The following is a 144,179-nucleotide window of genomic DNA, read 5'->3' on the forward strand; positions in this document are numbered from 1 at the left end:
ACCAGAGCGTGGTTGGGTTCTGGAATGCACTTCTTGAGAGTGGAGTTGTCATGGTAACCTCAAACCATTAGAAACGACACGGTTGTGCACTTCACATGCTTTAAGATTCACGGCTAAGGTCTTGTGTCGGAAAGTGGGCCGAATGTAGACCGTGCTGTATTTCTGGAAGGACAGAGGCTGTGCTTCTGTGATTGTATGGCTGTGGAAGGTCAATCATTTAGTAGGTTAAGGTAGGAATTGATGGGTGTCTGAAGATTATCTTAACAAAGTTGATAAGAGACAACTTGTAATATTTTCTGGAAATATGTCAATGGAAAAATTAAGAGAAAAAAAGTTGCAGTTTTTTTCAGTCTGATACCAGATAATTGAGGACCGGGAAATAGCAGAACTATGGAGCAAATACTTTAGTTATGCCTTCACAGAAGAAAACAAATAAAAAAAAAACAAACTTCCTAGCAATACTAGGGAACTTTAGTCTTGTGAGAAAAGGGACTGGAATGAAAGTAGCAACTAAACAGTTTAGAGAAAGCATTGGACTGAAATTAATGGGCATAGACAAAGTCAACAGAGATTTATGAAATGGGAATCATATTTGAGAAAGTGGCTTTAAGGAAATTTATGTAGGAGGTATCAATGCCATGCGAGTGGATTATCAGAAAGATTTTTGATAAAGCCCCAAGCCTATTGTGCAAATTCGAATCCTATGGGACTCGGGCTAATATATGGTCATAGATTTACAATGGGAGAGCTGGCAGGAAACAGTGAGTAGGAATAAAACAATGTTTTATTTTTAAATGGAAGGCTTGGAGGATATTGTAAGGATCGTGTCTTGAGCTCCAGCTATTCACAATACACATCATATCTTTGGGTGAGGGGCGCAAATGCAATATTCCCAAGTCTGATGACAGCACTAAACGATGTCAGGTTGTGAATGGATGAGGAGGATGCAAAAAAGTTCCAAGGTGGTTGAGACAAGTGGAGTGACTGGCCAAATACGTGGCAGGTGGAGAGTAATGGGGGAGATGAGATGTTGTGTACTTTGATGGGAACAATGGACTGGCAGCCTCTCATTTGAAAAAGGAGTGGTTGAAACATGTTGCACTATAAATGAACTAAAGCTGCATTTTTGTTTATTTCTGCAGAGCACTCCGAGTCCATGTGTGGCAGTGAGTTCTGAAGCCAGAAGTCAATACTGGGAATGGCATTGGCACGCTGACCATTGTATGTAGGCCCAGCACGTGGGGAACTATAACTTTTAAAGGAATCTGGATCTCCCTGTACACCAATCACTTAAAGCAATATTGCAGGAGCAGAAATCAGGAAGGAAGATAAATGCTGTATTCACCTTCATTTCAGGAGGATTTGAGTACAGGAGTAAATGCCGGCTTCATGGCAAGGGCGTAATTGATATGTGGAGCTTGTTCAAGGAGCAACTATTGAGTGTCCTTGATAAGTATGTACCTGTCAGGCAGGGAGGAAAGGATCGTGTGAGGGAGCCGTGGTTTAATTAGGAATTGGAATCCCTTGTTAAATAGAAGAGGGCGGCCTATGTAAACATGAGGCGTGAAGGTTCAATTGGGGCGATTGAGTGTTATAAGGTACCAGGAATAATCTGAAGAGAGAGCTAAGAGCAGCAAGGAGGGACATGAAAAGTCCTTAGTTGGTAGGATTAAGGAAAATCCAAAGGTTTTCTATAGGTATGTCAGGAATAAAGGAATGACTATGGTAGGAATAGGTCCAATCCGGGCCTGATTGCATTTATCCTAGGATTCTCTGGGAAGCAATGGAGGAGATTGCAGAGCCATTGGCCTTGATTTTTATGTCCTCGTTGTCTACAGGAATAGTGCCAGAAGACTGGAGGATAGCAAATGTGGTTCTCTTGTTCAAAAAGGGGAGTAGGGATAACCCTAGTAACTATAGGCTGGTGAGTCTCACTTCTGTTGTGGGCAAAGTCTTGGAGAGAATTGTAAGGGATAGGATTTATGAACATCTGGATGGGAATATTGTGATCAAGGATAGTCAACATGGTTTTGTGAAGGGCAGGTCGTGCCTCACAAACCTTATTGAATTCTTCGAGAAGGTGACTAAAGGGTAAAGCGGTAGATGTACTGTATATGGATTTTAGTAAGGCATTTGATAAGGTTCCCCATGGTAGGCTATCGCAAAAAATACTGAGGTATGGCATTGAGGGTGAGTTGGAGATTTGGATTAGAAATTGGCTGGCTGGAAGAAGACAGAGGGTAGTAGTTGATGGTAAAGGTTCATCTTGGAGTGCAGTTACTTGCGGTGTTCCGCAAGGATCTGTTTTGGGACCTTTGCTGTTTGTCATTTCTATAAATGACCTGGAGGAGGGGCTAGAAGGTTGGGTAAGCAAGTTTGCAGATGATACACAAGTCGGTGGAGTTGTTGACAGTGAGGAAGGATGTGTCAGGTTATAGCAGGATATAGATAAGCTGCAGAGCTGGGCAGAAAGGTGGCAAATGGAGTTCAATGTAGGTAAGTGTGAGGTGATTCACTTTGGTAAGAGTAACAAAAAGATGGGGTACTGGGCTAATGGTCGGATACTTGGTAGTGTGGATGAGCAGAGAGATCTTGGTGTCCATGTACACAGATCTCTGAAAGTTGCCACCAGGTAAATAGTGTGGTGAAGAAGGCATATGACGTATTGACTTTTATTGGTAGAGGAATTGAGTTCCGGAGTCCTGAGGTCATGTTGCAGTTGTATAAGATTCTGGTGCGGACGCATCTGGAGTATTATGTGCAGTTTTGGTCGCCATACTATCGGAAGGATGTGGAGGCACTGGAACGGGTGCAGAGGAGGTTTACCAGGATGTTGCCTGGTATGGTAGGAAGATCGTATGAGGAAAGGCTGATGCACTTGGGGCTGTTTTCATTGGAGAAAATAAGGTTTAGGGGTGCCTTGATAGAGGTGCACAAGATGATTAGGGGTTTAGAAGGGGTTGACCATGAGAACCTTTTTCCACGTATGGAGTCAGCTATTACGAGGGGGCATAGCTTTAAATTAAGGGGTGGTAGGTATAGGACAGCTGTTAGGGGTAGATTCTTTACTCAGCGAGTCGTGAGTTCATGGAATGCCCTGCCAGTAGCAGTGGTGAACTCTCCCTCTTTATGGGCATTTAAGCGGGTATTGGATAGGCATATGGAGGATAGTGGGCTAGTGAAGGTTAGGTGGGCTTGGATCGGCGCAACATCGAGGGCCAAAGGGCCTGTACTGCGCTCTATTCTTCTATGTTCTATGTTCTATGTTCTATGTATCTTACTGCAGCTGTACAGGTCCTTGGTGAGACCGCATCTCGAACATTGTGCAGTATTGTGTGCAGTTTTGGTCTCTTTTCCTAACAGACGAACAACCTGACATTGAGGGAGAGCAGCAAAGGATGACCAGACTGATCTCTGGGATGACAGACTTGTTGTGGGAGCAGAGTTTGGGGCAACTGGACCTGTATTTAATGGTGTTTACGAAAATGAATGGAAATGTCAGTGAAATATATAACACTCTGACAGGGCGAGACAGATTCGAAGCAGGGATGTTAATTCTCCTGGCTGGGACGTCGAAAACAAGGGGCCACGATATTCGGTACAGATAGGCCACTTTGCATTTAGATGATAATAACTGCCTGCACTCGAAGACTGGCAAACCAGGGGTACTCTCTCCCAGATCAGGCTGTGGAAGTCAAGTGGCTGAATATAAATAAGGATTTCTGGAAACTAAAGGAATAGGGAGAGAGCAGGAATATGGTGTGAAGATAGAAAATCAGCTATCACTCCAGGTTGTTCTCCAATAACGCAATAACTGTGTTCCTGTGCAGCACAGTGTTGTACAAAATCGTGCAATATTAATAATGGGGTCTATGGAAAAAAGAGAGTAAATGGTGAACCCCCAAAAATATCAGTAAAAACCAAAAATTAAATTTGATCTAACAGACAATAGAACAGTCTAAATAAATCTTTAAATTACATGTTGTAATGGAACAGTGCTGTAAATGTAACACTTTTACACTACAGTCACTCACTGGAGCACTGTACCTTTCACCACAATCTTCACCAGAAAGTGCACGGGGGCTAACTGACCATGTGATGCCGATGGAAAATTCCAGTTCTCCCCAAGATTCTCCCCACAGTTTGAAATAAAGTGCTTTCTAAATATAGACTACAATTCCCAGTTTCAGGCTCAGTTTCAAGGCCTGCAGAGCCGATTGCATTCCTGTTTTTGCTGAACACATTGATTGTACCTTTTGTAGACAGAGGGTTTCTGAGGCAGGATTTGCTGTTCAGCTGGTGCCCGACAAGGAATCGCGTCACAGTAAATGCCAGTTCACTTTATAGAAAAAGTTTAATAAATCGCATTGCAGCCAAATTGTATTTAATCAACACGCATTATCAGTGAACTGCCTGTACATAGAATGGAGGCGCAAAACTGATGGGCTGAATGGACTACAGCAGTTCTCATTTTATGTTTCACAATGTTTAAACATATTCAGGGATATGAATATTGTATGGGGAAAACTGCGTTGAGGAGATGTTCGGCCTTTAAGTAGAATGTGGAAAGCTCAATGAGTTGTATGACGTATTCCTTCCCAATGCTTCTGTGCAGTATGTGGGAAAGCTCTGTAAATGTTGTCACAAGCTCTCAGCTGTTAGGAAGGAGGTCTCTGCAGGGTCGACAGGATTGTGTTTCCCATTCCTTTTTCTGATAACGAGGCTGGTGCCGGCCGTTTTCTCCGGGTTTATCCTTTAAGGCCTCGGAGCAGTTTGATACAATTGAGTGTCTTGCTTGGCCGTTTCAGAGACCATTGACGAGTGTATCACATGTCTGTGTGTCTGGAGTCACTTTTAGGCCAGACCAGGAAAGTACAGGGAATTCACTTCCTGAAAGTACACTGGGGAAGGAGATCGACATCTATAATCGACATTGAATACATGATCACTATTACTGACACCAGGTATGAGATCTCGATATTTTATTAATTGTTTTTAATTTGCACCAGTTGCCAGAGAATTAGCCTGGTCTGGATTAGCAATCCAATGACAATTCCACAACAGCACCATCTCCACATGGGGGCCTATCGGAAACCACACTGAACCGATTATTTCTGTGCTGTGTGACAGCTCTGTCAAAAAAACCCAACCAATTTGACTATCGTGATGGGACTGAGGGCGTGGTAATTGATCCGATTGTAATTATTCCCTTCTTAGGGGATGGGGCATAGTTGAGTAATTACCCACATTAGGAGAAAGTGAGGACTGCAGTTGCTAATTACCCACATTGCCGGGGGTTGTCAGAGTTGAAGCTGGAATGAAACAGCTTCCTCAGGTACACGGCTTGTTTTGTAGCAAAAGTCCTCAGTCCGATTGCAGGAATGGTGCCAGGGCCAAATGCCTTTGTCGTATCTACAGTGTCTAGCTGTTGCTTCATGTCATGTACAGTGAATTGAATTCTTTGAAGACGGGCATCAGTGATTCTGAGGGTATAATAGTGAGGGTGGGGTGGGTAATCGACTCAACACTTCTGGCTGATGATGGTGCAAATACTGAATTTTTTACATTGATGCACAGGGCTGTTCCATTATTTAGGATGGGGATATTTGTGGAGTCCTCTCCTCCAGTAAGTTGTTTAATGGTCCATCGACTTTTATGCATGGATTTGACAGGACGAGAGAGCTTAGATCTGATTTGTTAGTCTTGGCATCATTTCTCCCTCTGTATCAGATGTTAGTCCTGCTGTTTGTAGTGTAACCAGTCAAGTGCGGTAGCTTTAATGGGTTGTAATCAGGTTTAAGTGCACGTGATTCCGACCCGACCATGTTCACCCACACTCGTCACTGACCCATGGATCGGCTTGATGGAAATGGTAGATGGATGGACTATCCTGGAGGAGAAGTGACAGATTGTCATTGAAATATACAGTATCAAATGATAACCCAGTTTTAGCTGCAAGATCTACAATTCAATTCTATTGACTGCCAGCCCACCCCCTCACCGCCCCCCCCCCCCTCCCCGCCCAGTTCGCACCGAGACCCATGCACCATCAGCCCTTTACTCAGTGACCTACTCTGGTTTCTGATGCGGACATACTTCCATTTTCATATTCTCATTCTGCTGGAAGTCTTTCCTGGGTGTCACGCCTCCAATTTGTTACATAAACAATATCCATTTAAGGTACTAATCTGAATCTTTTCCTTTCAGTAATGCCATCTTCTGCATTTGAAGTGAATGTGTTTCCTTCTGTTTTTCTCCCTGACCATGATTCAGAGCTCTGCAGTATCAGTGATGCCAGCCTTACGCAGTTTAGGAGTCAAGGAACTTGTCACCATGCGTTACTGTTCAGTTCCCAGTGAACGGCGCTCTATGTTGGACAGGGTGTTTGGGCATCTTTGACAATATGTCGTTGGAAATTGTTCAAAAACAGAAATTGCTGAAGAAATTGCGAAAGATGTTGCAGAATTTTCTGGAGTGAATGCAGAGTTAAACTTTCAGGTCCTGTGATCCTTCTACAAATGTTTTTTTTTATTTTTATTTCCAGTATCCATAATTATTGGTTAATTGAAAAATCGTTCTGTGCCTATTCATTTCTGGAGAAACTCAGCAGGCCTGTCAACATCTGCAGAGAAAGAGAAACAGAGTTAGCGTTTCCAGTCCAGTGTGACAATTCTTCAAAACTGAATACAATTGCAAAATGGTCTTTTAGTCCCTTGCCAGAGGTGGTGGATGGGTGACAGAGAAAAGAGGGTGTGGCAAAAGATAAACGCACTTTTAGCAGTGGTGAAAGAAAAGATTCTGTATCATGGGTCGAATTTGAGGTGTGAATAGGGGAAAGGGGTTCTCTCGATTGAATGCAAGATAAAGAAGACACAACCACACAAAGTCATACGGAGGCCAGGAGGGAGAATGTTGATCATGTGGTATTATATAAATCTGGCCACAGATACGTCTTCACTGTCGTCATCATTACCCCCTTTAGACAAAGGAATTCAGGTGCTTGACTTCTTATTGGCACTAGTAAGCGTTTCATGCTGCCTTAGTATTGTAATATGGAGAAAAACAAATCACAGTATGACATTTGGGCTGAGTGTTGGTTACCTGTCATTTTTAATATTGTTTCAATTTTGCAGTGCTTATCTTTAAACGATTCTTTTTGAAGTTAGCATCAGATTGAGTGTAGGATGTTGAGGAGTGACATTGAAACTTATAAAATCATGAGAGATATGGATAGGGTGAATAGCCAAGGTCTTTTCCACAGAATAGGGGAATCCAAATATAGAGGGAATAGGTTTAAGGTGAAAGAGGGTAGATTTAAAAGGGACTAAAGGGCAGCGTTTTTACACGGAGTGTGGTGGGGGGAATGGAATGAGCTTCCAGAGGAAGAGTGGGAGATGCAAGGACAGCTACAACATTTAAAACTCATTTTGGCAAACATATGGGCATTTAGAAAAGCTTCACGCAGAGACAGTGTGGTTTTGTGAAAGGGAAATGATATTTTGCCCTGTAAAATCATGCAAGGTTTTTCTGGAGATGCCTGTTAATGTAACAAGCGAACTTGATAAAGGGGATCTGGTAGACACCAGGCTTTCCAGAGATTTTCCACAAGGTATTACAAAACAAAAGTTTTACACAAAACAGAAGCTCCAGGACATCGGATACTGTATTAACATGGGATGATGATTGGTTAACACAGAAATCAGAGAGTCAGGATTAATAGATCTTTATGGTAAAGGTGTATCTGCTGGAGTACCACAAATATCAGTCTGCTGGCATCAGTTATTTGCAATCTAAGCTGACAGCCTGAAGGAGGGAGCTGCGTGCAATATACATCTGAGTTTGAGGATAACACTGAGAATCAAAAGGCAGGTTGTTATTTAATGGGGAGGACTTCCAGAAAAGGAACAGTAAAGGCATTGAAGTCTTCCTGTGTATGAAACATAAAATCAGCATGCTGATGCAGCAAGTAACTTGGTTGGTACATTAGGCAGTTTCCTGGGATGAAAGGGTTGAGTTATTTAGAATCTCTAAAACAGTGAGGCGATAACTCATTGGGGTTTAAATGAATGAGGAGTGATCCTGCTGAAACCTGCAAGACACAGAAGGGGTTGGAGAAGGTAGATGTTGAGAAGTGTTTCCATTCTTGAGCAAACTGTCGAACTCGATTATACAGATACCGAATAAGGAACGTCGATTTTAATCTGAGATGGAGAGTCATGGCTTCTCTCCGAAGATAGTGAATGTCTGGAATTCCCTAACCAGAGAGGTATGGAGGGATACAAGGAGTCGGCAAGATAGTGGATTTGAGGCCTGGGGTAGATCAGCCAAGTTCTATCAATTGACAGAGTTAGCTTGAGGGACCGATTGACCTACTCCTGTTCCTATTTATTAATTTCACATGTCATGCTTTTGGACAGTAACGGGTTATTTTGCTGGAAATCGTGTTGTACAATGTTGCATTCAGGGAGAGCAGGGGATTTGTTGTTTTAACCCTGGGTGGGGTACGTGGCTGTATTCCCAGCGTGTCTAGATCTGCAACATGACCTACATCTGGAGCAGACGTTACAGAGAGGAGAAGCCTGGAAACAGAGACTGGGGGTTGGCGTGGTGGTCACTTCCTGATCCAGCCTGGATTTTCCAAGTACATTTCAAAAACTACACCTAACCATCGGAGTGGCCTCGATATGCCCCTGTTCCGCAGGTCCGAGGGCTGAATGGAACATCAGAACATAGGGCTGAGGGACACAAGTGGGGCATTCGGCCCTTTCACACGACTCCACCAGTATGTAAGGTCATGGCTCATCTCATTGTGGTCCCAGCTGTATGTTTGTTTCCATGCACCATTATCCCTGATTCACCTGTCCATGGAAAATCAGACAAAGCCAGCTTCGGTATAATATAAAGATCCAGCCATCCCAAACTTCTGGGAAAAAAAAATCCCACTTGACTGAAATCCCACTTTGTGCAGTTCTCCTAATTCCTGCTCTGACGGAGGTTGGAGGATGTCATTGTTTCCTTTTCTCGTCCCACTCTTCAATTGCTCACACCAAATTTTAAATGTAACCAGGTTGGTGATATGGCCGATGATAAAGGTCTCAGACTGGGTGAGGTTCAGTGACAGGAACAAGTCAGGCAGATTTCTTTAGTCAGCCACAAGTAACTAACAGAACTAATAGATGCGCATGGTGGATCTGTGGTTAGCATTGCTACCTCCCATCACCAAGTAGCTGCGTTCAATTCCAACCTCGGGCAAACCTCTGTGTGGATTTTGAACATTCTTCCCATCTCTGTGTGGGTTTCCTCCCAGTGTTCCAGTTTCCCCCCACAGTCCAAAGATATGCAGCTTAGAGCGGATTGGTCATGGTAAATTGCCCATAGTGCCCAGAGATGTGTAGGTTGGATAGTTTAGCCATGGGAAATGCATGGTTACATGGATAGAGTAGGGGGGCAGGTGCAGGAGGGGATACTGTTCCGAGGGTTAGTGTGGACTTGATGGACGGATGTCCTGCTTCCACACTGTAGAGATTCTATAAAAACAACAAGAAGTTTGGACGATACAAACACCCAGTGGGTATCTATCTGATCCACTCTCCTCCAGGTTTTGTATGTTTCAATAAGATCACCTCTCATTCCAAGAGTAACCTGTTAAAGCCTTCATAATATAAGACCATCATTCCTGGAATACATTAAGTGAAACATCTCCGAACTGCTTCCAATTTAATTATATCCTTTCTCAGGTAAGGAGACAAAAATAATCTCTCGCATAGATGAAGTTATTTTTTGTTTTCTCAGTGGTGAGAGTGTTTGGAATTCTATTCCCCGCAGATTATTGGAGGCAGAGATATTGAATATGTTTGAGGCATGGACAGAAGGTTCATAAATAATAACGGAGTCAAGGATTATTGGGAAATGGCAGGAGTGTGCAGTGTTGGGGAAATGCTGACAGTTGTACAAAATCACACTGCTCCAGAACATCCAGGAATATAGTGCAAAATGAAATGATAATATCGATAAAATGTTAAGGGGAAATCCAAGATGGTGACGATCTGGAAGGCCTGCTTTGTTGGGCTCTGCATCACAGCACGGGCAAAGTGGTTCCCTCACCCACTCCATCCCAGCCAATTCCATAAAATGCTTAGTTTGGTAAATTTTGAGAGTCGGCAGTTGCAGTAGTCTTAGTTTGTGTAGTTTTTAAGATTTATGAGACTTTGTTTATTAATGATCAGTAATTCGAGTACTTCCTCTCTCGAGTTCAAATGTTGCTACAGTGTGATCTGGGTAATGATGTGCTTAAATGGTCTACCTGGAGCATTAAGGGGAGCTATTGGCCAGAAAAGAGGAAAAATGTACTTTCTAGTCGTAAAAAGAGAGGGTGGATGTTGTCCTATTGCAGGAGATGCACCTTTATGACAAGGAACACTTGACATTACAGCAGGGCGGGCTTGATCGGGATTATTTCTCCTCTTTTAATATTACGAGGAAGGGAGAAGCCATAATGGATAAAAAGAATCTTCCATTTAAACAACTAGTTCGTATTTGACTCTCACGGGAGGCTCATGATCCCCAAAGCCTTGAACTATGGTAAATAATACAGTATTTTAAATGTTTATTGACCCCCCCCCCCTCCCCGTCCCACGGCGCACCCTCTTAAAATCCTGGTAGATGCATTTTCCAAACTCAGATATCTTGCATCGTGGCACATAATTGTAGAAGATTTCAACTGTTTTATGGACCCCACCGTGGACAGAATGTCCAAAGGTGCTCCAATACCCTCGTTATAATGTAAGCAATTAGTGGATTTGTGTGCAGAACTCGAGCTGGTGGATGTCTGGAGGCTGATCTACATCACAAGTAGAGATTTTATTTTCTTCTTTAACCCGCAGAAATACCACACGATATATTCCCCATCCCTGCAAAAATCTTAGATTTGGTGGCATCCTATACAATTGGGAATATTACCATTTCTGACTATGCAGCAGTATGCTTATTGATTAAGAGCAATATAGCCGTTTGGATACATTGGCGAATGTACCCCTTTATTGTCAAGACTAGTTAGTTCATTGAGTATTTAGATTAGATTACTTACAGTGTAGAAACATGCCATTTGGCCCAACAAGTCCACACTGACCCGCCGAAGCGCAACCCACCAGACCCATTCCCCGACATTTACCCCTTCACCTAACACTATGGGCAATTTAGCATGGCCAATTCACCTTACCTGCACATTTTTGGACTGTGGGAGGAAACCGGAGCACCCGGAGGAAACCCACGCAGACACGGGGAGAATGTGTAAACTCCACACAGTCAGTCAACTGAGGCGGGAATTGAACCCGGGTTTCTAGCACTATGAAGCAGCAGTGCTAACCATTGTGCCACTGTGCCACCGGGCCGCCCACTGCAATGATTTCAGATCTTTCTCAGCCATTAATTCAGATACAACCAGTAACTCATCCACTCTATGAGAAATTGCTAATGCTTATGCCAAGGCAATGATTATTCCTTAGCGTTTAGCAGAAGGGGGAGCAGGAACGCTGGTTTGAGGCACAGCTGAGGGTAGCCGAGAGTGCATACTGTGATTGACCCCCAGTGGCTAACCTGCAGAAGATCACAACGCTTCGATCTACAGTGAATTCCACGCTCACACAGACAGCCAAGAAGGAACTTTTGCAAAACAAAGGCGGTCTGAACATGGTGATAAGCCAGGCAGGTATTTAGTCTATCTTGCCAGGAAAACGAGCGCCCCTCTCAAGCCATTACCTCAATTAGGGAAGGTACTAGGATCCTTACTTTCAATTCCAAAATATTAATACCTCCGGTCCGAGATTTTTCTCCGAATTGTTTCAGACTGAACATTTTGAGGATAGATGGATTAAGATTGAGTCATTTTTCAAGAACCTGGGTTTTGCAGGAGTAACCCCTGAAGAACTGCTGTGTCTTAATGCACCATTGTCAGCGCAGGAGGGTGTGAAGCAGCTTCAGAATGTAAAGGTGCACGTTCCTGACGGATGTCCTAGTGAAATTTATAAATAATTTATAAACCTATTGTCAGGACTGATGCTTAACATGTTCCGTCATTCTTACAGTCACGAACCCCTCCCTCCATCCTTAAGAGAGGCTCATATCTCTCTGATGCTGAAGAAATGAAGATCCTGGAAGATTGAGCTTCTTACCCTCCAATCTCACTTTTACATGTTGGTTTCAAAATACTATCTGAGACCCGTACCATCAGGCTGGAAACTTTGCTGCCTTCCGTTGCCAAAAAGGACCAAACGGACTTTATAAAGGGCCGCAGATCTTCCTACAATGTTAAGAATTTCCTCAATATGATCCAAGAGTGTCACCAACAATCTGTCCAGGGATTATTGATCCCTTTGGATGAGAGAAGGCATTTGATTGGGTTGAGTGGCCGGATCTCTTCTGTACATTAGAACGGTTTGGTCCACACAAAGTTGTTCTCAAGTGGGTGAGGGTCATTTACCGTGATCCTCTGGCTGCGGTTCTCACTAATGGTGTGGCCACCAGTAATATTAATATTTCTCCAGGCAGCCGACCAGGTTGACACCTTTCACCATTGTTGTTTACGTTGGGGATTGAGCCACTGGCGGAGGCCTACCGTAGGGATGCCAACACATCTGACCCAGAAGTGGGATAGAAGTCACGTAAGATTACATTGTATGCAGATGAGGGTCTTATGTTTTTGTCAAATCCCGCAATTTCGGTAGTTCACGTGAGACAATGCATGAATTCGCTTGTTGCCTTTCCGGGCAATAAGATTAATTTTACAAAGTTGGAGGCCAGGCCTATGGGAGGTCTTAGGGAAATACCTGACACTGAGGCCAAATCCAGGATTCCTTTTAAATGGTCTCGGGGGGTGGTTTCCCTATTTCAGTATATTAATTACATCTGTCTTTGATCATTTATTTAACGTGAACTATGCCCATTTGTTTGACAAAATTAAACAAGACCTTCAAATATGGGAGGCATTTCCAATATCCTGGCTAGGTCGGATAGCTGTTATTAAAATGAATGTCCTTCCTCATTTGCTATACCCTGTATAAATGCTTCCTTTGATGTTTCCCAGACAGATATTTAGGAGACTTTATGGCTGGTTTAGCTCTTTTATTTGGCCCCATAAGCGATTCTATATCAAGCTAACAAAATTGGTACTGCCCCACAGATTGTGGGGGCTCGATCTCCCCGATTAAAAGCAATCAATTAAGCTCTTTTCATCGTACGTGAGTGCCTGGGCGGCTGAGGTCTCAGCATCAATTTGACAAAGTGAACCCTTATTAGTCTGTTGTTCTTAGATAAAATGACAACATTTATGAAGTATTGTCATAAACTAATTATCATCAATACTGTTAAAACTTGAAGGACAATGCGTCAGATCGAGGGCAATACAGCCCTCATGTTTCTTACCCCTATAATTGATATACCGGGCTGTCAGCCGGGGATAATGGATTCCAGGTTTAGTCTATGGGCAGCCAGGGGTGCGCCTTGCTTGAGTGATTTAGAATTAGTAGAATCCCTACAGTATGGATACAAGTCCTTGGGCCCAGCAAGTCCACTTCGACTCTCTGAAGACCCACCCAGGCCCATTCCCCTACCATCCTATATTTACACTGACTAATGCCCAAACCTATACATCCCTGAACACTATGAATGATTTATCAATGGCCAATTTATCTAACCTGAACATCTTTAGACTGGGGGAGGAAGCCCACACAGACACAGTTAAGAATATACTAACTGCACACAGCCAATTACCCAGGGCTGGAACCAAACCCGCCACACTGGTGCAGTGAGTCAGCAGTGCAAACCAATGAGCCACCACGTGTTTCTTGAGGGAGAAACAATGATATCATTTGATCAAATAACTCATAAGTATGTACTACTTAATAGAGACCTCTTCTGTTTTTGTTCCAGATTAGCGATTTGATTAAAAAAACACAATTTTAACAGACACTTATGGATCCGATGCAGAGAAGCTAGTGATCATTGTAAAGAATACCCTCTCTGTCAGTTCCCTGTGACATTTGTTGGGGAGTGTCCCCTCAGACAAGACTGTGCAGCTTCGTGACGTCTGTACGAGGACGTTGGGGGTTTAGATTTTTCGGAGACATGGGAGGATATTTGTGAAAATGCTCAAAGGATTTTGATCTATAATAGGACCCATTCCATGCAGTTGAAAATTCTTCATAGGTTCTATCTTACCTAAGATTTTCTCTCAAAATTCAAAGTGGGATTATCCTACAGCATATCTTAAATGCAGAATGACTACAGGCACTCTTACTCATTGCATGTGGTCCTGCTGCAGGCTTTGTACATATTGGAGCACTGTGTTAGGTGTGATAGAGTGGTCTTGGGGACTGAATTGGAAATCGACCCGGTTTCTCTTTTCCTGGGCTTGCCCAGAGTATCTTACGCAGATACACATGGGAAAAAAAAAATAAGTCCTTACTTGCAGTGCTAGGAAAAAATATTCTGTGGTGTTGAATGTTTGAAAACTCCACGAGCCTGTTGGGTCTTTGTAAGTTCCTCATAGAGAATATCCCTTTGGACTTTATCACCAGCATGGTGCACCAGAAAACAGAGATTAATATAAGTCATAGAGTCATAGAGATGTACAGCATGGAAACAGACCCTTCGGTCCAACCCGTCTATGCCGAACACATATCCCAAACCAATCTAGTACCACCTGCCAGCACCTGGCCCATAACCCTTCAAACCCTTCTTATTCATATACCCATCCAAATGTCTCTTAAATGTTGCACTTGTATCAGCCTCCCCGACATCACCTGGCAGCTCATTCCATACACGTACCACCCTATGTGTGAAATAGTTGCTCCATAGTTCTCTATTGTATCTTTCCCCTCTCACCCTAAACCTATACCCTCTCGTTCTGACTCCCCGACCCCAGGGAAGAGACCTAAACTATTTACCCTATCCATGTCCTTCATCATTTTGTAAATATCTACAATGTCAGCCCTCAGGCTCTGACACTCCAGGGAAAACAGCCCCAGTCTGTTCAGCCGCTCAAACCTCTAACGCTGGCAACATCCTTGAAATATTATCTGAACCCATTCAAGTTTTGCAATATCTTTCCGATAGGAAGGAGACCAGAATTGGACGCAATATTCCAACAGTGGCCTAACCAGTGTCCTGTACAGCCGCAACATGATCTTCCAACTCCTGTACTCAATACTCTGCCCAATAAAGGAAGCCATACAAAAAGCCTTCTTCACTATCCCATCTACCTGCGACATCACTTTCATGGAGCTATGAATCTGCACTCCAAGCTCTCTTTGTTCAGCAACACTCCCTGTGACCTTACCATTAAGTGTATAAGTCCTGCTAACATATTCTTTCCCAAAATGCAGCAACTTGCATTTATCTGAATTAAACTCCATCTGCCACTTCTCAGCCTTTTGGCCATTTAGACAATCTGAGGCGACCATCTTCGCTCTCCGCTACCACTGCAATTTTGGTGTCATCTGCAAACTTACTATCTGTACCTCTTATGCTCGCATCCAAATCATTTATGTCAATGACAAAAAGTAATGAATCCAACACCGATCCTGGTGGTACTGCACTGGTCACAGGCTCCCAGTCTGAAAATAATCCTCCACCATCACCCTCTGTCTTCTACCTTTGAGCCAGTTCTGTATCCAAATGGCTAATTCTCCCTGTACTCCATGAGATCTAACCATGGGAACCTTATCAAAACCCTTGCCGAAGTCCATAAAGATCACATCTACGCCTCTGCCCTCATCAATCCTCTTTGTTGCTTCCTCAAAAAGCTCAATCAAGTTTGTGAGACACGATATCTCATGCACAAATCCATGTTGACTATCCCTAATCAGTCCTTGCCTTTCCAAATATATGAACATGCTGTACCTCAAAATTCCCTCCAACAACTTGCCCACCACCAACGTTAGGCTCACTGGTCTATAATTCCCTGGCTTGTCCTTAACACCCTTCTTAAACATTGGCACAATGTTAGCCAACCTCCAGTCTTCCGGCACCTCACCTCTGACTATCCATATTGCAAATATCTCAAAGAGAGGCCCAGCAATCACTTCTCGAGCTTCCCACAGAGTTCCTGGGTGCACCTGATCAGGTGCTGGGGATTTATCCACCTTTACCCGTTTCAAGACATCCAGCACTTCCTCCTCTGTAATATGGACATTTTGTAAGGTATCACCATCTATTTCCCTACATTTTATATCTTCCATATCCTCTTCTACAGTAAATACTGATGCACAATACTCGTTTAATATCTCCCCCATACTTCCTGTGCGAGGAAGAATGTTCTGTTGTGTTGGATGTCTGAACAACCTACTGGTCTGTTGGGTGGTTGTAAGCTCGTCATGGAGAATATCCCTTTGGAATTTCTCACCAGCATGGTGCACCGAAAATCAGAGATTTATATAAGATATGGCAACCCTTTTTGGATTACTGCGATACAGGCTTATCTGCCACTCTAAAAAGGGCTTTCATATAGCCATGACGATATTGTCTAATGAATCACATATTATGAATTATGAACGTATGAATGTGTATCAGTTAATGCTCTCGAAAAACGAGAGCTATCACTTTGTTATACTGAGCCATATTATTTATTTATTATTTATTGTTTATTTTTATTTTTCTTCTGTCTGTTTAGAGACTTTAACTTATTTTTATGTACATGCACATGGGTGTAATTTTGTTCAGTTATTAGAGTTGTTTTGTTATTGGTTTAATATAATAATAAAAATATATTTTTCAATAAAAAAATGTTAAAAAATTAAAATGCTAACATTGATAGATTAATCAGTTTGTAGTTACCCTGCACAGTTTACCCCGAGCATGGCAGCTAAGGGGAAATTACACCATGGGTTGTCGACAGCAGCATGGAGGTCCTGGTGGATGGACTAGTACAAAAGGGGACCATTCTCTTCCCAGAGGGATCACACTACCAGACCCACCGAGCTTGGTCTGCGCTCGCCACCCACCTCAGTGCAGTATCTGCGGTCTGAAGAAATGTCCAGCAAAACAGGACAAGCATCCATGACCTTCCCCACTCTGTAGGGATAAGGGTCACCATATCTTCTCTGCTCCCTCACACTCACTGTATGTCTGTTATAGCACCGACCCCCGAACTCTCATTAGAGAGACCACTCATGGTGGTTTATGTTGAAGGTCCCCACACGGGTGATGGGGTGAGATTGAGAGAGCATCCCCTTCATGGTAACCTCAGTCAGTGTGGGGAATTGAACCTGTGCTGGTGGCCTCCCTCTACATCATAAACCAACTAAACAGGCAACTGAATGGGAGACTGTGGAACACAGAATCAGTCACAGACAAAGGGCAAGAAAAATTTTCATGACAAGGAAAAAGGTATATTTGAGATAAAAATGTTCTCTGCTAGAAATTGTATTTTTGTAATGAGACAAGTGTTTGGAAGCTGTCTTTGCCTGAATACAATAAGGTGAGACAAGTGAAATAACCAGAATGACGAATTGTGATTGGATATCAATAACTATAACAGCCAGAAACCCTAACCACCTAACCATACATCAAATAAGTTTCAGAAATGACACCCAGAGTACTGAGACCCCTCGGATTCCTAGTAGCACACAAACCCACCAACACTCTCAGACAAAAACTAGCATACTTAAAAGACCCAGTACAACCCATGGACAAAACCAACGTCATCTACAAAATTCCATGCAAAGACTGCCACAAACTCTACGAAGGACAAACAGGAAGAAAGTTAGCCACCAGGATACACGAACACTAGCTAGCCACAAAAAGACACGACCCTCTCTCCCTCGTAGCCCTACACACTGGGACAACACATCTATCCTGGGACAGGCGAAACAAAGACATGCCAGAAAATTCCTAGAGCCCTGGCACTCCGACCACAACGCTATAAACAAGCACTAAGATCTAGATGCCTTCTATCAACCCGTCAGAAAACGAACAGAAATGACATCACCACAAACCCCAGGAACCCCATCCAGGAGAAAGATATAAATAGAAAGCAGGAGACAACAGTTTCGCTTCACTTGAAGGTCGCCACTGATGATGTTACCTAGCCAGGTAATGAAACGTCTGGATGTCAAACCTGCAGCTCAGCGAGCAAACCTTCACCCTAAACCTCAACCTGAGCTACAAACCTTCACAAACCTTTCATAACCATAAAATAAGTGCATGTTTTTGATTGGTCTGTGGCAAGCATGCTGACTGTTGCAAGAAATTATAAATCAGATGAAATATATAGTAAGGAGAGTCCGTCCCCATGGGAAATGCCTTCTGAACACGTGCTAGAAGAAACCCGGAGTAAAAAGTGTCTGAGAACCATCTGCTCAGTAACAGGAACCTGGTGGTTGAATGACTGAAAGTTCCTGGAACATGGAGCTGAGAAAACCATCTGATCACCCCCGAACGCATTGAATATTGGAGCATATTTGAAGTACTGAATCCTAATGATGGATTTTAATTGTGTGTGATTTGAAAAACGTACATCTCTACTCTATCCTCTTACTTGTTAAACACTGCGTCACAGCCGTTATCCTGAATTGGGAATAAGGTGAAACATTATTTGGAACAATCCATAATTGGCATTCTCCAGAATATTCTATAACTATGTGGGGGGGGGGGGGGGAATTAGAAAGGCAAGAGAGGAAGAGAGGGGAGGTGCTGCATGCAATAGTGAGAGTGGTGGAGCATGAGCCTTGTTCGGGGTCGGTGCTACAACAGATATACAGTGAGTGTGAGGGAGCAGAGAAGATATGGTGACCCTTATCCCTACAGAGTGGGGAAGGTCATGGATGCTTGTCCTGTTTTGCTGGACATTTCTTCAGACCGCAGATACTGCACTGAGGTGGGTGGCGAGCGCAGACCAGGCTCGGTGGGTCTGGTAGTGTGATCCCTCTGGGAAGAGAATGGTCCCCATTTGTACTAGTCCATCCACCAGGACCTCCATGCTGCTGTCGACAACCCGTGGTGTAATTTCCCCTTAGCTGCCATGCTCGGGGTAAACTGTGCAGGGCAGCTACAAACTGAGAAAGCTCAACCGTGTGCCCATTGGCCTTTTACGATGGCCCCAGGGTCAGGAATCACGGAATATCCAGGGGCATCCGGGCGATGGTGAGTACTTCCAGTCATGATGGGTGGGAGAATCGGGCTGGCAATGTATGAGAGGGACACTGTGGAGTGGGCTGGGTAGTTAATGAGATGAGTTTGATTAGATAGCACCAGGAAACTAGCTCGGCCACGTGCAGGCAACCCCTCTGTCACACTTTATGAAAATGTCACTGAGACAGATTTTTGTTAGATTCAGCCCAGTGAGGTGAAGACTCTGCTTTCCTCACTCCCAGTTACAAAGCTGCAGAACAAATGCTCATCCAAAACTCTCCATCGCCTGAACTCACAGCAATACTCCTTTCACTAATTCTTCATAATACTGACCCGTGTTGCATGATACTGTCGAAAAGTCTTCATTTCAGCATTCTGAAACCTGTGAACTTCTCCTTCAATGACATTTTTTTCAGTCTCACCCACTCTGCATCCACTCCAAAACACACTCATTTACAGTCATACTGCACGAGACTGCCAGTATGGCTGGCCATTTGGCCCAGCTGGTCCATGCCAACCAAAATGTCCATCCACACTCACCCCATTTCCCTGCCCTTGCTCTGTATCCCTCTAATCCTTACCTATCTGTGTATTTGTCCAAATGCCTTTTCAATGTTGTTATTGTACCCACCTCAATAACTTCCCTTGGCAGCTCAGTCCATATGCGTAACAAGCTCTGTGTAAAAACGTTGCCCTTCGGGTTCCTTTTAACATATTTTGTTTCTTTCCAAACGTTAATGGATGTCCTCTAGTCCTCGATTAGGAAACAAAATTGAAGTATTCACCCCATGCACGCCTCTCATGATTTTATAAGAGTTACACTTCTATAAGAACACCTTCAGTTTCCTACGCTGCAAAGAAATAAGTTCTAACTTGTCCAACCTCTGCCTATAACTCAGAGACTTCAGGCCAGGATACATCTTTGTAAATTTTTTCTACACTCTTTCTAGTTCAATAATATCCTTTCTAGAGCAAGGTGAACAAAACTGAACACAATACTTCAACTGCAGCCTTACCAACATCCTGTACAACTGCAACATAACGTCGCAACGTCTATACTCAATGTGCTGATGAAGGCCAATGTGCCAATAGCCTTCTTCACTGTCCTGTCTATCTGTGACACAAATTTCAGATAACCGTGCACCTGATCTCAAAAGTAGTTTTGTTCCACTGCATGCCTTAAGACCCTTTCATTCATTATGAAACTCCTACCTGGATTGGACTTTTCAAATTGCCAAACATCACACGTATCTATATTAAACTCCATTTGCTATTTCTCAGCCTACTTCCTCAGCTGACCAAGGTACTGCTGCAATTTCTGATAATGTTCCTCATTTAATTGATGCCTCCTAATTTCGTGTCATCTGCAAATCTACTAACCTTGCATTGTGCACTCTGGTCCAAATCATTGATATAGATAACAAACAGCAATGAGCCCAGGCCCGACCACTGAGGAACTCCACTATTGACAGGCCTCCAGTCCGACAAGCATCCTTCCACCACAGCCATTTGCTTCATAACGTCAAGCCAATTGCGTCGACAATTTGCCAATTTACATTGGAGTCCATGCGATCTAACTTTCCAGAGCGGCCTACCATGTGGAACCTTATCAAAGGCCATACTGAAATCCATATAGACTCTGTCCACCACCCTGCCCTTGTCAACCTTCCTGGTCACTTCCTCAAAAACTCTAACAAAATTTGTAAGGCATGATCTGCCACGCACAAAGCTCTGCTGACTGCTCCAAGTCAAACTCTGTTTTTCCAAATGCATGCATATCTTATATCTCCGAACCTTCTCAAGCGGCTTACCGAAACCAGATATGAAGCTTACTGGTCTATCTTTCCCAGGCTTTTCTTTGCAGCCCTTCTTGAATAAGAGCACGTTTGTTATCGCCCAGTCTTCCGGGACGTTGGCCCCTGACCTGTCTTCTCTCGCCTCTTGCAGTGCTCTTGGATATATCTGGTCAGGACCAAGAGATTTATCTGACTTTATGCATTCTAATACGTCCATCAGCACCTCTACTGTGATATTGACTGTACCAGGATATGACAATTAACCTCCCAAAGGTCACAGGTCATCATATCTTTCTTTATGGTAAACACAGAGGGGGAATTGAGGACCTCACACATCTCTTGTGGTTTTACACATGCATGCCCATTTTGGTCTTTAAGGCGTCCTATTCTCTCTCTGCTTATTCGTTTTCTTTACTATACTGAATTTGGATTCACCCGAATCTGCTCAGCCAAGGCTATCTCATAGCCCCTTTTCGCCTTGCTGAGTTCCTTTTTCAGTAAACTCCTGTATCCCCTGTGTACCTCCAGAGATTCCCTTGGTCCCAGCTGCCTGGATACGTGAGCCACGTCTCCTTTTCTTACTGGTCAGAGCCTCAATATCTCTTGTCATCCAGGGTTCTCTCTTCCAGCCTCACTTTCCCTGCATCCTAACAGGAACATATAGACCTTGACCTCGAGCTATCTCACTTTTGATGCACTCCCACCTGCCCGGGATCATGTTACCTCGAAACAAACTACTCCAAACATCCCCTGCAATCCCCTGTCTAATTCCAACAAAATACGCCTTGCCCCAATTTAGAACTTGATTCTGTGGACCAATTTTGTCCCTACCATTACTATTTTAAAACTAATGCAGCTCTAGTCACTATTCCCAAAATGCTCGCCCACTTTACCTCCGACACCTCTCCGACCTTATTTCCCAACAATAGGTCGTGTTTGTCCCTTCCCCAAGAGGAACCTCTCTATATTGCTTGTGGAAGCCTTCCTGAACACACTTAACAAATTATGTTCCATCTAAGTTCTTAACCATCTGGAAGTAGCAGTCTATGTTAGGAAAATTAGAATCGACTATTATGTCAACCCTATTGCTCCTGCAAGTCTCGCCAGTCCCATTAATTATTTGGAGGCTTATAGTGCAACCATTATAACATCACGATCCCTCTCTTACTTCTTTGCACCGTTCACAAAACCTCATTGGATATTATCTCAGTTATTTCAACTTTAAATGTTAGAGTGATATGCGCCTTAATCAGAACTATTAAACTATTTAAACTGTTTCCATTTATGTCTCTTCCTCACATTGATTTTCACATTCGCAGCACCCCTTGTCAAGGTACAGTGCAGATATGGAGCCGTAAATGGATGAGAACTGCACATCCTGTCACTTCCAGCATTGGTTACATTTTTCCCCACACTGGGCAGTGATCTAACAGTCTTACCGCACAATGCAACAGCCTGGGTTTATATATGAATGAACCAGTGCGGAGTGCACAGCTCCCCACGCTGGACATTTAGCCCAGGATTATTGATCAAGCATTGGTGTGGGCTGCACAGAGTTTCACTCTGGACATTGCTGGGTTGCATACAGCTGTACACTAGCCGGATCTACACAGGTCTTCATCCTGAATATGTAATGGATGGGCTTGTTATGCGAGTTGGATTGCGAATGTGAGAGTACAAAACATTTGACCATACCTTTATTTTGTGTTTTCATTCTTGTCATTGGACCCCTCAAATCCTGACTTATCCTGTTAGACCCATCCTTCTGGATGAGTGATGGTGAATGTTGTTGCAGCATCTGAGTCTGCAACATGACCAAGAAACGGAGCAGAGGCTGCAGAGAGGGAAGTCTCCGTAAAATGGAATGGGGGAATCACAATCAGATCAGCCGTGGTCTTAGTGAATGTTGGGGCAGGATTGAATGGGCCACGAATGCAACCTATTCATATATTTCTGTTTGTTCCAAGCAAACTCCCCTTCTTTCCCAGTGTCCCATACTGGAGGGGAGTGAGTCACCTCCTGCTATCCTTGCATAGCAGGATGCTGGGCCTCACTAACCTCCAGATTTCCCTGTGCCCCAGTTTCGAGCTCTGAGTGACTCCCTCCTGTCCCTTGTCACAGTCTCAAGCAGTTGAATGACTGCGTCCTGTTATGTGTCCCAATCTTGAGCAGCTGTGTGACTGCCTTCTGATCCATGGTTTGCGAAAGTAGATGTCCTCCTCCTGCTACTGACTAACAGGCTCCAATAGCTCTGTGCTCACCTTCTGCTCCTGTGGAATGGATTCGAGGGCCTGAATGGCCTCTTCACATTCCTTACAGCTTCTCTAGACTAAAAGCCTTTCTCCCGTTTTTGTAAAACACCATCAAAATCTGAATGATATATTTTTGTATTTTACTTTCAGCAATTGAACAAACAAGTTGCCTGACAGAATTCAGAAGCTGAATAGTCTCCTCCTGTTCCTGTGTTATACACTCAAGAGGTAATAGAGTTTCAGAGATGTACAGCACGGAAAAATACCTTTCGGTCTGATCGCCCATACCGACCAAATATCCTAAATAAATCTCGTTCCCCTTGCCAGCACTTGGCCCATCTCCCTCTAAACACTTCCCATGCATGTATCCATCCAAATGCCTTTTTATATGTTGTTAACTCTACCTGCCTCCACCACCTCTTTTGGCTATTCAATCCATACACACAGCAGTTTCTGTGTGAAAATGTTGTCCCTCATGTTCCTTTTTAAATCTTTCCACTCTCACCTTAAACCGTTGACTTCTAATTTTGGACTCGCCTTTCCTGGGTAAAAGACGTTGACTGTTTACCTTATGTATACCCCTCATAATTTTATAAAACTCTTTAACGTCACCCCTCAGCCTTAACACTTGAAAATAGTTCCAGCCTATTCAAACTCTCCCTGTAACTCTAACCCTCCAACACCTGCAACATTATTTTAAGTCTCTTCTGCACCCTTTCAAGTTTGACAACATCTTTCCGACAGCAGGGAGACCAGAATTAAAGGCAATATTACAAAAGTGGCCAAACCAATGTCCTGTACAGATGCAACACGTCATGGAAATGTTTAGACTCAAAGCACGCACCAATAAAGGGAAGATCACCAAGTGCCTTCTTCACTGCGCTGTGTACCTGTGATGGCACTTTCAAGGAACGGAGAACTTACACCACAAGGTGACACAGTCGCTCAGTGACTCGCATTGCTGCTTCAGAGCGCAGAGATCTGGGTTTAATTCCATCCTTGAATGACTGCCTGGGTGGAGTTTGCATATTCTCCCTGTGTCTGTATGAATTTACCCCGGATGATATGTTTTCCTCCGAGTGTATAAAGATATACAGGTAAGGGTAGATTGGCCATGCTAAATTGCGTAAAGTACCCAAGGATGTGTAGGTGAGGTGGATTAGCCAGGGGAAATGCAGGCTCAGAGTGATAGAGTAGGGGTTTGTCCAATGGGATACTTGTTTGAGTGTCGGTGTGGCCTTCATGGGGAGAATAGGCTGTTTCCTCACTGTAGGGATTCGATAACTTCTATGGAGTTCTCCTTGATTGGAAGCTTTCGACAGGAGCATACCTATACGTCTTGCATTGATTTGTCTTGCCAAAATTCAACACCTCACATTTAACTAAATAAACTCCATCTGCCACTCCTCGGTTCACCTAAGCAAAGTCCCATTATAGTCTGAGAGATAATTCTTCACTGTCGACGACACCACCAAATTTGGTATTATCTACAAACTTACTGACCATACTTCATATACTCAAATGCAAATGATTTGTATAAGTGACAAAATGCAGTGGACCCACTGTTGATCTTTGTGGCACGCCACTGGTCACAGGTCTCCAATTTTAAAGAACAAATGTCCACTGTCACTCCCTGTTTCCAATAGTTAAGAAAATTTTGGATCTAACAGGCGAGCTCTCCCTGGATCCCAGGCAGTCTAACCTTGTTAACCAGTCTATAATGTAGAACATTTTGGTTTTCTTACTGAATTCCATAAAGACAACATCCACTGTCCTGCCGTCATCAATCATCTTCATCACTTCCTCAAAAAGTTCCACCCAGTCAGTGGGATGTGATCTCCAATGGACAAAGCCCTCTTCAGACCTTGTCTTTCCAAATGCATATCGATCTTTTTCCTCGAAATCCCCTCCAACAATTTAGTCACCATTGACGTCAGGCTCACCCGATCTATGGTTACCTGTTTTTTCCTTAATTTCTTAAATAATGACACGAAGTTAGCAGCCCTCCAGTCTTTTGACACCTCACCTGTGGAAATCAATGTTACAAATATATCATCAAAATGCTGAGCAATCTCTTTCTTAGCTTCCCACAAACATCTGGGATACAACTGATCAGGTCCCAGGGATGTGTTCACCTTTATGTGTTTTAAAATGTCCAACATCTCCTTGTAATATAGACACTTTCAAGGTATCACTATATATTTCTTCATTCTCTCGCTCTTGTAAACTCCTCCACATTTACAACTGAGAAGAAATACTTGTTTTGTATCTCTCCAATCTCCTGTGGTTCCATACATAGGTTGCCTTACTGATCTTTAAGGGGCCCTATTCTCTCCCTAGTTAATCATTTGACATTAAAGCATTTGTATAATTTCTTCCACGCCTCGTTAACCGTAGTCTAAAGCCATCTCTTGTCCATATTTTTCTGGCCCGGTTTCCCCATTGACTGTACACTTGCTGTCATGACACACCTCTCGGGAGTCACTTGATTCTCAACTCTGTTTGTCTGACATATGCCTCCTTCCTTACCTTGACCAGAGCATCAATATATCTAGCCTTCCAGCACTCCCTGCACCCACCAGCGTTGCCCCTCTCACTAATGGGAACACGTTGGCTTTGGACTCTCTGAAACCAAGTTTTGATGGCCTTGCGTTTTCCAACCATCCCTTTGCCTGTGAATAGGGTATCCCAATGTGCCTTTCACAGGGCTCGCCTAACCCTTTCAAAGTTGGCCTTATTCAAAGTTAGAACCTTAATGTTTACATCAGGTCTTTCCTATTCCAAAACTAATTTAAAACTAATATTTATACTTAACAGAATTGAAAGTTACATAAACACTTCCTGCCCCTCCGTAACAGGCTCGAGATGAATGGGTTCCTCGTGGCCCTCTGTAATAGATCGGAAAGGCTGAATGGCCTCTTCCTGTCCCTGTGTAACAGGGACATTAAATAACTCAGCCACCCGTGGATTACGAGGAGCCATTAAACTGTATCTGATGTCGGTCTAACCCTTCTCAGTTCCAGAAGCACAACCAACACAATATACATACTCCAGGTGCCCTCTCAGTAGCACTTCATACAGCTGCAGCGACATATCTCTTCGTTTTGAATGATTCTGTTGGCAAAATGTGCAAATACTTTAGATTTCCACCTTTTCAAGTAGCAACAGGCTAATATGGGCTGAATGGTCTTCTCTTATCCCTTTGCAAGAGGGCCATAGGGACAGAATTGCTTCGGCATGTTGCTGAGCGTCTATCTCAATGCTCTGTCTCAAGGTTATGAAAGGATTTGATAACAGGGCACTTAAAACCAGGAGTAGCCTCACCCTCGTCAATAAGTATTATACTTTGGGGTAAGGTATCTAGAAACTTGCCCACCCGACTTTTTTATGCAACCGATCTGTTATTTTATAACTGCCTCCATTCATAAACAGAGTGGAACATATATCGACCACTGCAGTGCCTTTTAATACTCTCATATACAAGTTTAAAAAAAAGATTCAAAAGATTTAAAGATTTATGGTCCACCCCTCAGCAACCCTCAGCCATTCCTTTCAAACCCAGTAAATGTTCCCTTTTATAGTGATATGAAAAGTGATGTGTGGAAACTGGTTAACTGAGCCTGTTTATTTAATCATGATTTGGAGATGACGGTGTTGGACTAGGGTGTACAAAGTTAAAAATCACACAACACCAGGTTTTCGTCCAACAGGTTTAATTGGAAGCACACTAGCATTCAGAGCGCTGCTCCTTCATTAGGTGATAGTGGAGGACACACATCCAAAGCACAGAATTTATCGCAAAAATTCACAGTATGATGTAACTGAAATTATACATTGAAAAAAAAATTTGATTATCTGTTGAGTCTTTCATCTGTTCGAATATCATGGTAGTTTCATTTCTTTCATGTGTAAATTACAAAACCTTTTTCTTTTAATGTTGCATTCTCAGGTTAGCAGTAACAACGAGTGTTAGTTAGACAATATTTTGAAGGTGTTGGCCCCTGTGTTCTCTGTCTATACCATAATGTTTAGATTGATTCTAATCTGAAAAGTGAGATAACAAGAGTTTTACATGAATTCATGCAGTTTTTGAGCTCAGAGTTCGACATGAATGCATGCAGTTTTTGAGCAAAGTACAATGTAAATCTGCAAGTACAAATTTGTCCCACAAAATATAAGTGTGCATGTGGGTCTTTGTCTGTTTGTATGTGTGTGTTTGTCTTGATTGAGGGTTGTGAGTGTGAGAGGGAGTGTATATGTGTGTGTAGTGATGTGGAGTGTCTTAAGTCTGTGAGGAGGTGCATGTGTGAGTGTGGGAGTGTGTGTGTGTCTGGGGTGGGGGTTTGACTATCAGTGAGAGAGAATGTATATGTGTATGCATGAGTGTAGAGTGGTCGAAGTCTCTGAGCGGATGCCTGTGAGAGTGTGTGTGTCTGTAAGGGTGTGTGTGTGTCTGTGTGCGTGTCTGTGTACATATGTGTCCCTATGTATGTGTGTATAGGAGTGCCTGTGTGTGTGTGTGTGTGAGAGAGAGAGTGGTGCAATGGTGGTCACCTGCAATGTGACATCAACCCAAGGCCCCAGTTGAAGCCCTCCCTATGGGTACCGAAATTTGTAATCAGCCTCTGCTCGGCCACTTTTCGCTGCTGCCTGTCCTGAAGTCCGCCTTGAAGGATGGTCACCAGAAGGTCCGAGGTTGAATGTCCGGGAACACTGAAGTGTTCACCAACTGGGAGGGAACCCTCGTGTCTGTTGGTTGTTGTGCAGAGCCCATTCATCCGTTGTCGTAGCCTTTGCTAATTTTCCCAGTGTTTGTTCAGTGACTGTGCTTAATGCCAATCTCCATGGATTCTAATTATCCCAGTGGAGGGTTTCCATCTTTTAATGATAAATGGGCGCCGTTCAATGTGTTATCCCATAACATTAATGGGAGCATAACCGACAGCACTGAGAGGGAACAGCAGACCCAGAGAAAGGGGGAGGAGAGATCAGAATCTGAGAACATTAGACTGGAATGTTCCAAAAATGGATCAGAATCTGAGAACATTAGACTGGAATGTTCCAAAAATGGATCAGAATCTGAGAACATTAGACTGGAATGTTCCAAAAATGGATCAGAATCTGAGAACATTAGACTGGAATGTTCCAAAAATGTATCAGAATCTGGGAACATTAGACTGGCATGTTCCAACAATGGACAGGAGTTTATACATTTATGTTTGGCGTCTTTCTGCACTTTATTGGTTGTCATTATCATCGCGGATCTATTACGCTCTTCTCATTATTCAATATTTTTATTATCCTTTCCTGGCTATCGTTGGTGTTCCTGGTAAGTGTCACTGTCCAGATTTTTTTGTTCTATAAACCGGTTATGACTGTATTACTGTTCTTTTATATAGTCTACACTTCTTTTCACTATTATTTTTCTGTTGAAACTCTGACTCCAGATATTCACTCTACAGAACACAACTAACTACATCAATGCATGTGTTCAATGCCTGTCTCCCTCTCTGAGCTGGCATTGTTATTCTCTATGTTGACCTACTCAGTTCGAGCGGAGAACTACAATTTACTGTATCGTTGCCTTTGTTATTTAAATATTAAGAGCAGAGAGGTCACTCTCTACTGTTCTGGTTACAAACTCCACTTCCTTCCACTGTTTCCATCCCATCCCTGGCCAATATCTGCGACTGAAGCAGACAAGTCACAACTGTGGGAGATCCCTTTGACCATGAGTTGAGTCATGACACCATATCCTGACCATTTCTAACTTGAAATGATCACCAGTCCAGAATATATCTCACTGGTTTATTCCATCTGCTGTTTGAACCATGCCCTATGAAGTACAGTCTTAATGAAGCCAATAATCTGCTGCTGACACTCCCGGCTTCAAACCTGCCGAAGAAAATCTGATTCGACCTCACACCAAACTCACACCCATCTGTCATTCATGTGCACGCCGATGTATATTGCTATTGTGTCTGGTAATGCCTTTATTTTAACATTCTCAAATACTTTACGACATCTCTCCATGAAACTTCTCTCGTTCTCTCTCTGTCGATTAACAAAAAGCCTGCCAGCTGTTTGTATTTAAAATAGTTTCCTCCATGTGCGTTCCTTCTCCAACAATGAGTTTCACATTCAACCACGCCAATCGCGCGCACAAACGGACTCTCTTTCAGTCTTTGATAAACACACACACAGCAAATCTTCTCATTGTAAACATTATAGTAATCTGATGCGAGTATAGTTAGCATATGATAGTAAAGTTTGCAATACTCTCTCTGCTGGTCGGATAGTGCAGTTTACTGAGCAACACACTAGCATGCTCTGCACAGCTCTCCATGCTGGGTTGTCACCTTGTCCCAGTTTATGTTGTTTATGTTTTTTGTTTCTGTCAAGCAGATTCAGAATTTGATGTAACAAACAATTTCAGCCGATCTGACAATGCCTTTATTCAATGTTCTCATTCTTGTAATTTTACTCTTGAAGACCTCACTTCTCCAGTTAGTCTCACTGCCCTGTCTTTTTCCAAATATTTCCACAACATCTTTTCAGTTAATTAACTGTCTCTTTCTTTCTTTAATGTGACTCTTTCTGTCCCTCTGTATCTTTCCCTGGCATTTCTTTTTGGTTCCCTAGTGTATCGAGTGCTGGCATTGTGAAGCTCAAAAACAGTGAAATGTTGTGTGTCAGGCTGTTGTTCACTTCCCGGTATGTCCCATGTGATGTTCCATGGACAGGCGTGTTTCAGAAGTTATGAGATACATCCTTGTAACTTGGTCTGTACCTGTATTTGTTACTCTCAGGTGATCTTGCGATCGAGGAAGCCCCTTAAGTAAAGGACCAGGCATCTAAAGTGTGTGACAATGCTGTCACTTTTTAAAAAAAAGATTAATTTCTCTTTTTTTCATATAAGAGATCTTAAAGGCCAAACTGCCTAATGAAAACGGCTCAAGTAAATAACTTACGACGTTTTTACAGTTTTTCATAAATAGTAGTAACAACGGCCTATAACTTATCCATAGCTGCTACTCTCTATGAAACCTGACTTGATGCTGTTTCCTCCTGAATTGGAGAAGTGTATGCAAGAATCTATGTCTCAATGTTCCATTTTGCCAAGGGGTGTGTTTATGGGATGCTGGTGTATTGGAACAATACATTTGTAGAAGGTACTGTATCCATTAGTCGGTCATGGTTTCCAATAGTTAAATTATTCTAAATTCCTCTTCATTTTGTATGGATATTCATTAGAGTGTTTGAGTATGTTGTGTTTTGCTAATGGTGAGTGGTTTGAATAGTTTGACATCTGGAACATCCAACTCACATCTACCTTTAAAATAAGAAAAGGTTGGCATCCAAGCTAACCTCTTAAAATAGTTTGAGGCAGTCCAGTTGGTCTATAGCAAACTGGGGACTCTTGTCTGATTTTAAATCGATAATATCAAATTGTGTTCAGAATTACAATCCCTAAAGTGTGCAAACTGGCTATTCGACCCAACAAGTCCACATCGACCCTCCGAGGAGTAAAGTACCCAGACACATGCCTCTACCCTATTATTACACATTTACCCTAACAAAGGCTCCTAACCCACACATCCCTGAAAACTGCAAACAATGTAGCATGGCCAGTTCACCTGACATGCATATCTTTCGGTTGTGGGAGGAAACCAGATAATCCAGAATAAGCCCATGCAGACACTGGAGAGTATGCAACGTGAGGCTATTGGATTCAAAGATCGCGTATGGTAGCTGTTGGCGTCTTTTGTTCCAGATGTTGAATTCGGTTGGTTAAAACAGTGTTTTGTGTATAAAGATTCTTTCAGTCACTAAGAGTTCTCTGGGTGTGGAAGAAGTGAAGTGGGGTGTTTTACAAAAGGTAATGAAGGCAAAGCTGTAGGATTTAGCAGACAAGCTGGAGTTGGGGTTGTGTTTGTCTGTGTGAAAATGAAGATAATTACAGCTACAGCTCGGCAATTACATTTGGTGGAAACGCCATCAGACTCTTTGGAAATGGCGAGAATTCAATTTCAAATGAGGCACTTTGAACATGAGAAGGAATTGAAACAGTTTGAATTATGATGAAAAGCAGAAATAAAAGAAAAGGAAATGAAGAAGAAAGAGAGAAAGGGAGAGAAGAAAAGCAGAGAGTTTCAACTTAAACAGTTAGTAATTAGAGAGGAAAGTTGACATAGAAGGTGGAGATGAAGGTAGACGGTGGGCGGGATGAGGAGGATAGTGCGGTTGAACAACGCTGTAGTAGCCAAAGGCCGAATGAGGTTCTGTTTAAATACACCCAGGCATTATCTAAATTTGATGAGAAGGATGGGGAAGCCTTTTGAATTTAATTTGAGAAAGTGGCTAAACCAATGCAGTGGCCAGTGACCATGGGGATTTAGTTGATCCAAACAAAACTGATAGGTATTTGCATCCCTATCAGAGACGGTACCTGGCTAGTATGGGGTGGTGAAGAAAGCCATCTGAAGTGCATATGAGCTTGGGCCAGAAGTTGACAGACAGCGTTTCAGGAATCTAAAAAAGGGTCCCTGGTTAAACGCACATTGAGTTGGAAAGGATCAAACAAAGTAATTTTGAAAGGTGGGTAAGGGTATTAAAACAGAGCAAACCTATGACACTGTTAGAGAGATTCTTATTTTGGAGAAGTTCAACAATTCACTTCCTGCAGTCGTGAGAACTCATGTAGAAGAGCAGAGAGTAACAATGGCAATATTAGAAGCTGAAATGGCTGATGATGATGATTGAGTTCAGAAATCAAAGTTTGGTTGCTGTGAGAGATTGAGAAGAATGTGCGAGATCTTCTTAAAACATTTAGCTGCGAGAGTAAGGTTTACTAGCATAGGCCAGGAGTAGCAGGTAAAGGGGTTACAGCATTAAGAGGTACATAAGCATGTACTTCTTTTATGCTGAGACATAAGGAGCTATGTCATTCAGAGGGAGTATTGGAAAGATGAGGAGTGCTCCGTTATGTAACGTGTGTTTGGAGTGTCCAGTGGAAACATCAACAGATCTATTCCACAATGGGGAAGGAGGCCTTGAGCTTTGTGTTGGTGTTACAACATTTCAGCATTTAAATTGCGAATAACATACACGAGACAAATCTTTATCATTGATCGTGACCACTTAAAGTTTTTGGAGAAGTTTAGGGAGAAAAATACCAGTCTGTTTCGATTGAGCTTATTATTGCTGCCATTCAGTTTGAAACTATACAGGTGACAGGGCGAGAAAGCCTAGGTTTTTACACGTTGTGGAGACTTGGATGACGAAAGACAAAGGCATTATGTGGCAGGAGTAAAACGCCTGAAATCGAAACTAGTTGTGAACATTTGTATGCTCACAGTCAATGTAATGTATATGCATTTCAGTCTACTAATAGAGGAAGATTAGGAGGTCTAAAATGAATCCACCTTTGTGTATTGATGGATTATTTTATTGAAGATGGAATTGTGAGAATGCTATCATTGTAAAAAGGTTATTTTCTCTTGGGTTTTTTTTTTTGAAGAGTGGTTTTAAAGGCAGAGGTGCAGAACTGCTGTCTGAAAACAGTTTAAGTAAATAACTGAGAAAGCCTTTAGGTTTTATTAAAACGGTGGTAACAATGGAAGGGCAGTGGCCAGCTCTCCCAGACCAGGTTTCCTCGTTTTGTTTTTAGCTGCAGCATTCAGAAGCTGCTGGGGATCCCAGAAAGGTTGGAAGTTTCAATACATGATCCCCAGCTGCTTTTCTCTGAGATCTCTGTTGATGTTGTTTCCCCCGGATTGGAAAACGGCTGTCAGGATCTGTATTTGAATATATCTTTGTGCCAAGCGGTGTAAACTAAGAAGGTACGGGTATCTATTGTTTGTGTAAGTGTTCCAACATATAAGCTATCCCAAAATGTTCTTTTCTTTGATTGTATTTTAACTAAAGCATTTTAATAGATTATATTTTGCTCAATGCCGAGTGGTTTGACCAGTAACAACATACCTGAACGCACACTTCACATCTATATTCAAAATAAGGAAAGGTTTGGGTCTAAGCGGCCTTCTTAAAACATTCTGTGGTGATCTGGTCTGGTTCACAAGACTTGTACCGAGGGGTTTCTGACTGACTCCTGTAATTCAAAATTTAGTAGAGAGGCTGGGGATGGTTTTCTGGAGGTTGTGCTGTGAGCTGCCTCAGACATTCAGGGAGACCTGAGGATTTGGTGACCCAACTCTGGATGGAGCATGGGGACTGTAGTTACAGCATCTGGGTGCATAACATGAACAACAAATGGAGCAGAGGCTGCAGAGAGGGGAAGCTCTGACACCACGCAGTGAGTGCGTGTGGTGAAAGGGATCTGCTGTATCCATATCGGGTTTTCCAGGAACAGCTTCCCAAGCTTCACTTGACCCAGGAGCAGAGTGTGAGGGGACCCTGACGGAACAAGGAGCTGGTCACAGTGCGGTGTCACCTCCTTCAACACGACCTGCAGCTTCACACCAGTGGGAGGATGGTGCTGCCAGTGGCTGTTAGGGTCACTGGTTCATTCAACTTCTATGAACCAGACCTTTCCAGGCAGGACTAGGAGACATATCCATCATTTCCCAGTATCTCAACATCAATGTCACCATTCAGTGATGGAGGATATATATGGTGGATGAGGTAAATAGATTGTTTCTCCCTCAGCAGGAAGCTGCCGGGTGTAGCCAGTATAGTGGGACTCCTGATGGTGTACATGGCATCTGCAGAGTCCCCACGTCAATGGGGAGAGGTAGAGGAACTGAAGGAGCTCTCTCTCTCTCTATTAATGTTACACTGTGTCCATGCACAGTACATCGTGTTGGTGAATATCCCTGTCCTGACAGCAGCCACTGCCTCTTCATTCAGAAGTAGTCAGCCATTCCCATCCCCTTCGGGTCTCCACGTAGAAAGAAATGAATATATCTTGGATAAAGGCCGTCCCCTTGATGCATGTGTCAAAACACCATCTCCACCGCCAATCAACCACATCAAAGTATTCCATGTGTGCGGAGAGAAATAGGGTCACTTGGAGTGTCTGGGAGCTGACGATCAGGGATGGAGCAAAACCTCCCATGTCTGAACGGGGCTGAGTGAACCCCCCCCAGTACACAGTATCATTAAGTCCTGTAATCCCTCTCCATTTCAGTACGATACTGCCTTCCATTATTCCTGTAAATGAAATGATAGGTTATATCATGTTAAATTCCACCTACCAAACTATTATCTATTGTCTTTACCTCTCTATTTGCAGACTCTCCACCCTCTCTTGATAATTTAATCTCTTGATTATCACAACGACATAACAATTATTTGAAGAGGTGACAAGTAGGTTAGACCAGGGAAACCCAGTGGATGTGGTCGATCTAGACTTCCGAAAGGCCTTTGATAAGGTGAGGGGTCATGGTGTTCGAGGTGAGCTACTGGCATGGATTGAGGATTGGCTGTCTGACAGAAGGCACAGAGTTGGGATAAATGGTTCTTTTTCGGAAGGGCAGCCGGTGACAAGCGGTGTCCCGCAGGGTTCAGTGTTGGGGCCGCAGCTGTTCACGTTATATATTAATGATCTGGATGAAGGGACTGGGGGCATTCTAGCGAAGTTTGCCGATGATACGAAGTTAGGTGGACAGGCAGGTAGTACTGAGGTGGGAGGCTGTAGAAGGATCTAGACAGTTTGGGAGAGTGGTCCAGGAAATGGCTGATGGAATTCAATGTGAGCAAATGCAAGGTCTTGCACATTGGAAAAACGAATACAAGCATGGACTACTTTCAAAACGGTGAGAAAATTCATAAAGCCAAAATACAAAGCGGTCTGGAAGTGCTAGTCGAGAATTCTCTAAAGGTAAACATGCAGGTTGAGTCCGTGATTAAGAAAGCGAATGCAATGTTGTCATTTATCTCAAAAGAGTTGGAATATAAATGAAGCGATGTGCTACTGAGACTTTATAAAGTTCTGGTTCGGCCCCATTTGGAGTACTGTGTCCAGTTTTGGGCCCCACACTTCAGGAGGGACATACAGGCACTGGAGCGTGTCCAGCGGAGATTCACATGGATGATCCCTGGAATGGTAGGTCTAACATACGAGGAACGGCTGAGGATCCTGGGATTGTATTCGTTCGAGTTTAGAAGGTTAAGGGGAGATCTAATAGAAACTTACAAGATAATACATGGCTTGGAAAGGGTGGACGCTTGGAAGTTGTTTCCGTTAGGCGAGGAGACTAGGACCCGTGGGCACAGACTTAGAATTAGAGGGGGTAAATTCAGAACAGAAATGCAGAGACATTTCTTCAGCCAGAGCGTGGTGGGCCTGTGGAATTAATTGCCACGGAGTGCAGTGGAGGCTGGAACGCTAAATGTCTTCAAGGCAGAGATTGATAAATGCTTGATGTCACAAGGAATAAAGGGCTACGGGGAGAATGCGGGTAAGTGGAGTTGAAATGCCCATCAGCCATGATTAAATAGCGGAGTGGACTCGATGGGCCGAATGGCCTTACTTCCACCCCTATGTCTTATGGTCTTATGGACATCACCAATCTCAGCATCTGTATATCTGTTCCATCCACCTGATCATTAATATAGACTGTAAATATTTCAGAACCCAGCGCTGGTCACTGTGTGACCCTACTAGTTACGTTCTCTCTAAATGATTTATCCTGAGTGCCTGCTTCCTGTATGATACCCAGTCCTCCCCCATTCCTGAGGAACACAGTCGAAGAGTTGAATAAGAACAAGGAGCATCTGTGAGGAACCTAACCCCTTGATGAGGCTGATGTCAACGCGGCCTCTGTTCCACTTTCCTGCCATCTCTCCATCCTTAACCCTCGTGTCTTGTTGTAGATTGTACCACATGAAAAAATCCACTTCACATCTGCACTTTCAATTACTTTTAGCATTTTACAGACTTCAATGGGATCTCCTTTCATTCTTATAAAGTCGAGAGTATAGAACTAAACTGCTCAATTACTCTTCATAAGACAAACACTTCAAATATGGAATCAATCTAATGAAGCTCTTCTGAATTGCCTCCAATGGAAATACCTCATTCTGCAGGACACCCAAACTGTACTCCAGTTGCAGCCTCACTCATGCCTTGCATAGCTACAGCAACACTCCCTACCTTTCTACTCTATCCTTTTATAAATAAACACTGAAATTATGCTTGCATTTCTCATTACTTGCAGTACCCACAGGAAGGTTTTCTGTGATATGCAAGCAGGCACCCAGATCCCTCTGCACCTAAGCACTTTGATCTTTCTCTCCATTTAGATAATAATTTGTCTTTCTTTTATACTGGCCAACTTGAATAGCTCCATATTTATTCACTTTAATTTTCCTTGCTAAATGTTGGCCCATTCATCCAACCTATCCATGTGTTTTAAAATCTCTTGCATCATCATTCCGAAGTAGTTTCCCACCAATGCTAGTGTCATCTGAAAAGGTGGCGTTGTATTTTCTCTCCCGTCAACCGAGTACAGTAATACCATCGATTGCAAATGGTTAATGCATGAGTACTGAAATCAATGGCACAAACTGCATTTGCCAAAAGAAAATGACACATTTATTCCACCTGACGATATTTTGTTGGTTAACCAATCCTCCATCCAAGCTAATAAATTACTCCTAAACACATGTTGTCTGATCTTGCCATTTACTCTTTGGAGAAGCAACATATCCGATGCTTTCAGGAAGACCAGATATGTTCCATCTCCAGGATTCCCATTAACCACCTTGTTTGTGACATCTTCAAACAACTCAAGCAAACAATTCAAATACGATTTAGCCTTCGTAAAACCATGTTGACTCTGACGAATTGTGGTTTAAGTTTGCAAATGTCCTGAACAATGGACTCTAAAAATTTGCCTTAAGTTACAATAATTTATAGTTGCACTTTAGTCCCTGATGTATAACATTATTACAAGTTATTCCCTTTCGAAAACCTTCACGTTTTCTTTGAATTCCTGTTTAATGGGCACAAGGCTTTAAGAGGTCTGCTCCAATTGAGTCAGAGCCATGTGTGGCTGAATGGACTCATCATTCTGCTGGTGTACAAACTCGATAGGCTGACGTCTTTCTGGTGTTCCCATGTTGCCATCTCCAAGGCCAGAATGACGTCCTCCTGTTGATATTTGAGAGGATTGGGAGATTATGGGATCTTCCTGTTGCTGGGTAACATTGAGGGGCTGATGGGTCTTCACATACTTCTCCATAACAGGTGGATATACTGAACAGTCTCCTCGTGTATCCCGGAGATGGGACCGAGGGAGTGATTGGTCTTCTCTTCTTCCCATACAACAGACACGTGTCTAAATTACCTCTTCCATTCTCATGAAAGAAGTCTCAGATAGTTTTTATCCTTATCCAACCCCCTTGAAATAGGCTCGGTGGGTCTGAATGGCCTCCTGTTATCCCAGTGTAACAATCTCCAGTCACTGTGTGACCTCTTCCAGTTCCTATGTTACAGACTTGAGGAGGCTGAATGGACTGATCATGTTGCTGTTTAACAGGATACTGGTGCAGCATGGCCTACTGTTATAGGCTCGAGTGGCTGATTGGCCTCCTTCTGTAAATGTATGTCCGGCTCCAGGGGCTGACTAGCCTCGTCCTGTTTTGGTGTAACAGGGTCGAAGGTCTGAATATCCTCCTGTTGTTCCTGTGTAACAGGCTGGAGAACGGAATGGATTCCTCCACTATCTGTGTAATTCACTTCACTTGTTAACTCCTTCTGTCATCTATGTTCAAATAAGTTCATCTTTGATTTTTGTAAACTCCAATGGCTACTGGGTCAACCTGATCACCCTTTCGTTAAAAGCTAGCACGTTCATTGCAGGAATCAGTTGAGGAAACCATCTCTGAGCTGCTTCCAATATAACAACATCCTATCTTCATAGAAGAGGCTAACTCTGTACACACTACTCCAGATGTGATCTCTCTGTACAGCAGCAGCTACACATTACCAGCCTTTTGTAAAGTTCCCACCCAGCTTAGAGCTGTCTCAGCTCTCTGGGGGAATACAGAGCATTGTTGGAAAATCATTGTCCTTCTCTACTCCATCGGTATAACGGGAGATATGGAGAAATTAAAGTTTGAGAAGATCATAAATGATGAATGAAATGGTCTCTGCAATTAATCTCCCCAGAGCCCACGTCACTCAGATTCCACAGAATCTAGTAAGGTGGAGCGCAAAAACAGCAAGGAGGAGCAAACATTGATGGGAGTTATATTTCAAAGTGAAAGCTGCAATACAAATGTTGGGCGTGTTATTAAACAGGAAATGAGATATACACATTGGTGGGTACTTCAGTAATAGGGTACTGTTTAAATTCTATCTAAACTGTGTTAACCTAATTGAATGCTCATGCTGGGAAAAATGGATTTCATGACCACGTTTGAGATGGTTTACATGAACATTATGTCGAGCACTGAGCTCAAGATCAGGTTATTTAGGAATTGGTGTTGAGTGATCAGAAGAGCTAATTGAAACTTTTGCTGTAAAGGACCTTTTGGGAACAGTGACCACAATGTATTGGTTTTCTTTTATGCTGTTTGAGTACACGGCAGTTTTTGTTTTATTTGAAGTAACCGTGAAAAATCTGAGTCATGCAAGCTCTGAAGGTGTGAGGCGAAAGTGGGGACTACAGATGCTGGAGATCAGAGTCGAAGAGTGTGGTGCTGGAAAATCACAGTCAGGCAGCATGCTAACAGCAGGTAAATCGATGTTTCGGGCATATGCCCTTTATCAGGATTGAAGCTTCTGGGCCAATGGGGCTGAGAGATAAATGAGAAGGGAGTGCGGCAGGGGGGAGGTAGCTGGGATTGCGGTAGGTAGATGAAGGTGGGGTTGAAAGTGATAGGTGACGAAGGGAGACAGAACGCCTCATCTACTGCATCCATTAAACCCAATGTGGTCTTCTCTACATTGGCGAGGCAGGAGGTCAACTTGTAGATCATTTCAGAGAACATCTCTGGGACAGCCACATTGAACAACTCCATCGCCTTGTGGCTGAGCACTTTAACTCCCCTTCCCACTCTGCCAAGGACATGAGGGTCCTGGACCTGCTCCATCACCAAACCCGAGCCACCAGAAGCCTGGAGGAAGAAAGCCTCCTCTTCTGTCTTGGGACCCTCCAACCACAGGGGGTGATAGTGGATTCCACCATTTCCCCTAATCCCACCTTATCCCACTCCAACCTTCAAAGTCAGCACAGCCCTTTTGAATGATCCTGTGTCCACCTTCCTCCCTATCAATCTGGTCCACCCTCCTCTCCGACTATCACTTTCAACCCCACCTTCAGACGAAAGGAGGTAGCTTAGAAAAATGCCAAGTGTTGCAGTAAGCCTGTGGATTCAGAGAAATGTAGGACCCAGCAAAGGATGACCAAGAAACTGAGAAGAAAATCAAAAAGAGAAAAAGCGTGCAAACGAAAGAAAAATATAAAGACTGCTAAAAAGCGTCTATCAATGTACGACAAAAAAATAAAAACAAGGTCAAATGTGGAGCAGTTGGTGTGCGTTCAGGATAATTTATTGCAGAGAACAGATAAATCGCAAGGAAAAGAAACAGTTTCTTTGTGTCTATCTTCATGGAAGAATGTCCAGAAATTCTCCCAGAAATACCAAGTGACAATGGGACTTGTGTAAGTAAAGTCTAAGATCATTCTTATCAGTGTTGAGGTCATCTTTGAAAAGAAAGCTGGATTGAGTATTTATAAATCTGACAGACTAGATGCACATCATACAAGAATTTTAGAAGAAGCAGCAATAGACATGTTGATTGCATCGTGGATTGTCACTTTAGTTTCCGACACATTCCCGAAAGGCATTTAGCCAATCTGGACAAGGCAAAGGTTATAAATATCATTCAACAGTTTAAGAAAGGATGAAGATGGAGAGTGGTGAACTACAGACCAGTTATCTTGTCATCCGCAGTCAGGTATCTGTTGGACTCGATAACAAAGAACATGCTACTAGATATTTAGAAGGTAATAACATAACTGGGGAGTGTGAGAATGTACCGATGAAAGGAAAACCAGAAGTGACAAACATTGTTTTGGAATGGTTTAAAGATAGTTCTTGTGGACATAGGCAATGATGAACCATTGGATAACATATAGTTGAATATTCATGAGCTTTTTCTCAACAACTCACACGTAAGTTCATAAGAAAAGTTAAACCGAGAGATTTTGGGAATAACATATGCAAATGGGAAAGTAAAAATTCGGTTTACATTCATGTGAATGTAATTGGAAGATAGAGGATGTCGTGCACCAGTTGCATCGAGCGTTGGTGAGACTAAACGTAGAATATTGTGTATCGTTCGGAGTCCCAATCTCAAAAAGAATATATTGACTACAGAGGAACTGCAAAAGGTATTATCCAGATTAATCCGTAAAATGGCAAGATTGTCTGCTGGGGAACCTCAGCCTGTGATCTCGAGTTTCAAAACATGAGAGTTTATGGTCGTACATCTTAGAAACATCGAAAGGACTGAATAACAGAGGGACATGGAGAAGTACAAGTAGGCGAGATAAGGGAGAATCCCACGATATTCTACACGGACAAGTAGAACAGAATAATCAGCAAACAGTTAGTGTCCATTAGAAACCAAAGGGGCAATCTGTGTGTCAAGCTGGAGAACATTGATGGATTGTTACATGAGACCTTCACATCTATTTTACTTGGGAGAAGGCGGAGGCAGATACAGAATTCACGAAGGTGGACTGGGAAGCTCTTGAACAGATTGATTTAAAATACGAGATTGGATTTGAGGTTTTGTTCTGTACAAATTTGGACCAATCTCCATGTCTGAATGAGTTGTATTACAGGCGGCTGTTGGGGTCAAAGGAGGAAAGATCCTGACTGAATATTTTAATTAGAATCTGACCATAGGGGAGATGCCAGAGAACTGGAGAACTGCTAATACAATTCCACTTCACAGTAAGGGTGGGAGAGATGGACCAGGGAACTATAGACGAGCGAGTATTAGATCACTGTTAAGGAAACTACTGGATAAAATAGGGAGGGAGAAAATCGAACTCCAATCAGAGTTGCAAGGTTTGATCAGGGATAATAATCATGACTTTATCAGGAGGAAGTCACATCCAATGGATTTGATTGAATTAGTTTGAGGAGGTAGATTATTTAGTTTTGTAGGAAGGCCTTTGACAAATTTCCACCTGGGAAACTGAAAAATAAAGTAAAATCTCACAATATGATGGATAACTTGGCAAGTTACAACGAAAATTGTCTTAGTAGCAGGAGACAGCGGGTGGTGGGAGAAGGCTGTTTGTGTGACTGGAGACCAGTGTCACGTGGTGTACCACAGAGATCAGTGCTGTATCCCTTATTGTTTGTGTTATTCATAACAAAATATAGATCTGAATGTGGAGGGGGGCTAGGTGGAGAGTGGGGAAGGTGTAATAAGTAAGTGTATGTTTGACATAAAGATTGGCTGGGTGATTCGCAGTGAGGAGGAAGGTCTTAAGTTTACAGGAAGATGCAGATGGAATGGTCAGATGGGCAGATCAATGGCAGATGGAATGTAACCCTGATAAATATGAGGTGATGCACTTTGGGAGATGGAACCAGGCAGTGGAGGACTCAATGAATGGCAGCACACTGGGAAGCTCAGATTGTGCTTCTCCACACATTCCTGAATTTGACTGGACAGGTTAATGCTTAAAACTTTGTTGCTGGAAAAGCGCAGCAGGTCAGGCAGCATGAAAGAAACAGGAAAATCGATGTTTCGGGCAGATTCCTGTAGAAGGCTTATGCCTGAAACGTTGATTCTGCTGCTCCTTTGATGCTGCGCTTTTCCAGCAACACATTTTTTAAGCTCTGATCTCCAGCATCTGCATTCCTCACTTTCTCCTGGACAGGTTAATGGACTAGTTAAGACTAGTTAACGCTACCTTGGGTGTAGCGTTTCCTAATCAGGGTGTAGATTATAAGAGCAATACAGGGTTTTGGTTCGGCCAAAATGGAGTACTGTATGTAGCTCCGGGAACCACATTCCAGGAAAGATGTGATTGTACTGGAGAGGGTGTAATGGTGATTCACCAGGATGTTCCGTGGGATAGAGCATATCAGCTATGGAGAGAGGCTGGATAAGCTCGGGTTGTTTACTTTGGAGCAGAGAAGGCTGAGGGGTCAGTGATTCAGAAGGATAAGATTATAAGCGACACGGACAGGGTGGATAGACAGCAGCTGTTCCTTTTAGTGAGAGGGTCAAGAACAAAGGAGAACACTGTTAAAGTGAAGAGTTTGAGGTTCAGAGATGATTTAAACATTTTTTCACCTCGAGGTGTGGGGTTCTGTGATTACTTCCTGAGAGGGGAATGATCAACTCACAATCGTTAAAAAGTACTTGGACGAGCAATTGGAAGTGTAATAACATTCCAGGCTATGGGCCTGGTGTAGGAAAGTGGGACTAATATAGATCGTGCTGTATTTCTGTTGGCACAGAGTCTATGCCCCTGTGAGTGTATGGTGTGGAAGGTCAATTATTGAACAGTTTAAGGCAGGAATTGATGGATTTCTGAAGAGTTATATTCATAAGGGTTATAAGTGTGAACTGTATTAGCTTGTTAAATTATGTCAATGTGAGAAATATGAGAAAGCAAGTGCAGTTTCCTTACAGTTTGAAACCAGAGAATGGAGAATGGGGAACAGGGAAATGGCAGAACTATGAAGCCACTACTTCAGTTCTGTCTTCACAAAACTTTCTAACAATATAAGGAAAACCGAGTGTGGTGTAGGAAAATGATAGAGTACATGGAACAATAAACATAGTAAGTAAATGGTTTAGCAGAAATTATTGTGGCTGAAAGTAATGGTAATAGACAACACTAACATAGATTTATGAATTGGGAATTATGTTTGAGAAACAGGCTGGGAGACAAATGAAAGAGAAGCAATGGATGTAAAACATGTTGATTTTTAGAAAAATGTTGGTAATGCTCCAATCCCAATTTGCAAAATCAAATCTGAGTGGATTGGGGCTAATATATGGACATGTTTCTAGCATGGGACAGCTGGCAGGAAACAGTGAATCGAAATAAACAGACTCAACAAGTAATAGCCTAACATTGTCTGAAAGGTATGATTCTGTGAGTATGACGATGTCCCAGACTCCCCATTACCTTCCCCAGATAGCTCCTGTCTCATCAGCAGGGCGCACACAGCAGAAATGGCAGTACAGTGGGATACAGTTGGAAGGGAATTGCTCTTGGAGTCCTCAACAGTGACTCCGTATCCCATGAAGTCTCATGGCATCAGTTTGTACATGGGAAAGGAAACGTCCTGCTGATTTCCATGTACCAGCCTCTCTCAAATGATGAATCAGTACTCCTCCATGCTGACCAGCACTTGGAGGAAGCACTGAGGGTAGCACGTACGCAAGATGTACTCTGGGTGGGGGATTTCAATGTTCACCACCAACAGTATCTCAGCTTCAGCATTACTGATCGAGCTAGCCGGTTCCTAAAGGATATAACTGGCTGCAGGTGGTGAAGGAACAAACAAGAGGAAAATACATTCTTGACCACAGCCTTACTAATCTGCCAGTTGCAGAAGTATCTGTCCATGATAAGAGTGGTAAGAGTGACCACCGCATAGTCATTGTGGAGACAAAGTCACACCTGCACATTGAGAATAACCTCCATCATTTTGGGTGGTACTATCACGGTGCTAAATAGGACAGACTTCGAACAGATCTAGCAGCTCAAATCTGGGTGTCCTTAAGGTGTTGTGGGTCATCAATAGCAGCGGAATTGTACTCCCGCATAACCTCATGGCCTGGCATATCGCCCTGGCAACAATTACCATCAATCCAGAGGATCAACGTTGGTTCAATGGAGTGTGCAGGATGGCAGGAGCAGCACCAGGCATACCTGACAATGAGGTGTCAGCCTGGTGAAGCCACCAAACAGGGCTACTTGTGCGCCAAACAGCATAAGCAGGAAGTGATAGACAGAGCTAAGTGATCCCACAAGCAACGGTTCAGATCTAAGCTCTGCAGTCCTTCCACATCTAGTCGAGAAACGTTGGGGACAATTAAACAATTCATTGGAGGAAGAGATTCCACAAATAACCCCTTCCTCCATGATGGAAGAGCCCAGCACTTCAATGTATAAGATAAGGTTGATGCATTCGCAACAACCTTCAGTCAGAAGTGCTGAGTGGATGATCCATTTCAGCCTCCTCCAGTCGTCCTCAGCAATTCAGTTACCAGTCATCAACCAATTTGATTCAATCCACGTGATATCCAGAAACGGTTGGAGATACTGGATACTCCATAGGGTCCATAATCTGACAACATTCTGGCAATAGTACTGAAAACTTGTGCTCCATAACTTGCCACTCCCCTCGCCAAATTGTTTCAATACAGTTACAACAATGGCTTTTCCCGATTACGTGGAAAATTAACCCAAGTATCTCCTGTATATAAAAAGCAGTACAAATCCAATCCGGCCAAATACCACTTCATCAGTCTACTCTCGATCATCAGTAAAGTGCTGGAAGGTCTCAGTGCTTTTAAGCAGCAACTTGCTCAGCAATACCCTTGTCAATGACGCCCAATTTGGGCTCCACCAGGGCCGCTCAGCTCCTGACCTCAGTACCGTGGTTAAAACATGGACAAAGGAGCTGAATCCAGAGGTAGGGTGAGAGTGACAGCCCTTTAATTCAAGACTGCACTCAACCAAGTGTGGTATCAAAGGGCGTTAGCAACCCTGGAATCAATGGGTATCAGTGGCAAACTCCCTGCTGGTTAGATTCATGCTTGACGCGTAGGAAGGTGGTCATGTTTGATGATGGTCAGTCAACTCAGCTCCAAATCTGTAGGGGTCCCTCGAGCAGTGACCGAAAACTTCTTCAGGACTGCTTCATCAATGACCTTCCCTCCATTTTAAGGTCAGAATGTTGTACATTCGCCAATGATGTTCGCCAATGATTGTACAATGTTCTGCAACATTTGTGGCTCCTCAGATACTGAAGCAGTCCATGTTCAAATGCGACAAGATCTGGAGAGTATCCAATCTAACAAGTGGCAAGTAATATTCAGCCCACACGAATACCAGACCAGGACCATCACCAATAAAATACAATCAAACCTGCCCCTTGGCATTCAATGGCTTTACTATCACTGAATCCCCCAGTATCAGATTCCTGGTGGGTAATCATTGCTCAAAAACTCACTGGTCTCGCCACATGAACACAGTAACTATAAGAGCAGGTCCGAAGCTAGGAAAACTGCGGCGAGTAACTCACATCCTGACTTCCAAAAGTCTGTCCATCGTCTACAATGCATAAGTCAGAAGTATAATAGGAGACTCCCAATTTTCATGGATGTGTGCAGCCCCAACAACACTCAAGAAGCTTTATACCATATAGGACAAAGCAGCCAGTTTGACTGTCTCATCATCCACAATGCTCCACCATCAACGCTCAGCAGCAGCAGCAGTGTTTTACGACCTACATGCTGCAATGAAAAGATTCACCAAAGATCCTCAGATACCATCTTCCCAACTCACGACCATGTCTATCTAGAAGGACAAGGACTACAGATGTATGGGAATACCATCATCTTTAGGTTCGCCTCCAAGCTATTCACCATCCTGACTTGGAAATATATCACCGCTCCTTCACAGTCACTGGGTCAGAATCCTGGGATTCCCTTCCTAATGGCATTGGAGGTCAACCACAGCAGGTGAACTGCAGCGCTCAACAAGGCAGCTCACCACCACCTTCTCAAGGGCAACTAGGGACAAGCAATAAATGCTGGCCCAGCCAGTGACACCCAGATTCACGAAATAAATAAATAGAAATTAACAGAAGACGGTTGCTGAGGTGTCGTAGGGATCGGTGCTTGGGGCCCAGCTGCTCACAATGCCCTTTAAACATTTGGTTGCTGGAATCAGATACAATATATCCCAGCCTGCTGACAGCACTAACTGATGTGGGATTGTGAGTGGGTGAGGAGGATGTAATAAAGCACCGAGAAGACTAAGACAAGTGGAGTGAATGGGTAAATACGTGACAGATGGAGGACAATGTAGATCCAGGCGACTGTGTGCCCTTTGTTGGAAACGATAAATTGGCAGCCTACCATTTGAAAGGGATTGGTTGAAACATGTTGATCTACAAAGGGACGTATGCTCCTTTTTGTTCTTTCCTTCTGCATAAACCTCTGAGGCCCCTGCAGCGCAGTGTGTTCTGTAACCAGAAGTCAATACTAGGAATGACATTGCCACGCTGACCAGTGTACACAGACCCACCAAGTGGGGATCTGCAATACTGAAAAGGATCTGCATCTCCTTGTACACCAGTCACTGAAAGCAATATTGCAGAAACAGAAAGCAGTGAGGAAGATAAACGGTGTGTTGACCTTCATTTCAGGGGGATGTGAGTCCAGGAGAAAATGTATCTTACTGCAGCTGTACAGGGCCTAGTGAGATATCATCTTGAACATTGTGCAGTATTGTGGGCAGTTTTGGTCTCCTTACCTGATAAAGGACAAACCTGACATTGACAGAGAGCAGTGAAGGATGACCAGACTGATCTCTGGGATGACGGGCTTGTTGTGGGAGCAGAGTTTGGGGAGACTGGGCCTGTATTCCATGGGGTTTAGGAAAATGAGTGGACATCTCAGTGAAACATACAAAACTCTGACAGGGTGAGACAGATTGGAATCAGGGATGATAATTCCCCTAGGACTTCTAAAACAAGGCCACAGTATTCGGTCCAGGCAGGTCACTCTGCATTGAGATGAGAATAAATGTCTGCTCTCACTGACTGGTGAACATGGGGAATTCGCTCGCACTAGGAAAACTAGACACTGATTATAAATAAGGATTTAGAGACAGTAAAGGGATGGTGGGAGAGCAGTAGTACGGTGTGGAAATGAAGGGCCAACCATCATTATTTTGAAATGGTTAGCAAACTCGATGGACCAAACGGACCACTGCACCGCCTATTTTATAGCTTCCCAAGGTTACTCACATTAACGGATATGTATATCTATGGGGTAAGTGTATTGAGAAGATTTTTTCCATGAACTAGAATGGGGAGGCTAAATGTGTTTTCCATTCCCGATGTTTCTGTGCAGTCTGTGGGAAAGCTCTGTAAATGTTGTCACAAGCTCTCAAATGTTAGGAATGAGGTTTCTGCAGGGTCGACAGGACTCTGTTCCAATTCCCTTTTCCGACATTGATTCTTGAGGCCGGGTGTTCTGTCCAGTTTCATCCTTTCAGACCTCGGAGTAGTTTGATACAAATGAGTGCCCTTGCTTGGCAATTTCAGAGACCATTGAAATGTTTATCACATGTCAGGGTCTTTGGAGTCACTATTAGGCCAGCCCAGGAAATCACGGGAGATTCACTTCCTAAAAGTACATTGGAGAAGGAAATTCTGTTTATAATCCATATTGGCTTCAAGGTCTCTGTTACTGACCCCAGATTTTAGATCTTGATATTTTATTAATTGTCTTTAACTTCCACCCGCTGCCAGAGCATTAGCCTGGTCTGGATTAATAATCCAGTGACATTTCCACAGCACCATCTCCACATGGGGACCTGTCAAACATCACACTGAGCAGGTTATTTCTGTGCTGCTTGACTGCTCTGTCAAAAAGAACTCCCACCAATTTGACTGTCATGATGGGAATGAGGAGGTGGTAATTGGTCAGATTGTAATTATTCCCGTCTTAAGGAACGGGACATAGCTGAGTAATTTTCCACATTGCCAGGGAGATGTCAGAGTTGGAGCTGGAATAGAAAAGCTTCCCTAGGGACACGGCTTGTTGTGCAGCACAAGTCTGCAGTCCTATTGCAGGAATGGAGTCAGGACCCATTGAATGTGTCGTATCTACTGTGTTCAGCTGTTTCTTCATGTCACGGGCAGCGAATCAAATTGGTTGAAGACTGGCATCTGTGATTTTGTGGGTATCATGATGAGGGTGAGGTGTATCATCGACTCAACACTTCTGGCAGAAGATGGTGCAGATAAAGCATCCTTCTCTTTTACACTGATGTGCAGGTCTGTTCCATTATTTAGGATGGGGATGTTTGTGGAGCCCTCTCCTCCAGTCATTTGTTTAATCGTCCATCACCATTTATGACTGAATGTGGCAGAACTGCAGGGCTTCGATCAGATCTGTTGGTCATGTCTGGTAGCTTTAATGAGTTAGCATCAGTTGTTGTGGTTCTGTTCGCCGAGCCGGAAGTTTTTGTTGCAAACGTTTCGTCCCCTGTCTTGGTGACATCCTCAGCGCTTGGGAGCCTCCTGTGAACCGCTTCTGTGGTGTTTCCTCCGGCATTTATAGTGGCCTGTCCCTGCCGCTTCTGGATGTCAGTTTCAGCTGTCCGCTGTAGTGGCCGGGATATTGGGTCCAGGTCTATGTGTTTGTTGATGGAGTTTGTGGATGAGTGCCATGCTTCTAGGAATTCCCTGGCTGTTCTTTGTTTGGCTTGCCCTATAATGGTAGTGTTGTCCCAGTCGAATTCATGTTGCTTGTCGTCTGCGTGTGTGGCTACTAAGGATATCTGGTCGTGTCGTTTCATGGCTAGTTGATGTTCATGGATGCGGATCATTAGCTGTCTTCCTGATTGTCCTAAAGAGTGTTTTGTGCAGTCCATGCATGGGATTTTGTACAAATTTTCACCCAAACATTGAGTTTGCATCAAATTAAGGTTCATGTGATTCTGACTCTGACATGTTCACCCACACTCGTCACTGAGCCATAGATGGTGTTGATGGTCATGACAGACTGAGGTGTTATCCTGGGCAAAACGTCACAGGTTGTGGTTGAATGCAGGTCTACCTCTCCTGCTGCTGTGGTCTACAGCACTACATGAATACGCAGTTTCGAGCTGCAATACCTGCAATGCAATTCTGCTGTCTGTTCCCCAATTCTCACTGACAATCATTCACCCATCAGCCCTGCAGTCAGTGACCTAACCTGGTTTCTGATTTGGAAATACTTCCATTTTCATACTCTCATTCTGCTGAGGGTCTGTCTCCCCGGGTCATGCTTCCAAGCTGACACAATCCGCAAAAGCATTTAACTGATCTTAATTCAAATGGTTAATTCACCTGAATCTTTTTCCTTGAGAAATACCATCTGCTGTGTTTAAAGTCAATGTGTTTCCTCTGTTTCTTTCCCTGACCATGATTAAGAGCTTTGTAGTGTCAGTGATGCCAGCATTATTTAGTTGCAGAGCCAATAAATTCTCTGGATTCCCAATCATCTTCACCACATTGTATATTTTCTCGTTTGGTTTGATGCCTTATCACTCATGGCTGCCTTGTTCTCCCATGAGTATGTTTCAATTTCTTGGGGTTGTATTTCTTGTATTATCTTCCGAATTATCCCCCGAACCTCCTCTCATTGCTGCTCCATGGTCTTACCTGCTCAGCTCCCCTTCCAATTAACTCTGGCCAGCTCCACCCGCATGTCCTTGTAGTCACATTGCTTAATTATAGCCACATTACATCTTGAAGAGAGCATTAGATATAAACTGAAAGAAGGAGTTTTTGGAGATGGGACACGAAGAATAATTCGTGGATTTCTTAACTAGATACAAAGGGACAATTAGAGAAAGGACATAGATATGGAAATGTGGAAAATGAGAAAACTACATTATCGAAAGAAGTAGATGAACATCCCCCAATGTTTTGGCAATGCCTGTGTGCTGTGGTTCATTGTACAGTGCATGTACAACAGAGTAATATGTTCAAATGCTGGGTCTGATGCCAGATTATTTATCTCCAATAATATGACAGACACTAGCTTTGGAAAGAACACAGCAGGGCAACATATTGAAATCCCGGAAGAAAGGGGATTAACTGAAATAAGTTGGGACACCAGAATCAAGAATTTGGAGCACACTTCCTGGTAAGAATGAGAGACTAGAATTGGGAATCCCAGAAAAGGAGGGAACGTTGAGAGGATCAAATCATGTTTTAATATTTTATCAATTTTATACATCATATGCATCATTTTTCGTTAACTGTGTCTCTGTTGTTCTTTGACAATGTGTTGTGCACATATGAAAAATGCGACTTATCTGCACACACACATTGATTAAACAGTGTATATAAAATCATTTTTCCACCATTGCAACTGTCCTGTTGTCGTGTTACGAGGATACATGAACACCAACTAGCCACCAAAAGACATGACGCACTATCACTATGTTCCATAAATACAGACAAAGAAGGGCACCACTTTGACTGAGACAAAGCACACACACATACTAAGACACGCAAGGACCTTCTTAAAGGAATGGTATTCTAACCAGAAGTCCATCAATAAACGCATCAATTTAGATCCTGTCTGCATTCTCTTGTTAAAGTAACCGGAAATGACATCACCCACTTTAAGAAACCAAGACCTATAAATAGAGAGGCGGCACATACCACCAGAGCTTCAGCAGATACTCTCAGTGATGATGTCACCTAGTCATGGGTACGAAACTTCTGAAAACAAACCTTGAAGCTCAGCGAGCTAACTTGCACACATATAAATTGTTATTTTTTGTTTATTAGTGGAATTTATGAGTTCTCTGTCTCTCACGTTTTGACAGATTATGATGTGAGGTGAGCTTTTCTGGGTGTGTGGTTTTAATTTACAGAGGGGCTCGACATTGATGTCATAACAGTTTGGGGCCTTGCCGTGTGGCACTTGGACCAACGTGAACAGATTTGAGATACAACAAGCCCCAGAAAATTCCAACTCATTGCAATTAGTGACTTTGATCTTCAAATAAAACCAGTGGGAAAATTGGTTTTATTTTGTTACTTGTGGTTGGTTAAATGAAAAGTGAGGGAAATGGCTTTAAACATTACTAAAGAGGTTCCCAAATTTTCCAAGGAAGTTTAGAAAGACAGAAGGAGGACATTTTTTAGAATTAGCAAATAGGTTGGAATTGTGTTTAACCAGGGATAAAAGAGAAGTTGAAATTGTAATGGAGTTGGTCAAGCACTTTGATGTATCAGAGAAACAGGCAACTGCAGTAGAGTTATAAAAACTTAAATTGCAAATGTGGCAACTGGAGTTAGAAGATAAATGAAGGGACGGAAACAGAGAGAGAGAGACGAAAGTGAAAGAGAGGAAAAAGAAAGAGAGAGGGGATTTGAAATTCAGAAGTTGGGAATTAGACAAGAAAGTTAAATTAACAGGATGGAGATGAAGGGAGAACGTAGGGATGAATACAACTAGGTTAGTAGCTTGCCATATTTCGGTGAGAAAAATGTCAAAATCTTTTTTATTTCATTTGAAAAAATGGCTAGGCAGATGACGTGTCCAGTGAACTTGTGAGTAATGCTAGTTCAGACGAAGCTGGTGGGAACAGCTGGTGAGATATGTGCAGCGCTGTCAGATGAGGGATCAAGAGATTATCAAGATGTCAAACTGGCTATTTTGATTGGTTATGATTTGGTACTAGAAGCATATAGACAGAAGTTCAGAAAAATAGACAAGGAACCAGGTCAGACTTATATTGAGTTTGAAAGAAATAACCAGTCATTTTGACAGGTGGGTACTGGCCTTAAAAATGGATAACACCTGTGAGGCTTGTGGGGAGAGTATTCTGCTGGAGAAGTTAAAAGACTCACTTCTAGAGATAGTAAGAATTCATGTGAATGAATAGAAAGTTCAAGAAGTGAGAAGCACGGCAGAAATGGCAGGTAAATATGCATTGTGACATGTGATGAAATTTAGCTTCTGGCAGGAACTTCATCCTGCGAGGGATAGACATTTGGAGAATGGACGATCACACATTACAAAGCGAACAGTAGCTCACAATAGTTTACCACAGGTGAAGAAAGAAGCCCAAGAGGGTTGGAAGATGGTGAAAGGCCTCCGGTGCTCTCACTACAATGGAGTGGAACACATAAACTTACAGTGCTGGTGGTTTAAAAAGGGCACAGGAAAAAAGTTGTTTTCACTGCAGTAAGCTGGGACACACCGTGCTGGGCGTTAAAGGAAAACACTTTGGGGAAAGATGCGGTAGAAGAGGCTCAGCCCAGTGGCATTAGTGAAACTGGTAAAGGAGACGCCAAGTGGAGCCGAGGAGCTGCAGGAAATTGCACAGCCTAGGCAAGGGCTGGGTATGGAGGCAGTGCCTGATCTCTCTAAAGAATTCACCTCTGTAGATAAAGTTTACTCAGAAAGAACGGGGGAGTTGGACAAGAAGTTAGAATTTTGTGAGATACGGGATCTACTCAGTCTCTAATAGTTGAGAAGTGAGGCGCCGGAAAAGCACAACAGATCAGGCAGCATCCAAACAGCAGGACAATCGAATATCAGGCAGAAACCCATCGTCAGGAACATGGTGGGGGGACAAGGGGGCTGAAAGATAAATACAAGGGTAGTAGCTGAGCTGGTCGGAGGGTCACTGGGAAGGCAATAAGAAGATGTAGGTGGGAGTGATAGTGACATGTCGGAGGGTAGGGTGGAGTCGATAGATGGAAACGAAGATGGCTAGTTAGTGTAGTCCGAGAGGGCAGTGCTAGTTTGAACAGTTAGATCGGGGAAAGGTTGGTGGAGGGGAGATTTGGAATTTGGTGAAGTCAACGTTGATGCTGTACAGTTTGAATATTCCAGCTGTCCTACCACCGATAGGAGTCCTATCACCCTCCTGTCCGACCTACCACCATCATACCCCGCTTGCATCTACCTATCGCCTTCCAAGCTCCCTTCCACCTATCTCCACCCCCACCCTCCCATTTATTTATCAAACTCCTTCCCCCTCCCTTACCCCCCACTTTCCTGATGAAAAGCATTTATGCCTGAAACGTCAACGCCCCTGCATCTCGGATGCTGCCGACGTGCTGTGCTTTCCCAGCCCTACACTTTTCAACTCTCATCTCCAGCATCTGCAGCCCTCACTTTCTCTCACCCTCTAATAGTAAGAAATGAATGTTTTTTTCACTCTTTCTGGCATGTTAATCAAGAGCATGTTAATTTGTGGAATGGGGACAGAAATTAAGCATTCCCTTGTGTAACATCAGAATGGGATGCCAAATCAAGATAAGGGAAGTAACAGTAACAGTGAGTAACAGAGTGTCAGTTCCAGGAATACAGTTTATTCTTGGGAACGATTTAGCAGGAGGCGAGGTGCGATAGGCACCCCTTGTGGTGGAGCAGCCAAAGGAAGACTAGGGAATTGGTGAGTTAAAAGAAAGTTAACCAGGAATTTTTCCAGACTGTGTAGTAACATGATCCCACTGTCATAAGTTACAGCAGGAAGGAAAAACGAACGAAAAAGACAAATGGGTTGATGCTCAATGAACTGACCCCCGTTTGATGGAACGGTGCAGGAAAAACCTGAACAGGCACAGAAAAGGAATCAGAATATATTGTTGAACGTTATTAACTTAAAGATAGAATCATAAAATTAAAATGCAGACCCCGATAGGTTACTGCAGAAGGGAAATGGGCCGATGTGCACCAGATTGTGTTAGCAGTAACGTACAGTGTTACAGGTAGCTCATAAACTAACTGCAGGCGGTCATTTAGGTGTACAGAAGACGCAGGCTAAGGTACAGAAGCATTTCTAGTGGCCTGGAATGCGCAAGGACGCTGTTAATTTTTGTTGTACGTGACATACATACCAAATGGTAAGTAAGTAACAGGCAGTAATAAAACCAGCACCTTTCTTGCCAATTCCTGCATTCGAAGAACCTTGCACGTGGGTTATGATTAATTGTGTAGCTCCCCTTTCTAAAGTAAAAGTGGAAAACAATATTTGCTGACCATAGTGGATGCGTCTACCAGATTTCCAGAGGCAATTCCATTATTGGAGTGTCAAGGCAAAAAGGGAGGTGGAGGAGTTGGTACCTTTCTTTACTCATTGTGGACTGCCCAGAGAGATTCAGTCAGACCAAGGGTCTCATTTTACCACTCAACTGTTTAAGGAAGTCATGGATGGCTTAGGAATACAACACTTCAAATCATGGGCGTCCCATCCTGAATCCCAGGGAGCCTTGGAAATTTAGTATCAGACGCTGAAGACTATGTAACAGCGTACTGTCAGGGTTGGCCAAATGATTGGGAAAAAGGTGCCCCATTAAATTGTTTGCAATTAGAGATGCCCCAAATAAATCTATTCACTTTACTTCCTTTGAGTTAATAGTCGTACATTAAGTGAGAGCTCCTTTGAAATTAATTAAATAAAAATTGACAGGACCGAAGTCGGAAATCTCACACTTGGATTATGTGTATGAGGTGAAGGAGAGAGTAGATGGAGTAGGTGAGTTTGCTAAACAGTATCTGAAGAGCACAACATAGAGTGAATCAGGTGGCAGATATAAACACTGAAACTTTGAAGATTTCCCGTGGGGATGACGTATTAGTATTGCCACCAGTGGTAAGAAATCTCTTCAAAGCCAGGTTTAGTGGCCCCTTTCAAATTAAAAAAAAATGTGGAGTCAGTTAAACTATCTAGTAAAGATACCAGAGATGACAAAAAAACTTTACCGAGTATTTCATATGAATGAATAATGCACCACCACATTTAAGACTCAGGAACAGAGCTGTGGCCAGATGAACAAATTGTGCAGGTTATCTGTATGATGTAGTGATCTTTAGCAAGTGATTGAAAGCTCCCATGTTACAGTTGACAGAGCATGTTGAACGATTACAAAAAGCAAACTTGGGAATAAACTTAAAGAAAACAGAATTCTTGAAAGCAGAGGGGACGTTCCTGGGACATTACATTGGCCATGGAAGGTTGCCTCTATGGAACACAAAGACGAAGGGCTTTGAGGAATTTCCACGACCATCCTCGAAGAAAGAGGTGCTTCGATGTTTGGAACTGAGTGGATTCTATCATAAGTTTGTTCCAAACTTCAGCAGTGTATGGGCACCACTGATGGATTTATTAAAGAAGAACACAGTATTGTGTTGGACAGAACAATGCCAGGAGGCATTTGAGAATTTTAAAGCAGGATTAATCACCGCACCAGTTTTAGCTGCACCAAATATTCTGAAACCCTATGAAAATTCTGTTTGATTTTCGGGATATAGGGCTCGGAGATGTATTGATACAGAAAGATGATGATGGAACTGAATGGCTAATTGGCTACTTGTCGAAAAAACTCAATATCCACCAGAAACAAAATACAAAATCTCCATTATTGAACAAGAATGATTAAGTTTCACACTGGCCTGACAATATTTTAATGTGTATATGACAAACAAATTGTCGGAGATGGTTGTGGACAATGACAAATCTCTTGCATTTTTTGGAATAGGTAAAGAGCAGAATATGAGACTATTTCATTGGAGTCTTACCTTACCGACTTTAAACTCACAAAATGTACATGCTGCGGATCCTACAATGTGATAGCAGATGTGTTTTCACGGATTTAAAGGAAAAAGTATAGGTAAGATTTGCCTTATTCCAGTGTTATAATGGTGTGCAGAATTGATATGAATGATATAACTGAGATCAATACTTTTGTATTTCATAAAATTGGGATTAAGAATTGGAGGAAAAGAAATGTAGCCATCTTTTCATTCTGCTGTTTCATTTTATTTCCTGAAGTGGGGAGATGTTACGAAGCCAAAAACATGTAGGGTACTTTAAAACAGAACGGGTTTTGCCGAATAGAAATTAAAGCCACAGATGCCAGCTAAATGTCACACTGTTCCACATGTCACCATTAGCTGAGAAATAGATACCTGAGTTTTGGTTGCTGTTTTGAAAGCCATTCAAATGAAACCAAAGAGTTTAAATAACGCTCAGGAAACCAGAAGCCAACAGAATTGAATATTATTATTTGGATAGCTGGACAGCAACCAAATTATGAGAATTACTATATCATGGGGAGTATACAAACCCAGCATTTTGAACACTGGTGGGAGAGCTACTGCCATCCAACAGCAGAGCCACTGCTGTAGAGCAGGAGTGCTAACTGGCCATCTCAAACACTCTCTATCAAAGATACATGTTCATGCAAACGTACTTGCAATAAAAAAAATGACCAGGGAGATCAGCAGCTGAAAGAGTGAACACAGTGGGGAAGATAGAGACTGTGTGGTCTTGAGATTGTAATGTTTAATATGTGGGCTGTTGGAACAGCATATTTTTACAGGGTTGGAGTCAGGTAGTAAATAGCTTGTATCTGTGAATAGTTGATGTTTAGTGTTCACTATTAAAGTTAAGAAACAAACTTGTTAATTTTTGTTTAAATAGTCGAATATAGGAGATCTGTGTCACTCATATTTTAATAGATTACGAGGTGAGGCGAGCTTTTCTGGGTGTTTGGTTTTGATTAACAGAGGGTTTCATCTCCACCTTGTAAATGTCCATCCACGTTAGCCCCATTTCCCTGCAGTTGGCCCATATCCTTCCATTCCTTTCCTATCGACATATTTATCCAAATGCATTGAAATGTTGTTAATGTTCACCCCCCAACCACATCTTCTGGCAGCTCATCCATGTGCCAGCCTCTGTGTAAAGAAGTGACCCCTCAGGTTCCCTTTTATTCCTTCCCCTCGAACCTTACACTGATCCCCTCTAATCCTCAATTCTGTACACCTGGGAAAAAGACTGAGATCATTAACCCTATCCATACCCCTCGTGATTTTATACAGCACTATAAGGACTCCCTCAGTCTCCTACACTTTAACGAAAAGGTCCTAGCTTGTCTAACCTCTCCCTGTAACTCAGACCATTGGGTCCTGGCAACGTCTTTGTAAATTTCTTCTGCACTCTTTCTAATTTAATAACATCTTCCCTATAACAAGGTTACAAAAACTGAACACAATACTCCAAGTGCGGCCGTACCAAAGTCCTGTGTAACTGTAGCTTAAGTTCCCAAATTCTATACTCAATATCCTGCCTGATGAAGGCCAATGTGCTAAAAGCCTTCTTCACTGCCCTCTCTACCTGTGACTCTACTCTTAGAGAACCGTGCCCGTGAAAGCCAAGGTCTCTCTGCCCAATGCACCCCTTAAGACCCTCCCATTCACCGTGAAACTCCTACCTTGATTTGAGTTTCCAAAATGCAAGACGTCACACATCTATATTAAATTTCATTTGCCATATCTCGGCCCACTTCCCCACCTGATTAAAGTCCTGCTGCAATTTCTGATAAACTTCCTCACTGATCACGCTACCACTTATTTTAGTGTCATCTGCAAACTACTAATCATGCCTTGCACATTCTCAACCAAATCATAGATAACAAACAGCAATGGACACAGTCTCCAGTCTGACTATCATCCTTCCACTAAACCCTCTGCTTCCGATCATCAACCCAACTGTGTATCCGACTGGCCAGTTCCCCCAGCATTCCACGTGATGGAACTTTCCAGAGCAGCCTGTCATGTGGAAACTTATCAAAGGCCCTACTGAAATCCATAGAGACTAAATTTACAGCTTTGTCCTCGCAAACCTTCCTGGTCACTTTATCAAAGAACGCTAACAAATTTGGGAAGCATGATCGCCCACTCACAAGTCTACTGTGACTGCTCTGAATCAAACCCTGTGTAAGTAACGGGTGCAGTCAATGGTATGCTGTCCTTCATTGTAAGATGATTCGAGTACATCAGCAAAGCCATCTTCCTGCTGTTGTAGAGCCTTGCGGAGAGAGCTTTTGGGACACTCTCTACGGATTTGATCTCCTTTGTAAGGAATGCTATCCTTCCCACAGATACAGATGGCGGTATCATGAGGGTAGAGTGAAGAACCTGAGAGTTTAATCTGCAAAGCTGTGAAATACGAAGAAATGGTGATGCTGAAACGAGGTGTAGCAGGTGTATTTCCAAATGACACATTGATAGGGTGAGAAATTCCATTCTTTACCCAGGACTGATTGGTGCGATTTATTGTCACGTGTACCTCAGTCCAAGGAAACACTTTCTTTCTGAGCAGTGGAGGCAGATCATAGTAAGCATGGCCAGACAGATCATAGTGTGGAAATAGACTTCGACAGAGTAAGGCATACAGGTTACACTGCACAAGACAAGCACTCGACAAGATCAACATGAGCAAGATCAGCATTATTTGAACATAGAGAGTCGATTCATCAGTCTAACATGACTTTCCTAATAGTTTATATGCCTAAATTAACTATCCCCATGTTATTGTGCAGTCGGCATGTGAGCCCGTACTGAACGTCAGGTTGCATATAATCCCCAACAGCAGCCACAGTACCTTCGATCTGAAACAGGTAGCCATTCCCACCAACTTCCGCCCTACATAGAGAACACCAGGCTGGCTTCTTGGAGATGGAAGGTGCCTTCTTGAGACTTCACACAAGACATATAGCTTCCCTCCTCAACACTAGAAAACCACGTTAAAGTCCCACGTGTGTATCATGAGCAACGGAGCCAGGAGGAACAACGTGGAGCAGTCTGCCTGTGCAGCCTCTGCTCCACTTGTTCATCATGTTGGAGCATCAATCTGGAGATAGTGAGGACTGCCGATCTGGAGATTGTAGTAGAGAGTAGATTGCTGGAAAAGCACAGCAGGTCAGGCAGCTCCGAGGAGCAGGGGAATCCACGTTTTGGGCATAAGCCATTCATCAGGAATCAGCATCAATTACCTCATTCTGTCCCTTTGCAAGTGCGTTGAGGGGAAATGGCCTCGTATTGTTCCTGTGTAAGTGACTTAAGGGCTGAATGGCCTCCTCCCTGTTCCTGTGTAATAGACTGAAGGAGCTGAATGGCCTCATCGTGTTGCTGTGGAAGTGGCTTTAGGGGCCGAATGGCCTTCCCCTGTTCCCGTGTAAGAGACTCCAGGGGCTGAATGGCCTCCTCCTATTCCTGTGTAAGTGACGCAAGGGACTGAATGGCTTCTTCCTCTTCCGATTGGACAGGACCAAGGGCCTGATTGGGTTACCCCTAAATCCTGTTTGACAGCTCGATGTGCTGACAAGTGTGATGATGCCGCAGTCTTTGAGAGGTTATTTTGTCCTGGTTTCTTTTCAGAGAGAGATTGAATGATCGTTACCAAACTGGTTCGTTAAGGCCGAGATGGAAATGTGTTGCTGGAAAAGCACAGCAGGTCAGGCAGCATCTAGGGAACAGGAGAATCGACGTTTCTGGCATTAGCCCTTCTTCAGGGCTAATGCCCGAAACGTCGATTCTCCTGTTCCCGAGATGCTGCCTGACCTGCTGTGCTTTTCCAGCAACACATTTCCATCTCTGATCTCCAGCATCTGCAGACCTCACTTTCTCCTGGTTAGTTAAGGCCACTGAGTAAACAGCTAGGGAGGTTTTGGGTTAATTTTAATGCAGACTGAATGGGTGTGGCCAGCTCTCACAAATTACGATCTCTGGGTTTTGGTTTCTAAGTAGCATCAGAAACTATTGGGGTCTCCACAGAGTTGGAAGCTTCAGTGACTATCTCCTGGCTGCTACTCTCTCTGAATTTTCTCTTGGTGCTGTTTTTAATTCCTGGATTAGAGAAATGTTTGTGACAATCTGTGTCTGAATTTTCCTTTTTGCCAGGGGCTGTGTTTATGGGATTTTCCTATATTGGTTCAGTTAATTAGTAATAGTTCCTAGATTTGTTATTCTGTTAACTTGTCTAATAGAACTACATTTTTCTAAATTCCTCTTTCTTTGCTTTCATTTTATCTTTCGTATTTCAATAAATAGTGTTTAGCTTCACACCGAGTAGTTTGACCTGTCACATTGCATCTGGAACAATCACTTTATATTCCGTTTAAAATAAAAAAAAAAGTCTAGGTTACCGCCTTCCAATATTTTCGAGGGGCTCTGGTGTGGTCCGTCACACTAGACTCCTTCTCTTCCTGAGTAATATGCTGGAGGCACTGAATGGGCTGTCCCTGTTCTTCTCCAATAGTGTCAATGGGCTGAATGGCTTCCCCATATTCCTGTGAAACCAGCGTGAGGTGCTGAATGAACTCTTATTTTACTGTGGTAATGTGCAGTGTCAGGCAGTGCTGGTAGATGAATGTTACGGACCATTTAACAGCACATGTCTCAATGGAGTCTGGGTCTTGCTGCACATTGACACAGATTAGTTCAGGAGCTGAAGGGGGTACAAAATGTTCTGAACATTGTGGAATCTTCAGTGACCATCCCCACATTCTGATCTTATGTTGGTGAGGGTGGGGACGGGAGACATTGATGAAGCAGCTGAAGCTGTTTGTGAAGAGGACGCTACCCTGAGGATCTCGCACAGAGGTGACCCAGGACTGAGATGATGAACATCTTCCTTTGTGCCATGTTTGACTCCAAACACTGGAGAGTTTACTCTGATTCCCATTAACTCCAGTTTTGTTTAGCTTCTTGATGTCAGCAGACGTCAACCACTGCCTTGATATCAGGGCCAGTCATTTGTACTTGAACCCTTGTCTCAACCTCTTTTGTTCATATCAATAAACCATGATATAGGAGCAGCAAGTGTTTTCTTCAAACAGCTGGGAATGAATGTCAGGATTTCTCGTCTCAAGAGTGTTGGGGAGAAAAAATGACTGAAAGTATTTGAAGAGGAGGTAGATAGATATTGACCTGTCAGAGAGTTGTGGGCAATGATAAATTGGGTGTGAAAGAAGATTTGAGACAGAGAGCAGATCAGTCATGACCTTAGTGAAGGGCAAGGCAGGCTTGGGGAGTGAACGACCGGTTCCTGTTTCTGATGTTCTCACATTCTGTTATTGGAACGTTCGTGGGTGTTATTTTCATGAATGTCTGTTATGGAATGTTGCACGCAAGGGGACCAGAGGATTTTGTGAGCCAGCGCTGAGTGAGGTATGGCGGCTGTATTCTCAGTGAATCTGAGTCTAAACATGACCAACAAATGAAGCATAAGTTGCAGAGAGGGGAAGCTCTGTAAAGAGAGATGAGGGACGTCTTTCATACCCGTGCCTGGATTTTCCAATTGCATTTCCCAAATCACGTCAACGCGTGTGTGACAGTCTTGAGAGGCTGACTTGTCTCCTCTGTTTCTGTGCAACAGGTTATAGGAGTAAGGGGCCTCCAACTGTTCCTGTCCAGCAGGTATGCGGGGCTGGATGGAATGCAGAAACATGGGACTGAGGAGCAGGAGTGGGACATTAGATACTTTGAGCCTTCTCCACCAGGTACTAAGATTGTGGACTCAGCCCCACTTTCCTGTTTGTACACTATTACCCGTGACTCACTTCCCTGTCAAATATTTAACTAAACAGCTTTCAATCCATGTGAACATAGAGGCACAATAAACTTCCAGTGAAGAAAATTCATCTTGAAAGGTCCTTTCAGAATCCTTCGCCATCCCTCTTATAGAATCTGACAGTCATGCAGAACGGAAACAGACCCGTTAGTCCAATCTATTCACTCCGATCAGACTTCAACTCTGACCTAGTCCTATTTGCCAGCATTTGGCCAATATCCCTCCTCTTTCAGATACATTTTAAATGTGCAATTGTAGCCGCCTTCACCACTTCCTCTGGCAGCACTTTCTGCACACACACCACTCTCTGTGTGAAACATTTACCTTCAGGTCCATTCTAAATTATTCGCCCTCTCATTTTCAAACTATGCCCTCTTGTTCGGGACTCCCCTATCTTGGGGAGCAGAACGTGGCTGTTCAGAATATCGATGCCTCTGATGATTCTACAAACCTCTATAATGTCACCCTTCAGCCTCTGACACTCGAGGGGGAAACACCTCAACCTAATCAACCTTTCCCTGAAGCTCAAATCTCCAGTTCTACAACCGAGTTGTACGCAGTATTCTTAAAGTGGTCTCACCAACATCCTGTACAGAGGAAACATGCCACCACAACTCCTATACTCAATGCTCAGACTGATTAAGGCAAATGTGCCAAATGTGTTTTGCACTACTCTGTCTACCTGCGACTCCACTTCCAAGGAACTATGTACCTGCAGCCCTATGTCCCTTTGATCCACAACAGGACCTGACAATTAAGTGTATAATTTCTGCCCTGATTTGCCTTCCCAAAATGCAAAAGCTCGTAGTTATCTAAATTTAACTATATCTGTCACTCCTTGTCCCTTTGTCCCATCTAATTGTGGTCTCGTTGTACTCTGAGATAATCTAGCACACCACCTTTCTGATGTAATCTGTAACCTCACTAACTTTGGCCCCAATATTCACATCTAAATCTTTTACATAAATGATGAAATGCAGTGAAGTCAGTACCGATTCTTACAGCACACTGCTGCTCACAAGCCTCCAGTCTGAAAAATATCCCTCTTCCTTCAAGCCAGTTGTGACTAGCTTCCTCTGTATCTCGTGTAACCGAACATTACTCATCTGCCTACCAATTGGAATATTGTGAGCACCTTACTGAGGTCCATGTAGACAATGTCTACTAAACTGCCTTCACCAATCTTCTTTGTCACCTCTTCATAAAACTCAATCAAATTAAAGAGACATGATTACCCATGGAGAAAGCCACGTTGACTACCCCGATCAGCCCTTGCATTCCCAAATGTATGAGCTCAAAAATGTGTTGCTGGAAAAGCGCAGCAGGTCAGGCAGCATTCAAGGATCAGGAGAATCGACGTTTCGGGCATAAGTATGTATGTAAATCTCTTCCCTCAGAATCCCCTCCAAGAACTGACCCTCCACTGACATCAGGCTCACCGGTCTATAGTTCCCCGACTTTTCGCATCATGTTTCCTTTTCAATTCCCACTGCTCCACTGCTCACAACAAATGTCAAATGTAACCAGGTTTGTGATAAGGCCGATGATATCGATCTCAGACTGGGTCAGGGTCAGTTTTAGCAACAAGTCAGGCTAGTTTCTTTAATCTGCTAAAATAGCACGTTTATGATCCAGAGCAATGTCACTTAAACTATGGTGGCGAGATGACTGGCAAACTGTTTGGAAATTTCAAATAAAGAATCGATATTTCCCTTTTTAAGAACACTGACACACACACACACACACACACACACACACACACACACACACACGTACACACACACACACACGTACACACACACACACACATACACACATAAACAAAATCTCTGCAATTTCAAGTTGAACGCGCTTAGTCCCTATATTATTGTAACTCATGACAAAAGGAAAAATTGAGAGATTGTTCAAAATGTTATTCTGCTTCTGAAGACATTCTACTCACACAAACTGCTAGCAATGGGATTTCATCTTGGAACAGTTGGATTTGGCTTAATTCCCTTTACATTAGGCAGTGGAGAGATTCCAATGAATTCTGGCCAGGGATCGCCCAAGGGTATCACAGTGGCTCAGTGGTTAGCACTGCTGCCTCACAGCACGAGGAACTTGCGTTCAATTCCAGACTCGGGTGACTATTTGTGTAGAGGTTGCACATTCTCCCATTCTAATGGTTGCTCCAGTTTCCTTCCACAGTCCAAAGCTGTGCTGGTTAGATGGATTGGTCATGATAATTTGTCCGAAGTGTTCAGGGGTTTCTAGGTTAGGTGCATCGGTTGGAGTAAATGTAAGGGAGCGGGCCTGGAAAGGTTGGTATGTATGGACGTTTTGTGCCGAAGAGCATGTTTGTACACTGTAGGGATTCTATAAAAATAAGAATGGTAACGATGACTGTAGATTTTTTGTTTTAGCTCGCACACATTGCTGTCATGAGGAACAATGAAGGAGAGAGAGTGTAATCGGCCATTCCTTCTCGGGCAGATTACATTTTCTCTCTATCTGAGCGTAATCACACAATAATGTCATCCTCTCCCAAACTGGACCATGTGAGGTCTCCTTGTACGTTGTCCAAACTATGTCTCCATCACATTCCCTGTTCCATGTTGATGCATCATTGCTACTGTCATACACAGAGCCATACCCTTAGCAGAAAATGGTCTCAGTCTATTTGAAGATATGTTTATATGTCGCTGCGTCATTAAAAAAATAAAATGTTTAATGTATTCCGAATATTGTGTTAAAATGAATGCATTTTGCAACAAATACAGTCATTGCTGGAAAAACTCGGCAGGTCTGTCAGCATCCAGATGTCTTTTACATGCTGTATTTGTACCAGCCTCCACCACTTCCTCTGGCAGCTCATTCCACATGCACACCCTCTCTGTGAAATGGTGCTCGTGGGCTCATCAAAAACTTTCCCCTCTCAATTTCAACCAATGCCCTCTAGTTTTGTATGCCCAAATCTGGGGAAAAAACCATGACTACTCACCCTATCCATGACCATTTTGATTTTATAAACCTTTATTGCTGCAAAATGTGACTCCAATCAACACGAATGGCTGTACTTTCAGCCATCCTAGGCCTAAATTCTGAAATGCAATACTGACACCTCTTCCTTCTCCATCAGGCCACAATTCTAAATCCGTTTTAATCAGTTAGTTCAGGTGTGTTATGAAACACTTCTGTGGTATTTGCACCTGGACCTTTGTGCCCGGAGGTAGGGACACTAGCATCACTCGGCAATATCCATAAAGCTGTACCATTATTCTCCTGTGTGTTTGCTCATCAGCCTCTTCTGACATGCTGTGACATACCTCTGCAACAGGCAGGACTTGAATCCAGAACTTCTAGTCCAGAGCTTGGAACACCAGCACGCACGTTCAGGAATCAAATCCAGACCTCTGGCTCAGAGGCAGGGACATTACCCACGATACTACCATATCCAGATTTTGGGTCATATTTTAAGCGTCAGCTTTCAGCTCGGTGTGGATTTATTATAATCAGGCTACCAATACTGAACTACACAAAACACTTTGTATTAAACAAGTGCAATATATTTGTCTTAACTGTAGGATATTGAGTGTACGGGATTAGTGGTGCTGGAAGAGCACAGCAGTTCAGGCAGCATCCGAGGTGCAGTAAAATCGACGTTTCGGGCAAAAAGCACTTCCTGATGATTTTACTGCTCCTCGGATGCTGCCTGAACTGCTGTGCTCCTCCAGCACCACTAATCCAGAATCTGGTTTCCAGCATCTGAAATCATTGCTTTTACCTTGTTGGGTGTACGTGCTGTGCCATCGAAGTTAACTATGAACAGCTTTAATCGCTATTATCTGTAGTCTGCAATATTAGGGAAAGAAATCCTGCAGACACACTCTGCACAATGAAGGGTCTCGAATAGATTTTCATTACTGAACACCAGAGACGGAAAAAGACCATAATATCTGGCCCCAAAAAACCGATCAGTATTATCCAACTCTCACGTGTGACTGCCTTCTTCCTAAACCATGAAGTGATACCAGGCCGCTGATTACTGTTCAGCCTCTCCTCCCCACTGACTGTGTCTGCAATCTGTCCCTCATCCCCCTAACCACAGAAGGCAAACCAAGCTCAGGGTCTTTGTGAAAATCAAGGCCGGAGTGTGCAGGCCTCCTGGAGAGGGGAAGGTGAGGTGGCAGTAATATCACTCACTGGGCTGAGGAGTGGCAGATGGAGTTTAGTTTGGATTAATGCGAGTTATTGGATTTGGTAAATCAAACAAGAGCAGGACCTATACAATTAAAAGCAGGACCTTTGTCAGTGTTGTAGAACAGAGACCTAGGCCGTCAGCGTCCCCATTGGGCGGTGGGGGGTAAAAACCCTATCAAGTGTCATTGGTACTTTGGATTTTGTTTCGTTCTTTTTTAATGGTTTTAGCTTTGGAAAGTTTTGAGAGCTTGTGAGTTGCAGTAGTTTTAGTTTGTACAGATTTAAGGCTCGATGAGTCTTTTGTCATTAATGCTCATTCGATATGAAATTCTCTGGAGTTCAAGTGTTGCTGCAGTGTGTTATGGATAATGATGTGCTTAAATGGTGTACCTGGAACATTAAGGGGAGCCATCTGCCAGTTTAGAGGAAAAATATACTTTCTCATCTTAAAAAAGAGAGAGTTGTCCTATTGCAGGAGATGCACCTTGATGACACAAACATTTGACGTTACAGCAGGGCGGGTTCATCGGGTTTATTTCTCGTCTTTTAATACTAAGAGTGGGGGAAAAGTCATCATGGATAGGAAGAATCTTCCATTTAAATTACTAGATTGTATGAAACACCCATGGAAGGATCATAATCGCAAAGTCTTGAACTACGAGAATTAATACAGTATTTTAAATGTTTATTGCCACCCGGTGCACCCTTTTCAAATCCTGGTAGATGCATTTTCTAAATTCACTTATCTTGCTTCATGGCACATGATTGCAGAAGGAAATTTCGACTGTCTTATGGCCCCACGATGGACAGAATGTCCAAAGCTCCCCCAATGCCCTCGTTATAATGTAAGCAATTAATGGATTTGTGTCTAGGACTAGAGCTGGTGGATGTCTCGAGGCAGATCTACCTCACAAGTAGGGATTTTATTTTCTTCTTTAACCCGCAGAAATGGCACACGAGGGTTGATCTCTTCCCCATCCCTGCAACAATCTTAGATTCGGTGGCATCCTGCACAATTGGGAATATTACCCTAACATGCCTGCCCCAGAAGTGGGATAAAAGTCACATAAAATTATGTTGTATGCAGATTGTCTTATGTTTTTGTCAAATCCCGCAATTTCGGCAGCTCACGTGATGGAATGCAATAATTCGCTTGCCGCCTTTTCGGGCTCTATGATTAATTTTACAACATTGGAGGCCATGCCTGTGGGAGGTCTTGGGGAAATTCCTGATGAGGGCAAATCCTGGTTTCCTTTTAAATGGTCACGGGGGTGTAGGGGGGCGAGGTTCTCTATTTCAGTATATTCATTACATCCGTCTTTGATCATTTATTTAACGTGAACTATGTCCATTTGTTTGACAAAATTAAACAAAACCTTCAAAGATGGGAGGCACTTCCAATATCCTGGCGTGTTCGGATAGCTCTTATTAAAGAATGTCCTTCCTCATTTACTACACCCCGTGCGAATGCTTCCTTTGATGTTTCCCACATAGGTATTTAGGAGACATAATGGCTGGTTTAGCTCTTTTATTTGGCAGCATGAGCGACTCTTTATCAGGCTAACCAAATTACAACTACCCCACAGATTGTGGGGAGTAGATCGCCCAGAAAAAAGCTATCAATTAAGCTCTTTTTATCCTATGTTAGTGCCTTGGCTGCTGAGGACTCGGCTTCAATACTGTGAGATATTGAACCCTATTAGATAAAGTGAACCCTTATAGGTCTGTTTTTCTCAACTAAATTGACAACATTTATGAAGTATTGTCATAACCCAATAATTATCAATATTGTGAAAGCATGAATGACAATGCGTCAGATCGACGACTATACAGCCATGTTTCTTACCCCTGTAATTGGTACACCGGGTTGTCATCTGGGAATAATGGATTCCAGGTTTCAACTGTCGACAGCAAGGGGTGTACCTTGCTTGAGTGATTTAGAATTAGTAGAATCCCTACAGTGTGGATACAAGCCCTTGGGCCTAACAAGTCCACTTCGACCTTCTGAAGAGTAACCCACCCAGACGCATTCCCCTAACATCCCATATTTACCCTGACTAATGCCCAAAGCTACACATCCCTGAACACTATGGGTGATTTATCAATCACCAATTCACCTAACATGAGCATCTTTGTACTGTGGGAGGAAACCCACACAGACACGGCGAGAATGTTAACTCCACACAGCCAGTCACCCAAGGCCAGAACCAAAGCCGAGACCTTGGTGCTGTGAGGCAACAATGCTCACAACTGAGCCACCACGTGTTATTTGATGGGGAAACAATGATATCATTTGATCAAATAACTCGTACGTATGGACTACCTAGTAGAGATCTCTTCTGTTTTTTTTCCAGATCAGAGATTTGATTTAAAAAAAAACACACTTTTACCACACTCTTACAGATCCGATAAAGGGAAGAGGGCGCTTATTGCTTAGAATACACTCTGTGTCAATACCCTTTATCATTAGTTGGAGAGTGTCCCCTCAGATGAGACTGTGCAGCGTTGTGATATCTCCGAGAGAAAGTTGGGGTTCAGAACACCTCGGAGACATGGGAGGATATTTGTGAAAATGCTCGAAGGATTTTGATCTGTAATAGGACCCATTCCATGCAGTTGAAAATTCTTCGTAGCGTCTATCTGACCCCAAATCGTCTCTCAAAATGCAAAGTGGGATTATCTTCAGCATGTCCTAAATGCAGAATGTCTACAGGCACTCTTACTCATTGCTTGTGGTCCTGCTGCAGACTTCATCTATATTGGAGCACTGTGTCAGATGTGATAGAGTGTGTATTGGGGACTGAATTGGAGATGGACTTGGTTTCTGTTTTCCTGGGCCTGCCCAGGGTACTTTCCAAAGATGAATATGGGAAAAAAGTTTTATACTATCATTCTGTACTTTCCGTGCTAGGAAAAATATTCTGTTGCGTTGGATGTCTGAACTCCCCCACCCCCGGAGAGGAAGAACTATGAACATAAAAATGTGTATCAGTTAATGCTCTTGATGAACAAGAGCTGTCCTTTTGTTATGATGAGCTGTATTATTTATTCATTATTTTTTGTTTAGATTTGCTTTTTCTTCTGTCTGTGTAGTGTTTTAATTTGTTTTGTATGTACATGAAATTGGATGTAATTTTTTCAGTTATTTGAGTTGTGTTGTTATTGGTTTATTATAATACTAAAAATATCTTCTTAAATATTTGTTTTAAATTAAAATGCTAACATTGGTAGAATACAGTCCCAAAAAAACTCTCATTAGAAAGACCACTCGTGGTGGTTTATCCTGAGGATCACCACATCTCGGGTGATGGGGTGAGGCTGAGAGAGTGTCCCCTTCATGGTAATCTCTGTCAGTGTGAGGAACTGAACTTGCGCTGTTGCTCTGCCTCTACATCACAAACCTGCCGTCCTGCCCACTGAGTGGGAGACTGTGTCACTGTTACAGACAGAAACAGTCACAGACAAAGTTTAAGAGAAACATGCATAATAAGGAAAGTGGTACAGTTCAGAAAACGGTCAAGATAACGCCTGAGGTTAAAAATGTTTTTTTGCTCGAAATTGTATTTATAACGAGACGTGTTTAGAAGTTGTTTTCTCTGTCCCCCCTCTCTCTCCCCCTCTCTCACCCCTCTCTCTCTCACGCCCTCTCTCTTACCCACTCTCTTTCTCACGGCCTCTCTCTCTCACCACTCAATATCTCTCGCACCCTCTCTTTCTCACTGCCTCTCTCTCAACACCCTCTCTCTCAGCCTCTCTCTCTCAGCCACTTTCTCTCACACCCCCTTTCTCTCTCACCTTGTTATCTCTCTCCCCCTCGCTCTATCTTACCCCCTCTCTCTCCACCCTGCTCTGTCACTCTCACCCCTTTCTCTCTGTCACCCCTCACCCTCTCTTCCCCTTTATACCCTCTCTCACTCCCTCTCTCGCTCACCCCTTCACTCTATCTTCCCCGCCCACACTCCCTGTCTCTTTCCCACCTCTCTGTGTCTCTCTCTCACACCCCTCTCTCTCGCACCCCTGTCTCTCTCCCGCACTCTCTCTCACTCTATTGTCTTCTGTCTCTTGCTCCTTTTTCTCTCTCATTCCCCTTCCCTCCCGTACTCTGTCTCACACCCCCGCTCTCTCTCTCTCTCTGTATACCCCCTCTCTCGCGCCCTCTTTCTCTCGTTCACCCCATTTCTCTCTCTCTTTTGACCCCTTTCTTCCTCCCTCCTCCTTGCTCTCATTCTGTCACTCTCTAGCGCCCACTCTCTCAGCCCATCTCCCTCACACCACTCTAACTCTCTCATCCATTCACTCGTTCTCTCTCTGTCTGTCTGTCTCTCTCTCTCTCTCAACCCATCATTCACTGTCTATCTCACCCCCTCTCTCACCCCTTTCGCTCTCTGTCTCACGTCCCATCTCTCTCACCCCTCTTTCGCTCGCTGCCCCCCTTTCTCTCTCACCCCTTCGCTATCTCTCCCCCTTTCTCTCAATCCCTCTCTCTCACACCCTCTCTCTCCCACTCTCTCTCCCATGTCCTCTCTCTCACCCCCTCCCACACATTTACTCTTTCTCTGACGCCCTCTCTTTCTCTCCACTCTCTCCCTTTCTCAGCCCTCTCTCCCTTTCTCACCCCACTCTCTCTCTCACCCCTTTCTCTCTCACACCCTCTCTCTCAACCCCTCTCTCTCACTCTCTCTCTCACCCCCTCATCCTCCTCTCTCTCTCTCACCCGCTCTCTCTCGCTCTCTCAACCCCCCCTCTAAATCCCCTCTCTCTCACCCCTTGCTCTCACTCTCTCTTACCCTACTCTCTCTCACATCCCACTCTCTCACCCCTTCTCTCTCACCCCCTCACCTGCTCTCTCACTCCTCTCTCTTTCCCAAACTCTCTCTCTCTTACATCCTCACCCATACTCTCTCTCACATCCCCTCTCTCTCTCTCACCCCTCTCTCTTTCACCTCCTCCCTCTCTCCAACCCCCTCCCTCTCTCCCACCCTCTCTCTGTCTCTTTCTCATACCCTCTCTCTCCTTCTCACCCCCTCTCTCTCACCCCATCTCACTCTCACTCCATTTCTCTCAAACCATCTCTCTCTCATGCCCTTTCTCCCAGCCCCTCTCTGTCTCACCTCCAGTCTTTCTCTGACCCACTCTCACTCCCCCTTTGTCTCTCCCCCTTTCTCTCTCACCCCCCTCACATCGCCCTCTCTCACTCACCCCACTCCCTCACTCACCCCCCCTCTCTCTCCCACTCCTCTCTCTCCCTCTCTCTCTAACCCCCTCTCTCATCCTCTCTCCCTCTCTCAACCCCGCTCTCTACCCCTTCTCTCTCACTCCCCCACTCTCTCTCACCCCTTCTCTCCCTCAACCCTCTCTCTTTCAACCCCTCTCTCTCTACGGTGAGAAAGTGAGGTCTGCAGATGCTGGAGATCAAAGTTGAAACTTTATTGCTGGAACAGCACAGCAGGTCAGGCAGCATCCAGGGAACAGGAGATTCGACGTTTCGGGCACAGGCCCTTCTTGAGGAAGAAGGGCCTGTGCCCGAAACGTCGAATCTCCTGTTCCTGGATGCTGCCTGACCTGCTGTGCTGTTCCAGCAATAAAGTTTCAACTTTGATCTCCAGCATTTGCAGACCTCACTTTCTCCTAAAAGGCATTCTGTGGCAGGAGTGAAATGACTGAAATCGAATCGAGTTGTGAACATTTGTATGCTCAGAGTCAATGTAATATATGTTCATTCCAGTCTACTAATAGTGGAAGATTAGGCGGTCTAAAATGAATCCAGTTGTGTATATTGATGGATCATTTTATTAAAAGTGGAGTTGTGAGAATACTATCACAGTAAAAAGGTAATTTTCTCTTCGGGTTTTTTTTTGATGAGAGCTTTTAAAGGCAGAGGTGCAGAACTGCTGTCTGAAAACAGTTTAAGTAAATAACGGAGAAAGCCTTTAGGTTTTATTAAAACGGTCATAACAATGGAAGGGCAGTGGCCAGCTCTCCCAGACCAGGTTTCCTCGTTTTGTTTTTAGCTGCAGCATTCAGAAGCTGCTCGGGTCCCAGAATGGTTGGAAGTGTCAAAACTTGATCCCCAACTGCCTTTCTCTCTGCGATCTCTATTTATGTTGATTTCTCCTGGATCAGAAAACTACAATGTAAGAATCTGTATTTGAATATATCTTTGTGCCAAGCGGTGTATACCAATAAGGTATGGTATCTATTGTATGTGTAATTGTTCCAACATATAAGTCATCCCGAAATGTTCTTTTCTTTGATTGTATTTTAACTAAAGCATTTGAATAGATTATATTTTGCTTAATGTCGAGTGGTTTGACCAATCACAACATATCTGGCAAGCACACTTCCCATCTATATTCAAAATAAGGAAAGGTTTGAGTCTAAGCGGCCTTCTTAAAATATTTTGCGGGAATCTGGTCTGGTCCACAACACTTGTAGCCGAGGGGTTTCTAACTGACTCCTGTTATTGAAAAGTTAGTGCAGCAGCTGGGGATGGTTTGCTGGAGGCTGTGCTGTGAGCTGCCTCAGACATGCAGGCAGACCTGAGGATTTGGTGACCCAACTTTGGATGGAGCCTGGGGACTGGAGTTACAGCATCTGGGTCTGCAACATGAACAACAAATGGAACAGAGGTTGCAGAGAGGGGAGGCTCTGAAACCACGCAGTGAGTGTGTGTGGGGAAAGAGAACTGCTGCGTCCACTCCGGAATTTTCCGGAACAGCTTCCCAAGCTCCACTTAACCCAGGAGCAGAGTGTGCGGGGACACTAATTGAACAAGGAGCTGGTCACAGAGCGGTGTCAACTCCTTTAACACGTCCTGAAGCTTCACACCAGGGGGAAGGACGGTGCTGCCAGTGGCTGTTCGGGTCACAGTTTCATTCAGCTTCTATGTTCTGGGTGACATATCCGTCATCTCCCAGCATGTTGCCATCAATGTAACCATTCAGTGACGGAGGATATATTAGGTGAGGTAAATACATTGTTTCTCCCTCAGCAGGGAGCTGCCGGATGTATCCAGTGTAGTGTGATTCCCGATGGTGTACATGGCATCTGCGGAGTAGCCGTGTCAATGGGGAGAGGTAGAGGAACTGAAGGCGCACTCTCTGTATTAATCTTGCAGCGTGCCCATCACAGTACATCATGTTGGTGAATACCTCTGTCCTGACAGCAGCCACAGCCTCTTCATTCACAAGCAGGCAGACATTCCCATCGTCTTCAGATCTCCATGTAGAAAGGAATGAATGTATCTTGAATAAAGGCCATCCCCTTGATACACGTTTGAAAACAGCATCCCCCATCACCAACCAAACACTTCAAAGTATTCCATGTGCACGGAGAGCAATGGGGTCACTTGGAGCGTCAAGGAGCAGACAATCAGGGATTGAGTAAAACCTCCCCTGTCTGAACGGGTCAGAGTGAACCCCCCAATACACAGTATTATTAATCCCTGGATCCCTCTCCATTTCAGTAACATACTGCCTTCCGTTATTCCTGTAAATGAAATGACAGATTATATCATGTTATATTGCAGCTGCCAAATTATTATCCATTGCATTTACCTCTCTGTATCTATCTGTAGACCCTCCACCCTCTCTTGATAATTTAATATCTTGCTTATCACAGCAACATGACCAAACTCATTATCTCTATATCTGTTCCATCCTCCTGATCATTGATATAGATTGTAAATAGTTGAGGACCCAGCACTGGTCACTGTGTGACTCCTCTGGTGACGTTCTGTCAAACTGATTTAGACTGATTTATCCGGAGTGCCTGCTTCCTGTTTGATACATCATCCTCCCCCATTACTGTGTAACACAGCCGTAAAGCTCAATATGAACAAGGAGCATCAGTCAGGAATCCAACCCTTCGAACTTGCTCCGCCATGGAATACAATCATGGCTGATGTCATCGCGGCCTCTGTTCCACTTTCCTGCCATCTCTCGATCCTCAAACTCTAGTCTCTTATTGACGATTGCGCCACATGAAAAATTATCCACTCCACATCGACACTTTCAATTACGTTTAGCATTTTACAGACCTCAATGAGATCTCATTTCATTCTTATAAACTCAACAGAATAGGCCTGAACTGCTCAATTTCTCTTCATAAGACAAACACTTCAAATATGGAATCAGTCTGATGAAGCTCTTCTGAATTGCCTCCAATGGAAATACCTCATTCTGCAGGACACCCAAACTGTACTCCAGTTGCAGCCTCACTAACGCCTTGCATAGCTACAGCAACCTTTCTACTCTATCCTTTTACAAATAAACGCTCAAGTTATGCTTGCATTCCTCATTACTTCAAGTAGCCGCAAGTGGTTTTCTGTGATATGCAAGCAGGCACCCAAATCCCTCTGCACTTAAGCACGTTGAAGTTTCTCTCCATTTAGATAATAATTTGCCTTTTTATTAGCCTGGCCAACTTGAATAACCCCATATTTATCCACTTTAATTTTCATTGCCAAATGTTTGCCCATTCACCCAATCTATACATTTAGTTTTTAAATCTCTTGCATCATCATTCCGAAGTAATTTCCCACCAATGTTAGTGTCACCTGAAAATGTAGCTATAATATTTTCTATCCCGTCAACCGAGTAATAATGTCGATCACAAATGGTTGAAGCATGAGAACTGAAATCTATGGCACCCAACAAATTGCATTTTCCAATAGAAAATGACACAATTAATTCATCTGACTGCATTTTGTTGGTTAACCAATCCTCCATCCAAGCCAATAAATTACTCCTAAACCGATGCTGTCTGATCTTACCACGCACTCTTTGGAGAAGCGACGTATCTGAATCCTTCACGAAGACCAGATATATTCCATTTCCAGGATTCCCACTATCCACCTTGTTTGTCACATCTTTAAATAACTCAAGAAAACACTTCAATCATGGTTTATCCTTTGTAAAACCACGTTGACTCCGATGAATTGTGGTTTACGTTTGCAAATGTCCACAACAATGGATTCTAATAATTTGCCTTAAATTACAATACTTTATTGTTACATTTTACTCCCTAATGTATGCAGTTATTATAAGTTCTTCCCTTTCTAAAACCTTTACGTTTTCTTTAAATTCCTGTTTGATTGGCAAAAGGGTTTAAGAGGTGTGCTCCACTTGCTGCATAAGCGGTATGTGTGGCTGACAGGACCCATCCTCCTGCTGGTGTACAAAACCGATGGGATGAAGTCTTTCTGGCGTTCCCATGTTATCATCTCCAAGGCCAGAATGACCACCCCCTGTTGATGCGTTAGAGGAGTGGGGGATTATGGAAACTTCCCGTTGCTGTGCAACATTTTGAGGGGCTGATGGGTCTTCTCATATTTCTCCATAATCGGTGGAGGTACTGAACGGTCTCCTCATGTATCCCAGAGATGGGACTAAGATGGCGATTGGTCTTCTCTTGTTCCCATACAACAGACACGTGTCTGAATTACCTCCTCCTTTCTCATGAAATAAGTCTCAAATAGTTTTTATCCTTATCCAATTCTCTTGCAACAGACTCGGTGGGTATGAATGGCTTCCTGCTATCCCAGTGTAACAAATCTCCAGTCACTGTGTGACCGCTTTCAGTTCCTATGTTACAGACTTGAGGAGGCTGAATGGACTGATCCTGCTGCTGTGTGATAGGATACTGGTGCAGCATGGCCTACTCTGGGGCCAGTGTTGTACATTCGAGGGGCTAATTGGCCTCCTCCTGTAAATATACATCAGGCTCCAGGGGCTGAACAGCCTCGCCCTATTCTGGTGTAACAGGGTCAAAGGCCTGAATATCCTTCTGTTGTTCGTGTGTAAGAGGCTGAAGAACGGAATGGATTCCTCCATTATCTGTGTAATTCGCTTCAGTTGTTGACTCCTTCCTGTCATCTATGTTGAAATAAGATCTTCTTTCATTTTTGTAAACTCCAATGGCTATTGGATCAACCTGATCTTCCTTTCGTTATAAGTTAGCACCTTTATTGCAGGAATCAGTTGAGGGGACCATCTCTGAGCTGCTTCCAAGATAATAACATCCTTTCTTCATCCAAGAGACCAAATCTGTACACACTACTCCAGATGTGATCTCACTAAGATCCTGTACAGCAGCAGCAATGCTTTACCAGCCTGCTGTAAGGTTCCCACCCAGGTTAGAGCAGTCTCAGCTCTCTGGGGGAAATACAGAGCATTGTTGAACGACCATTGTCCTTCTCTACTCCACTAGCATAACGGGATATCTGGAGAAAATGTCACGATGATGCTTAAGAAGATCATAAATGATGTGGCAAGATGATCTCTACCATTAATCTCCCCAAAGTCCACGTCACTCAGATTCTACAGAATCTTAAAAGGTGGAGCGTAAAAACAGCAAGGAGCAGGAAACAATGATGGGGGTTATATATCAAAGTGAAAGCTGCAATACAAATGTTGGGCACGTTATAAAACAGGAAAATGAGATATACACAATTGTGGCTACTGCAGTAATAATGTACTGTTTACATTATATCTAAACTGTGTTCACCAAACTGAATGCTAATGCTGGGAAAAATGGATTTCATGAGCATGTGTTAGATAACTGGCATTAACATTTTGTTGAGCACAGAGCTAGAGATCAGGTTATTTAGAAATTGATGTTGGATGATCAGAAAAGCTAATTGAAAACTTTAGTTTAAAAGGACCTTTTGGGAACAGTGACCACAATGCATTGGTTTTCTTTTATGCTGTTTGAGTACACGGTAGTTTTTGTTTTATTTGAAGTAACTGTTATAAATCTGAATCATGCAAGCCCTGAAGGTGTGAGGAGAAAGTGGGCACTGCAGCTGCTGGAGATCAGTGGCGCTGAAAAAGCACAGTCAGGCAGCATACGAGGAGCAGGAGCATTGTCGTTTCGGGCACAACCCTTCATCAGGAATGAGGCTTCTGGGTCAAGGGAGCTGAGAGTTAAATGAGAAGGGGGTGTGGCAGGAGGCAGGTAGCTAGGAATGCGATAGGTAGATGAAGGTGGTGTTGAAAGTGATAGGTGATGAAGGGAGACAGAACGCCTCATCTACTGCATCCTTTAAACTCAGTGTGGTCTTCTCTACTTTGGCGAGACACACGTGGATCATTTCAGAGAACATCGCTGGAACAGCCACATTGACCAACTCCACCAGCTTGTGGTTAAACACTTTACCTCTCCTTTCCACTCTGCCAAGGACATGAGACATGAGAGTCCTGGGCCTCCTCCATCGCCAAACCCTAACCACCCGAAGCATGGATGAAGAAAGGTTCCTCTTCTGCCTTGGGACCCTCCAACCACAGGGGATTAATGTAGATTTCACCAGTTTCCCCATTTCCCTTAACTCCACCTTATCCCAGTCCAATCTTCCAACTCAGCACACTCCCCCTTTTGAACGTTCCTATGTGTTCATCTTCCTTCCCATCAATCTGGTCCACCCTCCTCTCCGACCTAACACTTTTAGCCTCACCTTTAACTACCTATTAGGTCAATAGAAGCAGCTTAGAAAAATGCCAAGTGTTGTAGTAAGCCAGTGGATTCGGAGAAATGTAGGACCCAGCAACGGATGACCAAGAAACTGAGAAGGAAATCAAAAAGCGAAACAGCATGCAAACAAAAGAAAAACATACAAACTGCGAAAGAAAAACATAAAGACTGCTAAAAAAAAACATAAAGACTGCTAAAAAAAGTACATCAGTGTATGAAACTAATGTAAAAACAAGGTCAAATATGGAACACTATGCGTGCGGGCAGGGTAATTTATTGTAGAGAACAGAGAAATCACAGGAGAAAGAAACAGTTTCTTTGTGTCTATTTTCAAGGCAGAATATCCAGAAATTCTCCCAGAAATACCAAGTGACCATGGGACTTGTGTAAGTAAAGTTTAAGATCATTCTTATCAGTGTTGATATACTTCATACAAGAATATCAGAGGAAGCAGCAATAGACGTATTGATTTCATTGCGAATTTTCATGTTATTTTCCAATATATTCCTGAACGACATTTAGCCACTCTGGATATGGCAAAAGTTATAAATATTATCCAACAGTTTAAGAACGGATGAAGATGGAGAGTGGTGAACTACAGATCAGTTAACTTGTAATCCGCGGTCGGGTGTCTCCTGGGCTGAATTACAAAGAACGTGTTACTGGATATACAGAAGGTAATGGGAAAACAGGGGAGGATGATCATGCATCGATGAAACAAAACCATACGTGGCAAACATTTTTTGGAACGGTTTGAAGATGATTCTTGTGGACGGAGGTAACAAGGAGCTAATGGATAACGTATGGTTGGATATTCAGGAGGATTTTTTTTTAAGAACTCTCCCACTAACTTCATAAGAAAAGTTAAAGTGAAAGGAATTGGGAAGAACGCGTGCAAATAGGAAACGAAAAATTAGGTTAACATTCATGTGTATGTAATTGCAATATAGAAGATGTCATGCACCAGCTGCATAGAGTGTTGCTGAGACTGAAATTAGAGTATTGTGTACCGTTTGGAGTCCCAATCTAAGATAGAATGTACTGACTACAGAGGAACTGCAAAAGGTATTTTCCAGACTAATCCATAAAATGGCAAGATTGTCTGATGGGAAAACTCAGTCTGTAATCTCGAGTTTCAAAAGATGAGAGGTGATTGTAGTGAAACTTAGAAGCTTAGGAACATAGAGGGGACTGAATTACAAAGGGACATGGAGAAGTGCAAGCAGGCGATATTAGGGAGAATCCCACGGTATTCTACACGGACAAGTAGAACAGAATAATCAGCAAACAGTTAGTGTCCATTAGAAACCAAAGGGGCAATCAGTGCGTCAACCCGGAGAACATTGATAGATTGGTACATGTAAACATCACAGCTGTTTTACTTGGGAGAAGGAGGATGCAGGCACAGAATTCAAGAAGATGGACCGGAAAGCTCTTGAAGAGATTGATGTAAAATACGAGCAGGGGTTTGAGGCTTTGTCTGGTATAAAATTGGACAAATCCGCAGGTCTGGACACTGTTGGAGTCAAGGGAAGAAATTTTACTTGGAATCGGACCACAGGGGAGGTGCCAGAGGACTGGAGAGCAGCTAATATGATTCCACTTCACCGTAAGGGTGGTAGATATTTGCCAAGGTAACTACGGATGAGCAAGTATTAGATCACTGTTCGGGAAACTACTGGAGAAAATAGAGAAGGAGAAAATCCAACTCCAATCAGAGTCGCAAGGTTTGATCAGGCATAATCATCATGACTTTATCAGAGTGAAGTCACACCTAATGAATTTGATTGAATTAGTTTGAGGAAGTCGCTTATTTAGTTTTGCAGCAAGGCCTTTGACAAAGTTCCACATTGGAAATTGAAAAAAATAAAGTAAAATCTCACAGCATCAAAGATAACTTGACAAGTTACAACGAAAATTGTCTTAGTGTCAGGAGGCAGAGGGTGGTGGGAGAAGTCTGTTTGTGTGACTGGAGACCAGTGTCCCCTAGTGTACCACAGAGAGCAGTGCTGTGTCCCTTATTGTTTGTAGCATTCATAAATGGTATAGATGTGAATCTAGAGGGGGAGGGGGGTGTGTTGGTGGGTGGAGGGGTGGGAGTTGCGATAAGTAAGTTTGTGTTTGACATAAAGATTGGCCGTGTGGTTGGCAGTGAGGAGGAAGTTCCGATTTTACAGGAAGATTCGAGTGGAATGATCAGATGGGCAGATCAATGGAAGATGGAAGTGATCCTGATAAATATGAGGTGATGTACTTTGGAAGGAGGAACCAGACATGGGGTTTACACAATGATTGGCAGCACACTAGGGAGCTCAGAGGGTGTTTCTCCACACATCCCTGAATGTGACTGAACAGGGTAATGGACAAGTTAAGAACTGAACCTTGGGTGTAGCTTTTATTAATCAGGGAGTAGATTATAAGTGCTATACAGGGCTTGGTTTAGTCCATGATGGAGTACTGTATGTCGTTCTGGGAGCCTCATTACAGGAAGGGTGTGATTGTACTGGAGGGGCTTGCAGAGGAGATTCACCAGGATGTTCCCTGGGAAGGAGCATATCAGCTATGGAGAGATGCTGGATAAGCTCGGGTTGTTTACTTTGGAGCAGTGGAGGCTGCGGGGGATGTGATTCAGAAGGATAAGTTAACAAGGGGCATGGACAGGGTGGATAGACAGTAGCTGTTCCTTTAAGACAGAGGGTCAAGAACAAGGGAGCACACCTTAAAGTGAAGGGTTTTACATTCAGAGAGGATTTAAAGATTACTTTTTTTTCACCCAGAGTGTGTTGAGGTCTGGAATGTACTTCCTGAGAGGGGAGTTATCGCGGCTAATCTCTCAACCGTTAAGTGTACTTGGAAGTGTCATAACATTCAAGGCTATGTGCCTGGTGTTGGAAAGTGGGACTAATATAGATCGTGCTGTATTTCTGTTGGTACAGAGACTATGTTCCTGTGCGTGTATGATGTGGAGCTGAGCAGCTTAAGACAGGAATTGATAGGTTTCTGAAGATAATGTTCACAAAGGTTATAAGGGTGAACTGTTATAGCTTGTCAAATTATGTCAATGTGAGATGTATGAAAAAATAGTGTGGGTTCCTTCTAGTTTGAAACTAGAGAATGGAGAATGGGAAACAGGGAAATGGCAGAACTATGAATCCACTACTTCACAGAACTTTCTGACAATACCAGGAAAACCAAGTCTGGTGTGGGAAAACGAAATAGTACATGGAACATAGAACATAGTAAGTAAATGGTTTGGGAGAAATTATTGGGACTGAAAGTAATGGTCATATACAACACTAACATAGATTTGTAAAATGGGAATTATGTTTGAGAAACTGATTGGGAGACAAATGAAAGAGAAGCAATGAAGGTAAAACACGTGGATTTTCAGAAAAAGTTTGGTAAAGCTCCAAGCCCAGTTTGCAAAATCAAATCTTAGTGGATTGGGGCGAATATATGGACATGCTTCTAGAATGGGACAGCTGGCAGGAAACAGTGAATAGAAATAAACAGACTTGTGAAGCAACAGCCTGACATTGTCTTTAAGGTATGATTCTGTGAGTATGACCATGTCCCAGACACCCCATCACCTTCCCTGGATATCTCCTGTTTCACCAGCAGGACAGACACAGCAGAAGTGGTGGCACAGTGGGATACAGTTGGAAGGGAATTGCTCTGGGAGTCCTCAACAGTGTCTCTGTATCCCATGAAGTCTCATGGCGTTAATTTACACATGGGAAAAGAAACCTCCTGCTGTTTACCATGTACCAGCCTCTCTCAACTGATGAATCAGTACTCCTCCATGCTGACCAACACTTGAAGGAAGCACTGAGGGTGGCAAAGGCACAAAATGTACTCTGGGTGGGGGATGTCAATGTCCACAAAAAGAGTGGTTCAGCAGCAGCATTACTGATCGAGCTGGTTGGGTCCGAAAGGATATAACTTCTCGACTTGGTCTGCGGCAGGTGCTAAAGGAACCATCAATACGGATAAGCCATATTTGACCACAGCCTTATTAATCTGACAGTTGCAGAAGTATCTGTCCATGATGTATCGGGTAAGAGTGACCACCGCATAGTCGTTGTGGAGACAAAGTCACATTTTCACATTGAGAATAACCTCCACCATTTTGGGTGGTACTATCACGGTGCTAAATAGGACAGATTAGAACAGATCTAGCAGCTCAAGTCTGGGTTTCCATAAGGTGTTGTGGGTCATGAATAGCAGCAGAACTGTACTCCCGCAAAACCTCACGGCCTGGCATATCCCCCTCACAACAATTACCATCAAGTCAGAGGATCAACCTCAATTCAATGGATTGTGCAGGAGGGCAGGAGCAGCACCGGGCATACCTGAAAATGAGGTGTCAGCCTGGTGAAGCCACGAACCAGGACTACCTGTGCGCCAAACAGCATAATCAATAAGTGATAGACAGAGCTTAGTGATCCCACAAGCAACGGATCAGATCTAAGCTCTGCAGTCCTTCTACTTCTAGTTGAGAATAGTTATGGACAATTAAACAAGTCATTGGAGGAGGAGATCCCTATCCTTAATGATGGAAGAGCCCAGCACATCAGTACAAAAAATAACGTTCATGCATTCGCAACAATCTTCAGTCAGAAGTGCTGAGTGGATGATCCATCTCATCCTCCTCCAATGGTCCTCAGGAATTCAGTTACTAGTCATCAGCCAATTTGGTTCACTCCATGCGATATCCAGATTCAGTTGGAGACACTGGATACCCCAGAGGGTACATACCCTGACAACATTCTGGCAATAGTACTGAAAAGTTGTTCTCCAGCCCTTGTCACTGCCCTAGCTAAGCTGTTCCAATACTGTTACAACAACGACATTTCCCCAATTACATCGAAAATTACCCCAAATATCTTCCATGCATAAAAAGCAGAACAAATCCAATCCGGCCAGTTACCACCCCATCAGTCTACTCTCGATCATGAGTAAAGTGGTGGAAGGTGTCAGTGCTTTTTAGCAGCACCTGCTCAGCAATAACCTGGTCAATGACACCCAGTTTGGGCTCCAGCAGGGCCACTCAGCTCCTGATCTCAGTACCTTGATTCAAACATGGACAAAAGAGCTGAATTCCAGAGGTGGGGTGAGAGTGATAGCCCTTTAAATCAAGGTTTCCTTCGACCAAGTGTGGCATCAAGGGGCCTTAGCAAGGTTAGAATCAATGGGAATCAGGGGCAAACTTCCCGCTGGTTAGAATCATACATGACACGTAGGAAGATGGTTATGGTTGATAAAGGCCAGTCAACTCAGCTCCAGGACAAGTCTGTAGGAGTTGCTCGGGCAATGACCTAGGCCCATACATCTTCAGGGCTTCTTCATCAATGGCCTTGCCTCTATTATAAGGTAAGAAGTGGGGATGTTCACTAATGATTGTACAATGTTCAGCAATGTTTGTGGCTCCTCAGATACTGAAGCAGGCCATGTCCAAATGCGACAAGATCTGGACAGTATCCAGGCTAACAAGTGGCAAGTAATATTCAGGCCACACAAATATCAGACCGTGACCATCACCACTAAAATACAATCTAACCACTGCTGCTTGGCATTCATTGGTGTTACTGTCACTGAATCCACAGTGGGCTGCAGCGGTTCAACAAGGCAGCTCACCACCACCTTCTCAAGGGGCAACCAGGGACAGCCAATCACACCTAGATTGAGGAAATAAATATTATTTTAAAAAGTAACAGAAGAAGGTTGCTGGGATATCATAGAGATCGGTACTCAGGCCCCAACTGTTCACAGTACTCATCAAACATTTGGTTGTGGGAATCAAATGCAATATATCCCAACCTGCTGACAGAACTAAAGGATGTTGGATTGTGAGTGGGTGAGGAGGCTGTAAAAAAGCTTCAAGGCGACGAAGACAAGTGGAGTGAATGGGCAAATACGTGGCAGATGGAGAGCAATGTGGGTAGAGGTGACGGTGTGCCCTTTGTTGGGAACAATAGATTGGAAGCCTATCGTTTGTAAAGGGATTGTTTGAAACATGTTGATATACAAAGGGACATATGCTCCTTTTTGTTGTTTCCTTCTTCGCAGCCCTCCGGGGTCCCTGCAGCACAGTGAGTTCTGAAGCCAGAAGCCAATACTGGGAATGGCATTGGCACGCTGACCAGGGTACATAGACCCACAAAGTGGGGAGCTGTAACATTGCAAAGGATCTGGATCTCCCTGTACACCAGTCACTGAAAGCAATATTGCAGGAAAGAAAGCAGTTAGGAAGATCAGTGGTGTGCTGACCTTAATTCCAAAGGGATTTGGGTCCAGGAGTAAGGGTGTCGTACTGCAGTTATACAGGGCCTTGGTGACTCCCCATCTAAAACACTGTGCAGTATTGTGTGCGGGTTTGGTCTCTGTACCTTCATAAAGGACAAACCTGACATTGAGGGAGAGCAGCGAAGGATAACCAGACTGATCTTTGTGATGACAGGCTTGTTGTGGGAGCAGAGTTTGGGGCGACTGGGCCTGCATTCCATGGGGTTTAGGAAAATGGATGGAGATCTCAGTGAGATATATAAAGCTCTGACAGGGTGAGACGGATTGGAAGCAGCGATGATAATTCCCCAGGCTATGGTGTCTAAAACAAGGGGCCACAGTATTAGGTACAGACAGGCCATTCTGCAATGAGATGAGAATAAATGTCTGCACTCAGCGACTGGTGAACCTGGGGAATGCACTCAAACCTGGAAGCCAGGACATTGAATATAAATAAGGATTTGTAGACAGAAAAGGAATGGTGGGCGAGCAGGAGAACGGTGTGGAAATAAAGGGCAAGCCATCATTATATTGAATTGGGTAGCAAACTCGATGGACCAAAGGGACTATTGCACTTCCTATTTTATAGCTTCCCAAGGTTAATCACATTAACGGATATATTCATTGTGTGGGATAAGTGCATTGTGGAGATGTTTGAACAGGAACGATGATGAGGAAGGCTCAATGTGTTGTATGGCCTACTCCATTCCTGATGTTTCTGTATAGTCTGTGGGAAAGCTCTGTAAATGTTGAGAGGGAGAGGGTACAGTCGGAAGTGACAGCATTTCTGTTGAATAAAGGGAATTATGGAGCTATGAGGGAGGAGCTGGCCAAAGTTCAATGGTGCAATACCTTAGCAGGGATGACCGTGCAGGAACAATGGCGGATATTTCTGTGTATAATGCAGAAGTTGCAGGATCAGTTCATTCCTAAAATGAAGAAAGATCCCCTTCATAAATCCATGCTGACTCTGACCTATCCTGTTACTACTATCCAGATGTGCCGTAATTTCATCCTTAATAATAGACTCCAGCATCTTTCCCAACACTGAGGTCAGACTAACCGGTCTATAATTTCCTGCTTTCTCTCTCCCACTTTTCTTAATAACATTGGCCACCCTCCAATCCACAGGAACTGATGCCGAATCTATCGAACTCTGGAAAATAATCACCAACGCATCCACGATTTCCCGAGCCACCTCCTTCAGTACCCTGGGATGTAGACCATGGGCGGCCGTGGTTGACGAGGGATGTTAAGAAACATATAAAGTTAAAAGAGAAAAAGTATAATATAGCAAAGATAAGTGGGAAAACGGAGGATTGGGAAGCTTTTAAAGAACAACAGAGGATTACTAAGAAGGAAATAAGCAGAGAAACAATGAGGTACGAAGGTAAACTGGCCAATAATATAAAGGAGGATAGTAAAAGCTTTTTTAGGTATGTGCAAGGCAAAAAAATGGTTAGGACAAAAATTGGTCCCTTGAAGACAGAAACAGGGAATATATTACTTGGAACAAAGAAATGGCAGAAGAATTAAATGGGTACTTCAGATCTGTGTTCACTGGGGAAGACACAAGCAATCTCCCTGAGGTAACAGTGGTTGAAGGACCTGAACTTAAGGGAATTTATATTTGCCAGGATTTGGTGTTGAAGAAACTGTTAGGTCTGAAGGTTGATAAGTCTCCGGGGCCTGATGGTCTACATGCCAGGGTACTGAAGGAGGTGGCTCGGGAAATCGTGGATGTGTTGGTGATTATTTTCCAGAGTTCGATAGATTCGGCGTCGGTTCCTGCGGATTGGAGGGTGGCCAATGTTATACCACTTTTTAAGAAAAGTGGGAGAGAGAAAGCAGGAAATTATAGACCAGTTAGTCTGACCTCAGTGGTGGGAAAGATGCTGGAGTCTATTATTAAGGATGAAATTACGGTACATCTGGATAGTAGTAACAGGATAGGTCAGAGTCAGCATGGATTATGAAGGGGAAATCATGCTTGACTAATCTTCTGGAGGATGTAACTCTGCAGGTGGATGAGGGAGATCCAGTAGATGTAGTGCACCTGGACTTTTTTTTTAGATTACGTTACAGTGTGGAAACAGGCCCTTCGGCCCAACAAGTCCACACCGACCCGCTGAAGCGCAACCCACCCATACCCCTACATTTACCCCTTACCTAACACTACGGACAATTTGTCATGGCCAATTCACCTGACCGGCACATCTTTGGACTGTGGGAGGAAACCGGAGCACCCGGAGGAAACCCACGCAGACACGGGGAGAATGCGCAATCTCCACACAGACAGTCGCCTGAGGCGGGAATTGAACCCGGGTCTCAGGCGCTGTGAGGCAGCAGTGCTAACCACTGTACCACCGAGTCTTTCAGAAAGCTTTTGATATAGTCCCACATAGGAGGTAAGTGAGCAAAATTAGGGCGCATGGTATTGGGGGCAAAGTACTAACTTAGATTGAAAATTGGTTGGCTGATCGGAAACAAACAGTAGTGATAAATGGCTCCATTTCGGAATGGCAGGCATTGACCAGTGGGATACCGCAGGGATCCCTGCAGGGACTGCAGCTTTTTACAATATATGTTAATGATATCGAAGATGGTATCAGCAATAACATTAGCAAATTTGCTGATGATACAAAGCTGGGTGGCAGGGTGAAATGTGATGAGGATGTTAGGTGATTACAGGGTGACCTGGACAAGTTAGGTGAGTGGGCAGATGGCTGGCAATTGCAGTTTAATGTGATAAGTGTATGGTTATCCACTTTGGTGGCAAGAACAGGAAGGTAGATTACTACGTCAATGGAATCAATTTAGGTGAAGGGGCAGTACAGAGAGATCTGGGTGTTCTTGTACACCAGTCAATGAAAGTAAGCATGCAGGTACAGCAGGTAGTGAAGAAGGCTAATAGCATGCTGGCCTTCATAACAAGAGGGATTGAGTATAGAAGCAAAGAGGTTCTTCTGCAGCTGTAGGCCCTGGTGAGACCACACCTGGAGTACTGTGTGCAGTTCTGGTCTCTAAATTTGAGGAAAGACATTCTGGCTATTGAGGGAGTGCAGCGTTGATTCACGATGTCAATTCCTGGAATGGTGGGAATACCTTACACTGAAAGACTGGAGCGACTAGACTTGTATACCATTGAGTTTAGAAGACTGAGAGGGGATCTGATTGAGACATATAAGATTATGACAGGATTGGACACTTTGGCAGCAGGAAACATGTTTCCGCTGATGGGTGAGTGCCGAATCAGAGGACGCAGATTAAAAATACGGGGTAGACCATTCAGGACAGAGATGAGGAAACACTTCTTCACCCAGTGAGTGGTGGCTGTGTGGAATGCTCTGCCCCAGAGGGCAGTGGAGGCCCAGTCTCTGGATTCATTTAAGAAAGAGTTGGAGAGAGCTCTCAAAGGTAATGGAATCAAGGGTTATGGAGATACGGCAGGAAGAGGATAATGATTAGGAATGATCAGCCATGATCATATTGTATGGCAGTGCAGGCTCGAAAGGCAGAATGGCCTACTCCTGCACCTTTTGTCTATTGTCTATCGTCTATTGTTGTCACAAGCTCTCAGATGTTAGGAAGGAGGTCTCTGCAGTGTCAACAGGACTGTTTCCCGTCCCCTTTTTCCGATACTGAGGCTGGGGTCAGGTTTTCTGTCCAGGTTAATCCTTTAAGACCTCAGAGCAATTTGACACAATAGAGTGTCTTGTTGGCTGATTCAGAGATCATTGAAAAGTTTTATCCCATGTCTATGTGTCTGCAGTCACAGATAATCATAGATAATCATAGATAACAAACAGCTATAGACCCAGCCTCCAGTCTGACAAGCATCCTTCCATTGAATCCTCTGCTTCCTACCAACAACCCAACTGTGTATCCAATTGGCCAGTTCCCCCAGCATTCCACGCGATGTAACCTTCCTGAGCAGCCTGCCATGTGGAAGCTTATCAAATGCGTTACTGAAATCCATAGAGACTACGTCTACCGCTCTGTCCTCGTCAACCTTCCTTGTCACTTCATCAAAGAACTGTAACAAATTTGGGAAGCATGATCTCCCACTCACAAGTCTACACTGACTGTGCCGAATCAAACCCTGTGTAAGTAATGGGTGCAGTCAATGGTATGCTGTCCTTCATTGTAAGATGATTCGAGTAAATAAGTAAAGCCATTTTCCTGCAGTTGTAGAGCCTTGCTGAGAGAGTATTTGAGGCACTCTGTACAGATTTGATCTCCTTTGTAAGGAATGATCTCCTTACCACAGACACAGGTGATGGTAACATGAGGATAGAGTGAAGAAGCTGAGTGTTTAATCTGTAGAGCTGTGAGAGACGAAGAAATGGTGATGCTGAAACACGAGGAGTGGCAGCGATCACTTATTTCCAAAAGAGACATTGACAGGGAGAGAAATTCCATACTTTTCACAGGATTAATTGGTTTGATATATTGTCACGTGTATCTCAGTACAGAGAAACACTTTATTTATGAACAGTGGAGGCAGATCATAGTAAGCATAGCCAGACAGATCAAAGGGTGGAAATAGACTTGGACAGAGTAAGGCATACAGGTTACACTGCACAGGACATGCACTAGACAAGGTCAACATGAACACGGACAGCATTATTTGAACATAGAGAGTCCATTCAGCAGTCTAACGTGACTATCCTAAGTTTATATGCCTTAATTAACTCTCCCCACGTTATTGTGCAGTCGGCATGTGAGCCCGTACTGAACGCCATGTTGCTTACAATTCCCAACTGCAGCCACAATACCTTCGATCTGAAACAGGTAGCCATTCCCAACAGCTTCCGCCCTGCATAAAGAACACCAGGCTGTTTTCTCAGAGATGGAAGATGCCTTCTTCAGACTTCACACAAGACATGAAGCTTCTCTGCTCACCACTAGAAAACCACGTTTTAGTCCCACGTGTGTATCATAAGCAATGGAGCCATGAGGAACAACGTGGAACAGTCTGTATGTGAAGCCTCTGCTCCACTTGTTCATCATGTTGGAGCATCATTTAGGAGAAACTTAAGACTGCCGATGCTGGAGATCAGAGTTTCCAGCATCTGCAGTCATTGTTTTTACCTAGTTGATTTTAACCCTACTGCGAATCCTCTTGCAAGGATACCTGCCTTGAAGAAGTTTGCCTCCTCGAAGGGCTTTTGCCCGAAACGTCGATTTTACTGCGCCTCTGATGCTGCCTGAACTGCTGTGCTCTTCCAGCACCACTAATCCAGGATCAGAGTAGAGCGTCGATTGCTGGAAAAGCACAGCAGGTCAGGCAGCATCCGAGAAGCAGGAGAATCGACGTTGCATGAATAAGACATTCATCAGGAATCAGCATCAATTACCTCATTCTGCCCCCGTGTAAGTGTATTGAGGTGGGAATGGCCTCCTACTGTTCATGTATAAGTGACTCAAGGGGCTGATTGACTTCTTCCTCGTCCGATTGGACAGGGCCAAGGGCCTGACTGGGTTACCCCTGGTTCCTGTTTGATAGCTCGATGTACTGACAAGTGTGATGATGCTGTAGCTTTACGAGGTTATTTTGTCCTGGTTTCTTTTAAGAGAGAGATTGAACGATCGTTACCAAGCTGGTTAGTTAAGACACTTGAGTAACAGCGAGGCATGCCTTAGGTTTATTTTAATGCAGACTGAATGGGTGTGGCCAGCTCTCACAGATTAGGATCTCTGGGTTTTGGTTTCTCAGTAACATCAAAAACTATAGCGGTCTCAACAGAGTTGGAAGCTTCAGGGAATGTCTCCTGTCTGCTACTCTCACTGAATTTTCTCTTGATGCTGTCACATTGCATCTGGAACAGACCCTTTATATTTCCTTTAAAATAATAAAACATTAGAAGCAAGGCTATTGCCTTCCAATATTTCGAGGGGCTCTGGTGTGGCCCATCACACTAGACTCCTTCTCTTCCTGAGTAATAGGCTGGAGGCACTGAATGGGTTGTCCCTGTTCTTTTCCAATAGTGTCAATGGGCTGAATGACTTCCTCATATTCCTGTGAAGTGCTGAATGAACTCTTATTTTACTGTGGCAATAGGCAGTGCAGTTACATGAATGTTACTGACACGTTAACAGCACAACTCTCAATGGAGTCTGGGTCTTGCTGCACATGGACACAGACCAGTTCAGGAGCTGAGGGGGGACAAAATGTTCTGAACATTGTGGAATCTTCAGTGACCATCCCCACTTCTGATCTTATTTTGGTGAGGGTGGGGTCGGGAGACATTGATGAAACAGCTGAAGATGTTTGTGAAGAGGAAGCTACCCTGAGGATCTCGCACAGAGGTGACCCAGGACTGAGATGATGAACATCTTCCTTTGTGCCATGTTTGACTCCAAACACTGGAGAGTTTAGTCTGATTCCCATTAAGTCCAGTTTTGTTAAGCTCCTTGATGTCAACAGAAGGCAACCACTGCCTTGATATCAGGGCGAGTCCACTTTACCTGAACCCTTGTCTCAACCTCTTTTGTTCATATCAATAAACCATGATATAGGAGCAGCAAGTGTTTTCATCAAACAGGTGGGATTCAATGTCAGGATTTCTGTTCTCAAGAGTGTTCGGGGAGTGAGATGACTGAAATTATTTGAAGAGGAGTTAGATGGATATTGATCTGTCAGAGAGGTGAGGGCTATGAGGAATTGGGTATTAAAGACAATTTCAGACCGAGAGCAGATCAGCCACAATCTTAGTGAAGGACCAGGCAGGCTTGGGGAGTGAACGACCTGCCCCTGTTTCTGATGCTCTCACATTCTGTTATTGGAAAGGTAGTGGGTGTTATTTTCATGAATGTTATGTTATTACATATTGCAGTCAGGGAGACCAGAGGATTTTGTGAGCTATCGCTGGGTGAGGTATGTGGGCTGTATTCACAGTGAATCTGGGTCTACAACATGACCAACAAATGGAGCACAAGTTGCAGAGAGGGGAAGCTCTGTAAAGAGAGATGAGGAGCCTCTTTCATAAACATCCTGGGTTTTCCAATTACATTTCCCAAATCACCTCACATCGTGTGTGACAGTCTTGAGAGGCTGAATAGTCTCCTCTGTTTCTGTGCACCAGGTTATAGGAGTAAGTAGCCTCCAACTGCTCCTGTCTAGCAGGTTTAATGGGCTGAATGGAATACAGAAAAATGGGACTGAAGAGCAGGAGTGGGTCATTAGATACTTTGAGCCTTTTCCACCAGACACTAAGATTGTGGCTGATCAAGTTGGGGTCTCAGCTCCACTTTGCTCTCTATATCCCATTATCCGTGACTCACTTCTCTGTCAAATATTTACCTAATGCAGCTTTCAATCAATGTGAGCATGGAGGCACGATAAACTTCCAGTGAAGAGAATTCCCACTTGAAAGGTCCTTTCAGAATTATTCGTCATCCTTTTTATAGAATCAGAGCGTCATGCAGAACGGAAACAGACCCGTTAGTCCAACCTGTTCACTCCGATCAGATATCAAACCTGATCCAGTCCCATTTGCCAGCATTTGACCAATATCCCTCCTCTTTCAGATACTTTTTAAATGTGCGATTGTAACTGCCTTCACCACTTCCTCTGACAGCACTTTCCATACACACACCACTCTCTGTGTGTAACCTTCAGGTCCCTTCTAAATCATTCGCCCTCTCCCCTTCAACCTATGCTCTCTTGCTCTGGACTCCCCTACACTGGGGAGCAGAACGTGGCTGTTCAGAATATCTATGCCCCTGATGATTTTATAAATCTCTATAATGTCACCCCTCAACCTCTGACACTCCAGGGAGAAACACCTCACCCTAATCAACCTCTCCCTACAGCTCAAACCTCCAGTTCTGGAACATCTGTGTCTAAATCATTTCTGCAGAAAACCGAGATGCATGCAGTATTTTTAAAGTGGCCTCACCAACATCCTGTACAGATGCAACATACCATCACAACCCCTACACACAATGCTCTGACTGATTAAGGGAGATGTGCCAAATGTGTTCTGTCCCACTCTGTCTACCTGCGACTCCACGTTCAAGGAACAATGTACCTGCAGCCCTATCCCTTTGTTTCACAACACGCCCCAGGACCTTACCATCAAGTGCATAATTCCTGCCCTGGTTTGCATTCACAAAATTCAAAATCTCGTATTTATCTAAATTAAACTTAATCTGTCACTCTTTGCCATTTTGTCCCATCTAATTGTGGTCTTGTTGTACTCTGAGATAATCTACTACACTGCCTTTCTGATGTAATCTGTAAACTTAGTAACAATGGCCCCAATATTCACATCTAAATCCTTTACATAAATGATGAAATGCAGTGAACTCAGTACTGATTCTTACAGCACACTGCTGCTCACAAGCCTCCAGTCTGAAAAATACCCCTCTTCCTTCAAGCCAATTGTGACTAGCTTCCTCTCTATCCCATGTGACCGAACCTTACTCATTTGTCTACCAATCAGAATGAAATACATGCTATGAAGAGGGGCTGAGTAGGTTAGGTTTATTTTCACTGGAAAAAAAGAGATTGAGGGGGGACTTGATTGAGGTTTACAAAATCATGAAGGGTATAGACAGAGACAAGCTTTTTCCCAGAGTGAAGGATTCAATAACGAGAGGTCGTGCATTCAAGATGAGAGGTGGAAAGTTTAAGGGGGATACACACGGTAAGTACTTCACACATATGAGTACAATATCTTCAGAAGCAGAAAAATGTTTTAGACAACCTCAATTTTTACTTTTGTCATGAGTTCCATTAATATCTGGACAAAGTTCTTTCAAATTAAAATTGCAGAAATTTTGTTAATCTGTCTGTGTGTGTATGCATGTGTTTGTGTTTGTGTGTTTGTGTGTGCGTGTGTGTTTAGAAAGGGAAGTACTAGAAGTACTAGGTGGGCATTTTGAACGTGTTGCTAGCAGAGGTGGTAGAGGCAGACACGGTAGATTCATTTAAGAAGAGTCTGGACAGATGCATGAGTAGGTGGGAGCAGAGGGATACAGATGCTGAGGAATTGACCGACAGATTTAGACAGTACATTTGGATCGGCTCAGGCTTGGAGGGCTGGAGGGCCTGTTCCTGGGCTGTAAATTTTCTTTGCTCTTTGTTCTTTAAATGAACACCTTGCTGAGGTCCATATAGACAATATCTACCAAACTGCCTTCATCAATCTTCTTTGTCACCTCTTCAAAAAACTCAACCGATTTAATGAGACATGATTTCCCATGCAGAAAGCCATGTTGTCTACCCCGATCAGCCCTTGCCTTCCCAAATGTATGTAAATGCTATCCCTCAGAATCCCCTCCAACAACTTACCCACCACTGACATCAGGCTCACCCGTCTATAGTTCCCCGGCTTTTGGGTCACTGTTTCCTTTTCTAGTCCCACTCTTCCACTGCTCACAACAAATGTTAAATATAACCAGGTTGGTGAGATGGCCGATGATATCGGTCTCACACTGGGTCAGGGTCAGTTTTAGGAACAAGTCAGGCTAGTTACTTTAATCTGCTAAAACAACACGTTTATGATCCAGGGCAATGCTATTCAAACTATGATGGAAAGATGAATGGCAAACTGTTTGAGTATTGCAAATATATAATCAATAGCTTGGAGAGGGTGGACGCTAGGAAATTGTTTCCGCTAGGCGAGGAAACTAGGACCCGTGAACACAGCCTTAGAATTAGAGGGGGTCGATTCAGAACAGAAATGCGGAGACATTTCTTCAGCCAGAGAGTGGTGGGCCTGTGGAATTCATTGCCGCAGAGTGCAGTGGAGGCCGGAACGCTAAATGTCTTCAAGGCAGAGATTGATAAATTATTGATGTCACAAGGAATTAAGGGCTACGGGGAGAATGCGGGTAAGTGGAGTTCAAATGCCCATCAGCCATGATTGAATGGCGGAGTGGAATCGATGGGCCGAATGGCCTTACTTCCGCTCCTATGTCTTATGGTCTTATGGTCTAATGGTCTAGTACTTCCCTTTCTAAACACACACGCACACACAAACACACAAACACAAACACATGCATACACACACACAGACAGATTAACAAAATTTCTGCAATTTTAATTTGAAAGAACTTTGTCCAGATATTAATGGAACTCATGACAAAAGTAAAAATTGAGGTTGTCTAAAACATTTTTCTGCTTCTGAAGATATTGTACTCATATAGCTGCTAGCAATGGGATTCCATCCTGGGAGAGTTAGATTTGGCTGCATTCCCTTTGCTTTAGGCAGTGAGTAGATTCCAATGAATTATGGTCAGGGAGCACCCAATGGGTAGTACGGTGGTTAGCACTGCTGCCTCACAGCACCAGGGACTTGGGTTCGATTCCAGCCTTGGGTGACTGTCGGTGTGGAGCTTGCACATTCTCCACTTTCCTGTGTGAGCTTCTAATGGGTGATCCAGTTTCCTACCACAGCTCAAACTGTGTAGGTTTGGTGGATTGGTCATGCTAAATTGTCTGTAGTGTTCAGGGAATTCTAGGTTAGGCGCATTAGTCAGGGGCAAATATAGGGGAATGGGTTGGGAAGGTTGGTATGGATTTGCTGGGCCGAAGGGCCTGTTTCAACACTGCAGGGATTCTATAAAAATAAGAATGGTAATGATGACTGTAGAGTTTGTTTTAGCTTGCACACATTGCTGTGGTGAGGGACACTGAAGGAGGGAGAGTGCAATAGGCCGTTCCTTCTCAGGAGGATTGCATTTTCTCCCTCTCTGAGTTGAATCACATAAAAATATCATCCTTTCCCAAACTGGACCCCATGTGAGGTCTCCTTGTACATTGTCGAAATATGTCTCCATCACATTCCCTGTTCCATGTAGGTGCATCATTGCTACTGTCATACACAGAGCCATATCCTTAACAGAAAATGGTCTCGATCAATTTGAAATATGTTTACATTGCCCTGCGTCATGAAAAAAATAAAATATTTAATGTATTGAGAATACCTGTGTTAAAATGAATGCATTTTTTTAACAAATACAGAAATTGCTGGTAAAGCTCGGCAGGTCTGTCAGTACCCAGATGCCTTTTACATGCTGCAGTTTGTGGGCGGCACGGTGGCACAGTGGTTAGCACTGCTGCCTCACAGCGCCAGAGACCTGGGTTCAATTCCCGCCTCAGGCGACTGTCAGTGTGGAGTTTGCACATTCTCCCCGTGTCTGCGTGGATTTCCTCCGGGTGCTCTGGTTTCCTCCCACAGTCCAAAAATGTGCAGGTTAGATGAATTGGCCGTGCTAAATTGCCTGTAGTGTTCGGTACAGGGGTAAATGTAGGGGAATGGGTATGGGTGGGTGCGCTTCGGCGGGGCGGTGTGGACTTGTTGGGCCGAAGGGCCTGTTTCCACACTGTAAGTAATCTGTAAAGTTGTACCAGCCTCCACCACTTCCTCTGGCAGCTCATTCCATACACACACCACTCTCTGTGTGAAAAGGTGCCCTTTAGGTCTCATCAAACTTTTCCCCTCTCACTTTCAAACAATGCCCTCTAGTTTTGGACGCCCCAAACTGGGGTAAAACCCTGACTACTCACCTTATCCAGGACCGTTCCGATTTTATAAATCTTTACTGCTGCGAAATGTGACTTCAATCAACACGAATAACTGGACTTTCAGTCATCCTGGGCCTAAATTCTGAAATTGCAATACTGACACCTCTTCCTTCTCCATCAAGTCACACTTTTAAATCCATTTTAATCAGTTTGTTCAGATGTATCATGAGACACATCTGTGGGCTTTACACCCAGACCTTTGTGCCCAGAGGTAGGGACACTAGCAATACCCATAAAGCTGTAACAGTATTCTCCTGTGTGTTTGCTCATCAGCCTGGTTTGACATGCTGTGTCATACCTCTGCAACAGGCAGGACTTAAATCCAGGCCTTCTAGTCTAGAGCTAGGAATGCTACCACACAAGTTCAGGAATTGGAATCAAATCCAGAGTTCTGGCTCAGAGGCAGGTACACTACCCACTACACTACCATACCCAGATTTTGGGTTATATGTTATGCCCACTTTCAGCTCGGTGTGGATTTATTACAATCAGTTTACCATTACTGAACTACACAAAACACTTTGTATTGTTAAGCAAATGCAAGATATTTGTCTCAACTGTAGGATGTTGAGTGTTTGTGCTGTGCCATCGAAATTAACTATGAACATCTTTAATCGCTATTATCTGTAGTCTGGAATATTAGGGAAAGAAATCCTGCAGCCACACTCAGCGCAATGAAGGGTCTCAAATGGATATTTATTACTGAACAGCAGAGACGAAGGAAGAGCTTAATTTCTGGTCCCACAACACCGATCACTCTTAACCAACTCTAACGTGCGACTCCCCTCTTCCTGGCCGGTGATTACTGTCCAGCCTCTCCTCTCCACTGACTGTGTCAGCAATCTGTCCCTCCTCCCTCTAACCACACAAGGCAAACCAAGCTCAGGGTCTTTGTGAAAATCAAGGCCGGAGTGTGCAAGCATCCTGGAGAGGGATGGGCATTTTAAAATTGAAGGGGGAGGGGGAGGTGGCAGTAATACCACACACTGGGCTGAGGGGTAGCAGATGGAGTTTTAATTGTATTTGGTAAATCAAAGAAGAGCAGGACCAATACAATTAAAAGTAGAGCCTTTGGCAATGTTGTAGAACAGAGACCTAGGCCCTCAGGTATAATTCTTTAAAATTTGCATCTCATATAGATAGCGTGTTTAAGAATGTGTTTAACACACTTGTCTTCATCGGTCAGACCTTTGAGTATCGGAATTGGGACGTCATGTTGAGGATGTACAGGACATTGGTGAGACCTCTTCTGGAATACTGTGTTCAGTCTGGTCATCCTGCCCGCTCATTCCATAGGCACACCACCCTCTGGGTGAAAAAGCTGCCCCTTATGTCACTTTAATATTTCCCCTCTCACTTTAAGCCCATATCCTCTAGTTTTGGTCTCCCCGTACCTTAGAAAACACATTGACTATTCACTTTGATATTACTGACCTTGATATTATTAAGCTGGAGAGGGTTCAGAAGAGATTAACCTGGATGTTGCTGGGAAAGGAGGGAGTGAGCTATAAGGAGAGGCTGGATCTTTTTTCACTGAAGAATATGAGATTCTGCGGTAACTTTACACAGGTTTATAAAATAATGAGGGGTACAGATAAGCTGAAGGGCTGATGTCTTTTCCCTAGAGTTGGGGATTCAAAACTGAGGGATAATTAAGGTGCAAGGAAAAAGATTTACAAAAGTCATGAGAGGTAATTATGTTAGACAGAATCTGGCTTGGGTGTGGAATGAACTTCCAGAGGAAGTGGTGAAAGCGGGGACAGTTACAACATTTAAAGGACATTTAGATCAGTCCATGGATAAGACATCAGTTTGGATGGTGCTGTGAGCAGCTGCCCTCTCCCTCGCCCTCTCTGAATGAATCCCTGTTGGTATTCACCCTCTGCCAATGTCTGTGCAGTGGCGTGGGGAGGCCAGCAGAGGGTGGCATTGCATCACTTTAAGCACCACAGAGACTGCCAGACCTGCCCCACACAGAGACACACATATACACACACAGCAATTGTTAGGACACAACATTGAGCTCATCTGGTAATTTAAACTAAACATAAAGAAATGCTCAATTTGCCTTGTAAACTGTTAAAATATGAGGGACAGAGAACTCCCAAATTCCACTGTTTAAATAAAAACACCAATTTTTTTTTTAACCCTGAAACTGAACATTTTACATCAACTATTCACAACTCGGAGACCTCATTTCTCTTAATTGCTTATTACCCTACTCCAACTCTACAGCAATATACTGTTTCAAAAAGACACTTATTAACATTACATAAGCGTAATTTCAAAACCACACAGCAGCTGACCTCACACCAATATCACTTTTTCCCAACTTTCCTGGGAAGCCTGTCTCATGTTACAGGATGCTATCCAAGTGTTTACATTTCAGCATTCTGTAATCTGGGAACACATCATTCCATGACACTGTCTCTCAGTCTCCCCCTCTCTATCTATACCCCAACCCCTCCCATGTGGTGATATTTAAACTGATTTCCCCGCCACCTCTCTGTGGCAGTGATGTTCACACCCACAGCACCCCCTTGTCAGGGCACAATGGAGATAGGGAGCTGTAAATGGGTGGGAGCTGCACATCCCGTCACTTCCAGCATGGGCTGCAAGTTTCCCCACGCTGGGCAGTGATTTATCACAGTGTTACTGAGCAATGCACTGGTGTGATGTACACAGCTCTACATGCTGGGAGCGTAACTACTCCAGGGTTACAGATCAATTCACTGGTGTGATGTACACAGCTCTACATGCTGGGAGGGTAACTGCTCCTGGGTTACAGATCAATGTACTGGGGTGGGGTACACAGTCCTATATGTTGGGAGAGTAACTGCTCCAGGGTTACAGATCAATGTACTGGGGTGGGGTACACAGTCCTACATGCTGAGAGGGTCACTGCTCCTGGCTTATAGATTAATTCACGGGTGATCACTGCGCAGGTCGCTGTGGTGGTCAGACTATCTGGTTGAGTTTTATAGATAACGCACTGCTGTGATCTGCACAGCTCACTGCCCTGGACAGATATATGGTCTGGGTTCATAGACCAATGCCCTGATCTGATCTGCGCAGTGTTCCACTCTGGACAGATCGCTGGATTGTATTGACCAGTGCAATGGATGAATCTGGACAGATTGCTGGGTTGTACTGAGCAGGACACTGGCCTGGTCTGCACAGTGTTCCACAGTGAACAGATATCCCCTCTGGGTGTATGGTGTCTGGGCTGGTTCTTCGAGGTGGATTGAGAATGTGGTATATCTAACCCTTTCAGCTGATCTGGCAATGCCTTTAGTTCCCATTCCTGTGATTGGACCCTCCGTCTCTCACCCCATTAATGTTACAGTGTTCCCAGGGACAGGACATCATGTTGGTGGGGTGGGTAGCGGGGGGAAAGGTGATGGACAGGTCAAGGAGTTCCCCGGAACGTTCTGTCCCCAACATTCCATAACTGCCATTCCCCGGAACGTTCTGTCCCCAACATTCCATAACTGACATTTCCCGGAACGTTCTGTCCCCGACATTCTATAACTGACATTCCCCGGAACGTTCTGTCCCCAACATTCTATAACCGACATTCCCCGGAACGTTCTGTCCCCAACATTCTATAACTGACATTCCCCGGAACGTTCTGTCCCCAACATTCTATAACTGACATTCCCCGGAACGTTCTGTCCCCAACATTCTATAACTGACATTCCCCGGAACGTTCTGTCCCCGACATTGTTTGTGAACGGCCGGACGTCAGTGAATTGAACAAACGATATGATCCCGAGGGAAGAGATCCCGTTCCAGCGAGAAGGAGACACTGTTCCGAAGGCCCCTCGGGCAGTTAAAGGGGTGAATACGTTTTCCCTGCGTTTACATTTCTCCACGACACAGGATCGACCACAATGTAGACCAAAACACAGGAATTACCAAACTCAGTTTGTCTTCAGGAAACTGGGAGAGAATCCCTCAGGACAGCAACGTTCCCACCCTCCGTATTAGGAACTGGGAAGGAGTGGCCTGTGTCTGCCCTCGAGTGATCGAGTGTGTGGGAATGTTCTAGAAACCATCTGTCCTTATGGATGTGTCTCTGTGTGTTTGGGGAGGGAGGGTTTCTTGTGGTTTATGTCACTTTTTTGTCAGTAATTCAGATCTTCCCATTTGTTAGTCCAGCTCCGATTATTTTAATAAATCCCTGAATACAGGGACACATTTGAAAATCTCACTGGGTCCCCGATCAAACGGGTCCCTTTGCCTCCAGGCTGATGGATAATGGGTTTGTTTTCCTTCCTCACAGTTAACATAGTGACCATCTACGTCTTGCTTTATAAAGATTGTGGATTGTCTCCATGTGTCAGACGTTACCTGGGGGCCATGGCAGCGGCGGATCTCCTGGTCATTATCCTCGACCTGATCCTGAGACACATTCCCATTGTTTATCGGGAACAGTTTTATTTCCTGAGGGTCTCCGTACCCGTGTGTAATATCCACGCCGTCTTTCTTTATGCAGCCACTGACTGCTCTGTCTGGTTCACCGTCACTTTCACCTTTGATCGGTTTGTGGCCATTTGTTGCCAGAAGCTGAAAAGTAAATATTGCAGTGAGAAGACGGCGGCTGTGGTTCTGGGAGCAGTGACTGTGCTGAGCTGTTTGAAGAACATTTCCTGGTATTTCATGCTCACGGCTCGGTATTGGCTGTTGAACGACCCCTGGTTTTGTGATGTAACAGCCGCTGTTCTATCCTCCATTGTCTGGGTCACAATCGAGTTCCTCCACCACATTCTAACCCCGTGTGTCCCATTTCTCCTGGTTCTTCTGCTCAATGTTCTCACCATCAGACACATTGTAGTCACCAGCAGAGCCCGCAGGAGACTCCGCGCTCACACCAATGGGGACGCTCAGTCTGACACTGAAATGAGAAACCGAAAAAAATCCATCATTTTACTGTTTGTGATCTCGGCCAATTTCATCCTGTTATGGTCAACGTTCATGCTGTATTCTATATGGAACCGGATGTGGCGGATTGTGAATACCCCTGTGTATCTCCATCTCTTTGTGCTGGAATTGGGCTTCATGCTGCAGCTCCTCAGTTGCTGCACAAACACCGCGATTGATGCCGTGACCCAGACTAAGTTCAGGCAGCAGCTGAAGAATGTGCTGAAATATCCCTTCACCCAGATCCATCCATCCATCAAATTCCCGCATTAATCAATCCATCCGGGATTTTCTCTTTCAGTTCAGTGTTTCAGCGATGGAGCAGCCTGTCGCTATGGTAACAGACTGAGGGGAGCGCTGGGTTGTCCCTCCTTATCCCACAGGGGGGTTACAGGGAAACATTTCAATGTTTCTCACAACTCAGGGGCCGGTGAGAAAAGGCACCATCCCACTGACTGTATCCATCACTTCCATTTGTAAACAATAAAAATGTTGATTAAAGCGTGCCGAGCAGCAGAGTGACCGATGTTGTTGGGTGTCTTTGTGTTGGAGAAACTGAGCTGGAGACAGACAGACTCAGCCCCAAGTCCTGGTCCTCAGGGAAGGGGAGGGCACCGCGCCCTGAGCTCAGGAGCTGGGTTTAACTCCCTCTGACACCCCGCTACTCCAACCTGGCCTCCCCATTTCCTCTCCCCCACTTTTCCTCCTCAATTCTCTCCCTCTCTCTCTCTTTCTGCACACTGTCTCTCTCTCTCACCTCCTCTCCCTTTCACTCTCTCTGGTCCCCTCTCAGACACCCCCCCCCCCAACCCCGGTTTCTCCACCTGCCTCCACTATTCTTTCTGACTCCCTCTCCCTTTCTCTCTCTCACACCCCAACATGAGTTTCTCCACCTGCCTCCATTCTTTTCTCTCCCCCTCGCCCTCACTCTCTCTCTCTCCTGACATCTCTGTCTCCCTCCCGCAATTCCGTCTCTACCCCAATTTCCCCACCTCCCACTTCCCACATCTCTCGATCATCTCACCCCCACCCCCCCCCCCCCCCCCACACGCAACCGCACCACCAACACCCAGTCTCTGGGTTCGAGGGAGAGGGAAGGACCAGGGAGACAGAGTGTGTCAGAGAGAGAGGAAGGGCAGGACAGGAGGGAGAGAGATTGAGTCTGAGAGAAACGGGGAGAGAGAGAGACCAAGGTAGGGGGATCGAGAGTGGGAGAAGATGGAGAGAGAGCAAAGGAGCAGGGAGAAACAGAGGGAGAGAGAGAGGGAAGGGAGAGATAAGGTGAGGGAGGGAGAGAGAGAAATAGGGGAGGATATAGTGAGAGAGGGGTCAGAGAGAAGGGGAAAGAGAGAGGGGGGACAGAGAAAGGGGGGAGATAGAGAGGGCGACAGAGAGAGGGGCACAGAGAGTGGGGGAGATAGAGGATGTAAGAGAGAGGGGGACAGAGAGAGGGACACCGAGAGTGGGGGAGATAGAGTGGGGTCAGGGAGAGAGGGGGTCAGAGAGAGAGGGGGGACAGAGAGAGAGGAGGCCAGAGAGGGGGGGAGATAGAGGGGGGTCAGGGAGAGAGGGGATCAGAGAGAGGGGGGAACGGAGAGAGAGGGGGACAGAGAGATGGCAACAGAGAGAGTGGGACAGTGAGAGGGGTACAGAGAGAGATGGGGACAGAGAGAGAGGAGGGCAGAGAGAGAGGGGGGCAGAGTGTGGGGAAGATTGAGGGGGACAGAGAGAGAGGGGGACAGACAGAGGGGGACAGAGAGAGGGGGACAGAGAGAGAGGGGGTCAGTGAGAGGGGGGAAAGAGAGAGGCGGGTGGGAGGGTGAAGAGGCAGAGAGAGGGCGACAGAGAGAGGAGCACAGAGAGAGGGGGATATAGAGGGGGACAGAGAGGGGGTACAGAGTGGGGGGAGAGAGGGGGGTCAGAGAGAAGGGGACAGAGAGTGGTGGATGGAGAGAGTGGGGGATAGAGAGAGAGGGGGGACAGAGAGAAAGGGAGCAGGGAGAGGGCGACAGAGGGGGGCAGAGAGCGGGGGAGAGATAGACGGTACAGAGAGAGGGGGACAGAGAGAGGAGGCAGAGACAGAGGGGGCAGAGAGAGGGGGACAGAGAGAGAGGAGGCAGAGAGAGAGGGGGGCAGAGAGAGAGGGGGACAGAGATAGAGGGGGACAGAGAGGGAGAGACAGTGAGAGAGGGGGACAGAAAGAGAGGGGTGACAGTGGGAGAGGGGGACAGTGAGGGAGTACAGAGAGAGGTGGGTGGGAGAGAGTGGGGGTAAGAGAGTGGGGGAGATAGAGGGGGTCAGAGAGAGAGGGCGACAGAGAGAGAGGGGGGCAGAAAGAGGTGACAGAGAGAGGGGCACAGAATGTGGTGGAGATAGAGGGGTCAGAGAGAGGGGGACAGAGATGGGGGAGATAGAGGGGACAGAGAGAGGGGGACAGAGAGAGGGGGTCAGAGAGTGGGGGACAGAGAGGGGTACAGAGTGGGGGGGAGAGTGGGGGTCAGAGAGTGGGGGACAGAGAGTGTGGGGATGGACAGAGTGGGGGACAGAGAGAGAGGGGGACAGAGAGGGGGGCAGAGAGAAGGGGGCAGAGAGAGGGTAACAGAGAGGGGGTCAGAGAGTGGGGGAGATAGAGGGGGTCAGAGAGAGAGGGGGCAGAGAGAGAGGGGGGCAGAAAGAGGTGACAGAGAGAGGGGCACAGAGTGTGGTGGAGATAGAGGGGTCAGAGAGAGGGGGACAGAGAGGGGGGAGATAGAGGGGACAGAGAGAGGGGGACAGAGAGAGGGGGACAGAGAGTGGGGGACAGAGAGGGGTACAGAGTGGGGGGGAGAGAGGGGTCAGAGAGAGGGGGACAGAGAGTGTGGGGATGGAGAGAGTGGGGGACAGAGAGAGAGGGGGACAGAGAGGGGGGCAGAGAGAAGGGAGCAGAGAGAGGGTAACAGAGAGGGGGTCAGAGAGCGGGGGAGATAGACGGGACAGAGAGAGGGGATAGAGAGTGGGGGACAGAGAGAGAGGGGGACAGAGCGGGGGGCAGAGAGAAGGGGGCAGAGAGAGGCTGACACAGACGGGGCCAGAGATAAAGGGGAACAGAGAGAGGGGGACAGAGAGAGGGGGACAGAGAGAGAGGCGGACAGAGAGAGAGGCGGGTGGGAGAGAGAGGGGGTCAGAGAGAGAGGGAACAGAGAGAGGGGTACAGAGAGAGAGGGGGATACAGAGTGGGAGAGAGAGAGGGGGACAGAGAGAGGGGGCAGAGAGAGGGCGACAGAGAGGGGGTCAGACAGTGGGGGGAGAGAGAGAGGGGACAGAGAGAGGGGGACAGAGAGAGGGGGACAGAGAGAGGGGGCAGAGACAGAGGGGGCAGTGACAGGGGGACAGAGAGAGAGGGGGCAGAGAGAGAGGGGACAGTGAGAGAGGGGGACAGAAAGAGAGGGGTGACAGAGAGAGAGGGGGACAGTGGGGGGTACAGAGAGAGGTGGGTGGGAGAGAGTGGGGGTCAGAGAGTGGGGGAGATAGAGGGGGGCAGAGAGAGAGGGGCAGAAAGAGACGACAGAGAGAGGGGCACAGAGTGTGGGGGAGATAGAGGGGTCAGAGAGAGGGGGACAGAGAGAGGGGGACAGAGAGTGGGGGACAGAGAGGGGTACAGAGTGGGGTGAGAGAGGGGGTCAGAGAGAGGGGGACAGAGTGTGGGGATGGAGAGAGTGGGGGACAGAGAAGGAGGGGGACAGAGAGTGGGCAGAGAGAAGGGGGCAGAGAGAGGGTAACAGAGAGGGGGTCAGAGAGTGGGGGAGAGAGACAGGGGACAGAGAGAGGGATACAGAGAGAGGAGGACAGAGAGAGGGGGAGATAGACGGGACAGAGAGAGGGGATAGAGAGTGGGGGATAGAGAGGGGTACAGAGTGGAGGGAGAGAGGGGGACAGAGAGTGGGGTGATGGAGAGAGTGGGGGACAGAGAGAGAGAGAGGGGGACAGAGAGGGGCAGAGAGAAGGGGGCAGAGAGAGAGTGACACAGAGGGGGCCAGAGAGAGGGGGACAGGGAGAGAGGCGGGTGGGAGAGAGAGGGGGTCACAGAGAGAGGGAACAGAGAGAGGGGTACAGAGAGAGAGAGAGAGGGGGACAAAAAGGGGGGATAGAGAGAGGCGGGTAGGAGACAGAGGGGGACAGAGAGAGGGCGACAGAAAGAGGGGGCAGAGAGCGGGGCAGAGGGAGAGGCAGGTGGGAGAGAGACAGGGTCAGAAGGAGGGGGACAGAAAGAGGGCGACAGAGAGAGGGGGCAGAGAGCGGGGGAGAGAGAGAGGCAGTTGGGAGAGAGAGGGGGTCAGAGAGAGGGCGACAGACAGAGGGGGACAGAGAGTGGAGGACAGAGAGTGAGGTAGATAGAGGGGGGCAGAGAGAGGGGGACAGAGAGTGAAGGGGACAGAGAAAGGGGGCGACAGAGAGAGGGGGACAGAGTGGGGGAGACAGAGAGAGAGGTAGACAGAGAGAGGGAGACAGAGAGAGAGGGAGACAGAGAGAGAGGGGATAGAGAGAGAGGGAACAGAGAGAGAGGAGGGGATAGAGAGAGAGGGGACAGAGAGAGTGGGACAGAGAGAGGGGGGTCAGAGAAAGGGTGACAGAGAGAGGTTGAACAGAGAGAGGGGGACAGAGAGAGTGGGAGACAGAGAGAGAGGGTACAGAGAGAGAGGGGGACAGAGAGAGAGAGGGTACAGAGAGAGGGGGGGACAGAAAGAGAGGGTACCGAGAGAGACAAAGGGGCAGAGAGACAGCGGGGATCAGAGAGAGACGGGCAGAGAGAGAGGGGGACAGAGAGAGAGGGGAACAGAGAGAGAGAGGGGGGCAGAGAGAGAGGGGGAAGAGGGGGGACAGAGAGAGGGGGACAGACAAAGGGGGAACAGAGAGAGGGGGATAGAGAGACGGTGACAGAGAGAGGGGGGCAGAGAGAGGGAGACAGAGAGAGAGAGGGACAGAGAGAGAGGGGGACAGAGAGAGGAGTCGGCAGGGCAGAGAGAGTGGGGGCAGAGAGAGGGCAACAGAGAGGGGGTCAGAGAGCGGGGGAGAGAGAGAGGGGACAGAAAGAGAGGGACAGAGAGAGAGGGGGACAGAGAGAGGGGGGGACAGAGAGAGGGGGGGACAGAGAGAACGCGACAGAGAGAGGGGCGACAGCGAGAGAGGGGGACAGTGAGGTGGTACAGGGAGAGGCGGGTGTGAGAGAGTGGGGGTCAGAGAGAGGGCGACTGAGAGCGAGCGACAGAGAGACGGGGACAGAGAGGGGGTCAGAGAGAGAGGGGGCCAGAGAGAGAGAGGGGAGAAAGAGAGAGGAAGGACAGAGAGAGGAGGACAGAGAGAGAAGGGGTCAGAGAGAGGTGGGCAGAGAGAGAGGGGGACAGAGAGAGGGGTACAGAGTGGGGGAGAGAGAGGGGGTCAGAGAGAGGGGGACAGAGAGTGGGGGGACAGAGAGGGGGGCAGAGAGAGCGGGAGAGAAAGGGGGGCAGTGAAAGGGGGATAGAGAGAGGGGGACAGAGAGAGGGGGACGGGGACCAGAGAGAGAGGGGGCTAAGAGAGAGGGCAACAGAGAGGGGGTCAAAGAGCGGGGGAGAGAGAGAGGGGACAGAGTGAGGGGGACAGGAGTGAGGGGGACAGAGAGAGGGGGACAGAGAGAGGGGAACAGAGAGAGAGAGGTCGGGGGAGCAGAGAGAGCGGGGGCAGAGAGAGCAACAGAGAGGGGGCAGAGAGCGGGGGACAGAGAGAGAGCGGACAGAGAGAGAGGGGGACAGAGAGACGGCGACAGAGAGAGGGTGACAGAGAAAGAGGGGGACAGAGAGTGGGGGAGATAGAGGGTGTCAGAGAGAGAGGGGGTCAGAGAGAGAGGGGGGACAGAGAGAGAAGGGGGCAGAAAGAGGAGACAGAGAGAGGGGGACAGAGACTGAGGAGGACAGAGAGAGAAAGGGTCAGAGAGAGGGGGCGACAGAGAGGGTGGGGACAGAGAGAGAGGGGGACAGAGAGAGGGGGAACAGAGAAAGGGGGGACAGAGAGAAGGGGGATAGAGAGACGGTGACAGAGAGAGGGGACAGAGGGAGACAGAGAGAGGGGTACAGTGTGAGGGAGAGAGGGGGTCAGAGAGAGGGTGACAGAGAGTGGGGGGATGGAGAGAGTGGGGTATAGAGAGAGAGGGGGGGACAGAGAGAGAGAGGGGGAACAGAGAGGGGGGCAGAGAGAGAGGGGGCAGAGAGAGGGTGACAGAGAGGGGATCAGAGAGCGGGGGAGAGAGAGGGGACCGAGAGATGGGGACAGAGGGGGGGACAGAGAGAGAAGGGGCAGGGAGAGAGAGTGGGCAGAGAGAGAGAGGGGGCAGAGAGGGGTGGTCAGAGAGAGGGCGACAGAGAGAGGGGGACAGACAGCGGGGGAGAGAGGGGGGCAGAGGGAGAGGGGGACAGAGAGAGAGGGGGGCAGAAAGAGGCGACAGAGAGAGGGGGCAGATAGGAGGACAGAGAGAGAGGGGGCCAGAGAGAGGGGGGGGCAAAGGGAGAGGAGGCCAGAGACAGGGGGGCAGAGAGAGAGGGGCAGAGAGAGAGGGGGAACAGAGAGTGGGGGAGATAGAGAGAGAGGAGACAGAGAGAGAGGGGGACAGAGAGGGAGAGGGGCAGAGAGAGGGGGGGCAGAGGGGGGAACAGAGAGAGGGGGGACAGAGAAAGGGGGAACAGAGAGAGGGGGGATAGAGAGACGGTGACAGAGAGGGGGGGGGGCAGAGAGAGGGAGACAGAGAGAGAGGGGGACAGAGAGAGAGAGAGAGGGAGACAGAGAGAGGGATCGGGGGGGCAGAGAGAGTGGGGGCAGAGAGAGGGCAACAGAGAGGGGGTCAGACAGCGGGGGAGACAGAGAGGGGACAGAGAGAGGGCGACAGAGAGAGAGGCGGACAGAGAGAGGGGGGAACAGAGAGACGGCGACAGAGAGAGGGGCGACAGAGAGAGGGGGGGGACAGTGAGGTGGTACAGGGAGAGGCGGGTGTGAGAGAGTGGGGGTCAGAGAGAGGGCGACTGAGAGAGGGGGACAGAGAGCGGGGGACAGAGAGGGGGTCAGAGAGAGAGGGGTTCAGAGAGAGGGCGACAGAGAGAGGGGGCCAGAGAGAGAGGGGGCCAAAGTGAGAGGAAGCCAGAGACAGGGGGGCAGAGAGAGAGGGGGAAAAGAGAATGGGGGACATAGAGAGAGAGGGGACAGAGAGAGAGGGGGACAGAGAGACGGTAACAGAGAGAGGGGGGACAGGAAGAGGAGACAGAGAGAGGGGGACAGAGACAGAGGAGCACAGAGAGAGAAGGGGTCAGAGAGAGGGGGGACAGGAAGAGGAGACAGAGAGAGGGGGACAGAGACAGAGGAGCACAGAGAGAGAAGGGGTCAGAGAGAGGGGGGACAGAGGGGGGGGGACAGAGAGAGGGGGGCAGAAATAGGAGACAGAGACAGGGGGACAGAGACAGAGCAGGACAGAGAGAGAAGGGGTCAGAGAAAAGGGGGGACAGAGAGAGGGGGACAGAGAGAGGGGGGACAAAGAGAGGGGGGCAGAGAGATAGGGGACAGAGAGAGGGTGACAGAGAGGGGGTCAGAGAGCGGGGGAGAGAGAGGGGACAGAGAGAGGGGGTCAGAGAGCGGGGAGAGAGAGAGGGGACAGAGAGAGGGGGACAGAGAGAGGGGGGACAGAGAGGGGGGCAGAGAGATAGGGAGCAGAGAGAGGGCGACAGAGAGGGGGTCAGAGGGCGGGGGAGAGAGAGAGGGGACAGAGAGAGGGGGACAGAGAGAGGGGGCAGAGAGAGGGAGTGACAGAGAGGTGGTCAGAGAGCGGGAGAGAGAGGGGACTGCGAGAGGGGGATAGAGAGAGGGGGCAGCGAGAGAGGGGGCAGAGAGAGAGGGTGACAGAGAGGGGGTCAAAGAGCAGGGAAGAGAGAGAGGGGGCAGAGAGAGGGGGACAGAGCGAGGGGAACAGTGAGAGAGGAACAGAGAGAGTGGTACAGAGAGAGAGGGGGACAGGGAGAGGGGGACGGGGGTCAGAGAGAGGGGGGCAAAGAGAGAGGGGGCAGAGAGAAGGGGCAGAGAGAGGGGGCAGAAAGAGAGGGGGCAGAGAGAGAGGGCGACAGAGAGGGGGTCAAAGAGCGGGACAGAGAGAGAGGGACAGTGAGAGGGGATAGAGAGAGGGGGACAGAGAGAGGGGGGGCAGAGAGAGAGGGGGCAGAGAGAGAGGGCGACAGAGAGGGGGTCAAAGAGCGGGACAGAGAGAGGGGGGACAGAGAGAGGGGGACAGAGAGAGGGCGACAGAGAGAGGGTGACAGAGTGAGGGCGGACAGAGTGGGGTGGACAGAGAGAGGGGAACAGAGAGAGTGGAACAGAGAAAGAGAGGGGGACAGAGAGAGGGGTCGGGGGGGGCAGAGAGAGCGGGGGCAACGAGAGGGCAACAGAGAGGGGGTCAGAGATCGGGGGAGAGAGAGAGGGGACAGAGAGAGAGAGGGACAGAGAGAGTGGGGGACAGAGAGAGATGGGGACAGAGAGACGGCGACAGAGAGAGGGGTGACAGAGAGAGAGGGGGACAGTGAGTTGGTACAGGGAGAGGCGGGTGTGAGAGAGTAGGCGTCAGAGAGAGGGCGACTGAGAGAGGGGGACAGAGAGCGGGGGAGATGGAGGGGGTCAGAGAGAGAGGGGGCAGAAAGAGGCGACAGAGAGAGGGGGACAGAGAGAGAGGGGGACAGAGAGAGAGGAGGACAGAGAGAGAGCGGGGCAGAGAGAGAGGGGGACAGAGGGAGGGGGGCACAGAGAGAGAGGGGGGCAGAGAGAGAGGAGGACAGAGAGAGAGGGGGACAGAGAGAGGGAGGGACAAAGAGGGGGGAACAGAGAGAGGGGACAGAGAGAGAGAGGGGGTAGAGAGAGGGAGGGCAGAGAGAGAGGGGGCAGAGAGATCTGGACAGACAGATGGCGACAGAGACAGAGGGGCGACAGAGAGAGGGGGACAGTGAGGTGGTACAGGGAGAGGCCAGTGTGAGAGAGTGGGGGTCAGAGAGAGGTCGACAGAGAGAGGGGGGCAGATAGGAGGACAGAGAGAGAGGGGCAGAGAGAGGGCGACAGAGAGAGGGGGGGCCAGATAGAGAGGAGGCCAGAGACAGGGGGCCAGAGAGAGAGGGGCAGAGAGAGAGGGGGAACAGAGAGTGGGGGAGATAGAGAGAGGGGCAGAGAGAGATGGGGGCAGACAGAGGGGGACAGAGTGAGGGGGGGCAGAGAGAGAGGGACAGGGAGAGGGGACAGAAAGAGGGAGGCAGAGAGTTGGGGAGATAGAGGGGGTCAGAGAGTGGGAACAGAGAGAGGTGTACAGAGTGGGGGAGATGGGATGTCAGAGAGAGGGGGACAGAGATTGGGGGGATGGAGAGAGATAGGGGGACAGAGAGGGGGGAGAGATAGAGTGGACAGAGAGAGAGGGACAGAGAGAGCGGGCAGAGAGAGGGGACAGAGAGAGAGGGGGACAGAGAGAGAGGGGACAGAGAGAGAGGGGTACAGAGAGAGAGTGGACAGAGAGAGAGGAGGACAGAGAGAGGGGGGACAGAGAGAGGGGGGACAGAGAGAGGGGGAGACAGAGAGAGGGGGAGACAGAGAGAGAGGTGGGTGGGAGAGAGAGGGGGACAGAGATGGGGGAACAGAGAGAGCGGGACTGAGAGAGAGGGGGACAAAGAGGAGGGATAGAAAGATGCGGGTGGGTGAGAGAGGGGGACAGAGGGGGACAGAGAGTGGGGAGATGGAGAGAGTGGTGGACAGATAGAGAGAGAGAGGGGGACAGAGAGTGGGGAGATGGAGAGCGTGGTGGACAGATAGAGAGAGAGAGGGGGACAGAGGGGGACAGAGAGTGGGGAGATGGAGAGAGTGGGGGACAGAGAGAGAGAGGGGGACAGAGAGAGAGAGGGCGACAGAGAGGGGTCAGAGAGCGGGGAGAGAGAGAGGATACAGAGAGAGGGGGGCAGAGAGAGGGGGACAGAGAGAGGGGGACAGAGAGAGGGGGGGCAGAGAGAGAGGGGACAGAGAGAGTGGGGGCAGTGAGAGGTGGCAGAGAGGGGGCAGAGAGAGGGGACAGAGAAAGGGGGACAGAGAGAGAGGGGGACAGAGAGAGGAGGACACAGAGAGTAGGGCAGAGAGAGAGGGGGACAGAGAGAGGGGGCAGAGAGAGGGGACAGAGAAAGGGGGACAGAGAGAGAGGAGGACAGAGAGTGTGGGACAGAGAGAGGGGGACAGAGCGAGGGGATATAGAGGAGAACAGAGAGTGGGGGACAGAGAGAGGGGTACAGAGTGGGGGAGAGGGGGGTCAGAGAGAGGGGGACAGAGAGTGGGGGGATGTAGAGAGTGGGGGACAGAGAGAGAGAGGGGGAGACAGAGAGGGGTCAGAGAGAGAGGGAGAGAGAGAGGGGACAGAGATGGGGGAACAGAGAGAGCGGGACAGAGAGATAGGGAGACAAAGAGGAGGGATAGAGAGAGGCGGGTGGGAGAGAGAGGAGGACAGATGGGGACATAGAGTGGGGAGATGGAGAGAGTAGGGGACAGAGAGAGAGGGGGGGAACAGAGAGAGGGTGACAGAGAGGGGGTCAGAGAGCGTGGGAGAGAGAGAGGACACAGAGTGAGGTTGACAGAGACGGGGGGACAGAGAGGGGGGACGGAGAGAGAGGGCAGAGAGACAGGGTGACAGAGAGAGGGAGAGAGAGTGAGGGGGCAGAGAGAGAGGGCAGAGAGGGGGCAGAGAGAAAGGGGGACAGAGAGAGGGGGACAGAGAGAGGGGGGACAGAGAGAGGGGGTACAGAGGGAGGGGGTGACAGAGAGAGGGGGATAGAGAGAGGGGCAGAGAGAGGGGGGCAGAGAGAGAGGGGGACAGAGAGAGTGGGACACAGAGAGGAGGGCAGAGAGAGGGGTACAGAGGGAGAGGGGACAGAGAGAGAGGGGGACAGAGAGAGAGAGGGGCAGAGAGTGGGGAGATAGAGGGGGTCAGAGAGAGTGGAACAGAAAGAGAGGGGGACAGAGAGAGGAGTCAGAGAGAGGGGGACAGAGAGAGGGGGACAGAGAGAGGGGGACAGAGGGAGGGGGGACAGAGAGACGGTGACAGAGAGGGTGGAAAAGATAGGGCGACAGAGAGAGGGGACAGAGAAAGGGGGGGTCAGAGAAAAGGGGGACAGAGAGAGGGGAAACAGAGAGGGGGGGACAGAGAGAGAGGGGCAGATAGAGGGGGGTAGAAAGAGGGGGGATAGAGAGAGGGGGGACAGAGAGACGGTGACAGAGAGGGGGAGAGAGAGGGCGACAGAGAAATGGTGACAGAGAGGGGGGGAGAGAGAGGGCGACAGAGAAGGGGGAATGGAGAGAGGAGGGCAGAGAGAGAGGGGCAGAGTGAGGGTGACAGAGAGAGAGGGACAGTGAGGGGGGGAAGAGAGAGAGGGGGACAGAGAGAGGGGGATAGAGAGGGGGGGACAGAGAGAGGGGGGACAGAGAGACGAAAACAGAGAGGGGGAGAGAGAGGGCGACAGAGAGAGAGGGGGACAGAGAGAGGGTTACAGAGACGGGGGAAAAGATAGGGCGACAGAGAGAGGGGACAGAGAAAGGGGGGTCAGAGAAAAGGGGGACAGAGAGAGGGGGTCAGAGAGAGAGGGGAGAGAGAGAGGGGATAGAGAGAGGGGGACAGAGAAATGGTGACAGGGGGGGGAGAGAGAGGCCGACAGAGAAGTGGGAATGGAGAGAGGAGGGCAGAGAGAGGGGGGACAGAGAGAGGGTGTCAGACAGAAAGGGACAGTGAGAGGGGGGACAGAGAGAGAGGGGGACAGAGAGAGGGGGACAAACAGAGGGGGGACAGAGAGGGGGGCACAGAGAGAGGGGGGACAGAGAGAGGGGGAACAGAGAGGGGGAGAGAGAGAGAGAGAGGGGGGGACAGAGAGAGGGGGGACAGAGAGACGAAAACAGAGAGGGGGAGAGAGAGGGCGACAGAGAGAGGGGACAGAGAGAAGGGGATAGAGGGAGGGGGGACAGAGAGAAGGTGACAGAGAGGGGGGAAAAGATAGGGCCACAGAGAGAGGGGACAGAGAAAGGGGGGTTAGAGAAAAGGGGGACAGAGAGAGGGGAAACAGAGAGGGGGGGACAGAGAGAGAGGGGCAGATAGAGGGGGGTAGAAAGAGGGGGGATAGAGAGAGGGGGGACAGAGAGACGGTGACAGAGAGGGGGAGAGAGAGGGCGACAGAGAAATGGTGACAGAGAGGGGGGGAGAGAGAGGGCGACAGAGAAGGGGGAATGGAGAGAGGAGGGCAGAGAGAGGGGGGACAGAGAGAGGGTGACAGAGAGAGAGGGACAGTGAGAGGGGGGAAAGAGAGAGGGGGACAGAGAGAGGGGGACAGAGAGAGGAGGACACAGAGAGTAGGGCAGAGAGAGAGGGGGACAGAGAGAGGGGGCAGAGAGAGGGGACAGAGAAAGGGGGACAGAGAGAGAGGAGGACAGAGAGTGTGGGACAGAGAGAGGGGGACAGAGCGAGGGGATATAGAGGAGAACAGAGAGTGGGGGACAGAGAGAGGGGTACAGAGTGGGGGAGAGGGGGGTCAGAGAGAGGGGGACAGAGAGTGGGGGGATGTAGAGAGTGGGGGACAGAGAGAGAGAGGGGGAGACAGAGAGGGGTCAGAGAGAGAGGGAGAGAGAGAGGGGACAGAGATGGGGGAACAGAGAGAGCGGGACAGAGAGATAGGGAGACAAAGAGGAGGGATAGAGAGAGGCGGGTGGGAGAGAGAGGAGGACAGATGGGGACATAGAGTGGGGAGATGGAGAGAGTAGGGGACAGAGAGAGAGGGGGGGAACAGAGAGAGGGTGACAGAGAGGGGGTCAGAGAGCGTGGGAGAGAGAGAGGACACAGAGTGAGGTTGACAGAGACGGGGGGACAGAGAGGGGGGACGGAGAGAGAGGGCAGAGAGACAGGGTGACAGAGAGAGGGAGAGAGAGTGAGGGGGCAGAGAGAGAGGGCAGAGAGGGGGCAGAGAGAAAGGGGGACAGAGAGAGGGGGACAGAGAGAGGGGGGACAGAGAGAGGGGGTACAGAGGGAGGGGGTGACAGAGAGAGGGGGATAGAGAGAGGGGCAGAGAGAGGGGGGCAGAGAGAGAGGGGGACAGAGAGAGTGGGACACAGAGAGGAGGGCAGAGAGAGGGGTACAGAGGGAGAGGGGACAGAGAGAGAGGGGGACAGAGAGAGAGAGGGGCAGAGAGTGGGGAGATAGAGGGGGTCAGAGAGAGTGGAACAGAAAGAGAGGGGGACAGAGAGAGGAGTCAGAGAGAGGGGGACAGAGAGAGGGGGACAGAGAGAGGGGGACAGAGGGAGGGGGGACAGAGAGACGGTGACAGAGAGGGTGGAAAAGATAGGGCGACAGAGAGAGGGGACAGAGAAAGGGGGGGTCAGAGAAAAGGGGGACAGAGAGAGGGGAAACAGAGAGGGGGGGACAGAGAGAGAGGGGCAGATAGAGGGGGGTAGAAAGAGGGGGGATAGAGAGAGGGGGGACAGAGAGACGGTGACAGAGAGGGGGAGAGAGAGGGCGACAGAGAAATGGTGACAGAGAGGGGGGGAGAGAGAGGGCGACAGAGAAGGGGGAATGGAGAGAGGAGGGCAGAGAGAGAGGGGCAGAGTGAGGGTGACAGAGAGAGAGGGACAGTGAGGGGGGGAAGAGAGAGAGGGGGACAGAGAGAGGGGGATAGAGAGGGGGGGACAGAGAGAGGGGGGACAGAGAGACGAAAACAGAGAGGGGGAGAGAGAGGGCGACAGAGAGAGAGGGGGACAGAGAGAGGGTTACAGAGACGGGGGAAAAGATAGGGCGACAGAGAGAGGGGACAGAGAAAGGGGGGTCAGAGAAAAGGGGGACAGAGAGAGGGGGTCAGAGAGAGAGGGGAGAGAGAGAGGGGATAGAGAGAGGGGGACAGAGAAATGGTGACAGGGGGGGGGAGAGAGAGGCCGACAGAGAAGTGGGAATGGAGAGAGGAGGGCAGAGAGAGGGGGGACAGAGAGAGGGTGTCAGACAGAAAGGGACAGTGAGAGGGGGGACAGAGAGAGAGGGGGACAGAGAGAGGGGGACAAACAGAGGGGGGACAGAGAGGGGGGCACAGAGAGAGGGGGGACAGAGAGAGGGGGAACAGAGAGGGGGAGAGAGAGAGAGAGAGGGGGGGACAGAGAGAGGGGGGACAGAGAGACGAAAACAGAGAGGGGGAGAGAGAGGGCGACAGAGAGAGGGGACAGAGAGAAGGGGATAGAGGGAGGGGGGACAGAGAGAAGGTGACAGAGAGGGGGGAAAAGATAGGGCCACAGAGAGAGGGGACAGAGAAAGGGGGGTTAGAGAAAAGGGGGACAGAGAGAGGGGAAACAGAGAGGGGGGGACAGAGAGAGAGGGGCAGATAGAGGGGGGTAGAAAGAGGGGGGATAGAGAGAGGGGGGACAGAGAGACGGTGACAGAGAGGGGGAGAGAGAGGGCGACAGAGAAATGGTGACAGAGAGGGGGGGAGAGAGAGGGCGACAGAGAAGGGGGAATGGAGAGAGGAGGGCAGAGAGAGGGGGGACAGAGAGAGGGTGACAGAGAGAGAGGGACAGTGAGAGGGGGGAAAGAGAGAGGGGGACAGAGAGAGGGGGACAGAGAGATGGGAGAACAGAGAGGGGGAACAGAGAAAGGGGGAAGAGAGACAGGGGGACAGAGAGAGGGGGACAGAGAGAGGGGGGACAGAGAGAGGGGGACAGAGAGAGGGGGGACAGAGAGGGGGACAGAGAGAGGGGGGACAGAGAGAGGGGGGATAGAGAGATGAAGACAGAGAGGGGGAGAGAGAGGGCGACAGAGAGAGAGGGGGACAGAGAGAGGGTGACAGAGAGGGGGGAAAGGATAGGGCGAGAGAGAGAGGGGACAGAGAAAGGGGGGTCAGAGAGAGAGGGGAGAGAGAGAGGAGACAGAGAGAGGGGGCAGAGAGAGGGGGGTATAGAGTGAGGGTGACAGAGAGAGAGGGACAGTGAGAGGGGGGACAGAGAGAGAGGGGGACAGAGAGAGGGGGACAGAGAAATGGTGACAGAGAGGGGGGAGAGAGAGGGCGACAGAGAAGGGGGAATGGAGAGAGGAGGGCAGAGAGAGGGGGGACAGAGAGAGGGTGACAGAGAGAGAGGGACAGTGAGAGGGGGGAAAGAGAGAGGGGGACAGAGAGAGGGGGACAGAGAGATGGGAGAACAGAGAGGGGGAACAGAGAAAGGGGGGAAGAGAGACAGGGGGTCAGAGAGGGGGGCACAGAGACAGGGGGGAACAGAGAGAGGGGGGACAGAGAGGGGGGGAGAGAGAGAGAGAGGGGGGACAGAGAGAGGGGGGACAGAGAGACGAAAACAGAGAGGGGGAGAGAGAGGGCGACAGAGAGTGGGGGACAGAGAGACGGTGACAGAGAGGGGGGAAAAGATAGGGCGACAGAGAGAGGGGACAGAGAAAGGGGGGTCAGAGAAAAGGGGGACAGAGGGAGGGGAAACAGAGAGGGGGGACAGAGAGAGAGTGGCAGATAGAGGGGGGTAGAACGAGGGGGGATAGAGAGAGGGGCGACAGAGAGACGGTGAAAGAGAGGGGGAGAGAGAGGGCGACAGAGAAATAGTGACGGGGGGGAGAGAGAGGGCGACAGAGAAGGGGGAATGGAGAGAGGAGGGCAAAGAGAGGGGGGACAGAGTGAGGGTGACAGAGAGGGAGGGACAGTGAGAGGGGCGAAAGAGAGAAAGGGGGACAGAGAGAGGGGGACAGAGAGAGGGGGGACAGAGAGACGAAAACAGAGAGGGGGAGAGAGGGGGCGACAGAGAGAGAGGGGGACAGAGAGAGGGTGACAGAGACGAGGGAAAAGATAGGGCGACAGAGAGAGGGGACAGAGAAAGGGGGGTCAGAGAAAAGGGGGACAGAGAGAGGGGGTCAGAGAGAGAGGGGAGAGGGAGAGGGGATAGAGAGAGGGGGACAGAGAAATGGTGACAGAGCTGGGGAGAGAGAGGGCGACAGAGAAGGGGGAATGGAGAGAGGAGGGCAGAGAGAGGGGGACAGAGAGAGGGTGACAGAGAGAGAGGGACAGTGAGAGGGGGGACAGAGAGAGAGGGGGACAGAGAGAGGGGGACAAACAGAGGGGGGTCAGATGGGGGGGCACAGAGAGAGGGGGGAACAGAGAGAGGGGGGACAGAGAGGGGGAGAGAGAGAGAGGGGGGGACAGAGAGAGGGGGGACAGAGAGACGAAAACAGAGAGGGGGAGAGAGAGGGCGACAGAGAGAGGGGGACAGAGAGACGGTGACAGAGAGAGGGGAAAAGATAGGGCCACAGAGAGAGGGGACAGAGAAAGGGGGGTCAGAGAAAAGCGGGACAGAGAGAGGGGAAACAGAGAGGGGGGGACAGAGAGAGAGGGGCAGATAGAGGGGGGTAGAAAGAGGGGGGATAGAGAGAGGGGGACAGAGAGACGGTGACAGAGAGGGGGAGAGAGAGGGCGACAGAGAAATGGTGACAGAGAGGGGGGGAGAGAGAGGGCGACAGAGAAGGGGGAATGGAGAGAGGAGGGCAGAGAGAGGGGGGACAGAGAGAGGGTGACAGAGAGAGAGGGACAGTGAGAGGGGGGAAAGAGAGAGGGGGACAGAGAGAGGCGGACAGAGAGATGGGAGAACAGAGAGGGGGAACAGAGAGAGGGGGAAGAGAGAGAGGGGGACAGAGAGAGGGGGACAGAGAGAGGGGGGACAGAGAGGGGGACAGAGAGAGGGGGGACAGAGAGAGGGGGGATAGAGAGACGAAGACAGAGAGGGGGAGAGAGAGGGCGACAGAGAGAGAGGGGGACAGAGAGAGGGTGACAGAGAGGGGGGAAAAGATAGGGCGAGAGAGAGAGGGGACAGAGAAAGGGGGGTCAGAGAGAGAGGGGAGAGAGAGAGGAGACAGAGAGAGGGGGCAGAGAGAGGGGGGTATAGAGAGAGGGTGACAGAGAGAGAGGGACAGTGAGAGGGGGGACAGAGAGAGAGGGGGACAGAGAGAGGGGGACAAACAGAGGGGGGTCAGAGAGGGGGGCACAGAGACAGGGGGGAACAGAGAGAGGGGGGACAGAGAGGGGGGGAGAGAGAGAGAGGGGGGACAGAGAGAGGGGGGACAGTGAGACGAAAACAGAGAGGGGGAGAGAGAGGGCGACAGAGAGTGGGGGAAAGATAGGGCGACAGAGAGAGGGGACAGAGAAAGGGGGGTCAGAGAAAAGGGGGACAGAGGGAGGGGAAACAGAGAGGGGGGACAGAGAGAGAGTGGCAGATAGAGGGGGGTAGAACGAGGGGGGATAGAGAGAGGGGCGACAGAGAGACGGTGACAGAGAGGGGGAGAGAGAGGGCGACAGAGAAATGGTGACAGGGGGGGGAGAGAGAGGGCGACAGAGAAGGGGGAATGGAGAGAGGAGGGCAGAGAGAGGGGGGACAGAGTGAGGGTGACAGAGAGGGAGGGACAGTGAGAGAGGGGAAAGAGAGAAAGGGGGACAGAGAGAGGGGGACAGAGAGAGGGGGGACAGAGAGACGAAAACAGAGAGGGGGAGAGAGAGGGCGACAGAGAGAGAGGGGTCAGAGAGAGGGTGACAGAGACGAGGGAAAAGATAGGGCGACAGAGAGAGGGGACAGAGAAAGGGGGGTCAGAGAAAAGTGGGACAGAGAGAGTGGGTCAGAGAGAGAGGGGAGAGGGAGAGGGGATAGAGAGAGGGGGACAGAGAAATGGTGACAGAGCTGGGGAGAGAGAGGGCGACAGAGAAGGGGGAATGGAGAGAGGAGGGCAGAGAGAGGGGGACAGAGAGAGGGTGACAGAGAGAGAGGGACAGTGAGAGGGGGGACAGAGAGAGAGGGGGACAGAGAGAGGGGGACAAACAGAGGGGGGTCAGAGAGGGGGGCACAGAGAGAGGGGGGAACAGAGAGAGGGGGGACAGAGAGGGGGAGAGAGAGAGAGGGGGGGCAGAGAGAGGGGGGACAGAGAGACGAAAACAGAGAGGGGGAGAGAGAGGGCGACAGAGAGAGGGGGACAGAGAGACGGTGACAGAGAGGGGGGAAAAGATAGGGCGACAGAGAGAGGGGACAGAGAAAGAGGGGTCAGAGAAAAGGGGGACAGAGAGAGGGGAAATAGAGAGGGGGGGACAGAGAGAGAGGGGCAGATAGAGGGGGGTAGAAAGAGGGGGGATAGAGAGAGGGGGGACAGAGAGACGGTGACAGAGAGGGGGAGAGAGAGGGCGACAGAGAAATGGTGACAGAGGGGGGGGAGAGAGAGGGCGACAGAGAAGGGGGAATGGAGAGAGGAGGGCAGAGAGAGTGGGGACAGAGAGAGGGTGACAGAGAGAGAGGGACAGTGAGAGGGGGGAAAGAGAGAGGGGGACAGAGAGAGGGGGACAGAGAGATGGGAGAACAGAGAGGGGGAACAGAGAGAGGGGGGAAGAGAGAGAGGGGGGCAGAGAGAGGGGGCCAGAGAGTGGGGGACAGAGAGGGGGGCAGAGAGAGGGGGGACAGAGAGAGGGGGGACAGAGAGACGAAGACAGAGAGGGGGAGAGAGAGGGCGACAGAGAGAGAGGGGGACAGAGAGATGGTGACAGAGAGGGGGGAAAAGATAGGGCGAGAGAGAGAGGGGACAGAGAAAGGGGGGTCAGAGAGAGAGGGGAGAGAGAGAGGGTATAGAGAGAGGGGGACAGAGAGAGAGGGGAGAGAGAGAGGAGACAGAGAGAGGGGGCAGAGAGAGGGGGGTATAGAGAGAGGGGGGACAGAGAGAGGGAGAGACAGAGAGGGGGACAGATAGATGGGGGACAGAGAGAGGGGGGACAGAGAGAGGGGGGACAGAGAGAGAGAGAGGGGAAGAGAGAGAGGGGGACAGAGAGAGAGGGGGCTGAGAGAGTGGGGACCGAGAGAGGGGGTTGGAAATGTGTTGCTGGAAAAGCGCAGCAGGTCAGGCAGCATCCAGGGAACAGGAGAATCGACGTTTCCAGCAACACATTTCCAGCTCTGATCTCCAGCATCTGCAGACCTCACTTTCTCCACAGAGAGAGGGGGGACAGAGAGGGGGGACAGAGACGTTGACAGAGAAGGGGGAGAGAGAGACCGCGACAGAGAGAGGGGACGGAGAGAGCAGGGCAGAGAGAGGGGGTGACAGAGAGACGAAGACAGAGAGGGGGAGAGAGAGGGCGACAGAGAGAGAGGGGGACAGAGAGAGGGTGACAGAGACGAGGGAAAAGATAGGGCGACAGAGAGAGGGGTCAGAGAAAAGGGGGTCAGAGAAAAGGGGGACAGAGAGAGGGGGTCAGAGAGAGAGGGGAGAGAGAGAGGGGATAGAGAGAGGGGGACAGAGAAATGGTGACAGAGGGGGGGAGAGAGAGGGCGACAGAGAAGGGGGAATGGAGAGAGGAGGGCAGAGAGAGGGGGACAGAGAGAGGGTGACAGAGAGAGAGGGACAGTGAGAGGGGGGACAGAGAGAGGGGGGACAGAGAGAGGGGGACAAACAGAGGGGGGTCAGAGATGGGGGCACAGAGAGAGGGGGGAACAGAGAGAGGGGGGACAGAGAGGGGGAGAGAGAGAGATGGGGAGGACAGAGAGAGAGGGGACAGAGAGACGAAAACAGAGAGGGGGAGAGAGAGGGCGACAGAGAGAGGGGGACAGAGAGACGGTGACAGAGAGGGGGGAAAAGATAGGGCGACAGAGAGAGGGGACAGAGAAAGGGGGTCAGAGAAAAGGGGGACAGAGAGAGGGGAAACAGAGAGTGGGGGACAGAGAGAGAGGGGCAGATAGAGGGGGTAGAAAGAGGGGGGATAGAGAGAGGGGGGACAGAGAGACGGTGACAGAGAGGGGGAGAGAGAGGGCGACAGAGAAATGGTGACAGAGAGGGGGGGGAGAGAGAGGGCGACAGAGAAGGGGGAATGGAGAGAGGAGGGCAGAGAGAGGGGGGACAGAGAGAGGGTGACAGAGAGAGAGGGACAGGGAGAGGGGGGAAAGAGAGAGGGGGACAGAGAGAGGGGGACAGAGAGATGGGAGAACAGAGAGGGGGAACAGAGAAAGGGGGGAAGAGAGACAGGGGGACAGAGAGAGGGGGACAGAGAGAGGGGGGACAGAGAGGGGGACAGAGAGAGGGGGGGCAGAGAGAGGGGGTACAGAGAGAGGGTGGAAAGAGGGGGGGACAGAGAGACGGTGACAGAGAGGGGACAGAGAGAGGGCGACAGAGAGAGGAGGGACAGAGAGGAGGGACAGAGAGCGGGGGGGACAGAGAGATGGTGACAGAGAGAGGACAGAGGGAGGGCGCAGAGAGAGGGGAGACAGAGAGAGGGCGACAGAATGACCGGGGACAGAGTGAAGGGGGACAGAGAGAGGGGGGACAGAGAGACGGTGACAGAGAGGGGGCAGAGATAGAGGGCGGACAGAGCGCAGTGGGGGACAGAGAGAGGGGGAGAAAAAGGGGATCAGAGGGAGGGGTGACAGAGAGTGGGAGACAGAGAGAGGGGTACAGAGTGGGGGAGAGAGAGGGGGCAGAGAGAGGGGAACAGAGAGAGGGGGATGGAGAGAGGGCGACAGAGAGAGTGGGACAGAGTGAGGGCGACAGAATGATCGGGGACAGAGTGAGGGAGGACAGAGTGAGGGGGACAGAGAGAGGGGGACAGATAGATGGGGGACAGAGAGAGGGGGGACAGAGAGAGGGGGGACAGAGAGAGAGAGAGGGGAAGAGAGAGAGGGGGACAGAGAGAGAGGGGGCTGAGAGAGTGGGGACAGAGAGAGGGGGTTGGAAATGTGTTGCTGGAAAAGCGCAGCAGGTCAGGCAGCATCCAGGGAACAGGAGAATCGACGTTTCGGGCATAAGCCCTTCTTCAGGGCTTATGCCCTGGAAATGTGTTGTTTCCAGCAACACATTTCCAGCTCTGATCTCCAGCATCTGCAGACCTCACTTTCTCCACAGAGAGAGGGGGGACAGAGAGGGGGGACAGAGACGTTGACAGAGAAGGGGGAGAGAGAGACCGCGACAGAGAGGGGGGACGGAGAGAGCAGGGCAGAGAGAGGGGATGACAGAGACAGGGGCGACAGATTGAGGGGACAGAGAGAGGGGGACAGAGAGAGAGGTACAGAGAGAGAGAGGGGGAAAGAGAGAGATGGTGACAGAGAGGGGGCAGAGACAGGGCGACAGAGGGGGGGCAGAGAGAGGGGGTACAGACAGAGGGTGGACAGAGGGGGGGGGACAGAGAGACGGTGACAGAGAGGGGACAGAGAGAGGGCGACAGAGAGAGGAGGGACAGAGAGGAGGGACAGAGAGCGGGAGGGACAGAGAGATGGCGACAGAGAGAGGACAGAGAGAGGGCACAGAGAGAGGGGAGACGGAGAGAGGGCGACAGAATGACCGGGGACAGAGTGAAGGGGGACAGAGAGAGGGGGCAGATAGAGGGGGACAGAGAGAGGGGGGACAGAGAGACGGTGACAGAGAGGGGGCAGAGATAGAGGGCGGACAGAGCGCAGTGGGGGACTGAGAGAGGGGGAGAAAAAGGGGATCAGAGGGAGGGGGACAGAGAGTGGGAGACAGAGAGAGGGGTACAGAGTGGGGAGAGAGAGGGGGCAGAGAGAGGGGGACTGAGGGTGGACAGAGAGACGGTGACAGAGAGGGTTAGAGAGTGGGCACAGAGAGGGGGGGCAGAGAGAGGGGGATAGAGAGAGGGGGATAGAGAGAGGGTGAGAGAGAAGGAGGGGTCAGAGAGAGGGGGGACAGAGAGTGGGGCGACAGAGAGAGGGGGCCAGAGAGAGGGGTACAGAGGGAGGGGGGACAGAGAGACGGTGACAGAGAGGGGGCAGACAGAGAGAGGGGACAGTGACGGGGGGACAGAGAGATGGGGGACAGGGAGAGGGGGGGACAGAGAGAGATGGGGACAGAGAGAGGGGGGCAGAGAGAGGGGGACATAGGGAGGGGGACAGAGAGAGGGGGGACAGAGAGAGGGGGAACAGAGAGAGGAGGAGCAGAGAGAGGGGACAGAGTGAGGGGGGACAGAGAGACGATGACAGAGAGGGGGCAGAGAGAGGGTGACAGAGAGGGGGGACAGAGTGCGGGGGAGAGAGAGGGGTACAGAGAGACGGGTACAGAGAGACGGGGACAGAGGGGGGGACGGGGGAACAGAGAGAGGGGTGGACAGAGAGAGGGGGACAGAGAGACAGGGACAGAGAGACGGGGACAAAGAGGGGGGACAGAGAGGGGTGAGGACGGAGAGGGGGGGACAGAGAGGGGTGAGGACAGAGAGAGGGGAGGACAGAGAGTGGGGGGGACAGAGAGAGATGGGGACAGAGAGGGGTGACAGAGAGACGGGGACAAAGAAAGGGGGCGGGGGGGACAGAGAGAGAGAGGGAGGACAGAGAGAGGGGGGGCAGAGAGAGTGGGTACAGAGAGAGGGGGAACAGAGGGGGGGACAGAGAGGGGGGACGGGGGGGACAGAGGGGGGGACAGAGGGAGGGGACAGAGGGAGGGGTGACAGAGAAAGTGGACAGAGGGAGAGAGGGACAGAGCGAGGGGGACAGAGAGAGGAGGACAGGGAGAGAATGCGACAGAGGGAGAGAGGGGGACAGAGAGAGAGGGGGAAAGAGAGAGTGGGTGACAGAGAGAGAAGGGGACAGAGAGAGAAGGGACAGAGAGAGAGGGGGACAGAGAGAGGGGGACACAGTGAGGGGGGACAGAGAGAGGAGGAGCAGAGAGAGGGGACAGAGGGAGGGGGGCAGAGAGACGATGACAGAGAGGTGGCAGACAGTGGGTGTCAGAGAGGGGGCAGAGAGCGGGGTACAGATAGACGGGTACAGAGAGACGGGGACAGGAGGGTGGCGGGGAACAGAGAGAGGGGTGGACAGAGAGACGGGGACAAAGAGGGGGGACAGAGAGGGGTGAGGACAAAGAGAGGGGGAACAGAGAGGGGTGAGGACAGAGAGAGGGGTGAAGACAGAGAGAGATGGGGTCAGAGAGAGGGGGACAGAGAAGCGGGGACAAAGAAAGGGGGCAGAGAGAGGGCGACGGAGAGAGGGGGAGCAGAGAGGGGGGAGAGAGAGGGTGCAGAGAGAGGGGGAACGGGGGGACAGAGAGGGGGGGACAGAGTGGGGGACAGAGGGAGGGGTGACAGAGAGGGGCAGAGAGAGGGGGACAGAGAGAGGGGGGATGGAGAGATTGGGGGACAGAGGGGTTTGGGATACGGAGAGGGAGAGGACAGAGAGAGGAGATACAGAGGGGGAACTGTAAGAGATGGGAACAGAAAGAGCATGGGGACAGAGAGAGGGGGACAGAGAGAGGGGGGACAGAGAGAGGGGGACAGAGATAGGGAGAGGGTCAGAAGGAGGGGTACAGAGTGGGGAAAAGAGAGAGTAGGACAGAGAGAGGGGGGTCAGAGAGAGAGGGGGTACAGAGAGAGGGGGACAGAGAGAGAGAGGTACAGAGTGCTTCAGTGAGCGGGGGACAGAGAGGGGCGGACAAAGAGAGAGGGGCAGAGAGAGGAACACAGAGAGTGAGGGGGAGGTAGACAGCGTCAGAGAGCGCGGAGATAGAGGGGGTCAGAGGGAGGAGGGACAGAGTGGGGGGCTGAGAGAGAAGGACAGAGAGAGCATCAGTGAGGGGATGACAGAGAGAGGTGAACAGAGAGCAGGGAAGATAGAGATTAGATTACATTACAGTGTGGAAACAGGCCCCGCCGAAGTGCAATCCACTCTTACCCCTACATTTACCACTTACCGAACACTACGGGCAATTTAGCATGGTCAATTCACCTGACCTGCACATCTTTGGACTGTGGGAGGAAACCGGAGCACCCGGAGGAAACCCACGCAGACACGGGGAGAACGTGCAAACTCCACACAGACAGTCGCCTGAGGTGGGAATTGAAGCCGGGTCTCTGGCGCTGTGAGGCAGCAGTGCTAACCACCGTGCCACCGTGCCACCCATGGGGACAGAGAGAGCGGGAGGGAGAGAGAGGGGGGTACAGAGAGAGAGGGACACAGAGAGTGAGGGACACAGAGAGTGAGGGAGATGGAGGGGGTCAGAGAGAGGGGGACGAAAAGAGGGGGAGGTAGACGGGGTCAGAGAGCAAGACAGATAGCGGGGAGGTAGTCAGAGGGAGGGGGGACAGAGAGTGGGGGACAGAGAGAGGGGTACAGAGAGAGGGGTACAGAGTGGGAGAGAGTGAGGGGGCAGAGAGAGTGGGACAGAGAGTGGCCAGAGAGAGGGCAACAGAGAGAGGGGGACAGAGACCGGGGGAGAGAGAGGGGGACAGAGAGAAGGGGACAGAGAGAGAGAAGGGGTCAGAGAGAGAGGGGGAAGAGAGAGAGGGGGGCACAGAGAGAGAGGGGGACAGAGAGAGAGAGGGGGAGAGAGAGGGGGCAGAGAGCAAGGGGGACAGAGAGAGGGGGGACAGAGAGGGGGGGACAGAGAAAGAGGGTGACAGAGAGCGGGGGGACAGAGAGCGGGGGGGTTAGAGAGCGGGGGAGACAGAGAGCGGGGAACAGAGAGGGGGGTACAGAGAGAGAGAGGGACAGAGAGCGGGGGGGGGGGGTAGAGGGCGTCAGTGAGAAGGGGTCAGAGAGAGAGTGGGACAGAGAGAGGGTAACAGAGAGAGGGGGACAGAGAAAGAGGGGGACAGAGAGCGGGGGACAGAGAGCGGGGGGTTAGAGAGTGGGAGAGAGTGTGGGGAAGAGAGAGTATTACAGAGAGAGGAGACAGAGAGAGGGGGCAGAGAGGGGGGGGACAGAGAGAGGGGGACAGAGAGAGGGAGACAGAGAGAGAGGGACAGAGAGGGCGAGACAGAGAGAGGGGCACAGAGTGTGGGGAAGATAGAGGGGTTCAGAGGGAGTGGGGACAGAGAGAGGGGGACAGAGTGGGGGAAGAGAGGGTGTCAGAGAAAGGGGGACAGAGAGAGGGGGGACAGAGAGAGGGCTACAGAGAGAGGGGGACAGAGAGAGGGGGACAGAGAGAGGGAGACAGAGAGGGTGTAGAAAGAGGGCGACAGAAGGAGTGGGACAGAGGGGGTGGGACAGAGGGAGGGGGGACAGAGAGACGGGGTCAGAGAGAGGGGAACAGAGAGAGAGGGAGATAGAGGGGACAGAGAGTGGGGGACTGAGAGAGGGGTACAGAGTGGGGGACAGAGAGTGCTTCAGAGAGAGGGGGACAGAGAGCCGGGGACAGAGACTGCGGGACAGAGAGAGGGGGATGGACTGAGTGGGGAACGGGGGCAGGGGTGGACGGAGAGGGAGTGGACAGAGAGAGGAGGGATAGAGAGGGGGAACAGAAAGAGATGCGGACAGAGAGAGCACGGGGACAGAGAGAGAGGGAACAGAGAGAGTGGGACAGACAGACGGGGACACAGAGAGAGGTGACAGAGAGGGGCAGAGAGAGGGCGACAGAGAGAGGGGGACAGAGAGAAGGAGGGACAGAGAGAGGCAGGTGGGAGAGAGAGGAGGACAGAGAAATGGGGGACAGAGACGGGGACAGAGAGAGAGGGACAGACAGAGAGGGACAGAGAGAGAGAGAGGGACAGAGAGAGTGGGGGACAGAGAGAGAGAGGGAGACAGAGAGAGAGCGACAGAGAGAGAGAGAGGGACAGAGAGAAGGAGGGACAGAGAGAGGCAGGTGGGAGAGAGAGGGGGACAGAGAAATGGAGGACAGAGACGGGGACAGAGAGAGAGGGGGACAGAGAGAGAGGGGGACAGAGAGGGGGACAGAGAGAGGCGGGGAGGGAGAGGGGGGCAGAGAGTGGGCGACAGAGAGAGGGCCACAGAGAGTGAGGGAGATAGAGGGGTTCAGAGAGAAGGGGGACAGAGAGTGGGGGAAAGGGAGTGGGGGGACAGAGAGTGGGGGTCAGAGAGAGGGTGTCAGAGAGAGGGGGACAGAGAGTGGGGGACAGAGAGTGGGGGTCAGAGAGAGGGGGACAGAGAGCGTGGGACAGAGAGTGGGGGGGAAAGAGAGGGGGGGACAGAGAGAGGGGGGACAGAGAGAGGGGGCAGAGAGAGAGGGACAGAGAGAGAGGGGGCAGAGAGAGGGTGACAGAGAGAGGGGAACAGAGAGAGAGGGGGAAAGAGAGTGGGGGTCAGAGAGAGGGGGACAGAGAGCGTGGGACAGAGAGTGGGGGAGAGAGAGGGGGCAGAGAGAGAGGGACAGAGAGAGAGGGGGCAGAGAGAGGGTGACAGAGAGAGGGGAACAGAGAGAGGGGGGGAAAGAGAGGGGGGGACAGAGAGAGGGGGGACAGAGAGAGGGGACAGAGAGAGAGGGGGTAGAGAGAAGGTACAGAGAGAGAGGGGCACAGATAGTGTGGGTGATAGATGGGGTCAAATAGTGGGGACGGAAAAAGGGGGAGGTAGAGAGGGACAGAGAGAGCAGGACAGAGAGAGGTGGAGATACAGGGGGTCAGAGGGAGGGGCGACAGAGAGTGGGGGACAGAGAGGGGGTTACAGTGTGGGAGAGAGAGGGGCAGAGAGAGGGGGACAGAGAGAGGGGGGTCAGAAAGAGGGCGACAGAGAGAGGGGGACAGAAAGAGGGGGACAGAGGGATGCGGGGACAGAGAGGGGGACAGAGAGAGTGGGACAGACAGGGGGGACAGAGAGAGAGGGGGCAGAAAGAAAGGGACAGAGAGAGGGGGACAGAGAGGGGGGACAGAGAGAGGGGGACATAGAGGTGGTGACAGAGGGAGGGGGACAGAGGGAGAGGGACAGAGGGAGGGTGGACAGAGAGATGGTGACTGGGAGGGGGCAGAGAGAGATGGGGACAGTGAGACGGGTGGACAGAGAGAGGGGGACAGAGAGGGGGGGACAGTGAGAGTGGGGGACAGAGAGGGGGGACAGAGAGAGAGGGGCTACAGAGAGGGGGGACAGAGAGGGGGGACAGAGGGAGGGGGACAGAGGGAGGCGGACAGAGGGAGGGTGGACAGAGAGATGCTGACTGGGAGGGGGCAGAGAGAAGTGGACAGAGAGGGGGAGACAGAGAGAGAGGGGGTCAGAAAGAGGGCGACAGAGTGAGGGGGGACAGAGAGAGGGGGACAGAGGGAGGGGGTCTAAGAGAGGGGGACAGAGAGAGGGAGACAGAGAGGGGGGACAGAGAGAGGGGCTACAGAGAGAGGGGGGACAGAGAGGGGGACGGGGGTCAGAGAGAAAGGGGGTCAGAAAGAAGGCGACAGAGAGAGGGGGACAGAAGGAGGGGACAGAGGGAGGGGGACAGAGAGAGGGGGACTGAGTGAGTGGGGACAGACAGGGTGGACAGAGAGAGGGGGACAGAGAGGGGGGCACAGAGAGAGAGGGGGTCAGAAATAAGGCGACAGAGAGAGGGGGACAGAATGAGGGGGACAGTGGGAGGGGGACAGAGAGAGGGGGGCAGAGTGAGCGGGGACAGAGAGAGGGGGACAGAGACGGGGGACAGAGAGTTGGAACAGAGAGGGGGGACAGAGAGAGATGGGGACAGAGAGACTGGTGGACAGAGAGAGAGGTACAGAGAGACGGTGACAGATATGGCGACAGAGAGAGGGGGACAGAGAGTGGGGGAACAGAGAGAGAGAGAGGGGAAGAGAGAGAGGGGGACAGAGAGAGAGGGGGCTGAGAGAGTGGGGACAGAGAGAGGGGGTTGGAAATGTGTTGCTGGAAATGCGCAGCAGGTCAGGCAGCATCCAGGGAACAGGAGAATCGACGTTTCGGGCATAAGCCCTTCTTCAGGGCTTATGCCCTGGAAATGTGTTGTTTCCAGCAACACATTTCCAGCTCTGATCTCCAGCATCTGCAGACCTCACTTTCTCCACAGAGAGAGGGGGGTCAGAGAGGGGGGACAGAGACGTTGACAGAGAAGGGGGAGAGAGAGACCGCGACAGAGAGGGGGGACGGAGAGAGCAGGGCAGAGAGAGGGGGTGACAGAGACAGGGGCGACAGATTGAGGGGACAGAGAGAGGGGGACAGAGAGAGAGGTACAGAGAGAGAGAGGGGGAAAGAGAGAGATGGTGACAGAGAGGGGGCAGAGACAGGGCGACAGAGGGGGGGCAGAGAGAGGGGGTACAGAGAGAGGGTGGACAGAGGGGGGGGGACAGAGAGACGGTGACAGAGAGGGGACAGAGAGAGGGCGACAGAGAGAGGAGGGACAGAGAGGAGGGACAGAGAGCGGGAGGGACAGAGAGATGGCGACAGAGAGAGGACAGAGAGAGGGCACAGAGAGAGGGGAGACGGAGAGAGGGCGACAGAATGACCGGGGACAGAGTGAAGGGGGACAGAGAGAGGGGGCAGATAGAGGGGGACAGAGAGAGGGGGGACAGAGAGACGGTGACAGAGAGGGGGCAGAGATAGAGGGCGGACAGAGCGCAGTGGGGGACTGAGAGAGGGGGAGAAAAAGGGGATCAGAGGGAGGGGGGACAGAGAGTGGGAGACAGAGAGAGGGGTACAGAGTGGGGGAGAGAGAGGGGGCAGAGAGAGGGGGACTGAGGGTGGACAGAGAGACGGTGACAGAGAGGGTTAGAGAGTGGGCACAGAGAGGGGGGGCAGAGAGAGAGGGATAGAGAGAGGGGGATAGAGAGAGGGTGAGAGAGAAGGAGGGGTCAGAGAGAGGGGGGACAGAGAGTGGGGCGACAGAGAGAGGGGGCCAGAGAGAGGGGTACAGAGGGAGGGGGGACAGAGAGACGGTGACAGAGAGGGGGCAGACAGAGAGAGGGGACAGTGACGGGGGGACAGAGAGATGGGGGACAGGGAGAGGGGGGGATAGAGAGAGATGGGGACAGAGAGAGGGGGGCATAGAGAGGGGGACATAGGGAGGGGGACAGAGAGAGGGGGGACAGAGAGAGGGGGAACAGAGAGAGGAGGAGCAGAGAGAGGGGACAGAGTGAGGGGGGACAGAGAGACGATGACAGAGAGGGGGCAGAGAGAGGGTGACAGAGAGGGGGGACAGAGTGCGGGGGAGAGAGAGGGGTACAGAGAGACGGGTACAGAGAGACGGGGACAGAGGGGGGGACGGGGGAACAGAGAGAGGGGTGGACAGAGAGAGGGGGACAGAGAGACAGGGACAGAGAGACGGGGACAAAGAGGGGGGACAGAGAGGGGTGAGGACGGAGAGGGGGGGCAGAGAGGGGTGAGGACAGAGAGAGTGGAGGACAGAGAGTGGGGGGGACAGAGAGAGATGGGGACAGAGAGGGGTGACAGAGAGACGGGGACAAAGAAAGGGGGCGGGGGGGACAGAGAGAGAGATGGAGGACAGAGAGAGGGGGGGCAGAGAGAGTGGGTACAGAGAGAGGGGGAACAGAGGGGGGGACAGAGAGGGGGGACGGGGGGGACAGAGGGGGGGACAGAGGGAGGGGACAGAGGGAGGGGTGACAGAGAAAGTGGACAGAGGGAGAGAGGGACAGAGCGAGGGGGACAGAGAGAGGAGGACAGGGAGAGAATGCGACAGAGGGAGAGAGGGGGACAGAGAGAGAGGGGGAAAGAGAGAGTGGGTGACAGAGAGAGAAGGGGACAGAGAGAGAAGGGACAGAGAGAGAGGGGGACAGAGAGAGGGGGACACAGTGAGGGGGGACAGAGAGAGGAGGAGCAGAGAGAGGGGACAGAGGGAGGGGGGGCAGAGAGACGATGACAGAGAGGTGGCAGACAGTGGGTGTCAGAGAGGGGGCAGAGAGCGGGGTACAGAGAGACGGGTACAGAGAGACGGGGACAGGAGGGTGGCGGGGGAACAGAGAGAGGGGTGGACAGAGAGACGGGGACAAAGAGGGGGGACAGAGAGGGGTGAGGACAAAGAGAGGGGGAACAGAGAGGGGTGAGGACAGAGAGAGTGGTGAAGACAGAGAGAGATGGGGTCAGAGAGAGGGGGACAGAGAAGCGGGGACAAAGAAAGGGGGCAGAGAGAGGGCGACGGAGAGAGGGGGGAGCAGAGAGGGGGGAGAGAGAGGGTGCAGAGAGAGGGGGAACGGGGGGACAGAGAGGGGGGGACAGAGTGGGGGGACAGAGGGGGGGACAGAGGGAGGGGTGACAGAGAGGGGCAGAGAGAGGGGGACAGAGAGAGGGGGGATGGAGAGATTGGGGGACAGAGGGGTTTGGGATACGGAGAGGGAGAGGACAGAGAGAGGAGAGACAGAGGGGGAACTGTAAGAGATGGGAACAGAAAGAGCATGGGGACAGAGAGAGGGGGACAGAGAGAGGGGGGACAGAGAGAGGGGGACAGAGATAGGGAGAGGGTCAGAAGGAGGGGTACAGAGTGGGGAAAAGAGAGAGTAGGACAGAGAGAGGGGGGTCAGAGAGAGAGGGGGTACAGAGAGAGGGGGACAGAGAGAGAGAGGTACAGAGTGCTTCAGTGAGCGGGGGACAGAGAGGGGCGGACAAAGAGAGAGGGGCAGAGAGAGGAACACAGAGAGTGAGGGGGAGGTAGACAGCGTCAGAGAGCGCGGAGATAGAGGGGGTCAGAGGGAGGAGGGACAGAGTGGGGGGCTGAGAGAGAAGGACAGAGAGAGCATCAGTGAGGGGATGACAGAGAGAGGTGAACAGAGAGCAGGGAAGATAGAGATTAGATTACATTACAGTGTGGAAACAGGCCCCGCCGAAGTGCAATCCACTCTTACCCCTACATTTACCACTTACCGAACACTACGGGCAATTTAGCATGGTCAATTCACCTGACCTGCACATCTTTGGACTGTGGGAGGAAACCGGAGCACCCGGAGGAAACCCACGCAGACACGGGGAGAACGTGCAAACTCCACACAGACAGTCGCCTGAGGTGGGAATTGAAGCCGGGTCTCTGGCACTGTGAGGCAGCAGTGCTAACCACCGTGCCACCGTGCCACCCATGGGGACAGAGAGAGCGGGAGGGAGAGAGAGGGGGGTACAGAGAGAGAGGGACACAGAGAGTGAGGGACACAGAGAGTGAGGGAGATGGAGGGGGTCAGAGAGAGGGGGACGAAAAGAGGGGGAGGTAGACGGGGTCAGAGAGCAAGACAGATAGCGGGGAGGTAGTCAGAGGGAGGGGGGACAGAGAGTGGGGGACAGAGAGAGGGGTACAGAGAGAGGGGTACAGAGTGGGAGAGAGTGATGGGGCAGAGAGAGGGGGACAGAGAGTGGCCAGAGAGAGGGCAACAGAGAGAGGGGGACAGAGACCGGGGGAGAGAGAGGGGGACAGAGAGAAGGGGACAGAGAGAGAGAAGGGGTCAGAGAGAGAGGGGGAAGAGAGAGAGGGGGGCACAGAGAGAGAGGGGGACAGAGAGAGAGAGGGGGAGAGAGAGGGGGCAGAGAGCAAGGGGGACAGAGAGAGGGGGGACAGAGAGGGGGGACAGAGAAAGAGGGTGACAGAGAGCGGGGGGACAGAGAGCGGGGGGGTTAGAGAGCGGGGGAGACAGAGAGCGGGGAACAGAGAGGGGGGTACAGAGAGAGAGGGACAGAGAGCGGGGGGGGGGGTAGAGGGCGTCAGTGAGAAGGGGTCAGAGAGAGAGTGGGACAGAGAGAGGGTAACAGAGAGAGGGGGACAGAGAAAGAGGGGGACAGAGAGCGGGGGACAGAGAGCGGGGGGTTAGAGAGTGGGAGAGAGTGTGGGGAAGAGAGAGTATTACAGAGAGAGGAGACAGAGAGAGGGGGCAGAGAGGGGGGGGACAGAGAGAGGGGGACAGAGAGAGGGAGACAGAGAGAGAGGGACAGAGAGGGCGAGACAGAGAGAGGGGCACAGAGTGTGGGGAAGATAGAGGGGTTCAGAGGGAGTGGGGACAGAGAGAGGGGGACAGAGTGGGGGAAGAGAGGGTGTCAGAGAAAGGGGGACAGAGAGAGGGGGGACAGAGAGAGGGCTACAGAGAGAGGGGGACAGAGAGAGGGGGACAGAGAGAGGGAGACAGAGAGGGTGTAGAAAGAGGGCGACAGAAGGAGTGGGACAGAGGGGGTGGGACAGAGGGAGGGGGGACAGAGAGACGGGGTCAGAGAGAGGGGAACAGAGAGAGAGGGAGATAGAGGGGACAGAGAGTGGGGGACTGAGAGAGGGGTACAGAGTGGGGGACAGAGAGTGCTTCAGAGAGAGGGGGACAGAGAGCCGGGGACAGAGACTGCGGGACAGAGAGAGGGGGATGGACTGAGTGGGGAACGGGGGCAGGGGTGGACGGAGAGGGAGTGGACAGAGAGAGGAGGGATAGAGAGGGGGAACAGAAAGAGATGCGGACAGAGAGAGCACGGGGACAGAGAGAGAGGGAACAGAGAGAGTGGGACAGACAGACGGGGACACAGAGAGAGGTGACAGAGAGGGGCAGAGAGAGGGCGACAGAGAGAGGGGGACAGAGAGAAGGAGGGACAGAGAGAGGCAGGTGGGAGAGAGAGGAGGACAGAGAAATGGGGGACAGAGACGGGGACAGAGAGAGAGGGACAGACAGAGAGGGACAGAGAGAGAGAGAGGGACAGAGAGAGTGGGGGACAGAGAGAGAGAGGGAGACAGAGAGAGAGCGACAGAGAGAGAGAGAGGGACAGAGAGAAGGAGGGACAGAGAGAGGCAGGTGGGAGAGAGAGGGGGACAGAGAAATGGAGGACAGAGACGGGGACAGAGAGAGAGGGGGACAGAGAGAGAGGGGGACAGAGAGGGGGACAGAGAGAGGCGGGGAGGGAGAGGGGGGCAGAGAGTGGGCGACAGAGAGAGGGCCACAGAGAGTGAGGGAGATAGAGGGGTTCAGAGAGAAGGGGGACAGAGAGTGGGGGAAAGGGAGTGGGGGGACAGAGAGTGGGGGTCAGAGAGAGGGTGTCAGAGAGAGGGGGACAGAGAGTGGGGGACAGAGAGTGGGGGTCAGAGAGAGGGGGACAGAGAGCGTGGGACAGAGAGTGGGGGAGAAAGAGGGGGCAGAGAGAGAGGGACAGAGAGAGGGGGGGCAGAGAGAGGGTGACAGAGAGAGAGGGGAACAGAGAGAGAGGGGGAAAGAGAGTGGGGGTCAGAGAGAGGGGGACAGAGAGCGTGGGACAGAGAGTGGGGGAGAGAGAGGGGGCAGAGAGAGAGGGACAGAGAGAGAGGGGGCAGAGAGAGGGTGACAGAGAGAGGGGAACAGAGAGAGGGGGGGAAAGAGAGAGGGGGGACAGAGAGAGGGGGGACAGAGAGAGGGGACAGAGAGAGAGGGGGTAGAGAGAAGGTACAGAGAGAGAGGGGCACAGATAGTGTGGGTGATAGATGGGGTCAAATAGAGGGGACGGAAAAAGGGGGAGGTAGAGAGGGACAGAGAGAGCAGGACAGAGAGAGGTGGAGATACAGGGGGTCAGAGGGAGGGGCGACAGAGAGTGGGGGACAGAGAGGGGGTTACAGTGTGGGAGAGAGAGGGGCAGAGAGAGGGGGACAGAGAGAGGGGGGTCAGAAAGAGGGCGACAGAGAGAGGGGGACAGAAAGAGGGGGACAGAGGGATGCGGGGACAGAGAGGGGGACAGAGAGAGTGGGACAGACAGGGGGGACAGAGAGAGAGGGGGCAGAAAGAAAGGGACAGAGAGAGGGGGACAGAGAGGGGGGACAGAGAGAGGGGGACATAGAGGTGGTGACAGAGGGAGGGGGACAGAGGGAGAGGGACAGAGGGAGGGTGGACAGAGAGATGGTGACTGGGAGGGGGCAGAGAGAGATGGGGACAGTGAGACGGGTGGACAGAGAGAGGGGGACAGAGAGGGGAGGACAGTGAGAGTGGGGGACAGAGAGGGGGGACAGAGAGAGAGGGGCTACAGAGAGGGGGGACAGAGAGGGGGGACAGAGGGAGGGGGACAGAGGGAGGCGGACAGAGGGAGGGTGGACAGAGAGATGCTGACTGGGAGGGGGCAGAGAGAAGTGGACAGAGAGGGGGAGACAGAGAGAGAGGGGGTCAGAAAGAGGGCGACAGAGTGAGGGGGGACAGAGAGAGGGGGACAGAGGGAGGGGGTCTAAGAGAGGGGGACAGAGAGAGGGAGACAGAGAGGGGGGACAGAGAGAGGGGCTACAGAGAGAGGGGGGACAGAGAGGGGGACGGGGGGGCAGAGAGAGAGGGGGTCAGAAAGAAGGCGACAGATAGAGGGGGACAGAAGGAGGGGACAGAGGGAGGGGGACAGAGAGATGGGGGACTGAGTGAGTGGGGACAGACAGGGTGGACAGAGAGAGGGGGACAGAGAGGGGGGACAGAGAGATGGTGACTAGGAGGGAGAAGAGAGAGGGGGACACAGAGGGGGGCACAGAGAGAGAGGGGGTCAGAAATAAGGCGACAGAGAGAGGGGGACAGAATGAGGGGGACAGTGGGAGGGGGACAGAGAGAGGGGGGCAGAGTGAGCGGGGACAGAGAGAGGGGGACAGAGACGGGGGACAGAGAGTTGGAACAGAGAGGGGGGACAGAGAGAGATGGGGACAGAGAGACTGGTGGACAGAGAGAGAGGTACAGAGAGACGGTGACAGATATGGCGACAGAGAGAGGGGGACAGAGAGTGGGGGAACAGAGAGAGGGGGTGGACAGAGAGAGAGGTACAGAGAGACGGTGACAGATATGGCGACAGAGAGAGGGGGACAGAGAGAGGGGGACAGAGAGAGGGGGACAGAGACGGGGGACAGAGACGTGGAACAGAGAGGGGGGGACAGAGAGAGTGGTGGACAGAGAGAGGGGGACAGAGAGAGGGGGACAGAGAGAGGGGGACAGAGAGAGGCGGGCAGAGGGAGGGGACAGACCGCGGGAGTACAGACAGAGGGGGACAGAGGGAGGGGGACAGAATGGGGGACAATGGGAGGGGAGACAGAGAGGGGGGGGGGCAGAGAGACGGGGACAGAGAGAGGGGGGACAGAGAGACAGTGACAGAGAGGGGGCAGAGAGAGGGCGATAGATTTGGGGGGACAGAGATCGGGGAACAGAGCGAGGGGGCAGAGAGAGAGGGGGTGAGAGAGAGAGGGGTACAGAGAGAGAGGGGGTACAGAGAGAAAGGGGGTCAGAAAGAGGGCGACAGAGAGAGGGGGGACAGAGAGAGGGGGACAGAGAGAGGGGGACAGAGGGACGGGGACAGAGAGAGGGGGACAGAGGGAGGGGGAACAGAGAGAGACGGGGGACAGAGAGAGGGGGGAGAGAGAGAGGGGGCAGAGGTAGGGGGACAGAGGGAGGGGGACAGAGTGAGGGGAGACAGAGAGATGGTGACTGGGAGGGGGCAGAGAGAGGTGGACAGAGAGGGGGGACAGAGAGAGGGGCTACAGAGAGAGGGGGGACAGAGAGGGGGACAGAGAGAGGGGGAACAGAGAGTGGGGACAGAGAGAGAGGGGGTCAGAAAGAAGGTGACAGAGAGAGGGGGACAGAAGGAGGGGGACAGAGGGAGGGGGGCAGAGAGGGGGGACAGAGAGGGGTTGACAGAAAGGGGGTACAGAGAGAGATGGGGACAGAGAGAGGGGTGGACAGAGAGAGAGGTACAGAGAGACGGTGACAGATATGGCGACAGAGAGAGGGGGTCAGTGAGACGGGGACAGAGAGAGGGAGACAGAGAGTGGGGGAACAGAGATGGGGGGGACAGAGAGGGGGGCACAGACAGGGTGGACAGAGAGGGGGGACAGAGCGGGTTTGATAGAGAGGTGGGGACAGAGAGAGATGGGGACAGAGCGAGGGGTGGACAGAGAGAGAGGTACAGAGAGACGGTGACAGATATGGCGACAGAGAGAGAGGGGTACAGAGAGAGGGGGACAGAGAGAGGGGGACAGAGAGAGGGGTGGACAGAGAGAGAGGTACAGAGAGAGGGTGACAGATATGGCGACAGAGAGAGGGGGACAGAGAGAGGGGGAACAGAGAGAGGGGAAAGATAGAGGGGGACAGAGGGGGTGACAGAGAGATGGTGACTGGGAGGGGGCAGAGAGAGGGGTGGACAGAGAGAGAGGTACAGAGAGAGGGGGACAGAGAGAGGGGGACAGAGAGAGGGGGACAGAGAGAGGGGGAACAGAGAGAGGGGACAGAGAGAGGGGGACAGAGAGGGGGGACAGAGAGAGGGGGACATAGAGGTGGGGACAGGGAGGGGGACAGAGGGAGGGGGACAGAGGGAGGGTGGACAGAGAGATGGTGACTGGGAGGGGGCAGAGAGAGATGGGGACAGTGAGACGGGTGGACAGAGAGAGGGGGACAGAGAGAGGGGGACAGGGAGAGGGGGGAAAGTGAGAGTGGGGGACAGAGGGGGGGGGGACAGAGAGAGAGGGACTACAGAGAGGGGGGCAGAGAGGGGGAACAGAGGGAGGGGGACAGAGAGAGGGGGACAGAGAGAGGGGGACAGAGAGAGGGGTGGACAGAGAGGGAGGTACAGAGAGAGGGTGACAGATATGGCGACAGAGAGAGGGGGACAGAGAGAGGGGGACAGAGAGAGGGGGACAGAGAGAGAGGGGGAACAGAGAGAGGGGAAAGATAGAGGGGGACAGAGGGGGTGACAGAGAGATGGTGACTGGGAGGGGGCAGAGAGAGGGGTGGACAGAGAGAGAGGTACAGAGAGAGGGTGACAGATATGGCGACAGAGAGAGGGGGACAGAGAGAGGGGGACAGAGAGAGGGGGAACAGAGAGAGGGGGTACAGAGAGAGGGGGACATAGAGGTGGGGACAGAGGGAGGGGGACAGAGGGAGGGGGACAGAGGGAGGGTGGACAGAGAGATGGTGACTGGGAGGGGGCAGAGAGAGATGGGGACAGTGAGACGGGTGGACAGAGAGAGGGGGACAGAGAGAGGGAGACAGAGAGGGGGGAAGTGAGAGTGGGGGACAGAGAGTGGGGACAGAGAGAGAGGGGCTACAGAGAGGGGGGCAGAGAGGGGGGACAGAGGGAGGGTGGACAGAGAGATGCTGACTGGGAGGGGGCAGAGAGAAGTGGACAGAGTCGGGGAGACAGAGAGAGAGGGGGTCAGAAAGAGGGCGACAGAGTGAGGGGGGACAGAGAGAGGGGGACAGAGGGAGGGGGGCTGAGAGAGGGGGACAGAGTGAGTAGGTTAAGAGAGGTGGTGACTGGGAGGGGGCAGAGAGAGGGAGACAGAGAGGGGCGACAGAGAGAGGGGCTACAGAGAGAGGGGGGACAGAGAGAGGGACGGGGGGGGGCAGAGAGAGAGGGTGTCAGAAAGAAGGCGACAGAGAGAGGGGGACAGAAGGAGGGGGACAGTGGGAGGGGGACAGAGAGAGGGGGACAGAGTGAGCGGGGACAGAGAGGGGGGACAGAGACGGGGGACAGAGAGGTGGAACAGAGAAGGGGGGACAGAGAGAGGGGGGGACAGAGAGAGATGGGGACAGAGAGACTGGTGGACAGAGAGAGAGGAACAGAGAGACGGTGACAGATATGGCGACAGAGAGAGGGGGACAGAGATAGGGGACAGAGAGAGGGGGACAGAGACGGGGGACAGAGACGTGGAACAGAGAGGAGGGGACAGAGAGAGTGGTGGACAGAGAGAGAGGTACAGAGAGACGGTGACAGATATGGCGACAGAGAGACGGGAACAGAGAGAGGGGGACAGAGAGAGGGGGACAGAGAAAGGCGGGCAGAGGGAGGGGGACAGACCGAGGGAGGACAGAGAGAGGGAGACAGAGGGAGGGGGACAGAGAGGGCGATGGAGAGAGGAGTTCAGAGAGGGGTGGACGGGGGGGGAACAAAGAAATGGTGACTGAGAGGGGGCAGAGAGAGGGCTACGCAGAGGGGGGCACAGAGAGAGGGGGTCAGAAAGATGGCGACAGAGAAAGGGGGACAGAATGAGGGGGACAGTGGGAGGGGAGACAGAGAGGGGGGGACAGAGGTTTGGAACAGAGAGAGGGTGGACTGAGGGGGGGCCAGAGAGACGGGGACAGAGAGAGGGGGGTCAGAGAGACAGTGACAGAGAGGGGGCACAGAGAGGGCGATAGATTTGGGGGGACAGAGAGCGGGGAACAGAGAGAGGGGGCAGAGAGAGAGGGGGTCAGAGAGAGAGGGGTACAGAGGGAGAGGGTACAGAGAGAAAGGGGGTCAGAAAGAGGGCGACAGAGAGAGGGGGACAAAGAGTGGGGGACAGAGAGTGGGGGACAGAGGGAGGGGGGGTAGAGAGACGGGTGACAGAGAGATGGGGGACAGAGAGAGGGGGCAGAGGGAGGGGGACAGAGGGAGGGGAACAGAGTGAGGGGGACAGAGAGATGGTGACTGGGAGGGGGCAGAGAGAGGTGGACAGAGAGGGGGGACAGAGAGAGGGGCTACAGGGAGAGGGGGACAGAGAGGGGGACAGAGAGCGGGGGACAGAGAGAGGGGGACAGAGAGAGAGGGGTCAGAAACAAGGTGACAGAGAGAGGGGGACAGAAGGAGGGGGACAGAGGGAGGGGGGCAGAGAGAGGGGGACAGAGTGAGCGGGGACAGACTGGGCGGGACAGAGAGAGGGGGACCGAGAGGGGGGACAGAGAGGGGTTGATAGAGAGGGGGGGGGCAGAGAGAGATGGGGACAGAGAGAGGGGTGGACAGAGAGATAGGTACAGAGAGACGGTGACAGATATGGCGACAGAGAGAGGGGGACAGAGAGAGGGGGACAGAGAGAGGGAGACAGAGAGTGGGGGAACAGAGAGAGGGGGGGACAGAGAGGGGGGCACAGAGAGGGGGGACAGAGAGAGGGGGACAGAGTGAGCGGGGACAGACAGGGTGAACAGAGAGGGGGGACAGAGCGGGGTTGATAGAGAGGTGGGGACAGAGAGAGATGGGGACAGAGCGAGGGGTGGACAGAGAGAGAGGTACAGAGAGACAGTGACAGATATGGCGACAGAGAGAGAGGGGGACAGAGAGAAGGGGACAGAGAGAGGGAGACAGAGAGAGGGGTGGACAGAGAGAGAGGTACAGAGAGAGGGTGACAGATATGGCGACAGAGAGAGGGGGACAGAGAGAGGGGGACAGAGAGAGGGGGAACAGAGAGAGGGGAAAGAGAGAGGGGGACAGTGGGGGTGACAGAGAGATGGTGACTGGGAGGGGGCAGAGAGAGGGGTGGACAGAGAGAGAGGTACAGAGAGAGGGTGACAGATATGGCGACAGAGAGAGGGGGACAGAGAGAGGGGGCAGAGAGAGGGGGACAGAGAGAGGGGGAACAGAGAGAGGGGACAGAGAGAGGGGGACAGAGAGAGGGGGACAGACCGAGGGAGGACAGAGAGAGGGGGTCAGAGGGAGGGGGACAGACCGAGGGAGGACAGAGAGACGGTGACAGAGGGAGGGGGACAGATGGAGGGGGGACAAAGAGAGGGGGACAGAGGGTGGGGGACAGAGGGAGGGGGACAGAGAGTTGGTGACTAGGAGGGGGCAGAGAGAGGGGGACACAGAGGGGGGCACAGAGAGAGAGGGGGTCAGAAAGAAGGCGACAGCGAGAGGGGGACTGAATGAGGGGGACAGTGGGAGGGGGGACAGAGAGAGGGGGACAGAGTGAGCGGGGACAGAGAGGGGGGACAGAGAGAGGGGGACAGAGACGGGGGACAGAGAGGGGGGGCAGAGGGGGGCACAGAGAGGGGGGACAGAGAGAGGGGGACAGAATGAGGGGGACAGTGGGAGGGGAGACAGAGAGGGGGGGACAGAGGTTTGGAACAGAGAGAGAGGTACAGAGAGACGGAGACAAATATGGCGACAGAGAGAGGGGGAACAGAATGAGGGGGACAGTGGGAGGGGGGACAGAGAGAGGGAGACAGAGAGGGGGGACAGAGAGAGGGGCTACAGAGAGAGGGTGGACAAAGAGGGGGACGGGGGGGCAGAGAGAGAGGGGGTCAGAAAGAAGGCGACAGAGAGAGGGGGATAGAAGGAGGGGTACAGAGGGAGGTGGACAGAGAGAGGGGGACAGAGAGGGGGGACAGAGAGATGGTGACTAGGAGGGAGCAGAGAGAGGGGGACACAGAGGGGGGCACAGAGAGAGAGGGGGTCAGAAATAAGGCGACAGAGAGAGGGGGACAGAATGAGGGGGACAGTGGGAGGGGGACAGAGAGAGGGGGACAGAGTGAGCGGGGACAGAGAGGGGGGACAGAGAAAGGGGGACAGAGACGGGGGACAGAGAGGTGGAACAGAGAGGGGGGGACAGAGAGAGGGGGGACAGAGAGAGCTGGGGACAGAGAGACTGGTGGACAGAGAGAGAGGTACAGAGAGACGGTGACAGATATGGCGACAGAGAGAGGGGGACAGAGAGTGGGGGAACAGAGAGAGCGGGGGACAGAGAGAGAGGTACAGAGAGACGGTGACAGATATGGCGACAGAGAGAGGGGGACAGAGAGAGGGGGACAGAGAGAGGGGGACAGAGACGGGGGACAGAGACGTGGAACAGAGAGGGGGGGACAGAGAGAGTGGTACAGAGAGACGGTGACAGATATGGCGACAGAGAGACGGGAACAGAGAGAGGGGGACAGAGAGAGGCGGGCAGAGGGAGGGGAACAGACCGACGGAGTACAGAGAGAGGGGGACAGAGGGAGGGGGACAGACCGAGGGAGGACAGAGAGAGGGGGACAGAGAGGGCGATGGAGAGAGGGGGTCAGAGAGGGGTGGACTGGGGGGAACAATGAAATGGTGACTGAGAGGGGGCAGAGAGAGGGCTACACAGAGGGGGGCACAGAGAGAGGGGGTCAGAAAGATGGCAACAGAGAGGGGGGACAGAATGAGGGGGACAGTGGGGGGGAGACAGAGAGGGGGGCACAGAGGTTTGGAACAGAGAGAGGGTGGACTGAGGGGGGTCCAGAGAGACGGGGACAGAGAGAGGGGGGCAGAGAGACAGTGAGAGAGAGGGGGCAGAGAGAGGGCGATAGATTTGGGGGGACAGAAAGCGGGGAACAGAGCGAGGGGGCAGAGAGAGAGGGGGTCAGAGAGAGAGGGGTACAGAGGGAGAGGGTACAGAGAGAAAGGGGGTCAGAAAGAGGGCGACAGAGAGAGGGGGGACAGAGAGAGGGGGGCAGAGAGAAGGGGACAGAGGGACGGGGGACAGAGAGAGGGAGACAGAGAGAGGGGGCAGAGGGAGGGGGACAGAGGGAGGGGGACAGAGTGAGGGGGGACAGAGAGATGGTGACTGGGAGGGGGCAGAGAGAGGTGGACAGAGAGGGGGGACAGAGAGAGGGGCTACAGAGAGAGGGGGACAGAGAGGGGGACAGAGAGGGGGACAGAGAGGGGGGACAGAGAGAGAGGGGGTCAGAAAGAAGGTGACAGAGAGAGGGGGACAGAAGGAGGGGGACAGAGGGAGGGGGGCAGAGAGAGGTGGACAGAGTGAGCGGGGACAGACTGGGTGGGACAGAGAGTGGGGGACCGAGAGGGGGGACAGAGAGGGGTTGATAGAGAGGGGGGGACAGAGAGAGATGGGGACAGAGAGAGGGGTGGACAGAGAGAGAGGTACAGAGAGACGGTGACAGATATGGCGACAGAGAGAGGGGGACAGAGAGACGGGGACAGAGAGAGGGAGACAGAGAGTGGGGGAACAGAGAGAGGGGGGGACAGAGAGGGGGGCACAGACAGGGGGGACAGAGAGAGGGGGACAGAGTGAGCGGGGACAGACAGGGTGGACAGAGAGGGGGGACAGAGCGGGGTTGATAGAGAGGTGGGGACAGAGAGAGATGGGGACAGAGCGAGGGGTGGACAGAGTGAGCGGTACAGAGAGACAGTGACAGATATGGCGACAGAGAGAGAGGGGGACAGAGAGAGGGGGACAGAGAGAGGGGGACAGAGAGAGGGGTGGACAGAGAGAGAGGTACAGAGAGAGGGTGACAGATATGGCGACAGAGAGGGGGGGACAGAGAGAGGGGGACAGAGAGAGGGGGAACAGAGAGAAGGGAAAGAGAGAGGGGGACAGAGGGGGTGACAGAGAGATGGTGACTGGGAGGGGGCAGAGAGAGGGGTGGACAGATAGAGAGGTACAGAGAGAGGGTGACAGATATGGCGACAGAGAGAGGGGGACAGAGAGAGGGGGACAGCGAGAGGGGGACAGAGAGAGGGGGAACAGAGAGAGGGGACAGAGAGAGGGGGACAGAGAGAGGGGGACAGACTGAGGGAGGACAGAGAGAGGGAGTCAGAGGGAGGGGGACAGACCGAGGGAGGACAGAGAGACGGTGACAGAGGGAGGGGGACAGATGGAGGGGGGACAAAGAGAGGGGGACAGAGGGTGGGGGTCAGAGGGAAGGGGACAGAGAGAGGGGGACAGAGACGGGGGACAGAGAGGGGGGGACAGAGGGGGGTGCAGAGAGGGGAGACAGAGAGAGGGGGAACAGAATGAGGGGGACAGTGGGAGGGGGAACAGAGAGGGGGTGACAGAGAGGGGGGGACAGAGAGAGAGGTACAGAGAGACGGAGACAGATATGGCGACAGAGAGGGGGGAACAGAATGAGGGGGACAGTGGGAGGGGGGACAGAGAGAGGGGGGACAGAGAGAGGGGCTACAGAGAGGGGGGGACAGAGAGGGGGGGACAGAGAGAGGGGGGACAGAGGGAGGGGGGAACAGAGAAATGGTGACTGGGAGGGGGCAGAGAGAGGGAGACAGAGAGGGGGGACAGAGAGAGGGGGACAGAGAGAGGGGGACAGAGGGAGGGGGACAGACCGAGGGAGGACAGCGAGACGGTGACAGAGAGGGCGACGGAGAGAGGGGGACTGAGAGGGGGGGGCAGAGAGCGGGCGACAGAGAGGATTGGACGTGGGGGGAACAGCGAGATGGTGACTGAGAGGGGGCAGAGAGAGGGCGATAGATTTGGGGGGACAGAGAGCGGGAAACAGAGCGAGGGGGCAGAGAGAGAGGGGGACAGAGAGAGAGGGGGACAGAGTGAGCGGGGACAGAGAGAGGGGACAGATAAAGGGGGACAGAGACGGGGGACAGAGAGGTGGAACAGAGAGGGGGGGACAGAGAGAGGGGGGACAGAGAGAGCTGGGGACAGAGAGACTGGTGGACAGAGAGAGAGGTACAGAGAGACGGTGACAGATATGGCGACAGAGAGAGGGGGACAGAGAGTGGGGGAACAGAGAGAGCGGGGGACAGAGAGAGGTACAGAGAGACGGTGACAGATATGGCGACAGAGAGAGGGGGACAGAGAGAGGGGGACAGAGAGAGGGGGACAGAGACGGGGGACAGAGACGTGGAACAGAGAGGGGGGGACAGAGAGAGTGGTACAGAGAGACGGTGACAGATATGGCGACAGAGAGACGGGAACAGAGAGAGGGGGACAGAGAGAGGCGGGCAGAGGGAGGGGAACAGACCGACGGAGTACAGAGAGAGGGGGACAGAGGGAGGGGGACAGACCGAGGGAGGACAGAGAGAGGGGGACAGAGAGGGCGATGGAGAGAGGGGGTCAGAGAGGGGTGGACTGGGGGGAACAATGAAATGGTGACTGAGAGGGGGCAGAGAGAGGGCTACACAGAGGGGGGCACAGAGAGAGGGGGTCAGAAAGATGGCAACAGAGAGGGGGGACAGAATGAGGGGGACAGTGGGGGGGAGACAGAGAGGGGGGCACAGAGGTTTGGAACAGAGAGAGGGTGGACTGAGGGGGGTCCAGAGAGACGGGGACAGAGAGAGGGGGGCAGAGAGACAGTGAGAGAGAGGGGGCAGAGAGAGGGCGATAGATTTGGGGGGACAGAAAGCGGGGAACAGAGCGAGGGGGCAGAGAGAGAGGGGGTCAGAGAGAGAGGGGTACAGAGGGAGAGGGTACAGAGAGAAAGGGGGTCAGAAAGAGGGCGACAGAGAGAGGGGGGACAGAGAGAGGGGGGCAGAGAGAAGGGGACAGAGGGACGGGGGACAGAGAGAGGGAGACAGAGAGAGGAGGCAGAGGGAGGGGGACAGAGGGAGGGGGACAGAGTGAGGGGGGACAGAGAGATGGTGACTGGGAGGGGGCAGAGAGAGGTGGACAGAGAGGGGGGACAGAGAGAGGGGCTACAGAGAGAGGGGGACAGAGAGGGGGACAGAGAGAGGGGGACAGAGAGGGGGGACAGAGAGAGAGGGGGTCAGAAAGAAGGTGACAGAGAGAGGGGGACAGAAGGAGGGGGACAGAGGGAGGGGGGCAGAGAGAGGTGGACAGAGTGAGCGGGGACAGACTGGGTGGGGCAGAGAGTGGGGGACCGAGAGGGGGGACAGAGAGGGGTTGATAGAGAGGGGGGGACAGAGAGAGATGGGGACAGAGAGAGGGGTGGACAGAGAGAGAGGTACAGAGAGACGGTGACAGATATGGCGACAGAGAGAGGGGGACAGAGAGACGGGGACAGAGAGAGGGAGACAGAGAGTGGGGGAACAGAGAGAGGGGGGGACAGAGAGGGGGGCACAGACAGGGGGGACAGAGAGAGGGGGACAGAGTGAGCGGGGACAGACAGGGTGGACAGAGAGGGGGGACAGAGCGGGGTTGATAGAGAGGTGGGGACAGAGAGAGATGGGGACAGAGCGAGGGGTGGACAGAGTGAGCGGTACAGAGAGACAGTGACAGATATGGCGACAGAGAGAGAGGGGGACAGAGAGAGGGGGACAGAGAGAGGGGGACAGAGAGAGGGGTGGACAGAGAGAGAGGTACAGAGAGAGGGTGACAGATATGGCGACAGAGAGAGGGGGACAGAGAGAGGGGGACAGAGAGAGGGGGAACAGAGAGAAGGGAAAGAGAGAGGGGGACAGAGGGGGTGAC

Source organism: Chiloscyllium plagiosum, unplaced genomic scaffold (assembly GCF_037043375.1).
Source record: "Chiloscyllium plagiosum isolate Xiang-an unplaced genomic scaffold, Cpla_swu_hap1 HiC_scaffold_42, whole genome shotgun sequence".
NCBI lineage: Eukaryota > Metazoa > Chordata > Chondrichthyes > Orectolobiformes > Hemiscylliidae > Chiloscyllium > Chiloscyllium plagiosum.